At 50.3% G+C, this 143,349-nt stretch overlaps 3 protein-coding genes across 5 annotated transcripts in view; 1 reads left to right on the top strand and 2 right to left on the bottom strand.

Moving 5' to 3' along the window:
• Positions 1-13,719: 13,719 nt before the first annotated feature.
• Positions 13,720-25,327, bottom strand: SP3 (Sp3 transcription factor). 3 transcript variants are annotated; one of them, XM_061563267.1, is made up of 7 exons: positions 25,262-25,327; positions 24,527-24,636; positions 22,826-24,022; positions 19,832-20,051; positions 19,028-19,274; positions 17,552-17,756; positions 13,720-16,894 (listed from the first exon to the last, which is right to left on the bottom strand). In XM_061563267.1, the coding sequence occupies exons 1-7, from the start codon at positions 25,266-25,268 to the stop codon at positions 16,577-16,579; spliced, it is 2,304 nt and encodes a 767-aa protein (XP_061419251.1). In that variant the 5' UTR covers positions 25,269-25,327; the 3' UTR covers positions 13,720-16,576. The 3 variants fall into 3 exon arrangements, with proteins under 3 accessions (XP_061419251.1, XP_061419252.1, XP_061419250.1); XM_061563268.1 differs by having other exon boundaries at positions 13,720-16,899; positions 17,557-17,756; positions 19,910-20,051; positions 25,262-25,326; XM_061563266.1 differs by having other exon boundaries at positions 13,720-16,899; positions 17,557-17,756; positions 25,262-25,325.
• Positions 25,328-29,529: 4,202 nt separating this feature from the next.
• Positions 29,530-96,913, bottom strand: OLA1 (Obg like ATPase 1). Its single transcript, XM_061563265.1, has 11 exons — positions 96,844-96,913; positions 94,030-94,129; positions 92,235-92,378; positions 89,727-89,854; positions 73,484-73,659; positions 64,051-64,131; positions 60,226-60,323; positions 33,940-34,080; positions 33,367-33,463; positions 31,808-31,930; positions 29,530-30,689 (listed from the first exon to the last, which is right to left on the bottom strand). Exons 2-11 carry the CDS (start codon positions 94,122-94,124, stop codon positions 30,588-30,590), a joined length of 1,185 nt encoding a protein of 394 aa, XP_061419249.1. The 5' UTR covers positions 94,125-94,129; positions 96,844-96,913; the 3' UTR covers positions 29,530-30,587.
• A 31,492-nt stretch (positions 96,914-128,405) lies between these two features.
• Positions 128,406-143,349, top strand: part of LOC133349650 (transcription factor Sp8-like) — a 20,890-nt gene continuing 5,946 nt past the window's right edge. Inside the window, 2 exon segments of the mRNA XM_061563264.1 lie at positions 128,406-128,458; positions 142,956-143,349. The exon segment at positions 142,956-143,349 is cut by the window's right edge and continues 950 nt beyond it. Of these exon segments, the coding sequence (XP_061419248.1) occupies positions 128,438-128,458; positions 142,956-143,349 (415 nt within the window). The 5' untranslated portion in view covers positions 128,406-128,437.

Genomic DNA, 143,349 nt, shown 5'->3' with positions numbered 1-143,349 from the left:
ACTCATTTGAGGCTGAGTCAACCTAGGGGAGGCCCAGATAAGGTTCGTAGCGCAGCACCACCGCTACCCACCCAAACACACACTCGCACACCTACAGATGTAACTAGTTTAACCACACACACACAAATCCTTGTTTGCACATCACGTGCCAAAAAATGAAATCTACACTCGTAACCACACATACACACACCCTTTGTTACACACACACACACCGAACCATTTGCTGCTGGGTGAATCGCTCCCCACACCGTAGTGATCACGGGCCATACTTTAGCACACTACTCAGTGTATGTTGGTGAAAGGGAACAATCCTGGACCGGATTAGATCAAGTTCAAGTTAATTCTGTTTAACCAGGTGACAACTAAAGAGACCAGAATGTCTCATTTGCAAGAGTGACCCGGATAATTATTCTGCCGGTAGAGCAGGCGATGATTGCTATCAATAGTCCCAATTGAGTAATCTTAAACAGTAATTTTCGAATATGGAAAACGCCGGCAAACAATCCCCTCCTCTCGCGATTGACGCCAGGGTGTTCTTTAGCATTTCACTGCAAAGCGGACACAACATTATTACAGCTATTACACACCGCAGTATTAACCAGGGCGGTCCGCTGGATTCGAACCGTGAACATCGGCGACCGTGATGCTGTTGGAGTAGAGGTCTGCACCCTGCGGCTCCTTGCGGCTATTTTAGCTGCAGCCCCTTACGGGCAGCCGTTAACAAAAAACGGAAACAACTTGAATCTTTAAAAAAAAAAATGTAACGTAAAGACAATTGATTAAATATAACAGGGAATGGGATCACTATAGAATGTCTTAGTGACAGCAAAAATGTACAACAGCCAAATTGTATTGTTTAATAATAACTACGGGGAGAAACAAAACGCTAAATAGACGCAGTTTATTCCATCAGCTATTTTGTTTAAGTCGGAATGTGTTGTCATCTGATGTATACCTGCTGTGTCTTTGTATACGAGTCGACAACAACAAAGCAGACAAAACAACAAAATAAATGGCTCTTTTTCTTCTTCTACCTTGAAAGGTTGGCAGCATCTGTGCTAGGCCGTGTCAGATATCACTCGGCACTGAAGCTGTCCGTGACTGGGACTCAAACTCATGTGGGCAGGTGAGTGCACAAATCACTGTGCCACTGCTCCACCCTCTCCTTGGCTTACATATCTCACACGCAGATCGAACCCTATACACTCGTTCACTCACACGCGCAGACACGCAGGTGTGCACACGTGCACTGCCATCACATGCGCGCGCGCACACACACACACACAGACACACAGCCACACAGTTCAACGCGCGCTCGTTGATTAAATTTATTGATATTTACGCAAGGATTAAATGAAAAGCCATCGCTTCCCCTGTCATAGATGGATCCGATGATGTTTTTTTTTTGAATTAACATTCGGAGGTGGGGGTTGGTGCGCCGACTAAACCATTGGATTGTATTTATGTCTAAGAAAATTTACTGTGGAAAAATTAGATTTATTGCGGAAGTTTAATTCTCCCACATTCCTCTCCGCTGGACATTGTCGAGCAATATTTTGTTGGAAGTTATTAACACGATTGAATCAATGGCCTAGACCGTGCGTGAGGAAATCACCCTCTTGGGGGCATACCGGGACCAATCTGTTAAATGCGCAGTCATGTTTGCTGCTTCAGCAGAAATTATTTAAATAAAATTACTGTTTAAAATGGCACGTACATAACAAAACAAAGGCGAAAATGATTGTTTCCCACATTTATTTTGTTATATTGTTTCCAAAGAGCTTTAAAAAAAACATTTCTAAATAAATTGCCAGCACAAGCTAGTGACCGACTTTAGAGCAAGACGATTGAAAGAGTGGCAGTCGACGGAGGGAGACACCCAAGATGACGCCGACCACAGAGGACAGAGGAGCGGATGCAGTCATCTGGTGTGAAGGTGCCAGGTGGACTGTTACATCACAGGGCTGTGAGAGATTGTGGCGGCTTAGTTAAAACCAGCAGAGAGTATTAAATACGGTTAACGAGTACCTCCTTGAGCCCAAATCTGTGGAATATTGTTATACTGTATTTTAACGAGTGTTACTCTTTAAAAAAAATTACTGCACACAACCACTTTGAAAGGGTAGAGAATTCGGAATGCCTCGTTTAGTTTCATGAGATGCGTGGTTGAGGCAGAAGTACTGTCTGTTTTTCACTGTGCAGGTCAGAGTGTTGGACTTTATCCGCTAAATAAACCTCTGGTGTTCGTACCAAAATGCGTATAAAGGACGCAGGGAATGTTTGAGCACCGGGTAAGCAACTTGGAGGTTGGGGATAGAACGTGGCAAGCGAGCATTGTAGACTCACTGGAGAAGAGGGGGTGGTGGTGGATGGAACACATGCGCAGGATGGAGGAGGGCAGCTTACCAAGACGGGCACTGGAGTGGCACCCAGAGGTCAGTTACTTCGGGGAAGATCAATCGACAGACGGTGGGATCAGTGGCAAATCGTGGTGAACACGAGGCCTGGGACCAGGAATAAAATTGGGCCACCCATTCAATGTCCTCCTTTCTTTAGAGCCCTGAACTTGGGGCTTGCTCCCTGAGGCCCGTGCAGTTGCACCGCAGTTGCACCGCCTGCACACTCAATGGCTAAGCCAACCTGGTGTGGTATCGTGAGAGGGGACATTGAAGGTCAGATGTCAACCTTGACGATTGCAGGGTCTAGCGGAAGGAGGTGACAGAGAAGCGTGGTGGCATCATGGCATTAGGTATGATGGCAATTGCCCGTATTTTAATCAACACATCAATTACCCGAACATACTGTTACGTGTAAGATATTATCCTGGTTAGAATTCAATTGAATTCCGGAGTGCTTTAAACTCATGCACATGCAATAAGTTATTTATAGAGCCTAGGAGCTAAGCTTACATTACAATAGTATTCCATTCGGCTTATGAAGATCACAATGTAATCCGGCAAATGAATCAACTTGTACTCCTATAAGTGCCCAATCAAAATGAAGCACGTCTCAGCACTATGCCACGAGTAAGAGAGGATACAAGAAGAACGCATTTCCGTGTCTCAACATATTTCGGTAAATCAGCGTATTTGATTTCCAGGGCAATGCCATAAAGGAGAATTTATATCAACAAGCAAAACAATGGACGAGTTTCGCAATGCTGGGGTTCGTCAGTAGAGTCGCGCTTGTTCAACAAATGCTGCTGGACTGCCAGATGATATTGGCAAGAGGGCTCCGTGTACAATGCGGGACCCCAATGCCGCACACAAAACCACTGTGCGATGCCGTTCAGCGTCGTGGCTATTTCAGGAGGATCATACTGGTAGGGTTATAAACGATGCGCCGATTAACTTTGATTCCGATTACCATGGTCCTTCTAAGACACACATATATATAACGAAAGCAATTATGTTAATCTACGCTACTAGAACAAATATAAAGGAACAAACACAGCATACGAAGGCAGGCGGTACAAATAAATAATCAATTCTTGATTTGAATAGTGTCCCTAAAAATAATGGGCTCATGATGTCCAATTATTCCCTCTGTAAACCCAGAGGCGATACTTCAAACCAACTATACAGGTAAATTTCGATTTAAAGCTTTCGTGACTGCAGGGATTCATCTTCTTGGTTCCTTCGGTAAAGTCGTGAGAATTATTATATGTTTAATTTTTATTATTTTATTATTTCCATTCTACGTGACTTTACCGAAAGAACCAAGAAGAACTATACAGGTATTACAGATAATAACTTGTCGGAAACCTACTTGCTGCACTGCATCTGACCTAGAGAGCACCGACTCGTCGCCCAACAACAACAACAGCAGCTGACACTCGCGCGCACCAGGAATTATCGACGTCACCACGCGGTCAGTGCTCGTGCCAGGCACGGTGCACTTTTCTGGTCAAATATTCACTGGAAGGTCACAGGACGGACCTCCTGCTTAGCGGGCGTCCCGATCGCCTGACGGTTCCCATCTTTGTGTGATCCACCAGCCTCGCCTCCAAGCCACCGGCCGAGATTACAGGTGCGAGGTGGTGCATCATCATCATCGTCATTCCCTCGGGGTGCCTCCCTCCCATATCACCCTCGGCCGATGGAAGAAGGAGGATGAGGAGGGAGGAGGGGGAGGGAGGAGGAGGAGGCGACGGTAATTTACTGGGCGCGTTATTAATTCCTGAGAGACGGCAACCGCGATACAGAGGCGCAATGTCATGCTCGGCAGAGCGCAAAAGAATTGCGCGTGGGAGGGGGAAACGAGAAACCCCTAAAAAAAATCTAAGAGGAATGAATGAGCGATGGTGCCGAGAAGTGGAGAGAGAGAGAGCGAGAAAATAAGGCAGGGGTGGGGGGAGAGAGATAGTTTGGCGAGTGGAGGGAGAGCAAAAAAATAGGTCAAGTTTGGAGGGATGAGTGTGTGAGTGGGAAGAGCGTTGCGAGGAATAAAATGGCCGAGAGAGAGTTTTGGCAACGCGAGCGAGATGGAGCAAGGAGCAGGGATGGAATGGAAAACGTCAAGCAGAGAGGAGAGTAGGCTGAGGGAGGAGAGCACTCGGAGTGGAGTAAGTGAAGGGGACATTGCATGGGAAATTAGAGATGGTTTGAATGAGACAAATAACAACGTGAAGAGAGTGGATTTGGATGAGAGCAATTAACTCGCCACCTTGGTTAACATCGCCCTATTATACGACTAAAAATCTACTCTACTGCTGGATGTGGGCCTCCCCACGCTTTGCTGCGGGTCATGGGAGTTGTTCGACTTTGCTTCTCCACGCTGGTCAGTGCGGGTTTGGCGAAGGCGGCAAGCACAGACGTTGGATCGTAGCATATATAGTGCAGTCCAACAATTTGGCCACACTGCCCGCCTCGCGAACAACGGAGTCGCCGCCCCCCCCCCCCCCCACGGGCAGCTGTCAATCCAGGCCCCTTCACTTTCCACTTAAGGGGAAAAGTTTTTGGGGAAGGAGAGAAAAAAATGTGAAAGGGGCCGGAGAATCGAGATGGTGGGAGGTGAACAGGCAGGGAGGGAGGGAGGCGGAATCGCTCTACCGACAACCCTCGTCTTGCGAGGGTTCCACGGCGAGACGGAGAACGGCCTCGAGATGCGGTGGCTAAGAGATGTTAACTACCTCGCCTGGTGTGCAGGAGGTCGTGGGTGCGATCCCGACCCAGAAGCCTGCTGCTGTGTATGTGGAGTTTGCGTGTCTCTCTCATCATCACAGTGGCTGTGAGATGTTAACTACCTCGCCTGGTGCCACAGTGGTGAGATGTTAACTACCTCGCCTGGTGTGCAGGAGGTCGTGGGTGCGATCCCGACCCAGAAGCCTGCTGCTGTGTATGTGGAGTTTGCGTGTCTCTCTCATCATCACAGTGGCTGTGAGATGTTAACTACCTCGCCTGGTGCCACAGTGGTGAGATGTTAACTACCTCGCCTGGTGTGCAGGAGGTCGTGGGTGCGATCCCGACCCTGACGCCTGTTGCTGTATATGTGGAGTTTGCGGTGTCTCTCTCCCTGTGGTCGCGTGGATTTTTCTCCGGGTCCTCTGGTTTTTTTCCCCCTCTTCCACATTTAGCAGCATGCGTTTCGAGCATTTTGCTTATTGTACATTTCAACGTGACAAGCCACTTCGTTGGGCTATCATTTGTTGCCAGGTCGCTTCTGAAAAAGAGCCAAATAGTAGCTCAGTGGGCCTTACCTGGTAAAATAAAATAAAAATAGGTTTAAAAAGAAATTATTTAAGTCACCACTCAACTCGACTCACCGCCACCAATCCCCCAATTGTCCAGGAGCCCGCATTGCGCTCACCGGCACGTGGGATTGCGCGTTAGGGCGGAGCTCTGTGTTTTTTTCCAATCACAAAACTCGGGAGGTGCGCCCGTTCTTCCCCAATATCCTACAATTCTACAACAAGATCACACGCGATGCGTGAGTAGAACACCCCCCGCTGGGATTACGGCTGCAACGATGGCACCTCTGAACCCGGCGCGGTGGCTTCAGAGGCGGCAGAGCGAGAGGCTCGCGGTCAGATAGCTGCACATGAGTTCAAATCCTGTTTGGGGTTGACTCGGCCGATCACCGCTCCAGGGTCGATAAAATGAGGACCGCTTTGGAGGGATTTGTAAACGGTAAATGTCTTATGGATAGACTCGCTCCCCCTCCCGCCCCAATTATAGGAATGTGGAATTTTCACCACTGGCAGTGCTGTAAATAGGAAATTAGTGTTGTCTCAATGCTCTCATAAAGTGCTGCAATCAATATTGACGGTACAGTCACTATATTGCGGCGCTTAAAATTTTAAAAGTCAGTGATTGACAGCTCAAATGAGAATTGATTTGGTGATTATATCCCTGAGCCAGTGGTGGTAATTCCACATTTCTGTGGCGAGGCTGAGTAACGTATATCTATAGGACAACCATTGTTGACTTCCCTAGAAAGTGCTACTCATTGTCTCGAGCCTCGAGTGATGGAAAGGGTGAGATTACCTGTCTACCAAGAATCGAACTTACAACCCTTCCGATTACAAGCCGCTCGCTCCACCACTGAGTCACCTGGGTAAATTTGCAAGAACAGTTACAACGGGAGGTGATCAAAAAAGACAAAGATCCCCCGTACAGCCTTAACAGACTGTTGGGGCAAACGAGCACCTATTAAGGCCGGCACAGCACACGAGGGGGTGGGTGGCCGGGATTCACGTCCGACCGCGATGTTTAAACACCGCACCAGTTACTCATTTGAGGCTAAGTCGACCTAGGGGAGGCCCAGGACGGGTTCAGATATTCGTCACCGGTGTTGGCCACGAGTGGGAATCGAACTCGGGTCGCCGACTTTGTAGCGCAGCGCGCAAAACCGCTGATAAAAAAACACACACACGCAGACACAAACACGTCTGATACAATGCGTAACAGAAAGTTGGTAAAATACGAGCCCCTACACTTTGCACGGCGCTGTAGGTGACAAAGCATGAAGCATCGCTTTGGAGTGGGAAAAAATATTCCGAATGCGGTCAAGTCACTTGTCACGGAGCTAAGGAGGCGCGGTGATTTATACGCGAGCGGAGTGCGAGGCGTAGAATGAGCTTCCCTCTCTGGGACAATTATTCACTGGCAGACCGGGGTGGCCGTGCAGGCGACACATGCATGGGAATCCCTTGCCTGGGGTTGGTATGTGTCCTGTCCGTGTGTGTGCTGGGTGTGAGCGCGTGTCGGTATGTGCGTACTGTATTGTGAATGTTTGCTGTGTATGCACGTGTGCTGTTTGTATGTGTGCCAGGCATGTGCTTTGTCGATGTGTATGTGTGCTGTGTGTACCCCGTGTGTGTGTGTATGTGTGCCAGTTAGTGCACTGCACTTTGAACCCGGCGACCAGGGTTTGATTCGCAGTCAACATCAGTGTGGAATATCGTCACCGGTCCAGGGCGCTGCCACCGAGGTTGAATAAGCCTTAAAAGATACACACGCGGCGCAATGTGTGCATCACATGTGGCTTGCTGTGACACTTAACGCACCACCCATTTCTGCGCCATGCTGACCTCAGTTGGTGTTCGTTAACCGCACTTACACCAACAACCTGTTTCGTCTCTACGGGATTTACTTTGCCTTTAATGGGAGCGGTGGTTCAAGTAGTTGCCGTACTTTACTACAAACACCGCGACATGGGTTAGCCTCCCAGTCACGGATTAGAACCGAACCTCCCATGGACCTTCTCAGGGCAGGTTGAAGCGCGTAGCCTGCTGCTTGCCTCGCCGCTCTCACTCTAGGAGGCTTGCTAACGGCACTTGCCCCGAGTGTCTAGAAGGCTCTCCAAACACGTGTGGGTGTGAGAGTGGGCCACACACAACGATCACAGGCAGGAGCCTGGCTTTGATTCTGAACCGCCAATGTTGAGACCTGGAGTCGAACCCAGGTTCTCAAGTGTAGAGCATTGATGGGCCGCCAGTCACTGTTGACTGCACAACAAAGACCCATCAAAGTAAACTATTATTTTTTACGCCATTCAGCTTATTCCATCTTTGATCATTAAATAAGGTAAGATTCACACACCGCAAGCACTCTGCATGATGTATAAGGGTGTGCTCCTAGTGTAGATGCGTAGGCTTTTAGCGGCTTCAGCAGTTTTCTGGCATTTACAGCAGCTTCTAAGGCCGTTTATCTGTTGACATGACGCCGTAATTGGGAGAAAAAAGTACAAACTCTTCTACTCCCCACCACGGTCAACCACAAGCAACACCCAATGAGTCAGTCCGAGCCAACTCAAGAGGAGCTCTCTCATATATTCCGTAGACATGCCTATGACTTATAGTGCACAAACAGCTGTCCAAGACAGACATTCAGCCCAACCATGGTTACAGTAACTGAAGTTTTTTTTCTCACGATCCAGCTAACGGTACTTAAGTTTCTCAACTTAAAAAAAAACTTCAATTGCTTACCCCCCATAGTGGCCGCACGGAGTCCGAGTGAAGAGAGCCAGGAACGAGCAGGTCCAGCTTGGCTCTGCTTTTGGAACAACTCGCTTTCCCTGTTTGTCCGGTTCCCCATTATTTGTTTGTGGGAGGAAACCAAAGTTCCTTGATCACAAGCAAGCTTTGTGCCGTCGCATGCCAATGATACTATCCTGGTCGTCCGAATTCTCATCTGGTTAAAAAAATAAACTGGCACCGAGCGACACTCAAAGTTCTGAATAAAGCAGGCCAGCAATCTTCTTCTTTGCTGCATCTTTGTTGATATGCCGGTGGGAATCTCCCGCATATTGGGTGCCTGCGTGATGAACCAAACCTGCCCACACACAAGTCTCTTGATTACAATAGTGCCACTACACCTGGGACATCTGACCAGCTCCTGCTGAAGTAACAGCGGCAACATTTTACGGCCCTCTGGTTAGTCAAGGCCCCCTCACGCTCTTGGTCAATGGGGTTGCTTTACTACAATCTCACGCTGATCAGTGTGAGTTGAAGGGAACGCCCAGGAGCCGTTCAGATATGTGCAGGAAGACCCGACTTACGAACACCCGCACTTACGAACCAGCTTCCATGAACTATTTTCTTCAAACATCGACTCAAAGGTGAAGTCGCATTTGCAAATTGAACCGTGGACCTATTTTGTTCAGCTGAGCGATCCTCGGCGAGATGTAATGAGTCAGCCTCGTGCTGGGAGTGCTTCTGGGTGTAAGCATTAAAATAGGTACATTGTGTTCCGACTTACGAACCGGTAGACTTACGGGGCACCGGAATGAATTGTGTTCGTAAGTCGAGGAATAACATGTGTGCAACTTCTTTCGCGCCGTACATAGCCAACCGTGCTAATCGGAGTCACTTGCCATTGATGTCAGTCGTAGCTGGGAATTTAAAGCAGGTTGCCGGGTTTGTAGCGTAGTGCACAAACCAGTGCTCTACCGTTCCACCCCGTGCTAGTAATGGTGAATAATAATTCCCTCTCCGCAGGGAAGCATAGACACACACCTCGTCATATTGTGGAGGGCCCTGAATTGAGATGTTTGGCCAATGACTTTAACGAGTGTTGGGATTCAAGTGGGAGGAACCAGTGCACTTGCAGGAACGCACGCATACCAGATGTAACATTCACATTTTTGTACAGGGAGGTCCAGATGTCTTGTCACCCCTATTTCATTCTCTAAAAAAATTATGGGTTTACTTAAAACAGAAATGAATATGCACACCGGTGTCGGGTGGTGGGGGGTTTAACAAATTAATATTTACGCGATCTAACCCAACACACTCTATGGATAATAGTGGTCGTGAAAGCCTACGACGTATTAAACTGAGAAGAAAATGTTTTATGGGGTCAATTAATTGGGGGTCACAAGACATCTGGACCGCCCTGTAGATTTAATTCACAGATCCAAAAAAGTGACTCTTATATGGACTCAGCCCATCACCAGTCCATCTCCCTGCTACTTTTGCAGCCCCTTGCCTCCAACGCCTGGCATGTACTGGTGGCCACTCGTAGATGCAATTAACGGGCTAAATTCCGCTAAGCTTCCGAGATCCAATGAGGCCGAGTGAAATGCTGGGTGCTTTGGCCGTGAAATGGTTGCAATGCTGCTCCTCCAGAGTGCTTGTGGATGATAAGCATTAACACAAAGACAAATGCATTAGTTAGCACAACATACGGCAGTAACGCTTTGGACTACACACATCAATCCGCTTTACAGATACTCAAGCTGCGGGGAATAATACAGACGCTACATAAACACAACAAAGTTAGGGAATTAACGAGCGATCGCAGTTGCAAGGGACGCACATAAATAAGCTCGCAGATAAATAACACGGAGGCAGTAAATAAATAACCGAACTGGAAGGCATGAAATAAACGACAGTCGATTTCGATGTGCTGGATATTCTCGGCGTGACAAAGCACTGTGGGCACGAGGCTCACATCCATCCTCCACGAGTCTCCATTTGGCAAAGATCGGCAGGGCCATCAATCAGGGTTCCCAGGTCTCCCTGCGACCCCACCCCCATTCCCCCACACCCTCTCTGCCTGAAGCCAGATGAGCTATGACAGCCACTAAATGGGCTCCTGAGCATGCGAGGGCGTCTGCCTCCCAGCTTCCACAAGAAACTTAGACCTATGGCGTATACCATATTGTAAGAAAGTGAGTGTTTAGGGTTCGATCCAGGTATGTCGTGTTGGTAAGAAACAGCGTCTTGTGGGAAGGCATTATAGGTATTTAATGTATTGGCAAGTGCAGCTTTAATTGAACGAACTATTTTTTATTTACCAGGTAAGACCCACTGAGCTATGTAGCTCTTTTTCAGAAACCACTGGCCACAAATAATGGCTCAACGAAGTGGCTTATCATGTGGAAATGTACGGCGGCAAAAGTCTAAACCGCGTGATGTTGATTCTAAGCGTGGTGGAAAAAACCGGAGCACCCGGAGGGAAATGCACGCGACCAGGGGGAGAACACGCAAACTCCAAATATACAGGCGTTAGGGTCGGGATCGAACCCACGACCTATTGTATGTCAGACGAGGACGGTAACATCTCCTCGCCACCGCGGCATCTTACGGGCAGGTTTTGCGGGTATTTAATATTCGTCTGGCTTACGGGCGAGTGTTCGTGCTTCACTTGGCGAGCTGCGCATATCGGATTTTACAATGGAAAGTGGGAAAATGGACTTAAGTTTTGCAAATTAATTAATTCTCATTCAGTAATAAATCCATTAAAACAAAACAGGAATTTGTGCTAGTCTTGAGTAATATAAAAACAAAACCGTAACGTTGCAAACTTGCTTTTAATAAAATCGCTAATTTGAGAAATAAAACGAATGAACACTGAATTTGGTATCCGTTCGCCAACCCCACATTGACAACTGTGACATGTGAAGTCAAATAAACTTTCCAGACCGAAGCAGCATGGGGAAGACATTCATCCATCAGTGGTTAAACAAATAAAACAAATTTCTTAAAAATTCTTTGTTAAACAATTAGTACGCATTCGTGTGTACGTTTTGACTATACCGTCGCAGGAATCTTGTGAAAGTGATCGTTCCTGTAAAAAAAGGTCCCCATTGTAACTGCGGTTTTCATATCTCCTGCTCAAATAATCTTCATGGGGAGTATGGGTGGACTGCCACAGATTCATAAGATTATTATGTTCATGGCCCACGCATAAAATGGTGCAAGAACCTCCCGCTGTTGTACGATTAGTCACCTTTGCAGTCTTTAGAGACACTACTGTACGGAAAAATGTTGATAAAAGTACCCATTGTTGAACTGAATAGCACGCAGATATGACATTTCGTAAAATCTCAGGGTAATGATTTAACCCTCAATGGTGTCACCTGGTTAAGTAAATGGCAATAATTAGAATTTGGCCGAAATGATTATGTCCCATTCCGGCAGCTCCGTGGCACGACCTACATAAAACTCTTAACGTTCCTCCTGCAGTGGAGACTTTTCGCATTCTATGTAAGGCGCCGGCTCACGAAAGGCCACGGTTGAACGGTGACAAAAAAAACCCCGACACTGCAGAGACGCTCGCCATCCGATCGCCACCGCTCTCCCCATCGCGTCCATTTCAAGACACCCCCCGCCGCCGCTCACACCGTGGTTGTCGAGGGTCAATGCGTCCGTTGCCACCGCACCCTCACCGCCAGTTTCTACCTCCACCGGAAAATGTTGCAGGCGGCACCCGACATCCCCGAGGGGTTTGATCCCAAGTTTCACGTCACCCGTCTGGTCAAGACTTGCTGGGTCTGCTTGCAGCTCCATGGCGCCTTGCACGTTCAGGTTTTCTTCCCGGTCGCAGTGACCTCAGGGGGGCTCAATGCATCTCGGGGAAACCTGCCCTCTGTCTGGCACGTGTCCAATCCATCTCAAAATCATATTTATGAACAAGTCTGAAACACTTACCTGCCATTTTAGCTCCACTTCCAAAACTCTTACGAAACACCACGGATTGTCCGACTTCATCTGACATGGATTAAATTAATGCGAGTCGAGGTAATTTTATTTGTTTTAAAACTCAACTTCCCTTTTCTGATTATGTTTCCAACATTATCCAGCCATTTCAGCTCCGCATTTGCAGAATTCATACACCACTGGTTTCTATAGCCTTATGATAATCAATTTATAACACGCAAAATATATCATACAAATGAACGTGACCGAACCACGGCGCCAAGCTCGGTGTCACTCGAAAGCCAGATGAAAGGTGGGCCCCTTTAAGTGTCTGTTAAAAGTAGATGTAGGTTGGATAAATGTGCAGTGGGAGGTGGTTCCAAAAGTGGAAGCTACCACAGAGAAATGATGCAAGTCAGTAACGGCCCTGGTCCTTGGTGTAGAGCGGAGGTTGAATTGCACGGTGGGGCGTACTCTCACAAGCTGCAGTGCAGGGCGACATGCGCGAAGAGAGTTGACCACCAGAGAAGGCCCCGCAATCTTGTCGCCGACTTTGCTGATGATGCGGAGCCAGTGGAAATGGAGGGGGCAGGTGATGGAATCTAGCTGAAGATAAACTTGATAGTGGTTCAAGAGGTATTTTTTCTTGAGCGTGAGGCCTGGCTGAAAATAATTACCTGCTCAAATGAACATTGAGGTGGTACCCATCTCCTGTTCACAGCCCTTAAGTCCATCAACTGTTGAATTCCCCACAGTGGTACTTATTTGATCAACTCCAGATGGATCAGGGACCAAGTCAACCTCCAAACAGGATATAAAATGGCAATATTCTGAACTACCTGGCCGGATTTGGCCATGTGATAGGTATAATGTGTGTGCACTGGTGGTGATCCCAGGACATTGATCTAGACCCTTCCACGAGAACATGGGCTCCAGGACGACTTGTGATGTGCTGTGCACAAATCATCTAAGCAAAGCTCCTTCCAGAGTTTGCTATTTGGCAAAATAACAGCTCCAGTGCATCTGGCACACACACCCCAAACCATGTCAAACCAAATAAATGCATGGGGTACATTCATTCCCATTATGAGATTAATAAAACAAAATCGGGTTGCAATAAAATGCTGTAGCTGAGCCCGCTGCAGAGCGCAGCATAAGGCTGTGGGATGGGACGCATAGAAGAATGAACGCTGCCTTTCGGCTGCTTTAGGGTGAGATTAAATTTGCTTTATCCCCAAAACAAAGAAAAATAAAAATGTCAAAATTACAACGGCTGGAGTATGTTTTTCTAATTATTTTCTTTGCATAATCCTTTTTTGGCAGAATATAAATTGAATTGTCCCAAAAACATAAAATTACAGAATCTTGTATATAATTTAAAAGTACAAGCAATGTTCTGAATTTCAAATGCTCACACCTTATACAAAAAACTTTTTTTTCTTAAAAAAAGAGGGCATACATTATACGTAAAGGTACATATGCGAAGAGTTAATAAAACAGGGCACATTTACAGAGAATGGTTTTAAAACATCATGACTTAAGCCTTTACAAATCCAAAACAATTACTTGAAATGCCGCTGCACAAGTGTAAAACCCAACGTCCCATCCAGGCTTAGTACTTTGCTCAGTGGGGAAACAGGTCACGACAATTATTTCGATAGAAAATACACTGAGCCGTCAAACTTGATATAAAGCGACATTTAAAAAAAGCATTCCAACATCCCAATCAATTTTAAAACTAATGGAACACTACACTACGTATCCTGCAAGAGAATCCTCATGGAGATATATAAAGTTATACTTTAAGGCCTTGCGCACTTTCATTATTACAAAATAACCATTATTGAACAGCATTTAAAATGTTACGTTACGTTTGGTTAAGGCTTACTTTTCAGTCGGAATTTCTTAATTTACACCTTTGCCGTTGCCACTTTTATTTTAAAATCCTGGGTGATGGCGCATTATGCTATGTCAGTCGCTAAATTACACGTGGAGATCTCGCTACCGCAGTGGTAATGCACGTAGGAGAAGCTATCACTCTGTAGCTTGTGAGCAGGAACCGACGCGCCAAGGTGTAAGACGGGTGAAAATCCCAACATCCCACAACATGCAGAGGAGGCATCACGATTGCTCCCGGACTTAACAAGCCTACCCAAACACCATGCCTGACAGTACATACATATAAACAGAACCATGGAATTTACCAAAACCAAAGTAAAAAAAAGAAGCAAACCCACTACTTTGCCAGTAACGTACGCAGCGCATCGGATTCATACCCTGCTGAGAGAGCACGGTGCATTCCGCACACAGATGCGGAATGTTATACGTCTTACGAGTCGAATTGTATCAGGTTTTTATTGGTGTTCAGTCGACTGTCCTTTGGTAAATACTCAGTTTTACAAAATTTAAAGTCCTGTTCAGCAGTTCCTTTGCTGGATTATATTTTTTCTGCCTGAAGACGACCGCTTGTGTTGCGATCAAAACGTCGTGATTTATTTTCTACCTACGTGACTTTACAGAAAGAACCAAAGAGTATGGATTTCTGCAGTCACGAAAGCTTCAAATCAAGATAGTCCTGATAGTTGAAGTTGGGTGGGGGGCGGGTGACAGCTGATGAATTAACCTACTGACTGGGGTGCATTTAGTCATCAGAATTTGAAAGCCGTTTGAATGCATTCTGTAGGTAAATTTGCAGATTCAGAAAATAATTACACTTTAGTTATACATTGTGTGGACATCTGAAAAGTTGGCAAAATGTGACTAATTAAACCTGTTGTATTTTATGACTGTCAATGTGAATATGCTTTTTTAAAAGCAGTCCTGCATAGTGAGTGTATCCGTGCATCCTACACGTGTGTGAATGAGGCTGTGGAATGCAATTGTTTTAAAATGCCAAATGTGTAGACGTGGGTACGTGGCAAAAATCAATGCACGTCAGTCAATTTAAGTTGTTAACATGAGGGCTCATTACACACTCAATCTGCATATTTACTTTTAGAATGTATTTTACACTTTTCAAAACATAACGACTTTTTGAAGCCCAGGGGTCCGTAATCTAATACCACCCTACCACCGAACATCACTAATGGCAAATATGACGATGTAAACCTCAGTATTTGCTGAATAAGGCCAGTCAACTGAAATGTCAAGATCTTCCTGGACTCTCAGCGAGAGCATAAAAACACGTCTTTTAAACCTTTTATTTTATGAATAAGCTCACTAAAGTAGCAGTTTTATGACATATTACGTGTTTGCTTGTTTTATCCAATATGAATGGTCATAAAGCATCGACTACAAGTGAAAAGGACTGCACATATGATCGTGACAACCTACGGAGACAGAAAAATATTCGTTACACGTCTACTGTGGAAGTGTGGGCAATTTGAGAGCAACAGGGGGTTTTGTGATTAAAGATACCAATGAAATAAAATACAGCAACTTAACAAAATTATACTAAAAAAGGTAAATAAAACACAAAGGGAACTTAAACTAACAATATTAATGCAAAAATCAACCTGTTCAGGGACCACGAGAGTGACACCCTGACACCTGGCGAGACGGCATAGGAAGCACAAACTTCTGAGCACAAAACTTCCTTGGGTTTTGGAGTCGCTGCTAGAATTACGGAGGGCCAATGTGCGCTCAGGTTCAAAACTGACAAGAGGCTCTTATTACTGAACAATTTATCTAAATGCAAGATACATTTAAGAGTTAACAACTCTAGTTTGAAAAACACGGCTAAGTGTTTTTGGAAATTGGAGGGACTGCTCCTGCAAAATGCATCTCCAAAACACACAACACAACCGAGGCCAACCGTAACGCAACCACTGCAGAGTATTTCAGAACATTGTCTCCGAATGTCATAACCTGCACGTGTTGTTACTGTGCGCAAACAGCGGAGGTGAACTACTAAAGGTGTAATTTATTGACCGATTTATTTTTACCGGAGTAGGGTTAAACTGGGCAGCTTGCGCTGCGCACTCGCCACGAACAGGACGCGTCGCCGTGGGAATGTTCGTTAACTTTTCACATACCGATCTGTACTGACGGACGTATGTTGCCAGCGAGTGAGCGAGCACCGACTATCGTTTGAACCCAATCGCTCCTCGCGCCTCCGCAGACCCCCCCAACCCCCTTCCCCTCCCTGCCCCCCGCCAGCCCCGTGGCATCGCGCGCTGCCCGCCCACCCGCTCCCCCGCCCCCCTCCCCAGCTCAGCCGTCCGTGCCCGACATGCCGCCGCCATTGGTGGGGTCGTGACTCGACTCGGGCGTGGTGGCCACGGAGGTGGCGATCATGAGCTCGGCCGGCACGGTCGTGAGCGTCACCAGCCCGGCGGCCGCCAGGATGTCGCCGACGGTCGTGGGGCGGCTGCCGTCGTCGCCCTCCACCTCCGTGTCGCCTTTGGCCTCGGGGTCCAAGTCGGCGTCACCGGAGATGCCGACGCGCTTGGCCGAGTGGGTCTTCATGTGCTTGGACAGGTGGTCGCTCCGCATGAAGCGCTTCGAGCACTCGGAGCAGATGAACTTCTTCTCGCCTGAGGAGAAAAGTGGTGGTGTGGGGAGGAAGAAGTCGTGTTTGAGGTTTCATGTCTTCAACCAGGTGGGAACTCAAAGAGACCAGGATATTCTCATTTGCAAGAGTGATCTGGAATACTAGTCTGCCAGTAGGGGTTGCCAAATGCTAAAAATAGTAATTATGAAAAATGTAAATTGTACACCATGTCACTGGCACACAATGCTCCACTTGTGAATGACATGAGGGGATATTTTTATGTCCACTGCTCAGCAGACAGCCCTTGTTACGGTTATTACACCTGCAGCAATAATTAATCAGGGTGGCCGTTAGATTCAAGCCAAGAACCTCTGCAACAAGTGGTGAATAATAGGCTACCGCTCAGCCATGTCACTGCTTAATGCCTCGAGTGCGGTGGTGGCGGTGTAGCGCCTGCGGGACAGCCCTCGGAAGGGACTAGTTTGATTATAGAGATTACTGTGTAGTCACATTGACATGTGGAGGTTCAGAAATTAAATGTTTTCTTTTCTTCCTCCACTTGTGGGGTATCTATAAATGGATACACCTATACTTTTTGCTTTCGTGTTATATTTGTAAAAACGAATAAACAAAAGTAGCATAAGGTAGTGGGCCATGCTCGCTCTGCTACACCACACAGCCCAGCAGCACGACACCTCACCTGTGTGCGTCCTCTTGTGCCGCTGCAGCTCATCGGAGCGCGTGAAACGCTTGCCACAGTGTAACCAGGTGCACACGAAAGGCCGTTCGCCCGAGTGCCAGCGCAGATGAGCACGCAGGTGCGACGTCTTGCCGTACACCTTGCTACAGCCTGTGATGTGGCAGATGTGCTGCTTTTTCTGTCCGGCTTCTCCGGTGACCCTACAATTTAAATTGTGAGCAAAACACGTTTATACAGCAGAAGATGGCACAAATATATTGAAATCCAGCTTTGAAACGGTAAATTTAGCGTTGCCATTTATGACAGCCTGCATGCCAAACTTTTCTTCTAATTGTATTTTGCTACTTCATGCAATCACAGTCTCAAAACTATTTAGCCTTTTCACAATGTATATGGTTTAACAGTGCCTTGGTTTGCGAGAGTTTGGAAGACTCCATCAATCTCCGCTGAACCAAATGCCATTTCAGAGTCTACAAAAGCTTTTGTATAGTCTACAGAAGTGTTTTCACATGCATGTCTTTGATAGAATCTGATCTGATAGCACTGTGGTCAACAGCAAAGGCCTTTGCTAAAAATATCTTTCATCTCGTGGTCGTTATTGTAATTAACCATCACTCTGTTCTCGAATTTTCGTAAATAGATTATACGCATATGTTTACAGGCCAAGTATTAAAATTTGTATTTTCTCCATTTTTTATATATATATTCAGGAATTATTCACTAGAGAAGTATTTAAATTGTGTATTAACCATCTAATATTCATTATAACCAATGGCAATTTTTGAAAAGGAAATTATTTAACTTAACTGTTTGCAAAGTTGGGTGAAAGGTTAATGAGCTAAACAAGTTACAACTGGAAAATAGCAGAATATGTATATCTAGATCAGTTTTTAAAGATGAATCAAGATCAAAATGATGATAAAGAAGCAGACAGATGAATTGGAAGTGTTTTGATAATGAAAAGCAACATACACATGTGCCTAAAGACTAGTGGACATTACCTGCCGTTGACATAGATCAAAACCATGAATGCCAAAGAAAATGGAAAAGCTTAAAGAGTGTAAAAAGACGCACCCTTTGAATTGCATTAAACAGAATGAGGAATGCACATTAGACATATTGATAATTAAGAAAATGTTGTAGGCAGGACACGGCGCAAACAGTGGCAGCCACGAGCACTGGAAGGACAGTACAAAAGCCACAAGACAGGATAGACAGCAAATGTTCGAGAATGTTTTGTCCTGGAACAAAGCAACAGACAGCGGCATTCTCAAGAGGCACGAACAAGGAACCACCGTCATCATCGCTATCAGCAGTTAAGGCGGTCAAGAATGAGATAGAAAACTGCATTTTGTTAAAGTGAGGGTGGGGAGGGCACCTTGGCGTTCTCCTTCAACGAATGGTGTGGTGGAAATGTGAGCCGTCATTTTTAAGCAACCACGCCCTCCAACTCCCCCCCCCCCAAACTCACTTGCCCTCGCTGTCCCTGCAGTTTGGGCACATGCAAGGCACCCGCCGCAGCCGCTTTCCCTCTCCCTCAACCGCATCTCCGCTGACGCCACCTCCGCCGCCGCCGCTCTCGTCTGCCAGCGCCAGCTGTCCCAGCTGGGAGGCGTCCAGCGCAAAAATGCTGGTCCCGCCTTGTCCGCCGGATATGGTCACAGGCTGCGAGCTCAACTGCCACTTGGGATAGCCGCCGTCCTGTGTCAGCGTCTGGCCTGCGTGGCGTAGACCAAATTTCACGCGCTTGTTCATGCAGGCATTTTTGTGAAAGTTGACAAAAATTACCGTTGCCAAAACTGTGGGCCGCTGTTGTGAATTACAAAAAAGTGTGTGCGCATCAATGGCATTATCTTTTCAGAAAGCCTCTTACAATTTAAAACCTAAATTGCATAAATGAGCCCTTAAAACATGTTTTAAGAATAGTTTATGATAATTTACATAAAGGGTGAGGTTAGTCAGCAGTGCCTTACCACCTTTGTCACTCCAGTGCTGATTTTGACACTACACCAGAGACTTGTTTAAGGCCAAGTCCGACCTATAGTAGTTGAAGGCTAAGTCCAGATACCAAAAGCCAATGGTGCGGGTGCAGCACAGCCATAAAAAATAGATAACCGGGATCATGGTGCTGTGTGAACAATACAGTTCCATGCACACGCTTACATCAAACTGTACTTTACAATGTTAACACCATAAATTCCTGCACTGCATTGACCATATGCACAGAATTTCCTAGAGTTCTATGCAATTAAAACACCCACAGGTGATAAAATACCTGTAGCAGTAGACACTTGCGTCCCCTGCAGTTGGATCCCGACAGTGCCCAGCGAGTTCACCAATGCTTGTGACGTACCCGTGGTGGTGGTAGCCCCACCGACAGGCACCACCGTCTGCACAAACTTCTGCTGCGGAGCTGTACCGGCGCCAGTCTGGGCTGTGGCCTGAACGGGCGCCAGTGCAATGGCCTGCCCACCACCACCACTAATGGGGAGGCCCTGTGGGACAAGACATAAATGCACGCACATGCCAGACAATGGAATTGCTGCTTACTCGCAAAGCAGCTACTACTGATGACCGGGTCTATGGAGTCACAAATATAAAATCCACAACACCATCTTCATTGACACTGCATTTTAACAGGACAAGATATATTGGGCTACACGTAGTAGGGTAAAAAGTGAAATTAACTCTCACAACTTGAGGTCTTCAACTGTGGTTACAAACACATGTTTTTTTTCTATTGTGGTACGTGTATAATCTTTTATTGTATCAACATATACAGCCATATTTTAGGGCGAAAACGTATATGAATTGGGAAGAATACATTATTTATGACTAATGCATTCTCATGAGCCACAATCATTGATGATAATTGATGAATCTTTACATTGCTTGTATTGGGCAATTATAATTTATTTGGAACAAAGGATGGGTAAACAGAACCCTGAATGGCAAAGCTGGATAAATCATTCTATAATCGTGGATTCGAAGCAATGACCTATTTAATTTATTGCCGTGAATTCTTCTGCAAAAGTCTCAAAATAACCTTGGTTTAAAGTAACAGTACACTTGCGTGTATAAAAGGGATGAGCCAAAGTCCACACACATAGGTTTACAATGAGGTCTTGGGCAATTTTTTTTAAACAAAAGTTTGCCTTAAAAGCTAAAATGTAAGGAAACATGCACACATTTATGGATAATACATTACATTTTAACTAATGCTGCACTTCCAAATTGAGTGGAAACTGTTTTTCCTAGTAATTTAAGCTCGACAAATTTCATTAAAAAGTATAGCACATTAAAGTGAAAGAAGTATGCTTCATTAGCCAAACAGCATCAGAGAAGGAACATCAACATCTCATGTCACGTGACCTTCTAAAACAGACCCATCAATTAAGGCAATGGCCCAAAGCGGCACAATTAAACTGGATCCATTTCACAAGTTCAAACTGAAAGCCTCCGTTTGGTCTTACACAATGCAGAGTTGCACAAATATTTTATTATCAATCATCGGCAATGAACCTCCAGTCACTGCATGCATAGGTCATCCTTGTTATGCTGAAGCACAAGAAGGCTATTTGCCTTGGCATGTTTGTGCTTGATAAGTACGACCACTGACTAAAGACGTGAGAAAAAAACTTGCAAAGGTCACATACCAAGGCAGTGCTGCTCTCATAAAAAGTTTGCCGATAGTGAAAAAAATGGGCGCAAGAAAGCCCTGTTTATTACTTGGTAAACTAAGAGTTGGAAGTATTTTTCCCCAAGAACTCGCAATTATCTGCCCAAATAATGATGTGTACTCATTTCCATAAAAGCACAAAATTGCATTTGGGAAGAAAAAACTAATTTAAATGTATTAAGTTAAACTATGAGGAAGCGATGGAAATACTTTATAATAATTCACCCCAAGCCGACATTTTGTCATTTTAAACATTTGCCAAAAAAACCCTAAGTGAATAAAACATATGCAGTAACTTTGGACATCTTTGCAGTGCGACCCTCCCCCCACGGTCCCCAAGCGTTTCAACAAGTCCTGCTCATTTCCTGCATGTGGCCCTGGGGGTGTAGAGGTCACTATCGGGTCATATGCTTGTTTTCTAACTTAGGTCAAGCAGCATTGGGGGCGAGTGGGGGGCTGCAACTCTCAACTTCAAAGCACCTTCCCGCCCTTCCTGCCCAAGCCTCATTCTGGAGTAAGCATGCAGTTCGGGGGTGCAGCTGTGCCGCCAGACCCTCACACCCTCATTGGCCACCCGCTCTTCAAATCCTCACCAACCCCAACACCTGAGGGGCCAGCTGTGCCTCCCAGCCAATGGTGTGCAAGTTACCATGGCGATAACGGTCAACCACCCCGTGCAATGGTATGATGGGTGGATGAAGGGATAGGGGGTGTCAGGGTTGGGTGAATCCTGCTCAGGTGAGCAATGCTTGTTGGTAAAACGTTGAAGCATTCGCTGTGGTGATGTTTACCAGGCAGTGAGCACACCAAACTGCTTACTATAAGAACACAATGTGCTACCAGATACGCTTTTTAAATATGCCAGTGTACTTGTAGGCTTACAGACACACAAACTCCCCTAATCACACTTTTAAATTGGTGCTGTAGCCTTATCAACCAAGTAAACAACTGACACCTTCTGGGTTCTTAAGTAGAGGTAGAAGCTACTCCAATTATCCTACATTTTGCTTAATTAATTATAAATTTGATTTGACGCTTTCGTGACTGCAGGAATTACTTTGGTTTTTTCGGTGAAGTCACGTAGAAAGAAAATAAATTAAATAATAGAATACGACGTTTCGATTGCAACACAAGCAATCGTCATTAGGTAGAACTAAATTTGAGTCTGTGTGTTGTCTCTGTCTGCGTGGTGTCTGTGTTTTGTTTCTCTCTCAAATATATTTCTACCTGACGACGATTGCTTGTGTTGCAATCGAAACGTCGTACTCTATTATTTAATTTACTTTCCTTCTACGTGACTTTACCGAAATAACCAAAGAGTAATTATAAATAAAAACGGTGTAAATGTGCCTAGTCTCATGGAAATTTTTTGTAATGGATATCTTATCCATCCAATTGCTTTCCAAGTCCTTTTAACTAACTGGAAACTTAAGTGACTACTGCTTGCGTGGCATGAGTTGGTGTGCCAACTGGTCTGCATCAGGAAGCAAGAAAGTGGTTACATACCACGTTGTGTGCATATTCCCTCACCAACACCCCTATCATTCAGCCAGCGTTGCACCATAATAATAGCAGCTTGCTTCAGCTCACCTGTATATTCTGCACTTGGATGGTCTGCCAGCCGATCTGCCCCGATGGCAAAATGGTGGGGGTGCGGATCAGGAAGGTGGACGGCTGCTGGCCCTGATCTTGCGACTGCGCAGACAGCGAGGCGGCCTGCAGCGCGGCCTGAAGCATCTGTGGACTCAACCCGCTCACCATCTGCACCTGCTGCTGCTGGAAGGGCTGCTGCAGATGATACTGGTTCTGCAACTGCACCTGCTGCTGGCCCTGCGAGGCGGTCGAAATGGGCGTCACGCAGTCAATGGACGAGATGGTGACGTGCGGCGAGGTGCCCGAAGCCGTGGTGTAGATGGCCGACGAGCTGCCACCCTCCGAGGTAGCGGCGCTGCTACTGACGCCAGCATCGCCACCTGCCTGTTGCTCCGAAGTGGCCCCAGTGACGACCGTCACGTTCTGAGCGGGGCTTCCGCCCAGTGACAGCGGCAACGTGAAAGTCAGGTTGTTGCTACCGCCGACCGGCAAGTTGATGAGCTGCATCTGCTGCGAGCCATGGCCAATCTGGCCCTGGATCTGCACGGGAAAGGTGGCCGTGGTGGCCGTACCACCCGCGGAGCTCGTTCCTGCCGGCCTGATTTGCACAGGCTGCTGACCAGAGCCGCCTTGGGTCGATTGGGTCTGTGTCTGGCTCACCGGCACGAGCTGTATCTGACTATCTTGCTGCATTATCTGAATCTGCTGGCCATCTATTGTCTGCAGCTGTGGCAGGACCTGATACTGCACAAACTGTGGCTGCTGTTGCTGTTGCGCCTGCTGTTGCGCCTGCTGCTGGGACTGCTGCTGCGTCACCGACACCAGCTGCCCGCTCGGGCCGATTTTGAGCATCGATTCGGTGCCGCTCTGGCCCGACGCTACCTGCACCACGCCGGACGAGGCCTGCACGTCAGTGGTGCTGCCGCTGTCCGCCACCGCCGACGACGACGACGCAGGAGCCGTCCCGGCCGAGGTCGGGGAGGCAATGATCTGCCACCCATTGGGCGTCGCGGCGAGCTGAGTGAGCTCCAGCGCGTGCAGAAGCGTTTGGCCTGGGCCGGCCACAATCCTCAGAGCTCCCGGCTGCACCTGCTGCACCTGCGCCTGGGCCGCTTCCGCCTCACTCGGGGGCGTCTCGATCCTGCTGCACGTGGCCGCGAGGAGTGCCAGAGGCGAGGCCTGCGTGTCCTGGGCCTGCCAGGAGGGGGGGGGGGGGAGAAGAAGACGACGGAGGAGGAAGATTGAGAAGGAAAAGGCGCGGGCCCACATGGGATTTCAGACGGAGGGGCATGGATCATCGCAGGGCCACGCGAGGTCGTGGGGGGCGGTTTTTCGGGAATAGGGGGGCGGTGCGAGGGGGGGCGGTGCGGCCGAGGGGGGCGGTGTTCAGGGCAGGCATGGATGAGAGAGGAGAGGAGAGAAAGGAGAGAGGGAGGAGAGACACACGGGACGGGTGAGTGGGTGGGCGGGCGAGCGGGAGGGAGGAGAGGCCGAGAGGGAGGAGAGACGGCGGCGAGGGAGGAGTGCTGAGGGGCCGGGCCCGAGAGCCGGGACGGCCATCGACGGGAGAGGATTCCCCCTCAGCCCCGCGACCTCCGCTTTACTCTTCCGCCGCAGTCGCCGTCGCATCGACATCACCAAATTTACCCCTCGGTTGTTGCAGTTTACCTCGCGCGAACGGATCGCGATTTCGCTCACCTGGCTATTCGCTGCGGGGTTCGACTGCTGCAGCGTCTCTCCGTCGGCCGCGGCACTGGGTGTAGTCGTCGTCGTCGTGGTCGTCGTGGTTTGCTCGCTCTTTTCCGGCTCTACGCGACACGACAAAACGTCGGACGACGCCGCCGCGATCACGACACGTTACCGACGATGCGACCAAGCCGAAAGCCGTCGTCGACGGCCCGAATTCGTGTGGCGAAAGCGCGACGAGAAACGACAACGCGGCCGCGTCGCGCTGCCTGCGAGGGAAAATGGCCTTCGCCTCCGACTCGTTTATTTATTAAATTCGCGCCGCCGCCGCCTCCGCCGTTGTTATTTTGGCGCGACGCGCACGATACCCGCCACTTAATCTCTCTCTCGCTCTCTCTCTCTATTTCGCCGCCGATATTATATCATCATCATCAACCCCGTCACCACCACATCTAAAATGCACCTCGCGGCTTTTTACGCGTGTGTTAGTATTATTATTATTAAACAAAACGTTTACCTCAAACCCGGCGCGACGATTGGTGTTTTATTGGGCGTGCGTTGTTATAGGCGCGTGCGTGCTTGGTAAGTGGTTGCTTGCTGGTGATGGTGCTGCTGCTGCTGGTGGTGTTGCTGGTGTTGTGTATATAAGCGAGCGAGTGAAGAGTGTGCGCGCCGCGAAGCTCTCCGCCGCCGCCGCCGCGTCTCCCCGGTCCGAGGGAGGGGAGAGGAGGAGGGGGGTTCGCCTACCGCTCATACCGCCCGCGCCCGGGCCTAGCGACGCGGGCCTCGCCTGGTGCACCACGTGACCGCGCGGGGGGGGGTGGTGGGGGGGGGTTTGGGCGGGAAGATCGCGAGAGGGGGGAGGGGCTCGCGAGAGGGGGCGGCCTGGCTGCGCAGGCTTCGGTTGCTGACGTCACCACGCGGGTGGGGGGGGTTTGGGCGGGAAGCTCGGGGGAGGGGCTCGCGAGAGGGGGGAGGGGGCGGCCTTGCTGCGCAGGCTTCGGTTGCTGACGTCACCACGCGGGTGGGGGGGGTTTGGGCGGGAAGTTCGCAGGAGGGGGGAGGGGCTCGCGGGAGGGGCGCGGCCTGGCTGCGCGGGCTTCGGCTGGAACGCTGCTGACGGCACCACGTGACCCGCGAGGAGGGGGGGGGTACCGTAGTCTCCGTACACAACGCGCACATGCCCTCCCCCCCCCACACTTTTTAAAAAAGTTTCTAATACAGTACCTCTTTGCTGTGAAGGCCCGTTGTCCGAAACGTCGCACGTGTTTTTTAAAGGCAGTGTTAGTGACGAATTTTGAATTTTAATTATCCGGTTGTGTGAAAGTGTGCGTCAGCAGATTTGTACAACTTCATCAATACACCCGAAATCCTGCCTTTTGGAGCAACTTATCCGAAGTATACGGTAGCAGAGCTACACGCTCCGTGGGTCAGGGCTGAAGTGTGTATACATTTCATTTTATACCAAGTGACTTTACCGAAAGAACCAAAGTGTGTATATATTGACTCAATAGCATTGCCGATGGATCGATTTACGTTACATATAAAGCGCGTATGATTAATGTGTATTTGCATCGGTTCACGTAGTGGCCTGCAACACCCACACCCCCCGTAATTTGTACGATTTTTAAAAATCTAATTGTACATTTTATAAGAGCCCCAAACGAACCGCATAGGTTGGAGACGCGCGAAAAGTCGTTACGACCACGTGACCGGGGGGAGGCGGGGGAGTTGGGGGGGGGCAGATTTGAATTTGATTCTGCACCACGTGACCGCCGTGACTGGTCTCGTCACGTGACCGAGAGAGAGAGGGGGCGGAGCTTGGAGAAGAACCACGGGCCTAGTGACCAGGCTTCGGCCAGGGCACCACGTGACCACCAGAGGGCGGGGCTGGGCAGGGGGCGGTAGTGTGGGGGGGGGCTCTAATACTGTACTCTGTAGAGATGCGCGCTCGCGACGAAGGCCCGTAGCCCCTACAGTGTCAGCAGCCACGTGATCGCGCGCGCGCCGCGGGGCGGAGCTGGTCGAGTCCGGTAACGCTCGCCCCGTAGAGCTCGGTTGTAGGGGGGTGGACTAACCTTCCACGCCGCACCGGCTTACCGCGTGAGGTCTGCGCGCGAGGCGTAAGCCGAACAAACCCGCGCGGATCGGGTCTAGGCGACGGAGGCTTGGCCTAGAAGAGCACGCGACCGCGGAGGAGTCCCGAAGCGCGCGTTACACACGGGCCTAGCGGACGAGGATTAGCCTAGAGTGTCACGTGATCTATGACCGGACATCCGGTTCTGGAGATGTGACGTCACCGCCGGAAGTCCGCGTGGATCGGGGGGGGAGGAGCGCGATCATAACCGGGCGTGGTTCCGACCACGTGACCGGAGGGGGGAGGGGCTGATGGAGGCACGGGCTGGATACCACGTGACCTTGGGGGAGGGGGGGCGCGAGGGGATTTCCGAATGAGGGGGGGGGGGGTCACGTGACGCGAGCGATGATTGACGGGGGGGCGTCGCGCTCAACGTTAACAGAGGCGCCTGACACGAGAGATGCATATCTACCAAGATTTAGATTATATTTTTGTTTAACCAAGAATCGTAGTGTTGGGTGGATCGTTGTATCACGATGGAGGAGTGACGTCGGCTTGGTGACGCCTTCCTTACAGCAGCGGATTGATCGTGGCCGATGATGACGAGTGGTGCCCTTGGCCTGCAAATGCCCTTCAGCGAATGAAGCAATACAACATAATAATAACATCCCCTATTCCATGTTCACTGCTATGGGGGAACTAGAAACACCACGTTACATTTACCATAACTTCGTGCTTGAAATGCTCAAGGTTGCCACACTCCCCGACGGATAAATATTAAATACAATAAAACCGCACATTTTTTAACAAACGTCCATTTACAGTACAATGCATACAAATTCACCAACTGCGGGCATTATGTAATCCTTCAGCCGAATTATTGTATACGCTTATACAATCTAAATTATTTTTCTCTTCAAATCAATTACATTTGTGTTTTTCCACTTGACCACTGGATCTCAGTTTGACCGATTCAGTGTGAATTGCCTACAGACATTGCTAATGTTTAATCCTATATTTTAAATTATGGTTGCTGAACAAAGGTCCAAAACCTCAAGCGGTCAGCAACAAACATCACTAGTTCTCTGTATAACAAGTGACAATAAAGTCCAATGCAAACGTGTGTAATTCAGATACATTTTTAGTTGTGCAACTCTCCAAAATCCACTTGACCCCAATTCGGAAATGTCGATTCGTTATCCAATGCAAATGAACGTTTCTGCAAAGTGTAATGCAAAACATTGCAGATGTGCAGAACATCACATTCACTCGCACCATTCCAGTGGAAACATAGCCAGAAAGAGGGAGCCCGTTTTTGCACAAACGCACACTAGATTGCATATCCATATGTATGCCCCGTTGTGGTCCAGCGAGTCCAATTGGCTAAGTGCACGTCTTTGATGAGTGCTCTTCAAGAGCCATGGGCTGAGACATTGTGGACCTGATGATGGATTGTCCCAGCCTTGAAGCTGCTAAAGAGGAAAACCCCACACAAGCACCCACGTGTCCCTCCCAATGGTCCCAGGCACACAGACACCTGCAAAAATTAGACTCCTTTATCTCCAATACTTTGGAGCAAATTAAAGGGATTTAAAGCGGTCTCTCATAGGCATGCACTAACTCAGGCTTAGACCTGATTAGCTTCAGAGATCTGACGATGATTATTTAGTTCATTGTGCAGCCATTGTGCAGACACTTCTGGCTTGTCATCAATTTCATTATAGAGGTTACCCAAAAAGATCTTTCATATTGGCTTGTCCAGTTAAAAACCCGTGACACTAAGCTCCCGGCAGTCACCCTAATGGCAGTCAAGACAGACCTCATGGTCAAATAGAATGAGCCCGCAAACAGACAGGGGTTTTAATATTTGCCGGTCGCTATTTATTTATATGAAAAAAAAACACATTAAGTATGCCGCAAAGAACACGGTCTATGCGGACGGCTCAATGTCGTGTTTAGCAGGGCATTAAAACTCTAGGCCACTGCACACTCGGCACATTCACTGAAGATGCAGAGGTTGATTAAAACTGGCTCCACTTGAGGCATGAGAAGCAGTGCATTTAAGAGTTCATATTCTCCTTTTATCGCTGCTCCAGAGAGTGGGCTTAATCGTCAGAACTGTTACTTGACTGCACGCTTAAGCCGTGCGGTATTAAACATTTAAGAGATTAGTTTCACAAAGGCAGCTTTAACAGTGATTAATGCTCTTACATGGCTTGACAAATGGGCTTTTGCGATCCAAATCAAGAACGCCTTCTGTACCTTTTATGCCCAACTGAAATAAACTGAGGATTATTCCCTAAGTTTTTACATTGTCTTTATGGAGGTTTAGTAATAGGTTTTTACCCTTTTATTTATCTGGCAACAAAACTGACACCTTTATACAAGGGATCATGTTTGCATTAACCACAACACTTGCGGTCAAAATGCAAACAAAAAGAAAACTCTGATAATGTATGCACTGTCCTTGAAATTGATTGGTCCACACCCGAGACAGTTTTTCTTAGAGCCTAGTCTCACATGGTGTTCGACCAGATGATGCCAAAAGGCGCATGGAGGTTATCTAGTAGCAACTATGCATGTCATGAAGCAAGGGTTCATCGATTAAAATCCATTATTACACTATGCTATGTGCATGTTATCTAGATCTCGATAATTATATACGATTTCTGCGAATTATGACAATGATGGGGCAATATTATAATTAGGTTGAGGGAAGGAGACAGTACTGAAACAATATCAAATTAAAAACTACCAATGAAATGGTAAAAAGGAGATAACAAAATAATAAATAGCTGAATCTGATTTGCAACCACGAACCATGACAACTGATTGAATCTCTGTGGGGTGGGAGGGACATTGAATCGTTACATGTCGAGTGGCAACTCCACTTTACGATCGAGGTCAGAGTAATGTAATGAGCACAAGACACAGCACGCACTTCCATCGCTGTTTTATTTCCAGACGCGGTCATCCCTGTCTCGATGAGCCCCCTCAAGATGAGGGGCTCCAAGAATGCACAGCTTGACAGCATTATCGTCAAATTGTATGTACGCTGCTTGGCCTGTTGGCACCATTCCAGTCTGCAGATTCTCTGAAAGCATCGTCTTTTTATTGCAGTTCTCAAGGTATATTTCAAACGTTTTCTGACATCATTTTTTGACATGTCACACAATATTTATGCCATTACTTTCTGGGGCAGGTATGATGAATAAAGTCTCATTTTTGTTAAATGCGAGTGAAATGTAGGTGCATGAAGCTCACGTGAATATACCAGCGTAAAAGATGGGCTGATCTTTTAAGTCGAGGCTCCCCTCGATCGGATCTTGACCCACATTCGCAGCAAGCCTCGTCAAACACCCCAAATCTCCACAACACATGCAAGGATGCCCAATCTCCGAGCCTCTCGGGTCATTTCAGCTGCTCAACGAATTGTTACAGCCACTGTGCGCTGCTCGGTGTACCCAGAGAGATAGCATTTGGATGTCCCCTTTTGCGAGACAAATAAAATCCCATAACAGCAGTGGTAACTGCAGCCAATTGAGAGGATGGCCAGTGTGACTATGTTAGATTTGTTAAGAAATGCTTTGTAGACTGTCAGGTTTAGTAATTAAACGCTCATTATTTATCACGGCTGTACCAATGCCGGACTGAGAAACACAGGAAAGTGTCCCTTTAAGCCAAGCCGACAAGTTGCCACCAATTATATACCCTCACAAAATAAAACCTGTGACTAGCATATCGGCCACTAATTTGGCAACGATGTAAACGACGCAAACAAAAAAAACCGCGTACACTCGTTACACGCAATTTCCTTTAAAAACGCTGCCGAGCGTCGATAAAAATGCTTTGCGTGCACATTTTGAGTCCGTGAAGTTTGAAATCCATGAAGTTAGTGTCACGGAGGGCCGGATGTGAGCACGGGCGAGCTGGAGCGATCAAGCAGGGGCTTTCGTGAGCACGAGCGCCGGGGCCTGCACGCGGAACCGCTTCGCGTTACTTCTTCTTAGGCTGCGACGGCGTGTTGAACTTGAAGAAGATGATGTCTCCATCCTCGACGACGTAGTTGCGTCCCTGCTGCCTGTACTTGCCAGCCCCCTGCACGCACAGCAGTGCGCAAAGCATTGCAGAGCAGCGTTGTCATGGTGTCGGAAATCTGAGACCGCGAGCACCGGTGAACATTTGGATTGTGACTGTGCGTAACTTTAAAGCACTGCGTCACGACGGAAGTCACTTGAAGGGATCTCAGAGGTAGCTCTGTGAGATCTGCTTCCATGGACCGTTTTCTAACATGAAGAGTTGTAATAGGACAATCGGGATAAAACTGTGGGGAAATTATAACAAAAAATACTGTGTCGTCATGCATATATTGTGCGATATCAAAATAGAGCGGTAAGAGTCCCATTGATGCTGTGCTCTCTGATCGTTGTACAATACTTGAGGCACAATAATTGGATGCCATTCTTTTGGCAATGCAAAAAATATGTAGTACAGCGTTGGCGATGGTGCACAAGCAAAAATGATAAAAAAAACTCAAAACATTCGTCAATAACGCTGCTGTAAAGAGGAAAATGTATGTAATAGGTGACGTTTCGTGTATGGGCATTCTTCACAACCGAGAGAGAATTTTCTCTGTTAGGAAGCAAGGCCATTGGATTTGGCGAACTCGAGCATTGGAGACAAATAAATCAGTGTCTGAACAACACTGAAGTTGTTTGCTTCTCAAGGACAGATGAAGTGCAACATGCTACAAAGGACAAGAAAATATGGAGATCCAAGACTGTCAACCCCCACATTCAGGATGACACATTATCTATATATATAAAAGGCACATTTGTGAATGTGTGTCCGAAATGTTTAGCATACTTCCCAACATGCAACAAACTTTAAATTTGGCATGTAGGTAGCTTCCAGACTGTACACAATGCAAAAAGTATAAAAATAGACTTTTGTAATTTGGGGGGGTGGGGGGGGTGCAATAATGTATATATCTTGCACGGCAAGTAAGCGGTGACGTCACATCTGTGATGTCACATCTGTGATGTCACCCGCATGCGGCAGCGTCACGCAGTGTGCCTGCTGACGTCACGCACCCCCCCCCCACCCTCCACGTAGGCCGTCTATTAATCCAAGACAAGAATCCAAGTCTCAGGCGAAGCTGGGTAGTAAAGCTAGTTACTTATATTTAAATATTCCAGATGAAAAGGTAACCCCACCTTGACAGCATTTTCTGAGCCTTCCTCTTTGAAGTCGTCATACTTCATGACTTCGGCCATGATGAATCCCTTCTCAAAGTCCGTGTGGATTTTTCCGGCCGCTTGAGGAGCCTTGGTTCCCTTCTGCAAGCGGAAGGAAGCGAACATCATCATCATCATCAACTTTAACACAGTTCATAATTCCCTCACGAAGCATGCAGCGGCCTACCCCCACACCAAGGGACTGCATGCGTTGTCATCATTTGAGATAACGATTATAATTACGAATTAAATATTTCTCTTGCTTGCACCATCTCATTTGTACGATGGCTCAACATCTGTCTCGACTGTTGAGTATTTTCAACTGCTACGTATGCACAGCCTCATCTATTTATGTATGTTGAACTTGATAATTGATTCTTTACCCTTCTATCTGGCAACAAAACTGACACCTTTTTACAAGGAGTCATGTTTGCATAGACCGCAATACCTGCAGTCATAAATACAAACAAAAGAAATAACTCTGATAATGTGCACTGTCCTTGAAGTTGATTGGTCCAGACTAGGCTCGAAGGAAAGCTGTCTCGGGTGTGGACCAATCAACTTCAAGGACAGTGCACATTATCAGAGTTATTTCTTTTGTTTGTATTTATGACTGCAGGTATTGCGGTCTATGCAAACATGACTCCTTGTAAAAAGGTGTCAGTTTTGTTGCCAGATAGAAGGGTAAAGAACCAATTATCATATTTTTTACTGGCAAATGAGGTCCCCATAGTGTATATGTTAAACTTCTTTCATACCGCACGTAGCCAATTGTGCTAATTGGAAGTGCGATTAGTCTCAACTCCCTGTACACTGTTTTGTCCACACTGTCTTGTGTAAACCCATCTCTTTGTACTGTCTGTGTCATGTGTGCCCTTTGTAATGTATGGATTACCATCTGTCTTCGTTTGTACTGATTTGTTTGTACGGTCTTGTATGTACTTCCTTGTACTCTGTACCTGGGCTAAACCATCTTGTTTGTTTCGCCTTCATAATGTATCATTTGTACCCTCTCTTTAACACCACGTCTCGGTTGTTTTATATAAAAAAAATTAAGAGCATAAGGTAAACTATTTACAAAAAAAAGCGTGATTCTAAAACAATCGATTCTTACACGTACAATTCAATGCGTGCATGGTCAGTGCAGGAATCAATTTTAATCAATGAATCCCCATGAGATCTCCTCTGGGACTCGTTGGTGAATGGGCCCGGGACCCCTCCCACCCTCCCCTCCCCCCCAAGGATGCCCTGGGACCCATTGTAGATCTTTGCCCCCCCAAGGATACCCCAGGACCTTATTGGGTGCTGTCCCGGCTGTCACTGGAGCTTGGCGTCATTGTTGTTTGGACCTGAGTTGTGCTGCAGTGCTGCCCTCTCTCCTCTCTCCCATGTTTCCCTACCCTGACACCCAAACTGGCTTCTATTCTTTATGTTCACAGCTGCGTCTTGAGACACGACTGCATTTTTGACGCTACGCCAATTCTAACTGTAGTCGTTGTTTTTGTACCACTCTCTTTGGCCAGGCACGGCTGACTCACCCGTATGGTCCACGCCCTGACCTCGTCGGGTCCCGCCGTGAAGAAGTACTCGAGCTGCAGGGCCGCGTATCCCGTCTTGATGATCTTTGTCAGAGCGCTGGGCACACATGGGAGGAGAAGAGTGAGCAGATTTGTAAACATGACGTGACGCCTACACCAACAGCACAGGCATCAATGTCAAAGCCATCCCTGGAGCGTGTTCGCTTCAGATTCGTTTGTAAACAGGAATTAAAAGGGAAACATAATACTTTTATCATCAGCCAATGATAAAGGCTTCCCCTCAATATTCAACCAATACACTGCAGCTCACAACACTTTGCTTTCTGCCTCTTCCCTCACACTGCTCCATGTTAGAATTCACTCCCGACGTCACTTTTCTGAAGTTCCTATAACCTTACCCAATTCAAGAAAACGTATTAACTGTTATCTATTCCAACTTTAATAGTGCTGGTTGCCGCTGGCGTTTTATGGGCCTTCAGGCTTTATGCTTTGCAACCGTGATATAAATCACTGGATGCCCAGCCACCTGCTGGTCCCGGACACACAGTTCCACTCCTGGGCCAGGGATCGCACCTGGTGGTCTTGACCTCGGTCAGGTACTTCTCCTTCTCCTCGTCCGTCATCTCCTGGAGTTTGAGCTCAAGCGCGCCGCTGAAGGGGATGAGCACGGCACCGGGGTCGTTCTTGTCCACCCACTCCTTGATTTTGATCAACCTGCGGCGCAAGCGAGATTCACAAGCAAGCACGCGCACGCAATAATTAGGAAATCTCGCGACTGCGCCTGTCTTTTTACAAAGTGTTTAATTAGCAGCATGGAAGCTAATGGGTAGCTGTGAAGCCAAATTCATTTGACTATTTTAAAGCAATCCTCTTGACCCAGTGTGTCTCTCCAAGCTTTGGGCAAATCTTTGGTTAATTTGCCCAGTTTTCAAGAGAGAAAGTCCCGAGATGAGCGACACGCATTTACAATGCAGGTTCGCTCATACTGGACCATGTTGACGAGAGTTATCATCGATGAATGGACAGAGGTAACACGTAAACATTTAAAACCTTAGTTTGGAAAGCGTTAAAAAGGCAAGGTTTCTACATTCGGTCTTACTGTTGATATAGGAAAGACCAATAAATGAACGCTGAGTGAGGTGGGTACACGGCATGCAAGAATCGTGTGGTTATCACCAAGCCTAGTTGCCTTTGTCTCCTGAGACAACACACTACACGAAGTACATTTTATGGCTGTATCGACCTAGAGGAAGCCCAGGACTGGTTAAAAAATCTGCCACTTATTGGTCATGAGTCACCGGGTTAGCAAAGCAGTGCGCTAACCACATCACTACCGCTCCCCATACCTCTCCCCACACAAACACATATGCCAATACCCGCCATTCGCCATTACGTGACGGTGACGTCACCACAGCGCCTGTGCCCAGGCCAGGTGCACTTTGAGGCCACGTGAAGTGTCGAAGGCTTACCGACACAAATACACACACACATACGCTAGAAGACAAAGATCCCCCGAATAGCCTTAACAGACTATTGCGACAAGTGCTGTTAGTGAGCCCCTATGAAGGTTGGCATGGTACATGAGGGTGTGGGTGGCTTACACCACACCTGGTCGCATTTGTCTCCCCAGTGGAAATGTTTACACATCGCACCAGGTACGGCCGGGTACGGGTAGCCGGATGAGCCGGGTATCGGGTAGGGTACGGGTATCGGGTACTCGGTTGCGACCTCTGCCGTGGATCTCCCATCCGCTCTCGGCGAGGCTCACTTGTTTAGCCGCTGCAGTGACAGCGGCCACCTGCAGGTGGCACCAAGCGTATGAGGGAATCCGTTGAGCACTTTGACTCGAAACTCTCAAGAGTGAGTGGTCACATTCAAGCACACGTTCACAGTATGTGTGTTTGTATACCAATAATTTGGGTCCGTCAGCCTACCACACCTGGGTCTGTTCCATGACCTCTTGTCAGCGAGCCTTCGACACTTCACGTGGCCTCAAGTACACCTAACCTGGCACAAGCGCTGTGCTGACGTCACCGCCACTTTGTGACAAATGGCAGCTGTTGCTGTTGTTGCCGTTGTTGTTACACACATAGTACGTCTACACCAATAATCAAAATAAGACTTAATGTTTATGCACGCCAATTCAAGTAAAATCACACAGCTTGCAAATATAATCTCATGCCCTAATCTAGATGGCATGGGCCCTGGTGCAAAGAATGAAATGGGGCCCACTATCCAATTTAGCCTGGTGGCTGGGCGCCTCCGGCCCGACTACTCAAATCCCATCCCAACGCTCACGAGCTGTTAAACTCCCTTCCTAATACCGCACGACGGTTCACAAAAGCTGGAAAAAAACATCCCTCCGCCCGCCCGCACACTATCACTGCAAACGCACTCACTACCCTCGCTCATCCCGACATTAACACACTCGCTCGCACGCACACTCGCTCGCCCGCACACTCACTCGCCCGCACACTTTAGCGTATTCACTTCACTCACGCATTCACTCAACACGCTCGTTCGCTCGCACATTCGCTTCACTCACACTAGCCCGCTCACCTGGAAGCTCACTCACACATTAATTCACGCGCTCACTGGCTCGCTGGCTCACTTCCTCGTCCCCGTAGAGATTTACGAGGTGTGCAGCGCAGGCGTGACACCGACCAACAGCTTGCTCTGGCGAGCGGAATCGATTTATAAGCGAAATGAAGAGAGACCTCTGCACCCCGGTTCTCATTGTGAGGTCACGGGGGGCCAAAAGGGCGCTTGGCATTCGAACGGCAGGCGCGTGACGAGGCACGGGGAGGGGCAGCACCGCCAAGCGGCCGTTTCATCACCGCAAGCTCCCCTGCTAAGCAGGGCTCCTCGTTTATTTGTCTCGACTGACCTTAACCAGGAGAGTGGTGGTAAAATGTCACCGCTTCAGTGAACTAACGTGATAAATAACAAGGTTAGATACAAAAATAAAAACGGAAATCGTGTTCTTTTTAAAATAACGCTGAGGAACAAAAAGGAATATATCAATATTCAGCTGACTGGCCTTATTCAAGTCGAAGGCCTCTTGGGCAAATTGTCCTGATTCTTCTTTCTTTCACGGTGACAAAATATTAATCAAGCAAAAAAAAAATGCAGTGTGGTGGCACAGTGGCTAGGGCATAACACTACGATCTCGATTTCCTAGGTTCGACTCCTGACCATAGCAAACAAAAAATAAATCTATCCTGATCACGATAATGATAAGAATTATTCAACCCTTTTTCAATAAACTGCGGGATGAAGATCTCCCCATGTCGTGTCCGTCAAGGAAGCTGTTTGATCATACTTCACCACACTGGTCGGTGTGGGCTGGTGAAAGGGGCACGGTCGTAGTGGTTAGTGCACTGCACTGTGAGCCCGGTGACCTGAATTCAATTCTCATGGGTAGACCGAGCCTTACAGCGTCTGGAGATGCGTTTATACTTTTACACACTCTTTATCTCCAAACTGCATCGTATTACTTCGCCGTTATCGTCGCGACTACTGCATTAATAGCGGGGACGCAGACGGACGTCAATTGTAACAAACAGCGGTTGTGCAAATTGGCACAGTTAACAAGTTGCAAAAGGTGTAATTGTTAGAATGACGAAGCCGGGCTTTAATTTACACCAATGCTAATGGCCAAACGGTAAATTACTAACAGTGCTGCCACTGATGATAGCGACGAAGGACAGCGCCGATCCGCCCGACCTCCGGCTGCGTCCCCACTACCGCGGAAGTACCCTCCGCTCGTCACGCGCCGCCCCAAACCCCCCCTCGCTCGACGACACGGCGCAAACAGAGCCATTAGCTCCAACCACCACCTCCTCCGCCGCCCCCCCCCCCCAAACCGTTAAAATTTAATCATCAAGCCCGGCACTCGGCACACCTGCGCCACAGCGTCAACACGACAGCCATGCGACAAACGAGCGCGCTAATAATCAGTCTCCCCTCCCTCCTCGGCTCTTGTGCAGGAATTCCGCCGGTGAAAAATATTGAGCCTTAAGTAGCCTCTTCCAATCCATTTAAGTGCGGCTTGTAATTTGGGTTTGTTTTGGGCAGTTCATTTAGGGAGCCGCGGGTTATTGTCTCACTGGGACGGGCAGCGGGCAGGGAAGGGGATTAGAGCCCCGGGTAATAAAGCGGCTACCGATAATGAAGCTTCATCTGGAGTATCCATCAGCGGGGAGCACTGACCCACACGAGCGTGGCTTTGCTGAAACAACCGCTAGATGATAGGGAGCGGCGGGGGACAAAAAAAGAACAAAAAACAAGTGCGCTTTCTGTTTTGTTGGTTAACCGTTTTCCATCCGACGGCACAGACAGCCAGTCCCCGGATCCATCCACTCGGTTGGCAAAGCAGCCCCAATAAATTGACGTGCCGTCTTAAGTTTGTTTAAACGCACGCCATTATTCAGAAAGATTCTTGGTAACTTAGTTATGGTTATTCAAATCAGGAAAAGCAACGGTAGAACACGATCACGTTATTACGTGTTAGTATCTGCCGTCGGGCATTTGTCCATTTTGTCTACGCGTTCTCGTGAAATTCGTGAACTGGGCCCGAAGTCAGCGGCGGTGTGGCGATGTGTCGAGGATCATATGCAGCGCCGTATTTCAAAAGCCTGAGTGGCAACGGCTTCGGTGCACAACTTACAAAGAGTTTTTGTCGGGCGTCAAGTTCAATTACTGGAAAAGGCACAAACTCGGCGACAGAAATCTATAGCGTTAAGCGAGCGAGTGCGTTAAGACTATATTACCCCCCGCGCGTGCACTTGTCTGAATGATTTTTTTCCCCAAGCGCACTCAACAGAAGGGACGATATTGACAAAACAAAGGAGCCACTTTGCAAGACAGAGGGAGGACGAGCGGCACGCTAAGAGAGCGAGAGACAAAGAGAGACAATGAAGGAAAATTTGTCGACTTGTGCACACGCGCGTGCGTGCGCGACAACCCCACGCGTCCTCTCTCCCCCACACAAGGCGTGGTGGCGGTGCAGCACAGCCAGGGTTACAGATCACATGATCTAACATCTGCCCGGACTCCCGTTGGGCCTCGGCTGTTCATTCATCAGCGGAGAGATTGTGAGGAGTGCGACGGTCCCATCACTCTTATCGCCCTGACGTGCCCTTCCTCTCTCCACGTCTCCTCCGCTGACGGCTCCTCATATAATCACCCCAAACTGCTGCCCCCACCCCTGCTGAACACCCCCCCCCCCCACTGGAGCCCCCTCCACCTTCCTCATCCACCCCTACTCCTTCAACCCAAATGAGTGGCTCAGCCCACCCGCCTCCCCCACACCCACCCCCCACTGCCCCCCACACCCACCCACCGCCCCCCCCACGATGCCGTTTATTGACTGGGCTCCCGCTCCCGTTGCGGTGAGGGACGCGGGTCGCGCCACAGGCCGACGTGTTGCCGATTTCCCTGCCGGAACGTCCGCTCGCTCGTAACGTTCCGCTTGCTCGTAACGGCCAAGTAGCGGCCGGGAATATGTGTCGTGGACCCTCCAACGGCTGGACGGAGCCGACTGTCGGCGCGTTCGCCAGTTAGCGCAGAAACGGCAGTTGGATTCCCTGCTGCTGCTGCTGCTGCCGCGGACTACATTTACATGCATGGGAAAATCGGGAACTAAATTGCATGATTGTCGACCTGGATGTAAAAAGAGCAGGACTAACGATGAGATGTCCTCCATAAGAGGTTTTTGGGGATAGATCGCGTAAATATGTGTCGTTAAACCCGCCACCACCCGACAGCCAATTATTAAGGTGCGTCACGTAAACAGAAGATGCCAATTCGTTACGAGTACAGCACATCAGTGTGTTGGAGAGTAAACCCACAACATTTACCATACGAGTGCATTTCCTACTAGCATTGTACATCCATAGATGTACGAGTTTGCGTATAGGGTAAACTGGCTTTTTGTTGCCCATTCTCAATTCTGCGTACAACCCAATACAATTTGATTAATCAAGCTTTTAAATTAAGCCACATGTCACGAACCTGTAGAGAAACCATAGGCATATTCAGATCACATCTCACTTTGATTAGTCTAACATTAAATACGAATGCAGGAAACGTGAATCTGTCTCAAGGGCCCTACGATATAAAATGTGATTGAAAAAATACTATGGCTTTAGTCACAGTCCCGACGGAAGCTCATTTACATCTTTCTACAGGGTTTCCATTGTAGAATTATTACAATTAGCAGTTTGAGCTAGGCTAATTAAATTATACAAACCCACTTGGAAGACGCTTTTATCCCTTTACACTTGCACAATACAACATACACGAATCTGGCCTTCATCCAGCAGTGGATGGATTACAGTGGATGATGATGATGATCATCATCATGACAATGATGATGAAACCTGCACTTGTGCGACGTGGCATTGGCGAGACTCGCCGCATCGAGATTTCAGAGTCCCAGGCGTTCGTCAGCGCCGCTGCTGTGACCGTTCGGGAACGCTTCCGTTACGTTCGACCGCACCGCTCAGCTGCCACCAATGACGGGGAAGGGGGGGGGGTGGTGGAGGGACGCCCCCGACATAAATCCCACCCAAAGTATCTCCCCCGCGCACGCCGAGATGCGAGGGGCGCGCGGAGAACCGCCTCGCAATTTCCGCAAATAAAAAAGCGGCGCACCCACAACTCGAGAGGAGGACCCTTTCAAACTTTGCCGCCTGATAAATGCAAAGGTGTCCCTGCACTCCCTCCCAGGCTTCACCCTCCTCCTCCTCCGTTTGTTTCCCCCAAACGCGACGCACGCACGCACACGGGGGGGAATCGTGTGCGCAGATGCGATATAGCGCTCGGCGTGCTCAATTTCTCGGCACGTCATCTTTCAGCGGAGTCTGAAAATGTTCCCCCCGCTCCCTGTGCTCAATGAAAGGAGCCTTTTTTGTGTGTGTGCGTTTCGTGTCAAGCAAGTGCTGTACATCATTTTCATGCCCTGTAACACAAGCCCAGTATTGTCATTTCAGATGGAATCGCCGGTTATTTGCCGCTGCCGCCACTGCTATGGTTGTTACCGCTCTCAAACTTGCTCCTTTTTTTCCCCATCCTCGTCTTTTATCACGACGTTTTTTTCGAAAACCTTTGTTTGTCCCCCGTGCGATGAGATGCTCTCGGTTTATCGCGTGAGCGGCTGGCTCTAAACGAGACGGTGTCGGGGCGCCGACAGTGAAACTTAGTTTGCAAATGGATAAACAAAGTAATTGCGTTGTTCACAGACTCGGTGGGGCTCATCGAGGCTACCTTGAGTAAACAAAGAACGAGGGCCCTCCATGAATGTAGATGAGCCCCAGCAGTTCTATGCCTGCAAACACTTGTTCACAACAAGACACCGTACACAAGCGCACACACAGAAGCCACGATGCCCCAATGAACCTTATGGTGAGCACCTACTTTAGCGAGCGCCTACTTACAACACCACAAGCTCACACAGAGTACTATCTCACAAAACAAACAAAGAGAAAGATCCCCAATATAGTCTTATCCGACTGTTGGGGCAAGTGCTGTTAGAGGACACCTATGAAGGCCGGCACGGTACACGAGGGGTTGGGTGGCCAGTACTACGCCCGGCCGCCTTTGTCTCCCCAGTGGCGATATTTTACACATCGCACCAGATACTAATTTGAGGCTGAGTCCACCTAGGGAAAGCCCAGGACCAGTTCAAAAGTTTTGCACCACTTCCCTCACACACTCGCTCTCGCACCACACACTCTCACACCACCCACTCTCACACTTCAGACTCTCTCACATACGTGTCCACTCGACCACCGATGGCCCAGTGATGCTGCTGCTGCTGGAGTTGCCTTCTCAGCGGGACGTGGAGAAGCAACCGGCGCCACCAGCAGCAACTGCGAGTCTCTAATTGGACGCGGCACCGGCACAAAGCTGTTGACTCCGGGGAAACGACAACAAAAAGAAGAGGGGTGGTCGTGCATGACGCACGCACACACGCGCACACACGCGCACGAGCAAGCGAGAGGGACAGCAGGGCCTAACATCTGTGCCTTCGCCCGCGGGAGTGACGGGCTTTTCGTTTTTTTCACGCTGCCGAGACCACCGCGGCGACGACGCGCAAACGCCCGCCTGGGACGGACGTTCAAAGCCTCGGCACCCAGGGGACGAGGTCGCGGATCCCACCGGCTGAGGGGCACGGCTGTCCCTTTAAATTTCGCGAGCCAGCCGGGCGGGCCGATAAGCCCCAGTCGGGCCGTGGGCTGTAGCGCTCTTGACGGTTGGCGCACAAAGAGCAGCGGGTTTATTTGTAGATGCTTTCCAGATATTGCGTTAAATTCAATTTCGCCTCTTCAGAAGCAGAACATCGGTCGTGATGAGATGTCTATTTTGCAAGGGAGACCAGGGAATGCGGTTCACTCTCCATTATCCGTGGGCGGCTTGCACAGGTTGAGGATTAAAAATGCTTGCGAGAAAAAAATATGGGTGCATGCTCGTTTAGTTATTAAACACTTTTAACTTTTAGTCCATTACTCTTTGTACACACAATTGCAAGTGAACCCATTATTTTAAGAAGGAATAATACGACTGTACGTCTTCACACCAATTCTACTCCCAGTCTATGCAAGAAAACCAATGTGTTTACAGCCAGACGTGTGTTTTGCGTTATCTGTGATTTTGTTTTATTCAGCTCCCCCCTGCCCCCCCATTACCTGAAATAACTGATGGCTAATCGTAAGTAGAAGGAAGGAAATGTTGAGAGTAATCATGAGTTATTCATTTATATTTACAATTTGGTTCATGAAGCCGCGATCAATCATGGGACCGAGGCTCTGTTGGATTTTAAACCGTGGCTTTTGCACGAAGATTTGCGGTTGTAAATTGGTATTGATTTACTTGCACCCTTGTTTGTATTTGTGATAATAGTGGCTGGTGCAGCAGTCGGTTCAAGCGCACAGAGTTGGACCAATGTGGAAACATCAACATACGTAAATGCTCACGCTTGTTTGTATTTATCTTTTAAATGCCCGAGAAATATGCTGCGATAGACATTGAAATGAGTCATGCACGCACGCAGACACGTGAAAAATCCCTCTTCCTCAAATGAACTGGACGTGCACGCTCACCTATCGAAAGAGCATCCTGAATTGTGGTCGCATTTGTCAATCCGCCGCCGGATGAAAGCCTCGGCCACACCCTGCGAGTTGTGGAGGTGATTGTTTGGCGATACTTCACTATGCTGATCATCGAGGATTAGTGGATAGAGGAGCGCAGCGATATTATAATTTACATTTGCAAGGCGCATTCGATGCAAGGATCCCAAGTAGTCATGCGAGCAGAGACGACTTTGTGTTTAAGCTGCACGGCCCTCTGTTACCCAGAGCGTAGCCACACGGCCTAGAACAACCTCTTTGTGCACGGTGATTACCCATCCAGATCACACGAGTTCCGGCAAATCCCGGGTGATGATGTGGTGTAACAGGCAGTCACGGGTAGATGGTTAAAAAAATTAAATCCGAATTGTGCGTCGTATTATAAATCTTCAAAATAAACCCTCTGTGCATGTGTGCGTGTGTGTCTTAGCACACGCACGTTTTACTCACTCCTCGGCAAGTGGTCTGGATGCTCAATCACGGGCGCTCGCGCTGATTAAGTTAGCGCGGGGTCCTCGTTAGTAATTAGTGCTCTGCCTCGTACACGCGTGGGTGATTGAAAAGCTGCCGACGCGGGGTTGGACCGGAGGGTCCGTGCCGAAGTGACGCGGTCCCAATAATGGCACGGTGACCCCCGCGACATTGTGCAGCAACACACGGACTCGCCGGCACGAAAGCAGCAACCACGACGTGCCAATTCAAGGCCACGAAAACAACACTGCGCAGGAAACCATATTCTGATGCAACAACAAGCTACCACAACTCCTTGGTCCGCCACACAACCACCGTGACAACCCATTGCCCCACCAAAGTTTACTACGTTTGCAGTCTGAACCACTGACCCACTACGATACTGAACCACTGACCCACTACGGCCGAGGTGCAACTAATTATTCAACAGGCGCGCATGCGGACAGTGTATTTATGATATCCCAAACACGGTTAACCGGTTATCCGTATAATCAAGAGTTAACCGCGTCTAGAACCGCGCGGCAGTTCTCTGAGAGCCGAGAGCAGCAACAGCAGCAGTAACAAACGGCGAGAGCAAAACTAATTTTGATTTAATAAGTAAAGATCCTCGGCAGTGGAGAAGAGACCGGGTGGTCGAAATTTAATCCATAACCGTGGTCGCATTTCTTTCTCCTCCCCACCCCCCACCCAACAATGTCCGAGAGGATGGCTCTAGCGGGAGAGAGAGAGAGGCCGGGCGGAGAGCGGGCGAGCGGCACGCACGCGAGCGAGCGAGCGAGCGAGGCGGACGATTAATAGGATAGAGTCAGAGTTGAGAGACCCTCCGTGTCTCTGCGCAATCCATCACGCGTCCGCGAGGAGGGCCCATCGCTCTGCCGCCGCCGCCACCGCCATCACCTCCTGCCACCGCCGCGCTCGCCAATTTCTCCCGGGGACCGCCGGGTGGCGGGTGGGGGGAGCGCTAATGATGCTCGCCTCGCAAAAACGTTTACTTTCGCAGAGAGACGCGTCTGGGCTCGTGGGGGGGTCGGGGGAATAAAAATTATATTACGCATTCGTTGAGGACGACAGCATCGTAAAGATGCATGCACCAAGGATGACGCGCGTCGACCGATTTTCGGATGAATTGGGAAAATCGGGAAATCGGAAGGAAATTTCCCATCATCCGTCAAAAACGTTCTGTATCAGACTTATCGAAAGAATTTGATGTCACGGGAAGTTTCCTCACTTTCATGACGTTATATATCAGCACTTTTCAAGCCAAAAGTGTGTGTCACGTGGTATCGGGTGACATCACTTTTACACGCACAAAGACTCAGCACGGCCTTTTGAGAAAAGCATCGGAACGTCACGGGAGGGAACTACCCTGGAAGAGAAGCCGCAGAACCGCTTCAACAGCAGCCTCCCAACCAACCCATGAATAACGTTGCCTTCACACTGTGCCACGTGTCTATAGTTTCGACAAATTTAACTCGAAACACTTTAAATAGCAGAAGATATTTTCCTAGGCAGTCATTAGTGGCGCCATGGTGGCGAGATGTTAACTACCTCGCCTCGTATACAAGGGGTTGTGGGTTTGATCTCGACCCTGACGCCTGTTGTATATTTGGAGTTTGCATGTTCATTCTCCCTATCAACTGGATTTTTCTCTGGGTCCTCCGGTTTTTCCCTCTACATTTAGAATTAACAGGCATTGAAGGGTATTTGGTTGATATAAATTTCTACATGATAAGCCACTTAATTGAGCTATCATTTGTGGCCAGGTCGCTTCTGAAAAAGAGCTATAAAGCTCAGTGGGGGCCTTACCTGGTAAAATTAAAACTAGTTTAGTTTAGTTTTAGTATCTGGGATTACACAATTAATAACAAAGTCTCACCGAGTCTCTAGACTATTTCTCTGGAAGATCCTGCATTGGGATTCCATAAATGAGTATTTGATTTAATGTGGGAGAAAACCGGACAACCCAGTTATAGTCAGAAATTCAAGAATCCATCGTTGTGCTATAATCTTCTGGCTGCCTTGCAGCCCAAGCCAACGACTATCTGGTATTTCCAGGCAGTCTCCAATGCAACCCTGAAATGAAAATCACTCCACTTAAAAACAAGGTCGAGTCACGGGTGACTAAGACCTGGATTCACAAGTGATGCTGGTTCAGTGTCTATGACACGGGCAATAACATTAGCCCACTGAGCGCCACCTCCGCACTTTATTTAAACCCACAGGAGGCCTATTCCCTGCGTCACAAGTCAGGTTTTTAGTGTAGGTCTTTTTTTTTATTGCCGTAATGGTTAGCTCATTGAGAAGGAAATAAAATAGATGCTCAGGAAAACAGATGGGGGCGCTGAGTCAATATTTTGGCTCCGTCAGGACTTATCGCCATGTAAACATGGCGAGCCACTTTAATTAAAAAATTCGGACCCTTTGCACTTCTGCGCTCATGATCAGTTAAAGTAGCAGAGAGCAGTGTTTTATACGGCAATAATGCGAAGTGGCCAGGAAGTTTGTGCTGGAAATCCATTTAACGGCAGACAGTTCATTTACACGCTCGCTAACGGACTCGCTCCCCGGCTGCACATTGTTGTCCTTACCACCGCCGCTACCGCAGTTCAATTTACGAGTCTAACCCCACGCAAAGCGTGGAGCTGCGGCGCGAGTGACCTCACGCCTTCATCCATTATCCACCAGACGTTCCACAAATAAAATAAACGGTCATCATCGTCGCTCTCACCCGTGCAGGGGACACCCCCCTTCCCAGTGCAGGGTGGGAGGTGGGGGGGTGGCATAGAGCCGCAGCTATAGCACTCGGCAAGGCACAATTTAGTAATTGCCGGTAATTCTTCAAATTTGGCCGTGCCCCAGATACATAATGGCCTACAATTGCAAGCGATGCCGTGGGACCTTTAGCGGTCCGCGCTGCTTGGCAGGCGACACCGCTCGCTCGACGGTGGACGTGTTCACAGAGTGGAGGGGTATTATTTAGATGAATTGGAACGGGAAATATTGGAAATCACAGGCCAGAAAACTCGTTGGCTTGTTAGACCGGTCTTTAAGAGCACATTTTTGGCAATGCGAAGCGTAACTGGTCCCGCTGTTGTTTGCGAATACACCGACGTTAAGAATTAAGTGGGCCGGTGCTCCTAATTATTTTCAAACCGGAGTTGTACTTGGACTGCATCACTTCTTCTTTCGTACAGCTGATGCAGATGCAGAGTAACAACGCCAATTTCACATTCAGGTGGTCAAGCCAGACAACCGTATCAGGAGCAGCGGAGTATCGCTTTGTCTCTCTCCGATTTGTGGATCGGGAATTTCACCATTATATATTGTATGATCTGTTCTGGATGACTACAGTCGCACACTGCAGATTTTTCTTTCCATTTGTGCATCAGGTATTTGCATCTGCCATGGTTTGTGCGGATGTGGTTTAAGGTGGACCATGAGCTTCGCGGAAGGTCAAAATCAGGGATCTTCTGCTGTAGGGAGTTATTTTTAACTCTATGGCCTATAGTTTTGTCAGGTTGGCTTGCCCAGTTTTGCAATAACCATTGCCTCCTGCCATGCTTTTGGGCTGCATCTGGTTTTCATGGTTTTGGTGTACAGTTTTGGCAGCCATTCGAGTACCTGAGGGCCTAAGTGATGGGGGGATTCTAGGGGGATACCATCTCTACCGACAGCCTTGCCTTTCTTCATTGCAGCCAGACTCTGCCTCACTTCCTCTGTGCTGATGGCGGTGGGGTCTTGCGAAGAAATTGAGGACATTGTTTGGTGTAATTAGCGATGGATCTCTCGCTTGACGGTTTTTTTGTCTGGCAGTCCTTTTGTGTTCTCCACTGGTTTGGAGGCTACAGAGTTGGGAAAGACTCGTGCGGTCCGGTATTCTGTTGTGTTAGCAACATCCAGATGTTGGAGTAGGGCCCAAGCACGGCAGCTGGAGTCTGTGAAGTCCAGGCCCTTCAATTCACTCAATCCACCGCTGACGTCTGGCTGAGTCTAAAGACTCTAGCAGGGCATTTACAACTGGTTGTCCTGTTGGAACAGGTCCTGGGTTCCTTTTGTCCAGCAGAGAGTGGATTATTTCCGGATGCCTTTGGGGACGCTCTTCATGACGGCTGCAGTAAAGAGGCCAACAAAACGGTGACAACAAAAGTCTGGTATCGCGGGAATTCGACTCGCCAATCTTTCTACAGCCTCATTATAGTGGTCCCCAGTCAGCTTTGACCAGGTTCCTCATTGGTATTCGTTTTGACAGATTTCACTTCTGATACATGTACAGCCGCTTCGTCAATCCACTGCTGGATGACAGACTGCCCACACCGTGCGGGTCATGGGAGTTATTTTGACCTTACATCACCATGCTGGCAAGTGCCGGTTGGTGAAGGCGGGCAGCATAGACGTTGGCTCATGAATCACAATTAGTTGTGTGTGTGATTGTCAGTGCTGTGAGGGACGCTGGTTGTATGAACTCTTGGTAAAATTAGTCAACAACGATGATGAAGGAGATTGTGGTAATGACCGCCAAGTCATTACACTGGCAACAGAATAAATGTAAATACATTTTAAGTGTGCCAACATCTGCGTCCCCTCACCCCCCTCATGCATCAAATATACAATTACGCACTTGAGCTTTGGCAAGTAAAAATATATCATTTATAAAAAAAATCCTCAAGTAATTTTACCGCTCAACTTTTGCAATAGCGATTGTCATTCAAAAGGCAATTTCGCTCAAAATGCCACGTGCCAAATTAAGCAGAAGTCTTTTCGACGCAGTCCGAGGCTTGGCGTCGGAAATAAATTCATGTTAGCGCACCAGGCATTACAGAATGTGCACAGCCGCGCTCGTTGTGATTCTGTAGCACGTCCCGCCAACCCGCACAGTCCCAGGGCCTCGCTAGCAGACACGGGGTGGTGGTGTTTTTTTCTTCGTTTTTCACTCCACTTCTCTCCTGCCGCCACCCAAAAATACATCACTTTGCACGATATCACTGGGCCGAGCGGCACAACAGAAAGAGAGCGAGAGAGCGCGAGAGCGAGAGGGGGGTTTGGGGGGGGGTTGGAATAGAAAACAGCGGCAAATTAAAAAAGGCTCCACGGATCGATGGGGCTTGCGGAGCTATCCTCTCCATGGGCGATGCCGCCCCTGGGTCTGCCCTCTCGGCGCGAGCGGCTCGGCCCACATGGGCCGCACTTATCTCTCCACGGCCGCGGCCACAGCTGAGGGGGCGCGCGGAGGAGCGATGATGATGGTGGGGGCCGGCGGGAGGGAGTGGCAGGGGTTCAGGGACTCGCAGCTCCACGCGTCGTGCGGAGTCGCCACTCCGCCCGAGCGCAGCGGACGCTCGCGATGAGACACACCGCACGCGCTCGAGTGTGTGTATGTGCGTGTGTGAATGCCAGAACGTGGCGTCAGTGTCACAGTGGTTCGCACGCCGCCCCATGAATCAATAAACAAAAACCCCGACCGAGACTTGAATCAACACCTGCCTTCATTATGGGCACGGGCCCTTCATCACAACAGCAGTGTGTGTGAGTGTGCGTTGTATATTTATAATTCCTATTCTTTCAAGTGCTTGCCGTTCGAATGCAAGGGGTTGTTTTGACGCTGCCAATGCCACCAGGCTCGCCCCACGTTTAGCGATTCAAATCGCCTGTCTGTCTGTCAGCTCGGGGGGTGGGGCGGGGTTCTCGACTGCCGACAGCCTACGGCGTCCCCACCTCAATAAAGCGCAAACAAAAGCCTCCGCGTCCCGTGCATCACATCTCGACCGCGCAAAACGGGTCCCCTTTTCATTCCCTACCTACAAATTAGGCTTCGCCCGCGGGTAGAGGGGCTTCACTCGGAGTGACGCGACACCGAACCCCTGACCGTGCGAGCCCCGTTGCCCACGCACGCTCACGCACGCGCGCGCACACATGCTTGGGCGCGCCGCTATTATGATGTAAAGTTCTGCGGTGCTAACGCGGCCATCGTCGCCGCCAGGCCCTCCTAATGAACGCGGGGAGGGAGCGACGCAGCGGGGAAGGAGAAGCGCAGGCAGCGTGCGCGGGCACGATTGGGGAGGGGGGGTGGGCGGCAGGGGACATACCGAAACTTCAAATGTCGCCTGTAATTAGGCGCGTGACAAAGTACCGCGAGCAGGCCAGGGTCATAATTCTAATGGGCGTGAGCGTGCTCCGAGATCAGCTCCTCATCCTCGTGAGGCGGCAGTGGCGGCAGTGGCGGCGGCAGTGTGAGAAGCGGAGTGGTGTTTTTGGCGGAAACGCGTCAAAAAAAACTTTAATAAATCTTGAAATCTGCCCCGGCGCCAGGCTGCGACGGAGAGGCCTTGTGACTCGGCAGCGCATTACCCAGACGCGGCGTCGCGCAAACCACCAACTTGCGCCGATGGACGGTGAATCTAAAAAACGACCCCTCAACTTGTAAAAAAATAAAAGTTGAATTTGAAAACAGAATGTAGCTCGCTAAAAGGATTATGTGTCTCACCTTGAAAACGGCAAAAGGCTTTGATTAAATTTTATGTCATAAATAGCTCAGTAATTTGCGACACGCAGTAAAAAACCAAGATTGCCGGGAGCTTTGTTGTTCAATTAAAGAGAGCCGGGCTCTAAGCGCCATATTTTTTCAAGTGACAGCAGTTCAGACAAAGCTGTAAAAAGCCGGGGTGGGCTCGGTGCATAATGCCGACGTTGGAGCGCCGAGCCAACAGGGCTGCAGTGCCGGGTTACATTGGAGAAACGAGACGCTTACACGATACCCCGAGCGCATTCCTAGAAATGCTACCAACTACGGCGTCGTCAAGCGTGAAGCTTGGCAACGATGCGATGACAAAAATAAAAATTATTCAATCGCTCAAGGGGGACTGTGGGATTCCAAATGTGATCATGCAGAGGATCAGCCATTGGCCTTTTGAGGGCAAATAACTTTGCCTACACGATGTTCTTTGTCGTCTCACGATGTATTGTGGGCCTTCCGGCTTTTGCATGCAGGTTAAATGTCTTAAACACAGTGTTGACACATTTTCTGACAACACAGATTAAAATAATAACCAATGACAATAATAAAACAATTAAGGGGCACGAACAACAGGACTGGGGTGAATGTAAGATGGCAAGTTAGAGACGCTTGAATGCCCTAATAATAATAACCGAGCGAACACACGCACACACACACACTGGCCGTCGCCAGTGGCCCCCTAGGCGCCCGCTGGTGACAGCGAATTCCGCTTCAACGACGGCGGTTTCCTGCTCATAAAATTCCTGCGGCCCTCCCTCCAGGCCCGTCCGCCCATCCCGCCTCCAAAGAGCTGACGATCTGCACGGGGCCCCCACAACGGCCACAACAAACAAATGCACGGACGACGAAGACGACGAAGAAGACTACGTGGGCGACGAAGACTACGACACCACCACCACCGCTCGCGCAGCGAACAGGTCGCACACCACCGCGGCACCCTTGTGGCGCTGCCGCGACCCGTCCGGGGGGCTCTTCATCTCGCGCCATTCATCTCGCGAGCTTAATTACGAGCGGCGCGGCCTCCCCACGGTTACAACTGAGGCACCGCGCGCACGGGGGCCGTCTCATGTTGCACCAAAGGCGCCGTTATTATTTTGCGCGCCGCTAAATAACGCGATCACTTGTTAGATGAGCCCCGGCGGTGAGATGAAAAAGCAGCCGACATGAAGAGTAACCGCGGCGATTGGAGTGAGTGGATTTCTACTTGCCCACAAGCTGTTATGTTTAAAAGTCTTTGCCGCAAGTGTAGTGCATTAAACTTTTGCTCGGCGAAAAAAAAACTTAAAAGAAATCGTGTTTTTTTATTGTAATAGGGGGAGAAAAATTGTGCGTACTCAAAAGAAATAAAAAATACAAACCCAAAAGCGCTTAACGTGCAATTGAAATCTGGCAGACAAGCCGACATTTAAACGCGGCACACAAATGTGATTTTAATATGACTGTTGCGGCGAATTAAGCGTGTGACGGATGAAAATAAGTGCAGGGGACCTCAGACAACAAAACCCTTTTCTTCTGTGCGGCCCGGCATTCCGAGCGAGAATCGTTCTCCGCGATCCGCGAATTTTTTTCCCACGAGCATCAGGCTCGCGGTTCAACGAGCGAGCCGGCAAGCGCGCACGGAGGGGGGGGGGGGGCAGACGGTCCCCGCGGAAGGTGCAGGCCGGAGAGAAAACATGTCAGGGGTGGCCGTCAGCCGGGGCCAGCCCACCACAGCCGCGCGTTTTTTAGGAAACGCTTTGGAGAAAAGGGGGTGGACGGGGCTTCTCCGGGGTCAGCAGGTGGGATCAGTCGGGAATTCTGGGAGGACGGAACGCGCGTACCCCCCCCCCCGCCCCCCCCCACCACTTTGAAGGGCTCACCTGGAAGGGCTCTGCGTTCCGCACGGCACATTCCCCGTGGGGATAAACAAAAAATATTTAAAATTAAAACGGGAAAGGGGGAGGGGGCAAGGTGAAGGGAGGGGGGCGGTGCAGCCGACACATGGCTAAGCCACCGTTGCACGTGCACGCACAACCTCGTGTGTACGTGTGCGCGTTTGTGCGTGCGTGCGTGTACTTGTGTACGTGTGTGCGCGTGTGTGTGTGTGTGCGTGTGTGTGTGCACTTGTAGGTACCTGGCCACGGCCAACGTGAGTGGCGAGTGATATCCTGAACCGGTGCTGGGGCCTGCCCCCTTAAATTTGTGCGTGTGTAAACGTCAGCAATGGGAAGACAAAGGCGGTCACACCACCGACCCCCCCTCCGTGTGCTCACTAACAGCACGTGCCCCCAACACGGCTAAACAGAGGACCTGTGTCGCTGTGAAGTAAGTTAGGGGTAAAGCCCATCGCTAATATAATTTTTGCCACCGAGTCGAGCCCAGCAGTAATCAGCAGTGCCATGAATCCATCGGTTTAGCTGCCCTGGCTGCGTAAGTTTCGCTCGTTCTCGTTCCTTCACATGCCCAAGGTCATTTTAAAGAGCGGTGTAATAATATCACCCCCCCCCCCCCCCCCCCTGGACGCCACTTTCGCCTTTCAATGAATATCCGTGATCCCGGGTCGCAATTTCATTTAACAATCTATTATTATTATTCGTTTTACACTGTAGCGGCTCCAGGAGAGGGGGCATCATGTGAACCCTCCTCAAGTACGCCGTGTGTAGGAATCGACACGCACCGGCTCCCACACACATGCTACGATGCGCGTTTCGTGAGCTGATATTAAATCGATGGACCGATGCGTCGTTACACCACTGGTTCTGAACGCGTCAACTATTCATTGACGTGATGCATTCATGAAGAGTTAAACTACTTTGATGTCCTAAAAGTAAAGTTAAAACCACGCTCGATATCAATAAATCTTACGAATAAAATCGCCGAACCTGGGACTCGCAGCCTCGGTTGTGTAGCGACAAGATAAGAGCTTGAAATTCATCTTCCTTGAGCAAAAGTTCATAATCGAGGATTTTTGGGTTAGATCGCGTAAATATAAATGTGTCGCTAAACCCGCCACCACCCGACACAGCCAATTAGTAAGGTTTGTCACGTGTTAGAGAGCAAATCCACAACATTTACAATAGATTTGCTCTCCAACATACTGGTGTGCTGTTCAAGTAACGAATGGGCATGTTCTGTTTACGTGACAAACCTTACCAATTGGCTGTGTCGGGTGGTGGCGGGTTTAACGACACATTTATATTTACGCGATCCAACTAAAAAAAACCTGGACTATGGAAGATATTGGTCGCGAAAGCCTACGTGTTAAACTGAGCAAGAGTTATATTCCACCGCTGAAGGACGTGGGTTGCATCGACTGCATTCATAAAATGTCGGACGTTTGTAAACGTACGCACCTCACATTAAAAACGCTTCTATTTAACTTTCAATGTGACGTGTAAATAACACTGACCGTGCACTGCGCACACGCACCTTACATTCTAGCCCAAAAGATGTCAGTTGTTTGGCATTAACGCACAAAATATTACGAGGGTTATTACCCGCAAAGTGGACGGACGTGAGTTTCTCCCAGCCGCCGCCTCGTCCCGTCCCTGCTCGCGAGTATTTTTACTTTTAAAAAAAACCTTGTTGATACGGCAGCTGGCTAATACTGTTTTTGTTTGAAGCACAGCCCTAACTCGCTGTCAATCCACGGGCTTAGACACCTGGGCCCGTCCCTTAATAGCGGCTCAAAAAAGGTTTATTTCCACGGCAAAAAACACCACGTGTATTTTACAACACAGCCCTCGCCAAGAGCAAGATTCTTTTGGGAAAGAAATTGACAAAGAGATCCGGGGGGGCCGTCACAAAAGCCGCCATCAAGGGGCGCGCGCACGGAGGGGCGAGCGCGTCATCGCGACGGCGATCCCTGTAATGACAACAGCAGCGGATCTACTCTTGCAGAGCAACAGCTTCACCACACACACTGCCGGGGGTCTGTTTTAGCGAGGGCCCTGCCTTGAAGATGTTCGGTCGATCGCTACTTCAGTATTCTTGTGTGTGGACGAAAAACTAGAGCGCTTGGGAGAAAACCCCATAAACGAAGGGGAATGTTCAAATTCCACAGAGGTAACCTTTAAATACAGGATCACCTATTTGCTGTGCTGCCTCATGCACACACCATTTAATATGCCCCCGTTTATAGGCGTCTCAAAGACAAAGGGCCCCCCCCCCACCCCCGTATGGCTACAAAGGACTGTTGGGGCAAATGCTCTTATTGAGTAGCTATGACGGCTGGCACGGCACACGAGGGGGTGGGTGGCCAACACCACATCTGGCCAGTTTCCACATCGTACCCTGTACTAATTTCATGGTGAGTTGACCTACACGAGTCGCAGGACCGGTTCCGTTTGCCACTGATATTGGCCGCGAGCGGGAATTGAACAAAGATCACCGGGCTCACAGCCTTGTATGCTAACCACTGTTCCACCTGTGCCTCGCACTAACACGGAACGATGGCTCCATATAAACGCGATCCAACAACCCCAAGGAGCGAAGGAGCGAAGGACCGAAGCCCCACGAGCAATTACAAAACAAAATCAAATCAATCCCAACACGCAACGGCTCGGGCGGAACAGAACACGACCGCAGCGCGCGGAGGACGGAGTCTCGTTCCGGCGCCCGTCGTCACGGGGGCCCCGGTGCTCCGAGAGCGAGCGAGCGAGCGAGCGAGCGCGGCCGTCAGCGTGGGGAGAGAGTGGGGAGCGACCGATGGGGGAGCGGGAAGCGTCGGAACAGCACGGTGATTACACGGCTGTTAGCCAGCACGTGAGCCGTTTTACGGCGAGCGCGCGGTGGGAGAATTTATATTAGCGAATTACGTTTACACTTCGCGCGAAACCCCGATGGGTCCTTTAAGAGATGAACCTGCCAGGCTGTGGATTCATGTCCCGTGACCCCGAGTTAAAGAGAATCCTTTTATATCCCCCCCCCCCATCCATGTTGTTATATTTTTTTCGATATAATTTGTTTAAGTTGCGCCCCGAGACGCGGTGAGGGCGTCGGGGTTTTTTCTTGCGCGTGCTATCGCCGCATCGTCGCCGCATCATCGATTTCGCAGTTTGTCTTTTATGAGCGAGACAAGTGTGGGAATATAAGTGTGTATCTTGTCGATCGATTCTCGCGCGATGGTAATTGTTTTAGAGGGTGATTCACAGGCAACCTTGGTAATTATTCCCAACGCTGAATGTGATTTCGATTGACCTGCATTTTACGATTACTGCTGTTATCTGTTACGCTGTAAAACTTCCGTAATATTTGGTAATAGCTTCAGAATACGAACATTACCCTGTTATCTTAAGACTGTTCGATCATGTGCACCAAGAACTTAATCAATAATACATGCAAATGAATATTATTAAAGTTACTGTATATTATAAAATCCTTTCTTTGCTATTCGTATTTTTTTATTTTTTATTATTCCTTTAATTGATAATTTATTGATTTTACACATCTGCAAACGACAGTGCCAATATCAGGATCAGGCTTCAGTCACGTGGACATTGTAATTATCAATACATTTGTCAACAGCTTGGAAGTTTGCGGCCGAGTTTTGCCACACTGCTCATTGACCATCGGTATCAGCCATGGTCTATCTACTGCTGGACCAAAGCCTCTCCCATATTAGCGGAGACCTGATATATGCAGGCAGTAAAGCATCACAGCCAGGAATCTAACCCAGATTAGTGGTAATACAGCACAGCGCCCTAAACACTCCGATACAACTTCCGCACGCACGCACGCACGCACGCACTCGCAACCTCGGCTCACACAAACTCGGCGCAATTGATTTGTCAACGTCAAAGCGCCAAGCTCGGTCGCTCGCAACAGAGGCCTCTAGAAACCGCAGCCCGGCGCGTAATTTACGTGAGGAGTGCCGACCGCGACTTTACGGTGGCGCCACAGCCACCGCCGCCGCCGCGCAGACACGCAGCTATGCGTCCAGCGAGCCGCCTCGCCACAGCAACATTCCTCCAGACCCCCCCCTCTTCCTCCACTGCTATCCTCCCCTCCGCCCCCTCACTGCGTACGGCGCCAAATCCTGTCGCCGCCCGGGCGAAAACAGTAATCATGCGGGGCACTCATAACGCCCGTAAGCTGCCGTGATGGAAGGGGGGGGGGGAGGAGCAGTGAGCTAAGGTGGAGCGGGGTGGAGTAGGGAGGAATAGGGTGGAGCGGGGTGGAGCGGAGTGGAGCGGAGTAGAGCGGGGTGGAGCGGGGTGGAGCGGGGTGGAATGGGGTAAAGTGGGGTGGAGCGGGGAGGAGCGGGGTATAGCGGCGAGGGCTGCTCTTTGTGGAGATTGTGCAACTTGGCCGAACCGTGGGCTCTGCCCGAGGGGCAATGGAATTAACGACGATTATTGGCAGCAATTTGGCCGTCTGAATGACGGGGACCAAACGCGCGTCTTTTGTCGTCAACAACGGCAAACAAATTGCGAGTGCCAGGAGGGGGAGGATGGGGGGGTAGCAGCGTGCTCTTCAGAGTGAGCGCTTGAACGTCAACGAACAAAAGCTGATTAAAATAAAACCTTACTTTTTAAATTTCCCAATGTTCATCCTGTTCTTTTGTTAAATGGGGGGAGAGGCGCGGGGGGGGGGTGGCGGGCCTTACTTCTTGACACTTGTGATGTTTAAAACACGCAACCGGATTGACACGAACACGAAAAGTGTCCACCTTGTAGCGCGCAGGTCGTTTACACGAGAGTGGCGTCGGCCGCGCTCGGGCAGGACGAGCAGCTCGTGGGTCCGGCACGACGACGCAGTGACGGCCAGGAGGGGGGACACGCCCGAGGGGACGTCCACCGCGCAAGTGATGGAGCGATTAAAATCCGCTCGTGCCAAGGCAATCGGTGTATTTCACATAGTGAGACCGTGAGGGATGGTCGCGGTTTGGGAAGGACTTCATCCAGCAGTGGATCGATTGATCCGGGCAAATCATGATGGTGGTGGCAACCTCAATATTTGACAATGTGGATTTTCAAACATCCAATCGTATGAAAGCTAACACGGAAAAGGACAACTTGTCAAATCAACAAGTTTGTTTTTGTTTTGTTATTTTTTTTATGTACAGCTGAAACGTGGGGTGTGTTGAGACCATGGCCATTTGCCCGGATACAGATTAAAAAAATCATAATCTTGCAGTGGAATTCGAAATGTTTTTTTTTTGACAAGCGCTCATAAAGGGCCGTTCCTGCGACAGACATGGCTCCAACGCAAAGCAGCCAGGACCCGGGACGAGGGCACGCGCGCGAGCAAAAACGTTTACGAGGAAGCGGCGGCAATGGAAGGCGATGATTTGGTGGTGACTGTTTGCGGTGAAACGCAGCCAAGAGGGCAAACGTGTCCGCCTCGTGGCGGCACGCCTGCCTGTCGACTGGCCCCGTCGGTTCTCGGATTTATTCCCGAGCGCTCCCTCGACACACGCAGCCAAGACGCGGAAATCTCGCTTACATCGGCAACGCCGTTCTTGGGGCATGAGATGACCTGCCATTATATTGTCGGAGGAATCCACGAAGGCGCCAAAAAACATTCTTGTTGCGTAACGCTGTGTGGTCTGTCACTCGGCATGAAGCTTCAGGTTTTCTCGGCCAGTCATTCCCTCCCTTCTCTACGCTTGCGAAACGTGGACCCCCCCTAATGGAACATCTTCGCCAGTTAGAAACATTTAGGCTGTCCTGCCTACGATCAGTCCTGGGTTTAACCAGGCTGGATTGTGTGAGGAGCTCACAAATCCTTGAAAAATCTGAACAAAGTCCCATCGGTAAGCTCCTCTAGCAGGCAAGGATGGGTCGGCTGGGCCATGTAGCCCGCATCCCCAGCCACCGCATGCCTAAACAGTTCAGCCGGATCGAGGGGGCTAGACGGGTGTGGTACGGGCTAGAGAAGAGATGGAGTGATGTGGTACAGGAGGACGTGGAGCTGAGTGGACTTGCCGATGACTGGTACCAGCGGTGTCAAGATCGGCCTCAGTGGAGGAGGCTCGTGAAGGACGCTACTGGGCAGTTGGAGGCAGTCGCCCTCCAACAACAACGAAGGAGCGACGCTCACAACAACGAGCGGAGCGACGGGTGGCTAAAGCACAGCAAAAGTTGGCACAGTAGGGGGCACAGGTGGTGCACCAGCCAGTCGTCTCAGTCAGTCGACCTGTAGCATCTGGGTCTGCCCCGTGACCTTCTGCCAGCGGGCGTTCGACACTTCACGTGGCCTCAAGGTGCACATTGCCGGGCACAAGCATCGTGGTTATGTCACCGCCACTTCGTGGCATATGGCGGTTGTTGTTGTTGTGGCAGGGCGCGTGTGGCAGTGTGTGCGTGGCAGGGCACGAGTGGTAGTGGTTGCGGAGTACACTACATGGGCCTTTCCTCGGCTCATCATCAAAATGTCAGCTCGCCATGTCGGCAAATCGAAGGAAGGGGGGGGGGACACACTCATCTGATTAAAGGCAGGAAGCACAACTGCGGCTACTCCGACCGCACTCGTAGCGGGAACAATGATGAATTCTGGTCTCGGAAGCGCCTCCACGACTACAATCACGGGGCGGCGAGCGCCAAAGGGCGGCTGCATCGCTCCACGCCCGCCTCCCCACGCCAGACGGTGCTTAAGGTCAAGCTGCCCCGGGGGCCCAACACACAAGGGGCCACTGCGTTCGGCTTCCGTTCGCAAAGTCGTGCAGCCGTCACACACGTGGTATGAACTTCACCGACGCTGACGATTAAGACGACGATGACGATCATCGTTAGAATTACGACCGAGTGTTTTTTGTGCACTCGTGCACTGTAACATAACGCAATGTACGTGCGTACGTACGTTCAACTTCTTTCGCACCGTACTGAGCCAACCGTGCTAATCGGAGGTTCGGGGGAAGGACAACGAACTAAACACAAAAGGCAGTGTGGCCTTGAAGAAATTGTTGGGCCAAGTGCTGTTAGCAAGGACCTGTTAAGGCGAGCACGGCGCACGAGGGGGTGGTGTGGCCCCACAAACAAAGAGTGTGAATCGCCCAGGTAATTGCTGAGTGTAGGGGGGAGAAATGAGAAAGGTGAGAGTGACGGCAGGAGGGAGGGGAGAGCACAGATGTAATTTTGTCTGCCACTGCCCGCCCCTCCGCCCCAACTTCACCCCCCACTCTCATCACCCCCCCCCCCCCCCGTCGTCGCCCCCCCCCCCACCTCCACGCACCCCCTTCGCCGCCTGGGCACTGAGAGGGGACTCACGACGGGGCGAGGAGTGTGGCGGCGGCGGCGGCGAGACAACGCCACAGGGGACAGAGGCGCCGACGCGGTCTCGCCGTGCCTATCACAGGGTGGAGTGTGGTGGCAGAGTGCCTGTGGCAGGGTGCGTGTGGCAGGGTGCGTGTGGTAGTGTGCGTGTGGCAGGGTGGGGAGCGGTAGTGTAGCGGTTAGCGCGCTGCGCATTGAACCCAACGACCCGGGTTCGATTCCCGATCACGGCCAACACCAGTGACGATTATATGAACCGGTCCTGGGCCTCCCCTAGGTCGACTCAGCCTCAAATGAGTAACTGGTGCGATGTGTTAGCATCGCCAATGGGGAGACAAAGGCGGCCGGGCGTGGTGCTGGCCACCCACCCCCTCGTGTACCTTTCCAGCCTTCATAGGTGCTCGCTAACAGCACTTGCCCCTACAGTCTGTTAAAGCTATAAGGGGGATCTTTGTCTTTTTTGTGTCAGGGTGCATGCGGTAGTGTGTGCATGGCAGGTGCAGCAGGCCGTGTGGTGTGCAAACATCAGCACTAAGGAGACAAAGCATGGCTTACAGAAGTAGGCTAACACTGTATGTGGTAAAGTCACATCGTTATTCTAATTGCTCGACATGTGACAGTCAAAGTGCCGTGTTCAATCAAATCAAGGTCTTCCACGCATGGGTGTGTACTCATGACTCGTGAGTGTATACCAGCCACGCCATCCCTCCGTGCGCTGTTCGCCTGAATAGACATTCGCGAGAGGCACTTGCGGCCCCCGGAGTCCATAAGGCCAAAGAGGACACGTTTACACTTCATCCAAATTCATAATACATTATCCAGGAAAGCTTCGGTGAGTCTGAATTTCGTGAGAGCGTGTAACGTGATATTTGACAGGTGCTAGCAGAAAACCAAAGGATCCCGGAGAAACCTCACAAGTCAACAACACTCATTGATGACTCCCAGGCAGGAGGACCCCCTCCTGCCAAGGAGCCCTGAGACTCAGAGGCGGCTTTTCTGCCGAGTTGGAGAATGCTCCCCTTCAAAACCGTCGGGCCGCGGGTTCGCACCCCGGTCAGGGATTGGCTCGGCCCTTCACAGTTCAAGCATCGACAAAATGAGTACCAATTTGAGGGCAGTCGGCAGTGGTTGTCCTACGGATAGACTCGCCGCCTGCCATCGGAATGTGGCATTCCCACCAATGGCTCGTAGCTGCAAACACAAGAGGGGTTCCCCGCCCTGCGTTCACGTAAGCGGAACAGCACCGATTTCAACTTGAGCGTAACAAAACAAAGAAGCAGACATTACGTCGCCCCAACCTCCCCACTTCCCATATCTGTCACCTCCACATCAAAAATAAAATAAAATCATGCACACCTCATCAGCAACACAGCCTTCCGGGAGAGGCTAAATTCAGCAACATTGTTTCGACACGGGCATACTCGGCACCGGTTGCCAAGTGGCCAAAGGCAAGGGCCCTTCTCCCTCTCTCTCACACGTGGGCCCGAGCACGATAATTACTTTAATTGTAATTAACACTGAATTTCAAGCCGATGTCTCCGCCGAGGCTCACCACTTGTTCTTCTTGCGGATGTAGTCTTTCTCGGACAGGTTCACCAGGTAGACCATGGGCTTGGAGGTGAGGAGCAGGTGCTTGTTCAGAACCTCGATCTGCGGGCACACGGGCGAGACGGCGGCCACGGTGAAGCCTCCTCCGCCCTGACAACGTCGCAACCCTCGGGGGCCAGCACTCTCATGGGCTTGCTAAAAGATGATGGGTAAATCGGTAATCTTTCTCCGAAACCGATAACCGCTTTGGTAAGTCAGGAATCCTAGATTTGAAGTTATCGTGACTGCAAGGATCCATACTCTTTGGTTTTTCGGTAAAGTCACGTAGGTAAAAAAATAAAAAAATAAATTAAATCACGACGTTTCGGAAGCCACACAAGCAACCGTCATCAGGCGTTGACTGCTCCAGCAACATTGCTGAAGCAGTAATTTTGCTGAAGCAGTAATTCTGCTGGAGCAGAATTACTGCTTCAGCAATGCAATGCATTAACACAAATGCATGCTTATTACATGCACAATAAATCACACGGTAGGTTACATGTGGGCTAATGGAGCGAACAAAACTCCACAAGGGAGACGGAACAAAGGATGAGCGATACAACCGGGACGTGAAACACGAGAGGCGGAGAGTCGTCAGCGTTCCAGTTAGAGCGCGAGCCATCATCCCGACAACTCCATGTGCCGTCACGCCTCTACGAGTGACCCAGGCCTGCCGCTGTGGCTTCATCCAAGTCAATTTGAAGGACGAATTCTATTCTAACAATTTTCATTTTATTTTTCTAATAAAATTTCACTATGCCTATTTTACCAGGTAAGGCCCACTGGGCCATACAGCGACCCTGCTATTACAATTGATCGCTCGACCAAGTGGCTTGTCGCGTTAAGATTTTACGGCAGTAGCCAACTACTCTGCAACGGCAATCACAACAACAGAAACATAATGCCAACAGGCACATTCACGTCGACAACGATGACAAGTTGCACGCAAAGTGTGCGAGAGGGGTGTACGTTCTTTATTACACGAGGAAGACTGACCCCACTGCGATGCGTCAACGTAGGTGGCAAGGGTTCCCAAAAGTCCGTGGAACGTTCGCAAAATCGGCGAGCGCGTGAAAATACAAGCGCAGCGTGCGAGATGTCGAATTCTCTTCAGGATTAAAAGGAAAAATGTGGATGTGTGCTCGTTATAATATATACACTATTCATCAAGTACTCCATGTTTGTTTTATCCGAGCCACCATCCCCCCACCCTCCCCGATCCCGTTACCCCCGGATAATTGAGAGCGCCGACCGTCAGAGGATAAAAATGTTATGAGCATTAACAGCGAGTGGGATGAGACGCACGCACGCACGCTCCCGCTGGAACAATCACGCGGTTGTTTTATTTCACAGGAATTCGTTCGCCTCTTAACGCCTTGGGGGCGGACGCTGGGGGTCGGACGTCAGCGCCCGTGTAATGGCTCCGCCGCGACACGCCGCAATAATCTCCTCCGGCAAAACGCCGCGCGAAACTGTCAACATTTCGCTTGCCTTAAAATTCCGCTTCGCTGAAAAACCAAATCAGTTGGGCACATTTGACCACGTGACAACGTGGTTTGATCAGCTCTGTGGGGTGGTGGCAGGTTATAGACAATGGCATTATATACCTTCACGGTCTAACCCAAAAAAAACAATAAATCGTAGGGATTTGTCACTGTTGTTATTAATATTGGACCGAATTCTAGTCGAGCACCGTCAACCTCGTTTGTCCGGCAGGCCAAACGTGCTATTCGTGGGGGAAAAGTGAACCAATCGGTACCAATACCTCGATGTAAACTTTACAGTGTGTGCATTCGTTCATTCGGTGTGTGCACAATCGCCGAGCCATGCGACAGCGTCCTCGGTGGCCACGTGTAGTCCTCGTTGTCACGGAGACCCCAGCGGTGGAGGTTGCCTGCACAGAGACCTTGCCCTGTCCGGAACATTGATGGTGTGGGTAGGTTGGAGCCAGGTGGACAGACTGCAGGATCCACGGTAACGAACCGGTTTGGTGGCGATGTTGACCTCCGTCCCTCCCGCCAGCTGCGTTTGGACCGAGGCGCGCGTCGTGGTGACGGAAGACGTGCGGCGCAGGTGGACGCCGGATATCTTCTGTGCAGCGGCAGGGTTAGCCCGGCCCGGCGTCGATCTTCCCCAGTCGCTTGTTAGCTGTTGCAACTTTCCGTCGGATGTGAAGGGGGAGCAATGTTTGCTCAGGACTCGGAAGCCGCTACGGTAGAGGGGCCGGTCGAAGAGTTCCCGCGACGATGGTGCGCATCGTCGAACTCGGCGTGTGAAGACCCGACTCCAGCCTGGCGCGCAGTACCTCTGCTGCCGAGTAGGAGATAGCGGGAGCCGACGTCCTACCAGCTGTGTCACCTGCACCCCGTGGCGAAGCAGCCACCTTGTGAAGGGCGTCGCTGCGTGTCTTGACCTTTGCCGGCGTTTTATTCGGATGTTCCAGAAGGCTCGGCGCCGGGCCTAGCGTGGTCGCGCCCAAGCGGACGGGTTGTGCTTCGTGCCTGGGCCTTGGACCGCTCACATCGGTGTTCAGCTCCCGAGCCGGCACTGTCACTCGAAAAACACGCTGGAGACTGACTCGCTCGCGCTCGGCTGGAGGCGCCATGTCTTGCAGGAGCGTTGTACATCTAGAATCAAATAAGTAGATGGAAAATTTCTCCCCCCCCCACCCCCACCGTCTTCCCTTGTAGCCTACACAGGCTGTTGGGGCAAGTGTTGATTAGCGAGCACCTATTAAGGCCAGCACGGTGCACAAGTAGGAGGTAGGGTCGCCTTTGTCTCCCCCCGTACTGATGTATACACACATGGCGCCAGGTACTCATTTAAGGTCGGGTTGATCCAGAGGATGCCGAGGGATCGTTCCTGAAGTGGGCCGTGAGCGGGAATCAAACTTGGGTAGTCAAGTTCGTAGCGCGGTGCTCCAACCGCTTTACGCTGCAGCTACGCGCACACGCTCATATACTGTATGTACAGTGTAACACGTGTGAAAAAATATTGGGAGGAGAAAACGGATAAAAATAAGATCCGGACTGATTGGAACACGAGTGCAGCGACAGTTTAAAGGCGGATTAAAGTCCGTGTGTGCATGTACGCACGCACGCACGCTCGCTCAAACATACGCGCACTCTCATGAACTCCCACGCGCGTATCAAACGCATCCCACTGTTGTCCTCATTTGCATTACAGGCTGCGTATCAAGGCGGTGGATGTGGAAGAAGATTAAACAACCGTGCGCACCGCTCTCTCTCTCGCTCCCTCTTCCCAGCACCACCGCCACCACAGCCACCACCACCAACATGATTACCACCATCACCACCACCACCATGATTACCACCATCACCACTACCACTGGTCATTACCACGAATGCCACCATCACCACTACCATCAACCACAAACGCCATCATTCTCACTATCACCACCGTTCATTAACACCACTCCCACCAACACCGTCATTAATACCACTTCCACCACCACCACCACCTCCGCCTCCACCACCATTAACCGCCACCACACCGTCATTACCAACACTGCGGTTACGATCACCGACGCTGCTGCCAGAACCGCAGTCACAACCACCACAACCACAAGCGCCTGCTGGTTTTCCTCCTCGAACGCTGCCTGCCGCCCTCCCACCATCAGCAGCAGCAGCAGGGGGGGGGAGGGGGGGTGCGGAGTGGTGGGGGCCATGGTGGTTGTGGCGCGGCAGGGGCCTGAGGGGGAGGTCGGCGAGTAGCAGCGGTGTCGGCCGCTAATGAGAAAAACCGGGGGGGGATATCAGAGCGGTCTCACCTCCTTATCATTCCAATCGGGGTGGAATCGGATGTGCTTCTTTTCATCCACCACCCAGCTCTTTATCTTGCACATGATGTCCTGTGGGCAGAGATAAGGCGTTAGGGCTCCACCGCAGAGTCCTTTCAAAAGCGCAGTGCGCTCGGCGACAAAATAAGAGGGGGGGGGGGGATTCTAGTTGGCTGTGTTGGGGGATGGGGGGATGAGTAGAGCAGGGGGTAAAGTAAATAAATAAATGTAGATGAAACGGTATAACGAGGGCAAGCGAGTCCGAGTCCTCCTGGCAGGCCGCTGGGTTTCCCCCTCCCGTCCCCCCCACCCCCAAAAAAAGGGCGGCACGAGCAGGAAAATAAACGTGGGGACCGCAGAGCCAAACCAAACCGCCCCCCTGACAGACAGCCAACAATCCCCTGAGCAGTCGACACGCGCTGCTGGGGCAAGTGCCGTTCGCGAGGACCGACGAAGGCCGACACGGCGCACGATGAGGTGTTGTGGGTGGCGGCAACACCACGCCCGGCCACCTTTGACTCCCCAGTGGCGATGTTTACTCATCGCACCAGGAACTCATTTGAGGCCGAGTCGATCTAGGGTAGGCCCAGGACCGGTTCAGACAATCGTCACTGGTGTTAGCCATGAGCGGGAATTGAACTCGAGTCGCCGGGTTCATAGCGCAACACAATAACCAGTGCACCACCGCTCCCCACACAAACGCACGCACACGCACACACACGTCTAACAAGGCATGCGAGCGACACAGTAATTCGGCGCGTTACTTGCTTGGAGAAACTCCTGTCTGCCGTGTCACTTTTAACTCTGCGCGGCGCGCCGCGCTCACGGCACTGTGGCGGCTTCCGACACCAGCTGCCTGTCAGCTCGAAGCGGTGCACGTCTGTCATCATCGCTGCTCTAGACCAAGGCTGTGGTACATCACCGTTATCCTCATCATCGTTGTCATCATCATAATCGCTACCACCACCATCATCATCATTATCCTCGTATTCATCACCATTATTGTCACGGTCATTGTCGTCCGTGTGATAGGCATGCGCCTTTATGCCAGCAGATGGAAGGTGCATCGCACGTGTGAAACTCACAAATCGCAGGTGGACGGCAGATGGCAGTACAGCGGAGTCGGTTGCGGACCCATCTGTACGGATTTTTGAAACGTTATCCCCAGATAAGCGTGGGTTTTCTCTCGCCACTTTGGTTTCTATTCGCGCAAAGATAAAAGCAACCTAAACATGCCCGATCTCGTCGGGATCTCTGAAGCTAAGCAGTTGTTGAGCCTGGCTACTGTCTGGACGGGTGACCACCAGGGCTTGGCAGACGTCGTAGGCCTGGGGCTACGAGATGGCGGCAATGAGCGTCATCCCCTCATGCGCGTGGGCTGTTCTCCGGGCACTCTGGTGTCCTCCCACACGGAGGCATACGCACAGACGGAATTTTGGCAAACACTCCAGCGCAAAACATTCCTGAACACGCATAGTCGAGGTTTTTGGGTTAAATCGCGTAATTATAGATGTGTGTCATTAAAGCCGTCACCACCCGACAACAGCCAATTAGTAAGGTTTTCCACGTACACAAAACGTGCCAATTCGTTACTACTTTCATTCGTTACTAGGTGGTGGCGGGTTTAACGACACATTTATATTTCCGCGATCTAAACCCAATAACCTCTATTAGGGTTAATATTGCTTGCGAAAGCCTCCGTGTTAAACATTCGTGAACAAGAGTCTTGAGACTCAAGGGAGGCTTCACAGATAAAAAGAACAAAAAGGAAAAACTAAAAATGTTTGAAACATGACACTGCAGCCAGGCCCACATCAAAATACCTGAAGAAATTTACTTAATTTAGGAACGGACCTTAACACTCAGAAATCCAAAAGAAAGAGACAATTGTGATCGAGCAGAAAGACAGAAACCACTTGAGAGTTGTTCTCCTATATTGCTAAAGAAGGGTAAAATGATCGCTTCCCCCATCACTCTCGGCAGCGCGGCCCTCACAGCGGACACAGAAGGATTTTAGTTCATGACAAAAAAAGTTTGTAAGATGAGCTCCTGCCAAAAATCGGGGGAGTTTGCCGCACGCGAGAGCACATCCCTACTCATCCACGCGCTCCGTCTCCCCAACACAGCTACGCAGCCACATTCGCTACCACCGCCTTTAAAGGCATTTAAATAAACGAGCTGCAGGGGCCACGCACGTGGTTGTCTGCGATCCAGCACTGTGGAGGCAAGAGTTTGCTGATCACACACACACCTTTTTGGCATCATCTGGTCGTCATCTGGTCCAACACCATGTGAGACTAGGCTCTAAGGAAAGCTGTCTCTCGGGTGTGGACCAATCAACTTCAAGGACAGTGCATACATTATCAGAGTTATGTTTTTTGTTTGCATTACGACTGCAGGTATTGTGGTCTATGCAAACATGACTCCTTGTAAAAAAGGTGTCAATTTTGTTGCCAGAAAAAATGGTAAAAAAAACAATGATCACACACACACGTGTTGTGAACCTCCCTTCCTGTGGAACGTCGAGGTGTCATAACTCCGGCTCGCCAGAAGGCAGTAGAGCAAGTGGACTCATCTCCACCTGCTTCCATGTGTGTGGACGGGAGAGAGTTGCTGGCACCTTATACGCGTCACTAATTGGCTGAATTTTTTTTTCAATAAAAACTCACCGCTGGAGTTCTACGACTCAGTGTGGATTTTCCTGAATAAGTAAATATTAACGGACACGGATTATTTTGCTTACCACGCCCTGCGTCAAAGGGCCAATGAGAAATCGGTTATTTGTTGATTCGTATGTCGCGTGGGCGGAGTGGTGGCATATGGTTCGCATGCCGCGCGATCAACCCAGCAACCTGAGTTCGATTCTCGGCCAGGGCCAACGTCAGTGGCGAGTCAAATCTGGCCCAGACCCTGGGCCTCTCCCACCCGCCCCTCCTTTAACTCGCACTGCTTAACACGGTCAAGTATGGTCAAACAACCCCCATGACCAACAAGGTATTGGGGAGCGTTCATCCACCGATGAACTGACAAGATAAATAAAGATCTTAATCTGTACGTCTCAAAAACCTCTAGGGTACTTCCCGACAAGACAGAAAGCTGAAATTTGGTTATATATTTGGTTATATATAGGCAGCTTTTAAAGACCCCCAAATCTCGTTTCTAAGTGCCCCATAAAGACGTTTGTTCGTGGTGTCATTCAGAAACTGTTCAAATGATAAGATTGCGGTTTGTTTAGTTTGATAGAGCTTTAAACATCAAATAAAATTAAAGCGAGAACCATTGTTCTATCTTCTGTTTTCCAGATATTTCAGATTCAAGCAGTTTTGCATGAAAAAAATATGCATTTTATGATGTTCAAATCTGAATAATTATAAGACGGTAAAAGATAAGAGCTTCCCCTCAGAGAGTATTAAGTTGATACATTTTTGTTCTTTCAAATAAAAAAAAGAACGGTATCTTCAAATTGAGCAGTTTTCGATGGATAGGTCTTTAAATATAAGTTGAATCAACTTGTCAACTGAGTTTTTTGTCGGAAAAATACACATTTTTGGAGTAGTTGTTAGTGTCTGATCGTAGATGAAATTGTAAAAAAATCACATCAGGTTAATTATTATATTTATTGAAACATTGTGCCTGGCGAAGACAGACTTTATGAACTCGTACGTTATATTTATACATTATGTACAACTAGCGTATGTGTGATGCCTACTGGCTACATCTACAACAATACAACAAATAAAGCCGATTCTCGATCCGAATTGCGACCGCGGAATTGCGATAATTTTGTAATTCGTGACACTGGGGCGGGACGGCTGTGGGGGGGGGGGGGGTAAATCAGCACAGCGAGGGGCGAGAGGTTGCTGCGGCGTCTCGGCAGCGGCATCCGCCGCGCGCCACGATCCAGTGAGTAGGGGCACTGCGATAGCGCACAAGCGGAGGCGTGGTCGGAGCGCCGGCGTGGCGAGCCACCCCAATTCACACGCGCCGCGCCCCCGAGGTTACGGCGAGGGTCCGGGGGGAGGGGTTTGACGGCGGCACACCGAGCCTCACTGGCGACGTACACACGGAATCGGTGCGGAAACTCGTGTGGGTGGACAAAGGGAGGGCAACGTTCCCAGCGGTGATCAGCCTGGCGCAGAGGTCGCAACTGGGTACCCGATACCCGTACCCTACCCGATACCCGGTGCAGCCGGGTACGGGTAGGCCGTGAGTCACTGGTGAGTAACCGTTTGTCACTCATTTCGGGTAGGGTACGGGTACGAGTAGGGAACGGGTACCCGTACCCGGCCGGGTACGGGTAGCCGTTTGCGACCCTGGTGCGGCCGGGTACGGGTATGGGTAAGGAATCAAAACCCGTTTGCGACCTCTGGCCTGGCGTAGGCCCAGAGCCTGCGCTTCTCAGGTACAGCTCTGTGAAAGTTTCACCATCATCGTGAAGGAGTGAAATCTGCAGGTTCTGTATTTAAATGAAAACTTCCCTTTGCAATGACCGTTGGGGGTTGTGTCACTGAGCAGTCTCATGTCAAGATGCCAGCAGTGGTGCCGTGAGCAAGTAACCGCAGGTCTGAACCTTTATCTTAACGGTCCAGAACCTGTCAAAGTCTACCATCTTTGCTGCAGGAAATTACTTAAAAATTGACGGGGATTTGAACTAAGTTCTTGGAGTGGCCCGCCAACCGCTGTACCAAGGAGAACGGCGGAGCAGTGATTCATGTATCCTACTATGAACCCGGCGATCCGAGTTTGATTCCCGGCTACTGTGACATGAGTGGAAAGACGAACCAGTCTTGGACATCCCTACCCACCCACCCACCATCACCAACCTACACTGACCAGCGTGGTCATGAAACAACACGGAGTGGGGGAGGCCTTCACCCAGCAGTAGTTTGACAAAGGGCCGTATATAATTATTATTCTTGTTACTATGGAATGTAACCTAAAGCAAATAGCGCATAACTAATACAGCAAAGCAAGCGAGAGAGAATGCGGCAAATGGTAAAAACATACAGTACAGTCCTCGACACAAAAAATAACTAATCGATTAATGAATTGAATCCAATCACCGGGGAGGGGTGATCTTCATGCCCCTGACAGACGCACGGAGAATTCTAACCGTCGACAACACGGCGTTCCAATCCTTGCCCGGAGAATAATCCAGCCATGAATTAACCAAGTGCGGCTAATGGGGTTACATTTATCGAACGTTCACAAGGCCGGCGCCGGGACTTTTGTTCCAAGAACGTACAAACGCTGCCGTCCGCCACCACATGTTCGCTTGGCGCTGGACATGCCAAGTAGTAGACTTGGGCTCGAAATTAAACAACATGAACAGAAAATATAAACGCGCACACTTCACGCAGATTATCAGCCACGGGTTAACGCAGACGGGACTGCCTCGGACAAGACGGGTCCCTGGAAAGTTTTTAATTAGCTGGAGAGTGCGTAATCCACGCTCGCAGCTCGGAATATGCCCGCTGAAAAAAATACATTTTAATCAAACGCGGCACGGCGCTTCTGCCTTTGAATTAATGTCTCGCCGGGAAGGGAGTTCTGTCGGGCAGCACAAGGCACCGCAGGGACCGCGAGGCCAACGCCAAAAAAACGGAAAGGGGTTAAACAAAGAATAAAAAAAAATTGCTCGCAACTCCCCTTGCATGCGGCAGCCACTAATTACAACTCAACAGAGGGGCTTCACTGCCTCAGGTCACATGCGACAGCCTCTCTCTCTCCGGTTTGTGTTCATTGCGTGAAATTAAGTTTGTTTTATTTTTCAAGAGCATGACGGTGCCGCGGAGAGGCACAGCGATGCAAATATGTCGAGCGGAATGAGCACATAGGCGACTTCGTTGAGAGGTTTGTCCTTCCCCCGCACCTCCGATGACCACGGTTGGCGACGTACGGTGTGAAAGAAGTTCAACATACGTACATACTTAGGCGAGGGTTTTTTTGGGGTTCTCATAACTGGAATGACAACTGTGGCGTCCCAGCACCGCTCGGGGCACGTCCAGGATGCGGCGCTCCCGTGAGCACCACCACTACACGCAACGCCAAGCAAATCAGTCGGCGACTCGTCACTCGGTTTTACACCCCTTTAATTCTAGATTTGAAGCTTTCGTGACTGCAAGGATTCATACTCTTAGGTTTTTTCGGTAAAGTCACGTAGGTAAAAAAGAAAAGAAAAAATTACTAAAAGTAATAATAGAAATAAAATAAAATAATAAATCACGACGTTTCGGAGGCAACACAAGTCTCCGTAATCAGGTGGGACCGTCACAGCTAGATTTGCTGTATCAAGTGAGGCAAAGATTCCAAGATACGGTCCCACCTGATGACGGAGACTTGTGTTGCCTCCGAAACGTCGTGATTTATTATTTAATTTCTATTATTGCTTTTAGTAATTTTTTCTTACACCCCTTTCTTTTCTTCCAGACAAGCGACGTAAATAAACGTCAATACATGCCACGTTTCCGTCTCACTTCTGCAAGTAAAAAACGGCTCGATAATTAAAGCGCCGTGGCTTGAGTATGACCGTCAACATTTTCTAAATAGCTGTAACTCCGTTTTTACGTATAGGGAGAAAAAAACGTGTTTACAACAGTGTGATGTTGTGCTTTTGATGCGGCACAGCATGTAGGCGATGCGGACTTGCTCATGGACAATTGTGTTTATCCCGAGCTTCTGATAAGGGCCGACACACGCTTTGATACTGCGCGATTTATATTAATTAGCAGAACGCATAACGATGTAACGTGCAGGGTGGGAATCGCTCATTATGATGCAAATTATTTTTTCTGCGCCCTTTACCGAACAGCTGGTGTTTTTGGCTGATCTGCCACTTTTCGGACAGATGACACACACAAAAAAAAAAAGACACAAAAAACGGTGGTGGAAAAAAAATAACCTATTCCCTTTGTGCGATGCTTTACGCGCAGTTAGGAACCCTTGCCCTAACTCCTGCCGCGGAAAAGGAGGTAATGATGCGTACTAATGCGCCAACCCGGACACAAATCCACTCCCCCTCCCCCCAGTGCGCACACACACACACAACCTTCCCAGCTCACACATGCCCTCAAGACAGCCACACACACCATTCGCAGCTGCACTTTTCTTTGCAGAATTTACGTCAAAAAGCGAAAACCTTCCAAAGGCTTTTTCCTCGAGGTGTTCTTTGAGCGACTGACTTGGCTCATTGATGGAGGGTTCGGAGGGTTTGCGAGCGCTAGGAATTAGTCTCTTTAGCTCGCTTTTCAAGCCAAACTAAGTTTCGCCGTGGGTTTGTATGTTGTTGTGATGGTTCACGCATTGCACTACGACCACAAAATCGCGAGGTTACTTGCCGGCCAAGACGCAAAACCCACCCCAGTAACAAATGGAAGGGGATTCTAAACTGGGCATCCCCTAGGTTGACTCGAACTAAAATAAGTACTACACCAGGTGATCACAGTGAGTGTTGGGAAGCGGTGACGCACTGGCAAGTCTACTGCACTACAAACCGTGTAACCTCAGTTCAATTCTCAGCGGCAATAAATATCCGAACTGGTCCTGGGCCTCCCCTAGGCCGAGTGAGCCAGTATTTGGTAGAACGTGTAAACACGAGCGCGTGTAAGTGCCCGCCACACTGCCCCCTCGGAATGCTCCCGAAATACGCTGCACTTTTGATTTCTGTGCCTTCCTATTTCCTTGCTGTTATTTCACATCGGTTCAAAGTTCAGCCAAACTCTCTGGAATTGGACGATCGGCCCAGACATTGGGGGGCATCGTGGGATATGGTGGTGGTGGTGGGTCGAGTGCTGGTGGTGGCAGTGGTGGAGGTGGCGGCAGTGATGGTGGTGGCAGTGGAGACTGCAGTATTTTGACGTGGTGGGGGGTGGTGATGGCCGTGGTTGGTGATGATGGTGGTAGAGGTGATGTTGGCAGTGACAGGTGGGTGAAATACTAAAAACAAACGTTACTTATATTGAGCCGCTTACAATATTGACTAGAAGTACATCACGTAATTAATTTCTGTGCTTTTATAATTAAAAGCTAGTTCGAAAAGATTTCCAAAGTTTCCTAAAGATAATAGATTTTTTTTCTCGGCACGCAGTTTTATGGCAAGTGAGTTTTTCAAGCCTTGGGCCCAGCGTACGAGAAGGCGCGCTCGCCAAAACTCTCTCTACTGTGCGGTGGTGGGGGCAATGGTTGCGGTGGCGGAGACCGCAGTGATTTGTGGTGGAGGTAATGGAGGTGGTGGTGGTGGCGGCGGCGAAACCGGCGATGGCAGCGGTGATGACAACGGCGGCTGAGACTGCCGTGTTTTGGTGGAGCGAGCGGGGGATGGGGTGGGGAGGTGCAACGGGGGGCGTCCGATCCGGGTAAATAATGGTGCAGCTGCCGGGACGACCGCAAGGCCCTAATTACGTGGCGCGCCGCCGCGCGTGCACACAAATTGACGGCGCGTGCAGATCGCCGCCAATTTTGCGGTTACACTCAAATCAAAAGCGTAATTAAAACCAAAATATACGGCAATTTAAAAGCAACGCCGAAGCGACTGGGGGGGGAGGAAAGAAAAAAAATGATGAACGTAAAAATAAAGAGTGGCCGAGGTAGCTTCCGCACGCAGACCCATCAACGTCCTTTGTTGCCGTGCGGGGCTAATTGTGTTTGGATTTGTCACACATAACGGCAGTGGCATAAACGCGTAAACATTAAATGCAAATTCTCCTCGCCGCTCTCCCCCCCTTCCCCCCAACATGTTGGTAAACATTATTTTTCTGTCACCTCAAAACGAATGCGAGCCCCGTTGCCGTTCGGAAACACAGCGGCAGATTAGTTTAGACTAGATTAGGACGTGCGTGGTTTATCTTGCGGAGAGCCAACAGCTTCGCTCAATTCGCCACGATCATCGTCGCACGCCCCCCACACCCACCTGCAACACCCCCTTGTGTCCATTCACCGCTGGACGAAGCCCTCCCTATGCCATGCTCGGTCACGGAAGTTCATTTACCATATTTCACCGTGCTGGTTCGTGCGGATTGATGAAGGCGGGGCAGCACGGACGTCGCAGCATAGTAGAGTAAAACAATGTATTTCGCCTTCTTGGTTCTTTCGGTAAAGTCACGTAGAAGGGAAGTAATAAAATAATAAAAATAATACATAATAAAATAATTCTCACGACGTTTCGGCCACAACGGGTCCTCCGGTTTTTCCCTCCACATTGAGAATCAATGTGCGTTTTAGCGTATTTGGCTGCTACAAACCTTCACGCGATAAGCCACTTCGTTGAGCTAATAATCTTAAGCCAGGTCGCTTATGAAAAAGACCTATATAGCTCAGTGGTCGTCCTAGCCTTGGTAAAATAAAAATAAAGTTCAATAGTGGCTTACTTTCGATTGAACAAAAGAGGCTCTTCTCTCTCTCGCTCTCCCCGCGGTGCGAGACTCACGTATTCGGGCTTCAGCTTCTTGTCGTTGCCCCGCACGGCCATCTTCTCCAGCTTGTCGAGGATGGGCGCGATGAGCTCCTCGTCCTTGAGCCGCAGCTCGTCGTGGATGATCTCGATGTCACGCACGGGGTCCACCGAGCCCTCCACGTGCACAATGTCGTCGTCGTCAAACGCCCCTGCGCGGCCCGCGCAGCAGTAGGTACAAGAGGGGGAAAGAAGAAGCGGCAGGAAGTGCAACAGGGAGTTGCAGCAGGGGTTACAGCGGCGCGTGCATCAGCGTGTGCAGCAGGGGGTGCAACGGGGGTTGGGGGGGTGCAGCAGAAGCAGTAGCATCCGTAGCCGAAGCGGCAAAAGAGCAAAAGCAACAATAGTAGCAAGTGGTGCAGCATCAGCAACAACATTAGCAACAGCAGAAGCAGCAACAGATGTAATAACAGCAGAAGCAGGAAGTGAACCAGGAGGAGCAAAAGGTAGCAAAAGCAGCAGGAGTAGTAGCAACAGCAACAAGTGCAGTGAATTAAGTAGCAGCAGCGGGAACATGAGAAGCAGCAGTAGGCGCAAAAGCAGCAGAAGTAGGAGTAGTAGTGGAAGCGGCGGTGGTGATGGGGCAGGGAACAAAATGACATGGTGTCAAATGTCAATAGCAGCCTCCACTCGTCACAACCGGCACCAGCATCATCAAAATTGTCATCATTATCACGGGCATTACATTCGTGACCACCATCATCCACATGAGCATTGTCATCATTGACGTTATAATTGTCATTATGATTATTATCATTATCGTCCCAACTGTTACGACGACCATCAATCCCTATATACGGACGTCATTATCAGTGTCGTAATTATCATCATAAGGGCATCACCGGCACTGATGTTCGCCACGGTGGGAAGCGCGGGTTCGGATCAGCACGTTAACCACTGCACCACAACTCCACCAGCACCACCATCACACATTCCCCAAGGCCTACGAGACAAGCCACCACTTTTCCACCAGAGCACAAAAAATACAAACAGCCCAAGGCACCCCCCCCCCCTCCGCCCGCACGCGCCCACTCTCGTGACAATCACAATAATTACCCACAAAACCCCTATCAAGCACGAGCACCGCAACAACCGCCAACAAGGGGCATGTGCTGGGAGGCGGATGGGCGGGGGGCGAGAAGGGAGGGAAGGAGCCCCGAGCAGCTTAAGGACCCACTTCCACCCTAAGGCTCTGGTGGCAGAGTGGAGGGGATTAGGGAGACAGTTGAGAGCGTTTGCAGGCTCTGCTGTTAGAGGAGACTTCATCATCATCATCAGCTGTGATCAATCCGCTGCTGGATTAGGCGCGCCCTCCGACCCCCCCCCCCCCGAACCACCACGCCAATTCCTCACCATCTCACACGGTCCCACACTGCAACAAACCACCGAGCACTTGCGACTGCACAAGCCGATTTCATTGCTCAATCTCCGCAGCGGACCCCCTCTCTCCGAAGCCACCCTGTCGCTTGTCTCTACCGTGGGTTGGGTTTGACCAGAACATCATTACAAATAGCCGATGCTTTAATAAAGCATTTTTCAATATGCAGGCTTCCCAAAAGAACCGCATCTACGCAGGAGGGATCCACAACTCAACACATAACCTCTCTCCGGGCGGTATTCAAACTCAAACTTAGTAACCCAACGACGCCGAGTCACCCTGCAGCAGCCAGCGCGTGCGTGCTGGCGGAGAAGCGCCGCAAAGTTGTCCGCTCCGTCGCCAAGCCGACGGGCAAACGAAACACGAATAAATTCCGTGGGCGGCCATCAGCGAGAGTGACGCGATTCAAACGGCCATTGGGGCTTAACCTTAAACGGGCGAAGCTCGCGGCTGCCGCAGGTGCGGCGGGGGCTGCCGTGCGGACGTAATTCCACGTGCGCACGGCGGCGGCGGCGACAGCGGAACAGACACGGGGGGCCAAGTAATTTCTCAAAGCGGCGTAACCTTTGGCTTCGGCCATGAATCTCGGCCGTTTAGCGGCACGGGCGCAGGGGTCCCGGCGAAGCGCGGCACCCGCCCCGTGTCAGTGCGCGCCGTGTAAAGTACTTACAAATGTAGATCCGATCGCCGCCGCGATATCGATCTCAGCCGTAAATTTAAACCTGGCCGCCGCAATGACACCTCATCTTCGGCGAGCTTATGCGGGAGGTGGAGGCGCAGGCGCCGTCTCCAATCGAGTGAACCGCCTGCGCGTGCGCGCCCCGCGCCCGAGGCAAGCAGCGGCGACGACGGTCGTGGGGTAGCGACGGTGGCGATGGTACCGCAGGCTACACGCACGCACGCACTGCTCAGGACCGAAGCGTCGGGCGACCTGAACTCGCACCTCCCGCAACCTCACTCCTGGGCTGAATGCTGAGCACCCGCCCCCCTCTCCCCCCCCGCCCCCCGCTTATGATTTCTTATCATCGAGGCAACAACATTGATGCGATGTTTAACACACCAGGGTTAGAGCGCCATGCGGTAGCATTCCCAAACGAGAGTTTCACTTTTGTTTACACTTTATTTCACATCGTGTCGTACCCCTCGCCCCATCCCGAGGGTTTTGTACGGTGTATGACCTCCCACTTTATACAAGGTCACGGTAAAGGGCTGACACGGCGGGGTCCTGTTCGGCACAACGGCCACACCACAGCCACGGTACAGACGAAGGCCCCCAAACGCAGTGCAGGTCGTTGGAGTGGGGGCGGGGAGTTGTTTGAGCATACGTTACCACGCTGGCCCAGCGTGGATCGATGCGAGGGATGAGGAGCCGAATCGAACCTCCGAACCAGGATTTGAACTCGCAACCTTTCCGACTGCCGGGCCGGTTGGGCTGCGTGAGGTGCGTCGGGTGCCGACGCTCGTGACGATACGCTCCCGCGAAATGTGCGCGCAAAGACTGATTCTTAGAAAAACTCGTGCGACTTATTTTATACGGTAATAATCATGATGACATGCTCACGTCACACATTGGATAAAAGTGAAAGCGTTCGGATGGCACAAAGCAAAAGAGGAACAATACGAGGGAGACGGGAAAAACTAAACGAGGGGGTGAATCGTTAATCGCCACAAGCCTCTTCCATATTCATGCTTGCGTTACAATAGACAAACTGAACATACGCGACGCAACACAAACGAGACGGTACAAACGGGACAGATCACACACAGGAAGGCAAATTGTTACCCCCTCGACAGAAACCCCGCTGGGATTAGGAGTCCTGCCTATGACAATTCAACAAAGCATGCAGTGAATAACAAGGGAATCCCGCAACATGCCCAAGTAAAATGTGTCTGGCATTAGCGAGCACCGGGACAGCACACAAGGAGGGGGGCAGGGGGGCCAACACCACGCTTAGCTGCATTTGTCCCCCTGGTGCTGATATTAAACACCACACCAGTTGGTAATTTAAGGCTGAGTCGACCTAGGGGAGGCCCATGACCAGTTTAGATTTTCCCCACGGTTATTGGTCGTGAGCGGAAATCGAACTCGAGTCGCCAGGTTCGTAGCGCAGCACGTTAACCACTACACTACCGCTCCCCTATTACACACAAAGACAAAGATCCACCGTATAGCCTTAACATATTGTTGGGGCAAGTGCTGCTAGCGAGCACCTATGAAGGCCAGCACGGCACACCACTCCCGGCTGCCTTAGTCTCTCTCGTGTTGATGTTTACACACCGTACTAAGTACTCATTTGAGGCCGAGTCGACTTAGGGGAGGCCCAGGACCGGTTCAGATAATCGACACTGGTGATGGCCACGTGCGGGAATTGAACTCGGGTCAGTGGGTCCGCAGTGCGCTAACCGCTACACACACACACCCATAGCCCACCCCTCCCCCCTCCGAGCTTAGTCCACACAGACTATCACGGCAAGCGCCGTTAGCGAGCGCCTATTAAGGGCCAACGCGGCGTGTGAGCCCCGGAGACGTGTGAACGCCCTTCACCCGGCAACCGCCACAAACCCACAATTTGCCTCGCGGGCCCCACAAAGCACAATCTGTCGCAATTTGCTTCCCAATTTCCTCCGCATTCTGCATTCAATCACGGCTGTGAGAAGAACAAAAACGGGGGGGGGGGGGGGGGGGGGGGAATTGGGGGATAATGGTCGTCCTCTCGGCATGAGAAATGGGGGGGGGGGCATCTCTGCGCTTGGCGACGGGTGTAAGAGAGACGGACACAGAGACGGGGGGGGAGAATGTAAACTTTTAAAGGGAGATAAAATAGGGCTCGTTTTTCCAGAGAGAAAAAATTGCATCTCTTGCTTAATTTTATTCCAATTGCGCGATCAGCGTCGCGCGCCGAGATAAGCGTCTGTTGGGAACTCTCGCGCGGTGGTGGTTGTTGTTGTTGTGATGGCGGTGACGGCCGTGGTAGTGGTTGTTGTTGTGGTGATGGCGGTGACGGCGGTGGTGACGGCCGCATTGTTCGGCCTTCGTGTTATAGAGCGACGGTCCGCGGAAGGCGTCATCGCGAAACTACTCCCGAGACCTCTACGAGAGATCTCTGAGGGGCGCTGCGATTTCCCGTGTGCTCCTGATTTGGAGAGAGCCTCCAATTTGTAATTCTCCAGAGGTGTAATTCAGCTAAATAAAAACCAAACCGAGACAAAAATGATTTGTTCGTGCTTTTTTTATTTCTGTGGGCATTACTGACCGGGCTGAGACCATTAACTTGCTACACTTGGGTACACGGTCTAATCAAACCGAGCATCTCAGCGGTTGGCAGCACAATGCTCTGACCTCTGACCTGGTAACCTCCGATTGTCCATAACACAGGTTCTTTTTGGGTTAGATCGCGTAAATATAAATGTCTCGTTAAACCCGCCACCACCCAACACAGCCAATTAGAAATTGCGATCTAACCCAAAAAAACCTGTATTATAGATGATATTGGTCGCGAAAGCCAACGTATTAAACGAACCTTCGATTGTTTTTTTAATTTGTTGACAAGCGATGCGTGGAATAGTCTCCCAAGTCGGAGTCATGCTGGGTTTTTATTTATTTGTAATTTTCTTGTATTCGAGATAGCCGCAAATGTGCATAAAGAACAATATTCTAAATGGTTATTTTAAACGCGTATTTACTCCAGGCCTCCCTTGCTTTATTGAGACGTATTTCCTCGTAAAGTATAAATCTCAGAAATGAAAGCCGTTAAGCTGCAGCGACCGACGCGCATCTAATTTATACAAAACATTAATCACATCATTCACCCCACAGAGCCTGGCCGGTGAGCGATACTCCGGATATAAAATCCTGCCATCGCCCTCGGACTAGGCCGGATCAAACTTTCCCTCTCGTTTGTTCGTCACACAACGGGCACCAAACGCTCCCGCTAATGCGGCAAGCCACGCGCCATTGGCTTTGATAATCGGTGGCACACGAACACACGAACGAACGCACGCACGCACGCACGAACGGACGGACATACACACAGACACACGGACAACGCCGGCACGCACAGAGAGGATGAGAGTCTTTGGGCAGATGGCGGTCGCTGCGTGTGTTCGCGCGTACACGTGCGCGTGCGAGTACACGCGCGTGCGTATGCGGAACAGACTGTCGTCGAGTAAGTGTGTAATGCTTTAACAAGTACTTATCCGGTTACTGGCGACTGATCAAAGGGAATCAATCGAAAATCCCTTTGTGTTCACTGAGCCAGCACCGCTTCCACACAAGGGTCCCCAGTAACTGAACCCCGAAGCTGCCGCAGCGCCAAGCGAGCGAGCGGGATTTAGAAAGATTTCCTGCGAGTCTTTTTTTACAAAATGTGTGCCGCTCAGCTGTTAATTTAATTATTTAGTTACTCGTCGCACTCCCGCTGGGGACGGCTTTGTGATGTAAATGATAAATGCCGTGAAAGCGCAAAGTTGGGGAGAATATTTCAATTTAATAAGCCGGCGGCCGCCGCTAATATAACCTCCGCAAAACCAAACTTTACTCCATCGCTGATCCACCAATCCCAGTTACAGTTATGATGACGGCAGTGCTGCTGGGGGGATGGGACTAAGTCAACCCTGGCCAGGATTTCTACTCGGGATCCTTTGATCATGAGCCCAATACTATGGTGACCCAGTGGGGTAGGATGCTTGGCATGGGTCCTGGTGTAAGGAATTAAATGGGCTCCCCCCCCCCCCCCCCATACAATTCCCCCCCCCCCCCCACTTCATAGGCTGGCGCCCAGGCCTCTCGTCCGTCAGCCCCGGTGCTGAACATTGTGGGTGCTACACTGACACCGATGTCCTTTATGCATCCAGAAAAAGTCTGGGTCTTGAGACTCTCTGGAGGGTCCTGCTTGCATTGGGATGTTTGGCCAGTTTCATTCACAAAGTGTTTGGCTTCGTGTGCGAGGAAACCGCAGAGCGCAGGAGGGAATCAACGTCAGTGACGGGGTTAACACTTCAAGGCGGCGCGCGAATGGAGGCCTGCATCCAGCAGTGGACTGACACACAAGGTGTGCATTTCATCATTAGCAATGTGAGTAATTTCCACGTGCCTTACGGCAGTCGAACGTCACAGTAAAATAACAAATCCTTCCCCCTTTGTCTGCTCGGCCATCGTTTTAATCCCCGTTCGAACGCCAAACAAATGATGCTGCAGCTAAAGAGATTGATGAAGGAGTGGGGGGGGGGGGGGAGTTCCCCAACGCTTAATTTTTTATGACGGAATAAACGAATATAATCACTAAAGCTATTTCGCAATCAATCAGGCCGACGGGGGAGCTCTGGGGTAGCCGTGTAAGTGAATTAAAATGTTAAATCTATCGCTCTGTTTGGTATATGTTGCCCCACCCGCCCCTCCCCTCTCCTCCGGATTTTCTTCGCTGCAATTTGTGCTCCGTAGTGGGCTTGTGTTGGAGCTTAACATTTTTTTATGTCGCTGTTAAAGCGACGCAGGTGACACGCCGCCACTGCAGGGCAATGCATGCGCGAGAGAGCCAAAGTCCCCCACACGGTCTGCCGCACGGGGAACTTTGGCACATTCACAGGTGTTCAGTGTTCGACCAATATCATCGTGACGTTCACTCAGATGCTACAGAGAGCTCCCTCGCGCGTTAACCTCCTTGCACCGTTAACAACGTCAACGCATTCGCATCTACATAATGAGCGGTGACTCTGTACGCGTGTTTGTCCAGAGAACTCCACCTCGACAGCTCCGCCGCAAATTTAAAGTGAAATTTCAAAGCTCGTGATATGCAGCTCATATGTATATAAAGGTGGTCAACATTCTTATCATTTGTTTTATCTTCGACCGTAACAATTTGGCGATTTCGGTGAATTGGCCCGACAATGCTTACCTACTATACCGTTAAATAAAACAACAAAAACTCAGCATATTATGCAATAACCTACCTTGAAAAATATAAATTGTACTCTCTACATCGTTACCTCTGCTGGGAGGGGAGGGGGACCGCTGAACGCTGTGGGTTTAAGAGCCGAGGAATAACGTCACCACCGTATTTGAGAATCGCTGGTGGATTGGAGTGGGCCTCAGGAATAGGACCGCCATGGGAGCGGCTAAAGCCATATAGTGAGAGGCATAGTGGACGCTGTGCGCCTGGTGTAGGAATGTTTCACCGGCTCACCGACCCGGACACGCCCGGTTCAACTTGAGCCCTAGTTATATAGCGCTCGACACGCAGGCAAAAGGGCGAGCACTCAAATTCCTAACCCGTTGGGTCCACTAATTCACCATTTACACATTAGAAACCCTCATTCTCTAGTGTAGCTACTCATTAGTTGGCTAATAACACCTTAATATATAGAGAGGATTGCAGAGCTTGGCCAATTATTGGTGCCAAGCTCGTCATCAAATTAAGTGCAGCGGCAAAATAATCAATTATCTGTGCAGTCACTGGATAACGGGCTGAGACGATCAACTCGTTACACTCGAGAACCCGGATTAAATCGCAGGCAGTGGCCGAGACCTGGACTCGAACTCGGGATTCTCAGCGGCTGCAGCCACTGCGAACAGAACCATGTTTAGGCAGAGAACTCAAAATGCATTCGTTCCTAAAATTGAGACGAAACTTTTTTGTTCCGGTAAAAAGACATCTCACCGAAGCATTTGCATTTTGATTTAGTCACGAAGGATTGGCTGATCTTCACGCTATCCCGAACCTTAAGGTGCATCGATATCATTTGTCCCCATAACATCGGCAAATATTTTTGTAAAGGCATACGTTTTTGCGGGGAGGACAACTAGAAACCCAAACGCACTTCCGTTTAATCAGTAACGGTGCCGCCAATGAGACGTTAAATATGCCGTGCGGGGAAAAAAAATCTACGCTAGAATTAACCAATTATGGAGCCCCTGACTCGGACATAAATTTTCAAAATTGACTCAATTACGAAAACACGGCGGTGTTATGCACGCGTTTGTTAAAGGGACAAGCACCGCCCAACCAACTCCACCTGTGCGCGCAGTGGGCCGCTCCAAGTTACACAGGAGAGGCATCGATCACAGTGGAGCGTTCCGATGTAACACAGGGGGTGTTGTGGGGCACAGGAAACCTCCTTCCTCGTCCTCCCCAATACGGTGTGCACCTCCACACAAACACTCGCGTGCTCCGCTCACCGCCTGAGAACATTAAATCAGGCCGGGCATCTACGGCTTGACTCTGCCAATGAGAGGCGGTAAAAGGAGAAGATTTTTCATGTTTGACTCGATTAGTTTTGGTGTCTCATCGGCAACACGTGCGCACATGAGACCACGCCATCCCAACACCCCAATCGCCCCACCGGCTCCCGATCGGATCCAAAATTAATTGCAAGATCACACTCACCCCGTCTTCAAGATCCTCTGTGGACTGGCGCCCTGCCTACCTCTCCCTCTCACCTCACTCTAGATCCTTCTTGCACACTCTCCTACCTCTCCCCTCACTCAACTCCCCTCCCCCCTCCAAGCACTCTCCGCTCCAGCAATGAAGACTCTCTGTCGGAGCACCCAGTCGACCTTCGCTCAGCGGGAGGTCGCTCGTTCTCCTCTGTTGCCCTCATTGTCTAGAACTCCCTTCCCCAACCATCTGTGCGGCTGTCTTCCTTCCCCATGTTCAAGTCCACGTTGAGAGCCTTCCCTTTTGTCTTCTGCCTATGACCGGATTCCCCTTCCTCTCTGACAACGATCTGTGCAGGATCTACAGATGCGTTTCCATTTCGACGATACGCAAGTCCACGTTGAATTGTGTCGAGCAGCGTGACCGAGCGTGTTAACTGCGCGCTTAATGTTTGTAAAATTGACAACGAAATCATCTCCCTGCTTGATCGAACACATCGCAGCGCCATGGTGGCCCGGAGCCAAAGGTAGAAATTCCACAATCTCAGCATGGGGAGCGTCAATGTCCGACAGAGGTCAATCTCTCAATTGCTATAACAGTTACAACCCCCAAATGGGGACTGGAACTCACGAGATCTCCCCGAGTTGTGTAGTGACTTTGCCAATCATCAACCCCACGAGGTGCGGATTAGTCCGGCCATCGTGCCCATCTGGACGGATACAACTCGAGGTACTTTTGGTGACCGCGAGAATTTGCGGGGGGGAATTCTCAGGGACGGCTACGTCCAGCGGACAGCGCCGGATCTCTCACCGCACACTCGCGCGACGGCGACTCCTTATCGGCCACTATTGATGAACCGTCCGCTGGCTTTTTTTCTTTTAACCACCGACACACCGCCGCCGCCCCCCCCCCAACCCCTTCCTCTTTTTCTCGCGTGCGACCGAAGGACTGGCAGCTTGTAAAGGGGACCCTGGCCTTATCGGAAAGCTTGTCTGTAAATCCAGCGAGTGGCCAGACGCCTCTCCAAATGAAACTGCCACCCCGGCTTCTGCAGCTGCTAGAAATCTGCGGCAGCCTCGACACTGACCTCTTGCCAAATCCCCCTTACGCACGTAGCCAACTGTGCTAATTGGAGGTGCGATTAGCACATTGCATTATAATGCAATGTGGATATATATAGAGCGTCTAAATGCAACACGTGTGCCTTGTCGGCCTTCATAGGCACTAGCTGACAGCACTAGTACGGACACGTGCGTATCCACAGTAGGCTGAACAAATCTTCAAATTGAAAATGTCAACTCACGAGCCGGAATGAAGACAAGACCCATGAATTCGAGAGCATGCACTGCAAGCGAGAGACATCAAGGCGACCGTTAGTAAAAGTGGGGCATGGGCTAGGAGGGCCGGCGTAGCCCACGGTGTCAAGACGACCGACGGAGGGGGGAGCCCAAGGAAGAGAACGTGCCCGGGATGACGTCCCACCGCGGAGATAAATTATTATTATTCCCCTTCTACGTGACTTTACCGAAAGAACCAAGAATATGTTGAGACGTGGCGAAGGCTTGGGGAAACCTTCACCCAGCAGTTAATAGATCAAGGCCGTTGAAGCTACACTTTACACAGTGGTGGCATAAAAATTACTTATAAGTTGAGGCTCGCTCAACTTTTTTCGTGTTAAGAAAAAATAACGAAGCTCTCCGTCTTATTGTAAAACGAGCGGCGCTTCGCACGCGACTATCCCAGAGGCTGTTGGCGAGCCATCGAACAAAGATGGTCAGTGCATCGCATACATTCAGATGCACTTCTGCAGTCATCTGGAATGCTCTTCCTACCGATATTAGGAAGCCACTGGAGCTATGCATTTTTAAATCTGGAGTGAAAACTAATTTCTTTACAACTGCTGTTTATGTTTAGTTTGGTGTCCTTCCCCCACACCTCCGCTCAGCACGGTTGGCTACGTACGGCGCGAAAGAGGCTCAAAATCCGAACACACACGTCCACGAGCATGAGCCGACGCGTAATCGCGGCGGAGTCTAACTGCTCGTGGGTGACGTGTCGGTGAGACAGATGGGGCGGAGGGCGCCAGGCACAGCTCTCCCCCTCGCTGCGCCACGCCCATGCGGGATACACCCCCCCCCCCTCCTTGCATGTGGCTGAATAAAGAGCAACGTGTAGAGGTGTGTGGGTGTCCAGGGAGAGCGGAGGTGCAGCGGTTAGCACGCTGCGCTACGAGCCGTGCGACCCCAGTGACGATTATTTAAACCGGTCCAAGGCCTCCCCTAGGTCGACTCAGCCTCAAATGAATACCTGGTGCGGTGTGTAAACATCGCCACTAGCAAGGGACAAAGGCGTGATGCTGAACACCCACCCTCTTGTGTGCCGTGTCGGCCTTCATCAGTGCTCGCGAAAGCACTTACTCCAAAAGTCTGTAAGGCTACACGGGGGTTCTTTGTCTTTGTCCAGATGAGCTTAGTCAGGGAATGGCATTAGCCGATGTGTAGTGGATTACTTTGATGCCCTCCATTGAAATTACTACAATGTAATCAATGTTTTGTTGATTCGTACGTGAACGATGATATGTTGTAAGTAATTAGCTATTGTGACCCCTGCAGCCAATAAAGGCACTACAATGTATCATAACAAACAAACAAAAGTATTTTAATCTTGAATAGCATCACGATTCCGGAATCACGACCCCCCCACCCCTGAATGGAGAGACAAGGGCGAGCGCTTGTGGGAGTCGGACGCTGCTGCGCTCTCCACCCTCGACGTCGTCCAGACGCAGAGAGAGAGAGAGAGAGCGCGAGGGGCAGATGGGGGAACATCCCCCCGTGGCTTCACCCCAAGCGCAGGCACTCACTTCCCCCCTCGCTCTCTCCCAAGCGAGCGGCCCTCCGGGAGTCGGCCCCGCCAACCCCCAACCTCCTTTCTCCCACAACCGCCACCACCACCACCACGGCTGCCACCCCCCACTCCGCTCCAAGCCGCAGCGTCCCCGACAAAAGCACCAGCTCGCGTTATCTGGCGCGGACGGTCGCAGGGGAAATCAGCTCAGCTCCGATTAAAAGGAACATGCGCTGGGCGTGTGAAGCCACCACACCCCCATCACACCTCCCACCTACCCCCGCCGCACCGTGGTGTCACGACGCGCCCTCCACGCGCGCTCGTCCCAACCTTCGCACCGCGCCTCACCGAGCCGCCGGCCCCTCCCCCCGCGTGACCCCCCGCGCGAGCGTTGGCGGCGCGCGATGGCCTCCAGCGGCGGTAATTGCGACGCGAGGTCGCGCCGGAGACGCGGCGCGCGCCGACGCTCGGCCGAGCGGACAGCGGCTAAATCCCGCGACGAAGACCCCCACACAAAGGGGGGCCGGCGCGGGCGGCACGCCTAACGAGCGATTACGAGAGGAAACTTCGGGCGCACCTCCCCCGCTCTCCCCCACCTCACCCTTCCTTGCGCGCGATCATCCGTGCATAATACGATCGCTCTTTCTGGTGTGGTTTAGAGGTCGTAGCGCGTGTTGCGTGGAACGATGTCCGACATTTCGCGACCCGTGAAGGGAGCTTCGTGCCGAGCGGCACGCGGTGCAACACGAGAATACGTGGGTGAGCCTTACAGCAGAAACGTCAACGTTATTAATTATAAAACTATTTAAAACTATTTTTATTTTACCAGGTAAAGCCAACTGAGCTACATAGCTCTTTTTCGGAAGCGACCTGGCCACAAATTAAATGGCTTATCACGTGGAAATGTGTTTTAGAGACAAATACTCGAACACACATCTTTCTAATTGTGGAAGCAGAAACCGGAGGACCTTGATAAAAATTCACACGACTACAGGGAGAACATGCAAACTCCAAATATACAGGCGTCAGAGTCGGGATCGACCCCACGACCTCCTGTATATCTCGCCACCATAGTGGACCTATGGCAGGGGCCGGCTCTATAAGCGTACGAGCGTCACCTGACTACACTCACACGTACACTCCAGCAAAGCCGTTAAAACAAGACCGTTAAAAAAAATGTATACGTCGTTATATACTTTGGTACTTTGGAATATTTGTTCCAATCTAGAGCACTTATTATTATTAGGCAAATCATTCGCTGGCTAAATGGGGTACAATGAAATTTCAAATTACACTGAAATTAACTGCAAGCGAAATCATTATCGGTTTATTACTCTTAAAACAACATCAAAATAATTAGATCGGACTTACAGATTTAATTAAGACGAACCCTCCGAGCTAAGTTTCTCGTTTAAATTACATCAGGATCACATTCCTGCACCATCAATGTCACTCTTATTAACGTCTGCTAAGTTGCATAACTCGTGACAAACGCTAAGCCCATTAACATCACTCACTCCGTGCAGTCATTTCCTTAAAGTAATCATATTTCTCAGCCCCCCCCCCCCCTCCAGGACGAGCTGTAACTCTGCAACATTGTTACGTCAAGAGAGGGGAGGGCAGAGGAAGAGGAGGAGGAACCCCACTTCTTCGGTGTAAATCACGGAGTCGTTCAACGGGCTGGCGACCTGGCAGCGTCAGCCCGCGCACGTGCACGAGAAAACAAGAAGAAGAAAAACTACTTTTATTAAAACTCGCCTTCTGCAGTCACCCGCCTGCCCGCCGTCCATCACGTAATAGCGGCAATTTGGTAACGTCGGCGTCGTTATTACGTGAAATGTGTCCTTTTTCAAAAGTTTTTTTTTGACGTCAACCGCACCACGACATTAATATTAGCGTTTAAGAAAATTGCGGAACGGAGAATAGAGGCAACATTCGAGAACGCCGCACGCTGTTTAGGCACCGAAGGTTGTCAGACGATGCGCAGGCTGGAAAAGTCCAAATTGAATGCGTGAGCAGCCAAGCACTGCAATTAAAACTCGCTCCGCTGCCACCGGATTTATAGTTCGGACGGACCAGCAAACCAACTGCATGTTCTGAACTGGCGTTCAAAACGACAGCTGTTTTCGCCGTCGTTGACGATTGAGGTCCTAGCGAGCGCCCGGTTGGGTTGGGTGGAGTTCTTCAGCTTTTTCCAGCTCGATAAAAAGTGACGATTACACACAGTGCGCGAGATCCAGCGCTGTCCGTCGAAGCTGTCACGGCGTGTACAAATTGCAGCAGTTCGCTCGGAGATTGGCGCTCTTTATTTCGCCAGCTGCCACGCAAGGATCGCTGGTGCTCGGGGCTTGGGGCTTGGGAAGGCTCGAGGCCTGGCAGCGCTGTTTAGTGAAAGTGACAAACCTGCCACGTGTTTAAAAAAGCCCTGGGCACGCGCCACAACATTTTTTTTTTAACCAGTCCCATCAACCCCGCTTCTGCGCCAATTAAAACGGCACTATTGAGCAGCCTGCCGCTTAGCGTTCATTAAGTCCCCCTCCAAGTGTCTCAATCGGGCCGCAGCGAATCAGGCAGCAGTAATTAACTGGTTCGCTGTTTTAATGAGCCCAGGCGGCAATCAGGATTTGTTAAACAAAGCGGCCGTTTAAAGGCAGTTTGTATTAATTGCCCACACTTCCCCCCTCTGGCCCTGCCTGCTCGCATGCCCATTCTCTCTCTCTCTCTCACTTGCCTTCTCTCAGCCACCCCCCCCCCCCCGCTCAGTGTGCGTGTGTGTGCGTGTCTTTGTCTGTGATGGCGAAGGGTAGTATAGCGGTTAGTGCACTGCGCTACAAACCTGGCGACACGAGTTCGATTCCCAGTCACGACTAACCAGCGACAATTATCTGAACAAGTCCTGGGACTCCCCTAGGTCGACTCAGGCACAAATGAGTACCTAGTACAGTGTGTAAATATCGCCACTGGGGAGACAAATGCGGCGAGGCACGGTGTTGGCCACCCACCCCCTCGTGTGCCGTGCCAGTCCTCAATAGGTGCTCGCTAACAGCACTTGGCCCAACAGTCTGTCACAGGCAATACGGGGGATCTTTGTCTTTGTGTGTCCACGTGTGCGTGTGGGTTTGCGCGCAGCAGCAGGGGGGTTGGTGTGTGGGTGTTTTTGTGCTGCCTGCTTTATCCTCCGCGTCTCCGCATCGATCCCGTTGCCTTGCACTCTCGCCTTATCGGTCGCGGGCTCCGTGCACGAATCTCCAATGGAAAACAAGTCAATCGGAACAATCGGGAGGTGGTCGGCGCACACGCGCACACACGCGCGCACGCACACACACGCGCACACACGCACGCACACACACGTGCAACCACGAGGACGGACGGGCGAGCGGCCAGGGGAAGAGCACCGGTGGAGGAGGTGGAGTGGAGGGGGGAGGTGCGGTTTAACCGGGGTGGGTGGCTGGGTGCCGGCCTGATTGGCAACTCGTCCGCCACAATAACACCGAGCGGGGGAAGATTAAATTCAGGGCTTTTTATCGGCGCTGATTGATTGTGACAGGGTGAGCGGGTCCCGTTCGCAAACAAATTACGCTCCCCCTGTTTAACGAACCCGGCTCGAGCCCGCCAGGGTCGCGCTCGCCTCCTAATTGGGAGCCGCCGTAGCCGCCGCAGCCGCTCACCGAGATTTTGCCGCGGCAAACAAATTGCGCGCGGGAACGCCGCTTCATCGATTGCGCGGCGCCGGCCTGGCGCGCGTGCGACGGTGTTTGCTCGCGACGGCACCGAGCGATTAAATCATTTGAACTGTGCGTGAAATGTAATGGACTCGCGTTGGCAGTGGCGGAGGTTGCACGAATAATGAGCCCGAAGGCAATTGCGGCGAGTTGCTTCGGGTCCGCGTTTGTATCAAGCTCGCTCGGTAGCTGAACGGGCGACGTTGTGTTGTTGCTGTAACTTACTGACCCGCTCATACTTGACATCTGTAAAAAAACGCTTCGAAGCTCATCGAATTCCTTCTGGAGTCGAAATAAAGATTCTGATTCTATGTTTGGCGATTGCGTTTGTTTTGCCCTCTGTCGACCCGTTCCGATGCCATTAACCATCCGTCACCGCAGCTACGCTCCAAATTATCGCTTGCACAGTCCGCCAAACGAGCGACGGACGAGACGTGAGAAGGAAGCGCGTCATCATGGCAACGCACGTCTCGCGCTCAGCATTCGCCGTCGACAGACCTGCTGCTCGTGTAGAATTGTGCATTATTTTTTAAACACAACTGCTAAGATCCCCGCCACCCCCGTGCTCCGTGAGCTATTGGCCTAAAACTGGCTTATCGGTACCACCCAGAGTGGCAAATATGAACAATTCATTTCTTGAAGCATTTAATATCTAGATGACAAATACATATGATAGCAAGATCAATGTGGTAGCTGTTATGAGTTAAATATCATTAGATAGGAGTATAAAAAAGATAGCATATATACTAAGCTTTCCGTCCACGGTGGACATTGCCCATGGTGCACACTGGTAGCATTTGCCACCCCAGGTGGTAACCGACCAATCCCCTCGGCTCAAGGGCTCTGGCAAACTGTGTCCATGTGCGTGCGCGTGTCTGTGTGTCCCCACGGCAGGTACGCACGTGTCATGTGGAAGATGCTGTCGCAGGCACTGATGTGGGACAGGAAGGCGTTGCCGAGGCCCTGGCCGGCATGGGCACCCTTCACCAGCCCCGCGATGTCCACCACGTTCAGGAACGCCGGCACCTTACTGTGTGCACGCACAGAGAAAATAATATGAATAAATAAATCCCCTGTATAACCTAACGGACTGTTGGGGAGTAAGTGCTGTAAGCGGGGATGGGTGACCAACACCACGCCTGGCAGCCTTTGTCTCCCAAGTGGCGATGTTTACACACCGCACCAGGTACTCATTTCAGGCCGAGTCTACCTGGGAGAGGTCCAGGGGCCGGTGCAGATAACCGTCACTGGTGTTGGCCGTGAGCAGGAATCGCACTCGGGTCCCCGGGTTTGTAGCACAGCGCGCTAACCGCGACATTACCGCTCTCCACACAGACAGGCAGGTAAACACACAAACCCGGTGTTGTTTATTTGTTTTCCTACTCGAGTGCGGAACAAAGGTTTGCTTTAACGGCCGCGGCCACTCCCCGCCGCCGGGCGGTGACGCTGGAGATGGCCCAGGCGGGAGAAGATTAAATTAGCGGAGATGGATGCGTACGGCCCGGCTCTAATTACACGGGGCGGACGTCTCGGCGGGTCACGCTAATCAGCAGCGCGCCGGCGGCGGCACGGGCGGCTGGCGGGACGCAGAGCGAGAGCCACGTGCTCCGGCATGCTCCGCGCTGCTCCGCCACAATCCATCACACTCCATCACACGGCATCAAGCAACATCACGCGACATCAAGTGACATCACGCGACATCACGCGACAGTCGCACTCCATCGCGATCCGTCACACTCAATCACGGGGCACCACGTGACATCACAGACTATCATGATCTATCACAATCCGTCACAGTGCATTACGTTACATCAGGGCACATCGCACGTTACGGCGCACTATCACGCACCGTCACATTCAATTACCTTGCGCCATGCTCCACCACGCTACATTACACTGCATTACACTACTGCACACTGCATTACACTTCATTACCACGCCACACTACATCACAGGGTACCACACCTTGTTACACTACATCATGCAGTTTCACGCTACAAGGAGCAATCGTGTTCAACTAGCCTGAATTACAGGCCACCAGTCTCTACTGCACCCTTCATCAGCATGCTGCATTACTCTGCATCATGCTACGTCACCTCCACACCACCCCACATCACATGATATCGTCTGCATCATGTTGTATAATCCCACAGCATGCACCATCATGTTCCATCACCCTGAATTACACTCCACCACAATCAACCACACTTCATCCCATCACACGACATTACACTACATTAAACTACATCACACTACATCACACGGCATTACACTACATTAAACTACATCACACTACATCACACGGCATTACACTACATCACCCTAAATCACTTCGCATGAGGCTACATCACGCCACGCCACCATACGTCACTCCCCATTACACTCCCATCGTTCGACACGCAGAATCAGAATCTAGATTTTTTTCTGGAGGAATCCGATGAGCCACAAAGCTCTTTTTCACAGATGTCCAGGAGGGGCACAGGGTCAGAACGTTACAACAACAAACAAACAATACAAAAACACACGATGGGAGTGCAAGTACAGGAAAGGTAAACAAATCAGTAAACATACAAATAAACCTACGTTTATACTGGTAGGAACCACCTGGTTCCACCAGCCCATAGGGGATTATTGTGTCCGTCCGTCGTACGTCGAAAAATGGGAGGGGTCGGGCTGGGTGGAGAGGGGAGGGTGGGGAGGGGCTGGGTGGGGAGGTTGGGGAGGGGCTGGGTGGGGAGGGGAGGGTGGGGAGGGGCTGGGTGGAGAGCGTGGGGCTGGGTGGGGGATGGGAGGGGTGGGACTGGGTGGGGAGGGGCTGGTCACCCCGTGGTGCCTTTATAAAACTCAACGTTTAACCTACTCACGCCGGCTTGTGTCCGCCCTCACAGTCGGGCATATTTGCGGAATACACCACGCCGCCGTTGACCCTGCAGGCCATTGACCGAGCAACCCAACGTTCCTACCAGCTCCCTCCGCAGCAATGTGTTTTCACCAGCTCAAGCCCACTGGGCTTTCACTTTATTTTTCAGAAGCGACCCGGCTCTGCAGCCGTCACGTGACACCAGACGGCCAGTGGGCACGCCGACAGCAGGGGGGGGGGGGGCATATAATATAATTAAATAATCCTCCAGTGTGCGGGGGAGGGGGGCGTTGGCGAGAGGGGGGTGATAATGGTTCGTCTTTCACATCGTGACGGTGAGTGTTAACAGTGTTAAGGGTTAATGTTAACAGTTAGTGTTCAGGGTGAGTGTTAACGGTTCGTGTTCAGGGCGAGTCTTAACGGTCAGTGTTAATGGTCAGTGTTAACAATTAGTATTAACGGTCAGTGTTACCGGTTAAATGTTAACGGCGAGTGTTAAGGGGTGAGTGTTACCGGTGAGCGTGCGTACCACCCGTACGCGAGGGCTCACCTGAGCGGCTTGTGGTACTGGCACAGGAAGTCGTATCTCGGGTCGGGAATCGGCACGCGGCTCTCGTTTGGGTCGATGGTGCAGAACGGGAAGTTCTCGGCCGACGCTTGGCTCTTCGTCAGCACGTTGAAGAACGTCGATTTGCTGCGGAAGGAAAAAAAAGCCATCAGCCATTTAATTAAATACATTTAATTTGATTCAGCGAAGGGCACCGAGAGGGGGTGGACCAGCGCGGTAGTGGTTAGCGTGTCGTGCTGTAAACCTGGCACCCTGGCCACGGCGAGAGATATTTCACCCGGTTCCTGGGCGTGCCCCCCTTCGCCAAACTGCGCTGAGCAGCGTGGTGAAGTACAGGCCAAACAACTGCCTATGACCAATAGATGTGGGGAGACCATCTAGCGGTGGATGGATAAAATGCAGTCTAGTATAATACATCACGGCGTGAGAACTGCCACATTCAAGCACTCGGCTCCTTGCTCCAATGGGCATTGTTGTGCCTACTTGCTTGCATTGGCCGCCCAGTCATTGGTGGAAATTCTAAATTCCCATGGAATAATCACCATTGCCTTCCCACAAAATGTTTGCCATTTTATCCACCCCAGATAGATAATAGGCCGGGTCAATCGCATCGACTCATACAACAAAATGAATTGGCCAATAACGACACTCAGAATTGTTTTGTATGTGCATTTATTGCACGTGACTGCCAGCAGGAAAGCAAGTTCAGATGCCGTAATCACTGTAAAACACGAGAATGTTCAATGAAGTCACATGTGAACAATGGACATCATCAGCCATGCTCTAACCACTCCTGGATGAAGGCCTCCCCGAAGCTGTGGACATCCCCAAAAGTCTGGCGTTGCAATAATATTGCCGAGCTCCTACATTTGATACGATGTATACGCTCCATCTCCGTGGTGGGAATTATCTCGGCCCTGTTTCCTCCTTTGGCTGCCACTCCGTTGTTCGTCGCGGCCACCAGCCATCGTCACTTGGAGTGACGGTCTCGGGACGCTGCGCTTTAAATACACCGTCGCTATAAATGAGCACAACGGAGGTCTTATGAGCAATACTAGAGCGCACTGGGCCAAACGTGTGGAGCAGCAGCAGCTGTTTGCATAAATAGCTTCCCACTTTTTTTACAGCGAACTTTGCAGTCCTACACAGAGCTTCCTTTTGGGTACTGCCCCACCCCAAGGCATCACCATGGCTCGCCAAAAATAAATCAAGTCAAGCATTTACACCCGTGATCATCACACCAGAAGAATTTTCATTCACATTAAAATAAAATAAATACATGCATTGCCATCGATTTATTCTTAAATTCGTGATAAAGTGGTGCATCGTAGGCATATTATGATTTGAACCTCATGGCGGGTCCCGGGGTCCCATAAGCCGGTCATTTTGGGTGAGTGAAGTGGCCGGGAATTAAACTCAGGTTGCCCGGGTTCATTGCACAGAATGCTAACCCAATGCACCAAATGATGCACCCATCATTTGCATTCAGTGCAAATAGCTGACGCTTAGAGAAACAAATTACATGCATGTATTGTGAGCATAATAGATGATTTTCATAGAATTATCAATAGTTGCAAGCCTAATATATTCACACAAGTTTGTATAGTCAGCCGTATACTGTTGACAACTGCATACGATGTCATACAAATATCGTACAACTAGGCCAGCTGGAAATTCAAATCAAATATCGCTTAGTCACAGACGCAAATTTCAATGGGAGACAGTCTTTTTTATTTCATAACAAAACAACAAAAATGTAGAACAGATGAGTATTTACCCGACGTTCGGCAAGCCGACGATTCCGATCTTTAGCGACGTCCCAAAGCGCCCAATGATGGGCATGGGTTTGTCTTCAGCTTTCTTTGGTGCCATGGTCTCTGAAAGAACGCAAACGACCGTGAATCAACAAGAACCCGCAAATTCAGCGCGTGCAACATCTACCAATGGGTAACTGTTCAGCCCATCTCTTCTCTGGGGTCAATAAATCAGGATCACCTTGTGGGCAAGTCCGAAGCGGTTAGCATATGTATAGACATTTGTAATTTTCAACCATAGGGATGCAGAGTTTCCACCACAGGAGATGAATGATGCTGCGTCAATGCTCATTTAAGCAGGAAAACAAGTTGACTTTTTTTTGTTCCCATGCCGATTGGGAAACATTCTACTTCTATCAGGAACCCACAGTGTATATGGTGCACAGTGCAGTCTCCAACTATTAACCACTCAACTACTCTGGCCGCAATCTCTACTATCAAGAAGGGCTATTGCCTGAAACATCACCTGTTATATATGTACATTTTTCCTTTTAGGGCAGTGTTATTGATGTATGTGTTGAGCTTTTGTACACCACCAGTACCAACGCAGTATCAAGTGTTTAATATCCTTCTTAGGGTTGCTGTTAATGGGTTTGAGTGTTGTCAATAATCACGTGTTAAAAAGTTATGAACATTTGATAATTTGGAACAAAAATTTTGTTACACAGTGTAATCGTTAAACCAAACTTCACCAACCTGCACTGACCAGCGTGGTGAAGTATGGTCAAACAAGATCCATGACCGACACATCTTTGTTGAGAACTTCATCTTGCAATGGACTGACAATGAATGAGCTGTCGGTTGTTACCCTATCTTGTGCGCAAAGGGTCGTTGCGCGACAAACCACCACATCTGAACGTTTCCTTGTGGTTTGAACGTCTGCGTGCCAATCGAGTTCAACCGCTACTAAAATTTAACTGGATTTGATTGTCAATTTCATGGCGTTTGGTTACAATAATCGATTCTGTAAACAATTCTGTTGAGAAAGAAAACAATAATCACCAAGCCTAATCTAACTAGAACACTGACTCGATTGGCATGTGCATGCAGACCAGAGATTTGTAGGTAAAAGGATGGTGGGGATCACACCATTATTCATGGTTCCATCTGTGCCCTGAGATTCTCAAGATCTGCTTGGGCTGAAAGGTGCCCCATTTAAACGACAGTAGAGCAATTGAGTTCCTCGCCCAACTGCGTGGACATTCAAATGTTAACCCCTTATGTGTGTGCAGGTTTCCTGCCACATGAAAATAAATTCCAGATTTGAAGCTTTCGTGACTGCAAGGATTCATATTACAGACAGCATCCTGTAACCATTGCCATATCGGAAAGTGGAATTTATTTTTATTCTTAGGTTTTTTCGGTAAAGTCACGTAGGTAAAACATTAAAATTTTAATGTTTTACCTACGCGACTTTACCAGGTAAAACATTAAAATTTTAATGTTTTACCTACGTGACTTTACCGAAAAAACCTAAGAATAAAAATAAATTCCACTTTCCGATATGGCAATGGTTACAGGATGCTGTCTGTACCGTGAATGTCCATGTGCCACTTCAATGTTTAAATAAAGTACATAACTGCATACATCAATAGTTAAATAACAGACACTACCACAAATTCTCAATGATTAAATAAAGGCTATAAATTGTTTGTTAAGTAAAGGAAATCACTGCACACCCCAATGGTTAATTAAAGTGGCACCTATTCATACATAAATTGTTACATTATTAGCAACTAGCCAATAGCACGTCTAAGGACGGGTGTATATATTGCAATTAATCTGAAATATTCAATCGAAAATAATGACCCGCTCATGATTATTAATGAGGGGTGGGGTCCACACGAGTGACGTCATCACCCATGATTATTGATTAGGGGGGTGCCCCATGTGGAGTGATGTCACCCGCTAATGAGTATTAATTAGGGGTGCGGCATGTGGCGTCACGTCACGCGCGGGATACACATTCTTGGCTTATATTAGCAATATTAATGAACGGCTAAATGACACTGCCAATGGTTAAATAAAGGACAGTGCCAATGGTTTAAAAGGCACCGTCAAGGAATGGTTAAAGGGTACGGCCAATGCACGCTGTAAGACTACCAATGCATTCTTAACGGAGACTTGGGATGCGCTGTTAAATAAAGAAAATTGTCAAATCGTGGTCATATAGAGGACGCTATCAATGAATGACTAAATGGCACTATGAACGCATGGTTTAAAAAGGAACACTGCCAATGCACGGTTAAATAAAGGCCACTTTGAATACATGGTTGAATAAATCATGTCAATGGTTTAATTAAGTACACCATACCCTATTGGTTAAATAAAGGCGGCCAAGGTATACATCAATTGTTAATTAAAGGCCGCTATCAATGAATGGCTAAATGACACACGCAATGAATGGTTAAATAAAGGACACTCCGAATAAATGGTTGAATAAAGGACATTATCAACGCTGGGCTAAATAAAAGACACCATCAATGAATGGCTAAATAAAAGACACTTTCGATGAATGGCTAAATAAAGCACGCATCCCCAATGGTTAAATAAAGGCCACCAGACGCCCACGTGCCCTCACGCCCCGCTCGACTAGCAAGGCCTCGCCGCCCCGTCCGGCACACCACGGGCGAGCAAGGGGGAGGCCCCACGCCGACCCTTGGGCCGTAGTGGAGGGGGGGGTCAAGGGAACCCAGCTGGAGCAACGGGGGGCCGAGGAGGGACCCGAGGGGGGCCCGGGAGGTACCCGAGGAGACGCGGGGAAGCCGCTCCAATACCTGCGGGTGCCCGGAGCCCTCTGATGCGCGCTGCTGGAGGGACACGTGACCGGCTGGGGGGGGGGGGTGACGCGCGGTGACGTCACGGGCACGCTTGCAAAGGGGGCGGTGGCAGCGGTGACAGCCACGTGGGTTTGCGCCACGTGCTCCCAGCCAAAGGCGCAGCTCTGCAACTGCTAGTCGCGTGCCACGCCTCTGCGGTGGCTGTGAGATGTTAACTACCTCGCCTGGTGTGCAGGAGGTCGTAGGTTCGATCCCGATCCTGACGCCTGCTGCTGTGTATTTGGAGTTTACGTGTCTCTCTCATCATCATCACAGTGGCTGGGAGATGTTAACTACCTCGCCTGGTGTGCAGGAGGTCGTGGGTTGGATCCAGACCCTGACGCCTGCTGCTGTATATTTGGAGTTTGCATGTCTTTCTCATCATCATCACAGTGGCTGTGAGATAATAACTACCTCGCCTGGTGTGCAGGAGGTCGTGGGTTGGATCCCGACCCTGACGCCTGCTGCTGTGTATTTGGAGTTTGCGTGTCTCTCTCTCTCTCATCATCATCACGGTGGCTATGATATGTTATCTACCTCGCCTGGTGTGCAGGAGTTCGCGGGTTCGATCCAGACCCTGACGCCTGCTGCTGTGTATTTGGAGTTTGCGTGTCTCTCATCATCATCACAGTGGTTGTGAGATGTTAACTACCTCGCCTGGTGTGCAGGAGGTCGTGGGTTCGATCCCGACCCTGACGCCTGCTGCTGTGTATTTGGAGTTTACGTGTCTCTCTCATCATCATCATCACAGTGGCTGGGAGATGTTAACTACCTCGCCTGGTATGCAGGAGGTCGTGGGTTGGATCCAGACCCTGACGCCTGCTGCCTAAGGGAGGGGGAGGGGCCGATAGTTAAGGGGGCTGGCTACCTGGCTGGCTGCCTGGCTGCCTCAAGTCAAGTGATCTTGTACACAGGTAGGAACAACAGGTTCCACACTGCCCACCAGGAATTATTTGTCTGTCGTGCACGAAAGCGCTGTCCAACCAAGTTCCTACCTGCCCACTCCGAAGGAACGTGTTTTATTCATGAGCGACTTGCTTACCTTCGCTATATTTGGCGCTCCTGTCGCGTGTTGCACTGTTTGTGGTTGTTAACGTGTGACCCGCCCCCTACTGGACACCTGTGAAAAAGAGCTTCATAGCTCATCGGATTTCCCCTCCAGTCTCAACAGAGATTCTGATACCGATATTGGGACGATGCCCAATTTCATGTGGGGGGTGGTGGGGGGGACAAAGATAAAGATCCCCCGTATAGCCTTAACAGACTGTTCGGGCAAGTGTTGTTAGCGAGCACCTATGAAGGCCATGACGGCGCACGAGGGGGTGAGTGGCCAGCACCACGCCCAGCCGCCTTTGTCTCCCCAGTAGCGATGTTTTCTTACGCACAGCACTAGGGACTCATTTGAGTCGACCTAGAGGAGGACCTGGACCGGTTCAGATAATAGTCACTGGCGTTGGCCGTGAGCAGGAATCGAACTCGGGTGGCCAGGTTCGTAGCACAGCGCGCTATACGGGGAGGGGGTGGGGGGTGACCAGAGCACGCGCACTACGAGACAACCCACGCGGTTCCCCGCTGATGTCGCAACTGCGCCACCATCTCCTGGCCACCGCACATGCCAGCAAGGTACGGCGATTCTTCACAAGTCCGAGGCACAAACCCTCGCCTCCAAATCGCGGGATCGCTGACGCAAGCCACCGCGCTCGACTAGCAGTCAGCCACGGTCTGTCTACTGAACTCACCAGGGACTAAAGAGTGGTAACTGTTCATAGGCAAATGGGAAAAAAATATGTTTATCAGCAAACATGTTTTAAATGTAATTCTTCTTAGGCCCTATTGTGTAAAGGACAGTCTCCAACTCGTCTCCACCAGTGCCGGATTAAGCTCGTGCGAGGCCTGTGGCATATGTTATGAAGGAGCCCTGAATAAAAAAGAAACACATTTTTTACTTGCATAGTAAAATAATTGTATTTTTTCATTTGCTACACAGCCAGATAACACGACAAATCACTAACCTTAAACACCCAGTCGTTCATAAAAGTTGAAGGCGGTATAGTACTATAGTAATAGAGCAAGTGCAGAATCACTGAACCGGAATTGATAGCTTGAAAGCATTTAGCGCGCGGGGCCCTTGAAAGTGCGGGGCCCGTGGCTACATTTGTAGCTACTTTTGCCCCTAGGAGAATCCGGCACTGGGCTCCACTCTATCCCTCTAGACCAGGAATACGCAACCAAAAGAGCAAAGAGGCATTTTTTTATTCGGTAAAAAAATAAACTCCGTATTCAAGATGCGCAATGCACGTGAATAATGCCACGAAGCAGCAGTCATTAAAGAGCCGCATGCGGATCTGGACCCGCAGGTTGCCGACCCCTGCTCTAGTCCCTTGGTTTATGTGCTGTGAAGAATAAACATTGCCCGAAACGTCACCTATTATCAATAAATAATTTCTATAATAGTGACGAATGTGGCGAATTGAATTATTTTGTCTGAGTGAAGGAAAGCTCTCGCGCATAATTTCTACATATCCTGCTTCTTCTATAATTGTCCACATCAAATGCATGGTCAAATGATACAAACAAAAATTGGAATCCTCGTTCACTGCATCTTGGGCTAATTCATTCAGAAAACACAAGAATCATCTTTGAGAATTATATACTTGTTTTTAGGAAGGCAATTATCATGACAATATGCCCATAACCCACAATAGCCTCACCGAGTATCATCTGGCCCATGTTTAGGCGAGTCCTGCGATATTGAAATGTCTGGCCGCGACGGTTAACAAAGAATGTGGGTGCCTGTGGAGTCCAGAGAAAATCCACCACGCACACTAAGCTCACAGCTCCGCACAGATAGATGATTTAGGAATCCACTATTTTACTGTTACACTTTACACACGTGAACTGATGTCTAAATACTGGACAAAGATGATCCGTGTATCCTGTATAAGCTTTTGGGGAAAATGTTGTTAGGCGAGCACCGTGTGGCCAGAACTACGCCCGACCACCTTTGTCTCCCCAGTGCTAATGGATACACAATCGTTTAAGGCCGAGTTGACCTAGGGGAGGCCAATAGCCGGTTCAGATTTTCACTTCTGATGTTAACTGTGATCGAGAATAGAACTCGGGTCGCCAGGTTCTTAGCGCGGTGCGCTAAACCTTTACGCTACCACTCCCCAATTACTCACACAAAACAACCGCCGTTCGCCACTAAGTAGCTGTGACGTCGCAACGGCGTTTGTGCCAGGCTATGTGCACATACTCGGGTGACCACACAGATACCCCACTTATCGGCACTAACGCCCAGAGCTTTATTTCGGCTGGAACAGTCCGTCTGGAGCGCTGTTCCTGGGATAATCTTGGCAAGCCACATCCATTTCACATTATTTATTACCGAATACAGTGCATCTATATTATAAACCTCTTCATAGGATTATATAAATATAGAGTACAGTAATATAGGATCATGATGTATAAGCATGCCTTGTGTTCTAGTTGTAGTGCCTTATGCCGTTATTCTCTGCTCCAAGCCAGCCTAGCAGCTTTCCGGAAAATATCGAGTGGGAAATTAAAACTCTGGTTTCATGACATAAAAGCGTGACAAATGATGACACGATAAGGCTCTAATGCGAGACCAGTAATTAAAGAGGCGCCTTCCCCTAACGAGACATCCATCAGCGGGGATCAGGGGCTCGAAGGTGGGGGGGGGGGGGTGCAGCACGACCGCGGTGGTCAGGAGAGAGCGCAGAGGCTGGGTTATTTATCGCGAGTAGGGAGCGGTGGGGCAGTGGTTAGCGCACGGCGCTACTTAGCCGGCAATCATGGGTTCGACACTCGGTCACGGCAACATCGTAGGCGGCGAACGCACCGGTACTGGGACTCCCCAAGGTTAACTCGGCCTTTCCTTAACGAGCACGCTGGGAAGACGAATGCGGCCGCGACGTGGTGCTGGCTACAGCCCCGTCTCGCGCGCCGTTCCTATCTCAATATGTGCTTCGCAGGGAGCACTTGCCCCGAACGCCTGTTAAAGGCTATAAGGGGGATCTTTGTTGTTGTGTTGCGAAGACCCCCCCCCCCCCCCGCTCCAGCACGACTGCCCATGGTCCCACTCCGTCAGTGTTAAAACAAATCGATGCGTGGGGTCGATGCAACTTAAACTTGGCTGATAGCAGCAACCCAGCGTCGAGCTTGGCCATGCGTGTTGTCGTGTGCGCGTGTGCGTCCTTTTTGTGCATCTGTGTGTGTGTGGCTGTGTGCCTCCCCGTGGTTGTGTCCGTGCGTGTATTTGTGTTTGTCTGCGAACGCGTGCGCTCTGCGCGTGCCTTCTGCGTTGCGTTTGCAATGAAGCGGGTGCGTTTGCGCACACACGTGCGCGCACGTTAGACACACAGCACACACACGTGCGCGCACGTTAGACACACAGCACACACACGTGCGCGCACGTTAGACACACAGCACACACGCGTGCGCACGTTAGACACACAGCACACACGTGCGCGCACGTTAGACACACAGCACACGCGCGCGCGCACGTTAGACACACAGCACACACACGTGCGCGCACGTTAGACACACAGCACACACACGTGCGCGCACGTTAGACACACAGCACACACGCGTGCGCACGTTAGACACACAGCACACACGTGCGCGCACGTTAGACACACAGCACACACGCGCGCGCACGTTAGACACACACGCGCGCGCACGTTAGACACACAGCACACACGCGTGCGCACGTTAGACACACAGCACACACGTGCGCGCACGTTAGACACACACCACACACGCGTGCGCACGTTAGACACACAGCACACACGTGCGCGCACGTTAGACACACAGCACACACGCGTGCGCACGTTAGACACACAGCACACACGCGCGCGCACGTTAGACACACAACACACACGCGCGCGCACGTTAGACACACAGCACACACGCGTGCGCACGTTAGACACACAGCACACACGCGTGCGCACGTTAGACACACAGCACACACGCGCGCGCACGTTAGACACACAACACACACGCGCGCGCACGTTAGACACACAGCACACACGCGCGCGCACGTTAGACACACAGCACACACGCGTGCGCACGTTAGACACACAGCACACACGCGTGCACGCGAGATCTCTCACACTCACGCGCGGCAGTGGAGGGATTCACACGTGGTTACTGCGCCAGTCGCAGATGCTGATGCGAGCCTGTTTATTGAGCAACATTGCGTTCCTGGGAGCCACTGCCGAGAGCCGTGCTCCATAAACAAAACAGTTAAAATCATCCTCTCAAAGACAAATATCCCCCGGATAGCCATAACAGATTGTTGGCGCAAGTGCTGTTAGCGAGCACCTATGAACCCCGGCACGGCACACGAGGGGGTGGGTGGCCAGCACCACGCCCGGCCGCCTTTGTCTCCTGAGTGGCGATGTTTACATACCGCACCAAATACTCATTTGAGGCGGAGTCGACTTGGGGGAAGGCCCAGGACCGGTTCAGATAATCGTCACTGGTGTTGGCCGTGAGCGGGAATCGAACTCTGGTCGCCGGGTTCGTAGCGCAGCGCGCTAGCCACTACACTACCGCTCCTCTCATCACACACACACACCATCAACATCCTATATTCATCACCACCATCCTGGACCATGCTCCCAACGCACACACACCATCCTTTCGCACAATACCTTCACGTTCCACCTGTCACACACCTGGTGCTCTACGGGCCTTAATAGGTGCTCGCGGACAACACTCGCTCCTACAGATTTTACGGCAAAACGTGTTGATCTTTGCGTGCGTGTGTGTATATATTCGTTTACACGTTAATGATACATGTATATCTGTGTATGTATGGATTGCGTATGCATTTATTTGCATGGATGTGTATGTAAGGGTGAAGAACGGCGACGGTTTGAGTAAAGAAACCTTCAGCCAGCAGTGGATAGAGCATGGCTGATGATGATACGTGGGAATTGTGTGAGCGATTCAAGCGAAGTGGACACAATATTTTGTGACGCTGCTGCGTTGGCAAAGGTGCACGAGCACAATTAACGCAATAAAATAAAACATATAATTAGGCGACGTTTCGGGCAAAGGGCCTTCTTCATAGCACAGTGACAAGTACAGCTTGTCCCATTGGCTAATGCTACTCTTTGTTTGTTACGCCCACCTTTAAATGCACCACCCCGGTGCCTCTAAGCGCCTTTCTTCGTGAAGGATTCTCGGCTGTGGCGTCAGACAAAACAGGCCATCGCCTTGCTGATGAGACTGCGTAGTCGAAACCGGTCCGTGGGGTATGTAGATCCAGTAACAAAGCCGACTGGAATAACATTTGGCCTGGAAGTCCAAAGAGCCAAAGTTGTTATTTCATTTTATTGTTGATTAGTTTCCCAATGAAAAACAATAATCGTTTATTATTCATGCCATATATTATTTTTAGATGCATCTCGTGTTTTGCCCCGGTTCACTATTACATTAATAAATAATGTAATAAATAATAAATAATGTAAAGCCGTATTCTGCGGATTATATTTATAAGACGCACGATATCCCCCTTCAGTTTATAACAAATGTTGGGAGTGCGTCTTTTCATCCGGTAGTTGTGTGTGTGTGTGGAACGAGCAGACTTGTTCAACACTTTGTTGACACCGGGCACAAGTTTGGGGTCCATCTTACAATTCGGAGTGTCTTATAGTCCTGGCAATACGGTGTTAACTAAGATGTTTAAGGTACAAATGTAATTTAAGCAAAAAAATTCCTTGCGAAAGTTATTTTGTCCAAATCCACAGGAGAAAAAAAAACACATCAACGTTTCGGGCCAATATCCTTCCCCGGGATTTCAGTAGCTTCGTCCAGCAGTGGAGTGACAAAGCGCTGTATATTATTAATACATAAATAAACCACGTAATTTTGACCTGTTTTTAAATTTAATGTTAAACTAATGTTGCTTTTGATGAAAGAGCAACACTGCCAGACGTGACTGCTGGCAGTGAGACGCAAGCCAACGTGGTCACGCATTTGTTGAAGCAAGAATACGCTGGAGCGGTTTCGACATTCTGGGTCTCATCAGCAGTCAACTTTGTTCAATACATTCCGCAACACCTTTCACATTACGACAACAACAACCTCCTCCCCTCCCCCTCCTCCCTCCCCCCGTCGTATCGATAAAGAAGAGAGCCTGTTTCTACATACCTGCATGCAAAGATAGACATGTGCAAGGCGATGTGCACAACTGTAAATTGTCATCGCATCGGAGACAAAGGCGGGTGCATGGAGTTGTCAGCAGCAGCAGCCGCTGGTGGTGGTGGTGGTGACCGTGGTGGTGGTGGTGGTGGTGGTGGTGACCGTGGTGGTGGTGGTGACCGTGGTGGTGGTGGTGGTGGTGGTGACCGTGGTGGTGGTGGTGGTGGTGGTGACCGTGGTGGTGGTGGTGGTGGTGGTGACCGTGGTGGTGGTGGTGGTGGTGACCGTGGTGGTGGTGGTGGTGACCGTGGTGGTGGTGGTGGTGGTGGTGACCGTGGTGGTGGTGGTGGTGGTGACCGTGGTGGTGGTGGTGGTGGTGACCGTGGTGGTGGTGGTGGTGACCGTGGTGGTGGTGGTGGTGGTGGTGACCGTGGTGGTGGTGGTGGTGGTGACCGTGGCGTCACGCCGATTTCATGCTCTGCCCCGCGTCCTCACGCGCCCGGGCAGTTTCGGTGGATGAGCCGGAATCGGGTGTCGCTCCCTCGTCCCGTGCGCCACCGTGTCACGACAGACGCCAGCGACACACGCAGCAGCGGCCAGGTAGGGCACACTGCACGAGCGGGCCGTACACGAAGGCGAAGGTGCGTGCAGACACAAGCCATGCACACGCCGCACAAACACCCTGCACCGACAGCGCTTAAGTGTGCACCTGGACCAACATGTGCACCTGCGTTCGGTGCGCGTGCACGTTCGCACGCGCGCACGCGGCTGACTGCGTGTGTACTGTTGCACCTACACGCACAGAGGCGCGTTCGTACAATCGCGTGCGTGCACATTTGACATGCAGCTGGCATATGCGTGCATACATTTCAAAATGCATACTGTTCATACAGTACATGTGTGCATGGTATGACAATAATCATCATCGTCGTCGTCATCATGTAATAGCCCTTTTGTCTATGCACTGCTGGATGAAGGCCTTCTGCACGCCGTGTCGGTCACGGGGGCCTGTTTGACCATACTTCACCACGCTGGTCAGTAGTGCATTTTGCTGAGGGCCGTCGATGAGCACCGGCATGCTTCTAGCACGTGGTCAGGAGTCGAACTCAGTGCTATGCCCCATTGCTCACGCTTGTGCACGTGTAGAGTGCGTGTGTGTGTATATATATAAAATGTATATACATTCAGACATGAAACGACGCAGAAACAGCAAAAGGCTTCACACACACACACACTGCACGTTTAAGTACATGCACTCGCATGCCGGTAGCACGTCTGTATTGCTCACACACACACGTACAGGCGACGTTTCGGGCGATGGCCCTTCTTCATAGTACACAGTGAGTACGGCTTGTTTCCTTGGCTATATTTAAACACACACCGGTTCATAAACACTCGCATTATTTCCACACACGCGCGATTATAAGACACACGGTGCCCACACATACGCAATGTCCGTATGTTCACTATGGACAATACGAAACGATGTTCACGACACGCGCTGTTCACGAATGCGTGCACACAACACATGTATATCATACACCTGTTATTTGTACAGAATGGCCATGCATGCGCACTGTTAACAGCCACATCATTCTCACGCGTATGCATTTCATAGGCACGTACTTTTCACAGATGCATACACGTGTCTTCATTCCTATAGATACACTGTTCACACGTGCGTAATACACACACGTGCTGTCCACACAGACATATACATATTGTGAATGCAAGCTGATAATACATACCGTTAATGTATAAAGCTCGTACTTATATACACACGTAATGGTGAAACAGACGTTTTTTACGAACACTTGATAATACGCACACACGTACCACTCTCTCCCGCTCACTCTCCAATGATACGCACACACGTACCACTCTCTCACTCACACTGTCCGATGATACCCACACACGTACCACTCTCTCCCGCTCACTCTCCAATGATACCCACACACACGTACCACTCTCTCACTCACACCCTCTGATGATACCCACACACGTACCACTCTCTCACTCACACTCTCTGATGATACCCACACACACACGTACCACTCTCTCACTCTCCGATGATACCCACACACGTACCACTCTCTCACTCACACTCTCCGATGAAACCCACACACGTACCACTCTCTCACTCACACTGTCCGATGATACCCACACACGTACCACTCTCTCACTCACACTCTCTGATGATACCCACACACGTACCACTCTCTCACTCTCCGATGATACACACACGTACCACTCTCTCACTCACACTCTCTGATGATACCCACACACGTACCACTCTCTCACTCACACTCTCTGATGATACCCACACACGTACCACTCTCTCACTCTCCGATGATACACACACGTACCACTCTCTCACTCACACTCTCTGATGATACACACACACGTACCACTCTCTCACTCACACCCTCTGATGATACCCACACACGTACCACTCTCTCACTCACACTCTCTGATGATACCCACACACGTACCACTCTCTCACTCTCCGATGATACCCACACACGTACCACTCTCTCACGCTCTACCCACTCCACGCTGGGCGGGACGTGAACGTTATTTGGCCATACTTCCCCACCCTGGTCAGTGCGTTGGCGTGCGTCTTGTTACTGTTTGTAACAGTCAAGGCGGAGCCCCGCTCAGCACCAGCTCTTAGACGAACACCTACCCGGAGCGAGTGGTGTCAATTCCACGTTCCTTTGCTGGGTGCCATAGTTGTCTCCGTGGGTAATTACTATCGTGTCCTGGCCACGGCTCGCGTGACTGCCGAGGGATATTGAACGTTGGTCCTCGGTGGCCCCCGTAAATCTGAAGTGGTCATTTTCACGGATTTTTACACAAATGTATCGGAGAAGTCATAAACACTCTGACATCAACGGATAGACTGTATACAATGGACACACGAAAGCCAACATCATTAACACGAGCACCAATAAACACGAAACATGTGCACGCCATACAACAAAAAGATGACACAACACACACACACACATTTAGATATAAGATATGAATCTATGTATGCTCATGTGCGTGTGTGTTAATTGCGCACGTGATGTGGACCACTCCGGGTGATGGGGATAGCGCCGCATTGAGAGCATGAATATAAAGTGGTGGTGGTGGTGCATTTACCAGAAAACGCAACAATGGGCATTGTCACTCGCTCGCTAGCGCGTCGTGTGTGTTGGTTGACATGTAAATTGAGACGTGGCACCACGCCGCACAGACGGAACGAGCGGCTCGTGAGCAAAGTCCCCCGCCGTGAACATCGCGCAGCGCCATGAACGTCTCGAGTTGTGATATTTAACATTGATATTGAACAATAGAGCCCGTTGGGGTTCATTTTGTTTGTCGCTGTATTGTATCGCGTTTAAACACGTCTTCAACAAACACATATCCATCGTTTAACACGTAGCAGGCTTTTGCGACCAATATTATTCATAATAAACGTTTTTTTTTTGTTAGATCGCGTTATTTATAAATGTGTCGAAACCCTCCACCACCCGACACGGCCAATCAGTAAAAAAGTGTCACGTTGACAAAAGACAAAATAGTTCACTACTTTAGCCCACCGGTGTGTTGAAGCGTGAAACCACAACATTTACAATTTTTGAGTGCGACGTTTCGCTGGTAATTGCATCCAACATCATCGGGCAATTCGCCAGAATTAAAAAATTGTAAATGTTGTGGTTTCACGCTTCAACACACCGGCGGGCTAAAGCAGTGAACTATTTGTCTTTTGTCAACGTGACACTTTTTTACTGATTGGCCGTGTCGGGTGGTGGAGGGTTACTACACATTTATAAATAACGCGATCTAAACCCAAAAACGTTGATTATGAAACATATCCATCGTGTTGCCGATTAATAATCCCAACCCTATTAAGAATGCGTACGTCATCTGTCCAGCACACTTGAATCAAGACATTTAAAATAAATGCATTATTTGGTGTGTGTGTGTGTGTGTGTGCAGAGTCCCTTGATAATTATCCACTACTGGTTGAAGGGCTACACCACGCCATGTGTGTCGTGCGTTTTTCTTTAACCATACTTCACCACGCCGGTCAGTGCGTGTAGGTGGAGGGGAGAGCCCAGGACCGGTTCAGATATCGTGGTGGCTGTAGCCAGGGCGAATCGAGCTCACGTCGAAGTGTTCGTAGGCCGCCGCCGCTCCCACATCATCATCATCTATACAGAGGCGCACGTTTATGCCAACTGGATTCTGAAAAATATTCATACATGAACCCCATCTTGCTATTCATAATAAACTACAGATCAACATGACGAGTAGAGTGAGGCTTGGGCAGGAAGCGTCACGGTTAAAGGGATTGGTGCCCTCTGGTTGAGACTCACCACCACTATGAGACATGAAGATCTGTGGTTGAGACTCACCACGACTATGAGGGATGGAGCTCTGTGGTTGAGACTCACCACGACTATGAGGGATAGAGCTCTGTGGTTGAGACTCACCACGACTATGAGGGATGGAGCTCTGTGTTTGAGACTCACCACGACTATGAGGAGATGGAGCTCTGTGGGTGAGACTCACTACGACTATGAGGAGATGGAGCTCTGTGGGTGAGACTCACTACGACTATGAGGGATAGAGCTCTGTGGTTGAGACTCACCACGACTATGAGGGATGGAGCTCTGTGTTTGAGACTCACCACGGCTATGAGACATGAAGCTCTGTGGGTGAGACTCACCACGACTATGAGAGGTGGAGCTCTGTGGGTGAGACTCACTACGACTATGAGGAGATGGAGCTCTGTGGGTGAAACTCACCACGACTATGAGGAGATGGAGCTCTGTGGGTGAGACTCACCACGGCTATGAGGAGATGGAGCTCTGTGGGTGAGACTCACCATGACTATGAGGAGATGGAGCTCTGTGGATGAGACTCACCACGACTATGAGGGATAGAGCTCTGTGGGTGAGACTCACCACGACTATGAGACATGAAGCTCTGTGGGTGAAACTCACCACGACTATGAGGAGATGGAGCTCTGTGGTTGAGACTCACCACGACTATGAGACATGAAGCTCTGTGGGTGAAACTCACCACGACTATGAGGAGATGGAGCTCTGTGGTTGAGACTCACCACGACTATGAGACATGAAGCTCTGTGGGTGAGACTCACCACGACTATGAGGAGATGGAGCTCTGTGGTTGAGACTCACCACGGCTATGAGGAGATGGAGCTCTGTGGGTGAGACTCACCACGACTATGAGGAGATGGAGCTCTGTGGTTGAGACTCACCACGACTATGAGGAGATGGAGCTCTGTGGATGAGACTCACCACGGCTATGAGGAGATGGAGCTCTGTGGTTGAGACTCACTACAACTATAAGGGATGGAGCTCTCTGGTTGAGACTCACCACGACTATGAGGAGATGGAGCTCTGTGGGTGAGACTCACCACGGCTATCAGGGATGGAGCTCTGTGGTTGAGACTCACCACGACTATGAGGAGATGGAGCTCTGTGGTTGAGACTCACCACGACTATGAGAGATGGAGCGACGTAGTCAGCACATGTGCACGAGCTATACGGTGGATTTTTGCATCGAAGATGATGGCTACTGATTGGAGGTAGGCCTTAATCTAGCAGTGAACTGAGCATGACCGACGACAATTGGACCGTTTTACAAATTGAAAATCTGTGTGTGTTGTATATATGCACGATTACATATAAAGAACACACGAGAACATGTGGTGTGTATACAGGACATATATGTGTGCAAACGTGTGTAACGAGCGACTTCTGCGACGTGTCGTGTAGAGGGTACTTCTTCTGTATTACTCACACTGGGCACAACACAGGCCAACACGTATTCCTTCTCACACTGAGTATAACACGAGATGTTAACGCCTCTACTGGGCTACACGCACAGCCGGTCACTCGACGTGGTCCCACCGCCCTCAATCGGCCACGCCGCTGGCTGGCGGCGTGACGATGACGGCGATGGAACCCACGCAGGAGATCTCCTGCGTGGCCAGACGACAGAGAGAGATGTCGGCGAGCAGCGACGCCGCCAGGACCCACGACCCCACACGAGCCCCGAGCTCCGGGTCCGCGCCCCCTTATATCCCCCCAGGCGTGGCTAAGCCCCGCCTCTGGCCACGCCCTCTTATGGAACCTTCGAGCAGGTTCCCAGAGTACCTCGGCTAGCCCCGCCTTTTACCTTCGCCCCAGGATACATCTCCTTCTCTGATTGGTTGTTACTTAACCGTGCCCGTACCCGCGATTCCCCTCCCAGGCCAGCAGGTGTCACACTGCCATTACACGTGTACGAAATCAAGGCAAACACAAAGATCCTTAGAGCGTGCGTGTAAACTGTTGGGCCAAGTGGCGGTGTTGGCGAGCGTCTATCAAGACAGTAACGGCGCACGACAGAAGGGAATTCACGCCCGGTCGCCTCCGTCTTCCCCCAACGCTCGCACACCGCGGCAGGTAATTATTTAGGGCTGAGTCAACCTATGGGAGGCCCGGGACCGGTTCAGATGTGACGTTATAGCCGTGAGCGGGAATGCAACTGGAGTGTCGCCAAGGGGTTGGTGGCGCCAGTGCACTGATGCCGCACGCCACCCACTCGCCCACTTCTGCGCTGAAGAGCAACCCACACACGCGCGCGGAACGAGCAGGTCCTGTACATTTACAACAACAACAACAAAAATGCGAGATCGCATTTGTCCCGCGGTTCATATTAAATGCGCGGAGAGAGCGAGATAGAAGGATGGAGATGGGAGTAGGCGAGAGAGAGAGAGCGAGCGCGAGAAATGGAAGGGAAATGATGGTCTCGGAAAGAGAGAAAAAGAGACGCTCTCCTATTCGCTTATTACATTTGAATTACAAATGATACCGAGACTCAAAAAACGCGACGCGGGCGTCGATAAATCCACGGGGTTCTACCCCACCGCTCGCGGCTCCACTGCGCGAGTGCACGTGCGTACACACAGGTGCGTGTGTGTGCGTGCGTGTGTGTGTCAACACGGGGAGCGGTGGCGCTGTGGTGAGCGCACTGCCCTTACGAAACCCGGCGACCCGAGTTCGATTCCCGCTCACAGCCAACACAGGTGGCACGTGGCTGAACCAGCCTCGGGTCTTCCCGAGGTCGACTCAGCCTTTACACGAGTACCTGTCGCGGTGTGTAGGCATTAGCGTTGGGGAGACAAAGGCGGCCGGGCGTGGTGGTGGCCACCCACACACTCGCGTGACGTGCCGGCCTTCATTAGGTGCTCGCTAACAGCACTTGCCCCAACAGTCTGTTCATGGCTATATGGGGATATTTGTCTTTGTGTGGCAGTATAGATGCAATATATTTAATCACGTGGAGCGATCGAACAGTGATTATTAGCGCACTGCGTTATGAACACGCTGGTTCGATTCCCGGGACGAACTAACAATATCGGTGAGTAATATCTGTCCAGATTCCTAGAGCAATCCAACCATGCCGTCGAGCGTAGTGAAGTATGCCAAACATGACCACGCGGCGTGGTTTGATGCCTTCATCCAGCAGTGGAATAACAACAGACTGTCACTCATCATGAATTATTGTAGCATCATGATAAGACCTGCACTGACCGGCGTGGTGAAGTATGGTCAAACAAACTTCATAGCCAGCAAATGGATTGAGAAAAGACAGCGAGTTATCCTGATGATGATTATTTCGTCTCTATTGTACACAAGTGTATACATTAAATACAGGCTTGGCTAATAGCGAGAACCATCTATCAACATATATCAGAGCCAAACTTCAATACGCCAGGAGAGCCATTTACTTCTACACAATGAATTGTGGTTGTGTCCAAACTGTGTATATACATATTGTTAATGTGGATCCAACTCAAACTTAGTTTTATCACGTAAACGATTGCAAGACGATTTCTACCTATTGACTTTGACTCGAACGCTGATACCGTTGGTGACATTGCAGTCCTTCTTGCTGTACTGCACCGCTTTGTTATAATGTATTATCAATGTGTAGGCGCAAGTGCGCGTGTGTGTGTGCGTGTGTGTGCGTGTGTGTGTGTGTATGTGTGTGCCTGTGTGTGTGCGTGTGTGTGTGTGTGTACGTGTGTGTGTACGTGTGTGTGCATGATGCCCCATGCAGTCTCCCTGATTGTTTTGTACAGTATTATATATTTTTTATGCGATTAAGGTTGATTTATTTTTTCCTCTCTGGTCGGGCAAATTAAATAGGTGTTAACCCTCACGTGCCTTTACAGAATGACGACACGTGTGTGTGTGTGTGCGTGTGTGTGTGTGCATGTGCCTGTGTGTGTGCATGTGCGTGCGTGTGCGTGCGTGTGTGTGCGCGCGTGTGTGTGTGTGCATGTGCGTATGTGTGTGCATGTGCGTGTGTGCGCGTGTGCGCGTGTGTGTGGATGTGCGTGTGTGCGTGCATGCATGTGCGTGTTCGTGTGTAGCGGTCTGGGCAGCAGTATTGGAGCGGTTAGCGAGTCTGCGCTACGAACCCGGCAGATAGCCGAGTTCGATTCCCGCTCACGGCCTACACCAAGGTCGGTCTTAGGCCTCCCCCAAGTCGACTCAGCCTCAAATGAGTACCTGGTAAACATGTGTAAATATCGCCACTGGGGAGACAAAGGCGGTCGAGTGTGGTTCTGGCCACCCACCCCCTCGTGTGCCGTGCCGGCCTTCATAGGTGCTCGCTAACAGCACTTGTCCCAACAGTCTGTTAAGGCTATACGGGGGGGTCTTTGTCTGTATGTTTATGTTTTAATACATATTGTGCACGCAATAATCCCACACAACACACATGTATATATACACACATATATGTGTGTGTGTTGTATTGTGTGAGTATATGTATTTATGGCAAGTGAGTATGCACTGCATTTGTAAGTTGTATATGTATGTGTGTGTATTAACAGTATGTGGGTGTATTGTGTATGCATTTGTGTATGTGTGATGGTATTGTCCGTGTAGGAATACATTTATACGTATGTGTCTATATATATATAAAGGTGTGTGCATTGCCTACATATTTGCTGATACGTATCTGTGTGTGTGTGTGTGTCTGTGCTTGTCCGATTCCCGCTCACGGCCAGCACCTGTGACGTTTATCTGAACCAGTCCCGGCCCTCCCCGAGGTTGACTCAGCCACAAATGAGTACCTGGTGCGGTGTGTAAACAACCCCACGAGGGAGACAAAGGCGGCCACGTGCCGTAAAACGTCTGTTATGTCTACACAATATTGGGGATCTTTGTCTTAGTGGATTAATACACACAGATACGTATTAATGGGTGTGCTTCTACATGTATACATATCTATTAGCATGTAATCACACATGTGTGTATGTATGCAGGTGTGTGGTGATATGGATGCATTAATACGTGCCCGCTAACAGCAAGCACGTATTAATGTGTGGCTATACCGAGGTTATTTAACTTTGCACAGGTGTGTGTGTGTGTGTGTACACGTGTGTATGCACCTATGTTTACGGGGAGAGAGAGTGCAGCGGGTGACCCGCCAACACCAATGACGCTTATCGGAACCGGTTCTGGGCCACCCCTAGGTCGACTCAGCCTCAAATGCGTACCTGGTGCGGTGTGTAAACATCGCCACGAGGAAGACAAAGGCGGCCGGGCGTGGTGCTGGCCACCCACCATCTTCGTGTGCCGTAACGCCTTTCGTAGGTGCTCGCTCACAGCACTTGCCCCAACAATCTGTCAAGGCTACACGGGGGATCTTTGTCCTCGCATTCACCTATATGGCTGCATTCCAGACGCACGCACAATGCAAGCGCACACGTCCGTGGACGGTACGCCCCGACATCAGGAAGACCGTCAGAACAAACCAGTGTGGTTCGTGGCAAGACAAAACTAACGAGCAAAAGCGACTGCCGCGGTCGAGCATCTCGAACGTCGCCGTCGCTGCGATGCTGCGGCTCGCACCGCGGTTTTGCGACAAGGCGATGAAACCTCACGCCACGAGGTGCCATCATCTCGCGTGCACCGTCATCACCATCGGCCGTCGCTTCCAGATCGGCGGCGCACGCGGACGTGGTGATCGTCGTCGCGGTGTCTCTTTGTTGTTGCTGTTGTTGTTGTTGTCGCTGTTGTTGTTGTTGCCGCTGTTGTTGTTGTTGTCATTATTTGCAGCGAGGTTTTTACTCCTAAAAGCCGCCGGGCGCGCTCCTCCACCGCCGGTGCAAATGACTCGGCTCCCACCACGCGTCCAATAAATCTCATTTTACGTCGCCACGTGTTCGCAAACGCCGCGCGCGTTCATCCGCAAAGACACCACCCGCGTCGTGCAGCCCTGCGTCACGGGCTGGGGGGGGGGGGTAAGTACCGCTTAGCGAGCACTCGTGAAGCAAGGCCGCCTTTGTCTCCCCCAGTGTTGATGTTTACACGCCCCAAAGGTTACTAATTAAGAGGCTAAGTCCACGTAGAGGAAGCCCACGACTTGTTGAAAATATCGTCAGTGGTGTGTTGGTGGCCGTGGCTTGGAATCGAACTTGGGCGGCTGGGTCGTACGCATGCAGTGCATGCGTCGACAGAGCCATCGTGTTTCCTGATGCGAGACGGAGAGCGGTGGCGCAGCAGTTGGGGGCACTGTGCTGTCAGACCGAATAAAGCGCCTGACTTCGATTCCCGGTCACGGCTAACATCAGTGGCGAATGCTACTGCAGCTCAACCGGTGACGAGTCTCTTCACCAAACCGGCACTGACCAACGTGATGAAGTAGACTACGGACCCGGGAGCATAGAAGTCCGGTCTAACAAATTGGTGTTTGCTGAAAAGCCGTCGGCTACTTCGTGGGCAACAGTCAATAAATTGAGCACCGCTTTTGTGGAGAATCAACAGTGCTCATCCTCTCCGTAAAGAGCTCGCCTACCGACAAAGTAATGTGGAATTGTCACAAATAGCTCAGGACCTCCACTGGCGATTGGCGTTGCCCCATTTGCTCGTTTGAACAGAAAACTACGCGTGGCCACACGGTACCATCATCAGCACGATCACGAATATCACCATCATCATCATGTCCTGGGCCTCCCCTAGGTCAACTCAGGCTCACATTAATAAGTAGCTGATGCGGTGTGTAAACATCGCCACTCGGGAGATAAATGTGACCCACACCCTCGTGTGCCGTGCCGGCCTTTATGGGTGCTCGCGAACAGCACTTGCCCCAAAAGTATGTTAAGGCTATACGGGGATTAGTTGTCTTTGTACATATATATGTAAATGCAAGTGTGAGTGTATGCATGCATGTATGTATGTATGCGTGCAATGCCTTCGTATTACACGCGTCATGAGGCTAGCGAGATGAACACGACAGCTAGATGAGTGTGTGTGTGTATGTGTGTATTAGACATTATTTACCTCTGTGAATGTATCCCTCTAGCAGCCCTGGTTGAATATAACGCTCACTCTGCACACGGATAGCTCTGCACGTCACTGCAACCCAGTATGCATTCACGATTTTCATACACACACACAATTACAAAGATCGCCTGTATAGCCTCTAACAGACTTTAGGGTCAAGTGCTGTTAGCGAGCACCTATGAAGGCCGGCACGGCACACGAGGGGGTGGGTGACCAGCGCCACGCCCGGCCGCCTTTGTCTCCCCAATGGCGATATTTACACACCGCGCCAGGTACGCATTTGAGGCTGAGTCGACCTAGGGGAGGCCCAGGACCGGTTCAGATAATCATCAACCACATATACACAAACACACAAGTGACATTCAGCTGGGTGGGATGGAGTGGCGGTGCAGTGGTTAGCGGACTGCGCTGTTGACCTCGGTAACCCGAGTTCTCTTCCCGTCCGCGGCGAACACTGAGCGGTCACCAACTGGCATTGACGAAGTGGTGAAGTATGGTGATACCACCCCCATGACCGACGACGTGGGGGCTTCATCCAGCAGTGGACAAACAAAGAATTGAATATACTACTGAATGGATGACGGTTCGGAAAACTGCGCTTCGAACCCGGCTTCCTGAGTCCTGTTCCCAGCGGCGAGGGTGTAAGGCTGAGCGAATGGATGATGGAAATAATGAAGTCGTGAATAAATAGTGAATTATCGCGTGTGTGTGAATTCGCAAAAAATGATGCATGAATGGTTGTTTAATCAGTGGGTGAATTAGTCCTGAACGATTGCACACATCGACGGATACACGTTTAATGAATGAATTAGTGAATTGTTTAAAATAAATGGGCGATTAAATGGTTAACTAATGAAGAGTGAGTGAGTATAAATGAATGAATTAATGAATGCGCGAATAAACTGTTGACAAATTAGTTAATCGATTAGTAAATGAATTGGTCTTTACATAGTTAACTAATTAATGAGTGAGCGAATGACCGCGAATTATTGAACGAATGAATGAATGCACGAACGCATATCAGCCAGAATTTTGCTGTCGTGTTCCATGCAGGAGCGGCTCTTCTTGTAGCCCGGGGCGCGGGGCCGAGAAGGGACATGAAGGGCGCGGGGTCTGTGGGTCCGGGGCGGGGAGGCAATCTTGGGATTAGGGGGAGTTTATCCCCAATCCCAGCGAGAGCTTGGATCACTGTCTGCGTGTATGCGTGTCTGTGACGTGGTCTGCTGTTGTCTGTCTGTGTGTGTGTGTCTCTGTGTGTGCCGGCCTTCATTAACAGCACTTGCTCCTATAGTATACTTAGGCTATACGGGGGATCTTTGTCTTTGTGTGTGTCTGAGTGATTGCGCAGAGACCCAGTTCGATTCCCGCTCACGGCCAACACCAATGACGAGTATCTGAACCGGTCCTACGCCTCCCTTAGGTCGACTGAGCCTCAAATTAGTACCTTGTGCGATGTGTAAACATCGCCACTGGGGAGACAAAGGCGACCGGGCGTGGTGCTGGCCTCGTCGTGCGCCGTGTCGGCCTTCATAGGCGCTGGCTAACAGTACTTGCCCCATCAGCCTGTCAAGGCTATACGGGGGACCTTTGTCTCCGTCTGAGCACTTGCTCCAATATCGCATAAAAGGCTACACTGGGGTTATGTGCTTGTATCAGTTTGTGTGTCTCAGTCGTTAGCGCGCTCCGCTACGAACCCGTCGAGCCCGAGTTTGATTTCCTGACAAGGCGAACATCAGTGGCGAGTGACATGTGAACGGCCCTGGGCCTCTCTCCCAGATCGATTCATCCGAAAATGAGCATCCGGTATGTCGTGTAAACATCAGCAGTGGGAAGACAAAGGCAGCATGGCCACACCACCATTTCGTGCGCGATCATAGCAGCTTACTGACAAGCACTTGCCCCAGCAGCCTGTGAAGACTATACGGGCGAACTTTGTCTCTGTGTCTACAACATGTACGTCGGCGTTTTTGTAACGGGCGGTGGGATAAACAATAATTGTCTAAACATTTATAAATTCAACCGAGAGAGACAGAAGAACACATGGATTAGAGAACGCACCAAGGTGGAGACGTCACCTTGTTCCTACGTTTACCGCTGTTACATTGTTTTCATGGCGTTATTTTGGTGATTTCGAAAACATATGGGTAATCTGAATTGTATTGTGGTTGTTATTGTTTGACTTGCATCACACTGGGATTTTTGCACACAGCGGTTTTTTTTCCGGAAGATTTGCTGGTTTATCCAGGATGTTTCTGTTGCGCGTCGTCGCTTTAAGATGTTCTCCGTTCATATTTTGTTTGTTGCGGTTGCACCCGACTCAAGGGCCGCATGGCTATACCAAATAAATGAAACTTGACTGCATGGGCTATGGTTTTTGATAGCCAGTTCGCTTATGAAAAATAAGCCAAGAGCTCAGAGGGCTTTACCTGGTAGGCTGAAGATAGTTTAGTTTTAATTGTGCTAGAGATGTCCTTGCCTTTCGTATAATTTGCACTCCTGTCGTATCTTTGTATTGTTCGTTGTTGTAACTTTCTGACCCGCCCCCTCCTGGACGTGTTACAAAGAGCTTTATAGCTCATCGGATTCCTCCTCCAGAATAAAAAAGGGAACTCGTCCGAGAGAAGAATCATCGCGTGGATGTAACCTACTCTCTAACCCCACTCTTTACGTCGACCACTATCATCTCACGTAGACTATTATAGTTGCTGTAAAGCGCATTGGACTAAGGCGATGTATACATCTCGTCGAACAAAGCTAAGATGTAGCGACGACACCGGCTCGCGTGCAGGAGCGAGTTGGATCATCGCATCACGTGCGAGATGACGGTGACTTGGGGAGGCCTTCATCCAGCAGTGGATAGACCACTGCTGTCGTTGATGACGATAGCGAAACGTTTGCTGGAGCAGCACAAACATAAGCCTCTATATAGATACAGCTGTCGTGGCTGTGACGGTTCCACCTGAAGACGGAAGCTTGTGTTGCCTCCGAAACGTCGTGATTTTTATTTTATTTTACTTTTATTAATTTTAATGTTTTACCTACGTGACTTTACCGAAAAAACCTAAGAATATGAATCCTTGCAGTCACGAAAGCTTCAAATCTAGAATAGATATATAACCCGCAAATAACAAGAGGTTGAAGTAAACGCGTGAAGACACGAGCGGGCGATGCCGTATCCGCGTAATTGAATTACCGCGCACATCCCTGGGGGAGACGGAGCCGGTGGAAGGGGTTAGGGGGTCGATCCTAACGGAGCGTCACGGACTCCCTGAGCGGCAGATCCCCGTCTCGTTTGATCGCCGTGACGATGTGAGCTCATCACCACTGGCACCACCACTACCATCATCATCAATCATCATAATCATTTACATCTCTCTCATCATCATCACCACCACCACCACCAGCAATACGATTCGCGCAAATGTACAACCAAGTCACCCTGAACACGTCAGAGCTCGTCTCGGGTGAAGCGCAGCAGGTTTGAGCCTGGTCCCTGGATGGGTGACGACTTGCCAGGTGACGACTTGCCAGGTGACGACCTTCCAGGTGACGACCTGCCAGGTGCTGTAGGCACGAGGACTGCGTCGCGTGGGTCTGCTCGCACGCGAAGTCAAACTTTCGTGAATGAATGGAATTGGCCAAAACATCCCAGCGCCACCCTGGACGGGCGTCTCGAGACTCGGGCTTCAGGGGGTAAATTAAGGCGTCGTTTTAACGTTGTTATGCCATTTCAGCAAAGACAAAGACCCCCCCCCTCCCCATATAGTCATAACAGACTGGTGGGGCGAGTGCCATGAGCGAGCACCTATGAAGGCAGGAACGACACACGAGGGGGTGGGTGGCCAACACAACGCCCGGCCGCCTTTGTCTCCCGATTGGCGATGTTTACACACCGCACCAGGTACTTGAGGCCGGGTAGACCTAGGGGAGACCCAGCACTAGTTCAGATAATCGTCACCGGTGTTGGCCGTGAGCGGGAATCGAACTCGGGTGGCCGGGTTCGTAGCGCATCGCGAACCGGCGCGTGTGTGGGGGAGTAGTGGCGCAGCTGGTAGCACTACGAGCCTGGCCACCCGGGTTCGATTCCCGCTCACGGCCAACACCGGTGACGATTATCTGAACCGGTCCCGGGCCTACCGGAGTTTGACTCGGCTTCAAATGAGTACCTGGTGCGGTACGTGAACATCGCTCCACGGGAAGACGAAAGCGGCCGGGCGTGGAGCTGGCCACCCACCCTCTCGTGTGGGTGGGTGGACAATCTTAGTCCTTGTTGAGTGTGTGCGTGTGTGAACGCGGCGCGTAGTGGCTATCGAGTGAAAAGGAGAAATAAAATAATGGACGAGTGAATGCGCACACACACACGCAGAGAGGCACTGACTCAATTCACACACTGAGTAACTGACGAACCCCCCGCGTCGGAGCGAAGCGATTGGTAATCCGATCCGCCGCCACGACGCAACTCGCCTTACCTGTCCCGTGGCATTCCCTCGTGCGTGTTAAGTGTGTGAATGTCTTTGTATCTGTAGTTCTATAACAGATGAATCTCATCTTAATAGGCGCTCGCTAATAGCACTTTGTTTGGCTGCAGGGGGGAGATTTGTGTGTGTGGTTTTTTGTTTGTGAATGATGATTCATACATTTCCGTATGCACGTGTGCATCTGGGTTCAATTCCCGCTCACGGCCAACATCAGTGGCGATTATTTGAACTGGTCCTGGGACTCCCCTAGGTCGACTCAGCCTCAAATGAGTACCTAGGTGCGGTGTGTTGACATCGCCACTAGGGAGACAAAGGCGGCCGGGCGATGGTGCTGGCCACCCAACCCCTCGTGTGCCGTGCCGGCCTTCATAGGTGCTCGCTAACAGCACTTGCCCCTACAGTCTGTTAAGGCTACACGGGGGGTCTTTGTGGGGAGCCGATATCGACTTCTCGTTCACGGCCAACATCAGTGACGATTATATGAATCGGTACTGTATTGGGCTTCCTCTGGGTCGACTCAGCCTCAAATGAGTACCTGCTGCGGTGTGTTGACATCAGCCACCTAGGGAGACAAAGGCGGCCTGGCGTGGTGCTGACCACCCACCCCTTCGCGTGTTGTCTGTGTGAATAAAAGACGATTCATATTGAGATCTCAGGGTTCCGTGTGTACACGTGTCCAACGCGTGTACGCGTGTCCAACGCGTGCACACGGGACGCAGCCAGCGTAAATCGTCAGGCGCGTGCAGCGTGGAACGAGTTAATTTGCGATTTGAATGGGGAGTGAATCGGTGAACGCGGAGAGACGAAGTAAGCGTGGTCGCGAGGAATGCAGCGTGGGGAAGCCTGCACTATACATGATCAATACAATTAATTATAATCTATAGGTGCGCACGGGAAACATAGCAGGAACGCAGCGAGACACGCACGCCGGCGTTGTGCACGTGCATAGAGGGCAATCCGCGGCACTCGCGTTCTGCCAGCCCCGTGCCGTCTCTTGAAGCCGATCACGCCTCGTCAAAACACCGCGTAACAACAACAGCAACAACAACAGCAACAACAGCAACAACAACAAACACGAATACAGCGACTGGACACGTGCCAGGAGGGCAATAGAGCAACTCTGCACATTGCCACTCCACGGCTGCACCGCGTGCTGCACGCGTGACCGGGCAGTACAACAAATCGATGTATAGCCCACAGCAAGGTTTGTGAAGCGATGGTGATGATGATGGTGAGGATGATGATGGTGATGATGGTGATGATGGATGGCGATGATAGTGATGATGGTGAGAGAACAAACATGGAACGATTCTTTTTAAATCCACTGATGGATGAACGGTCCCTCCGTGATGTTGCCGGTCATGGGGAACTGATCGACCATACTTCACCACGCTGGTCGGTCCGAGTTGGTTTAAGAAGGGGACAGCACTGGATCGCGGCTCGCGTATAGATCGCCACTGACGTCAGCCGTGACCGGAAATTAAAATCGAACTCATGTTCTAACCACTCCGCTACCGCCAACACCAAAAGAAAAAAAAAATCGGCGAGTCAAACAAGTCAAGTTGACTTTTCTGTTACGTTTGTTGTCTTTCCCTCCGATTAGCAAGGTTGGCTACGTACGGTGTGAAAGAAGTTCAACGTACATACGAGTTGACTTTATACAGCTGGTTAATTGACAGCGCACACTGGCGTCCATTTGGCAATACGAGTTTGACTCGGCTGACATCAGTGGCGAGAACATCTGAGCCGGTCTATTGATCCGACGGGAGCGCGTTCGCCGCTCGTTGCAGAGGTTCGCGGTTCGAACCCAGCGGCCGCCCTGGTTAAAACTGCGGTTGTGTGTGTAATAGCCACAATAGTAGGCGCCGTCTGATTCATAGTGGACGTTACAGATCCACTGACGTCATTCCCAAAAGTGGGTTTCAGGGTTCAAACTGGGGCAAAAACATCGGGTATTATTGATAGTCAATCATCATCCCCATACCGGCAGACGAATGCGCCACGTCACGTGAGACTTGCTTGGTCTGCTGTGTTCTCGCGCGCTGAAGCAAAGTCAGCTGGAACCAACCCGCGATGACCAAACGTGGAGGCACCCGGAAGCATAACTCCGATCTCGTGTCTCCACACGTCGACCAACATTAATTTAGCCGATTGCCTTTGCGGACCGATTTTCACGTCGACGATGCTAAAGCCAACTGTCATCTCCGGCTCCTCTGAGATGTCGTGAGAATGTGCATTAGCCACTCAGCCATGGGCTGTACACGGTATTAGACATGTGCATTCATGAATTGCGTGTGCTCGAATGTACGTCTTTGTGGTGTGCGTGTGTGTGTGTCGTTATAAGTGTGATTTTTGTTGTTGTTCAAAGTGCACTTAGCCTGGCACGAGTGCTTGGTGACGTCACCGCCACAGTACGACGTTTCGCCAGAGTTGGCTGTTGCCTGATGATGCTGGTTGTAATTACCTAGCATCAGTCATTGCTCGCGAAACGTCGTACTACTCAAAATGTAAATGTTGTGGGTTTACTCTCCTAACACACAACCGGTGTGCTGAACTAGTAACGAATTGACACGCTTTGTTTACGTGACAACCCTTACTGATTGGCTGTGTCGGATGGTGGCGGGTTTAACGACACGTTTATATTTATGCGATCTAACCCAAAACAAGTAATATTTAAAAATACGTTCTTTTAAAACACGCTTTAATGAAATGTACCCTACTCGTAATGGCAGAACTCCACGACTCAGGAAGTGGCCGCAAAGTTTGCCATAACGTGGTGATTTACAGCCAACGTCAGTTGAGCGTGGACAATTAGACCCAAGCCTATAAGTAACATATAAAAATGAATGTTTAAAAATACTTTTTTTTAAAATATAATATAGTATTGTCATCGGTATGATATAAGTATGACCAAGTTTGCAGTCGATACCACATTGGGAAGTGGGTTAAAATTGAGTTGCAAGATTTGAGAATATGACAACAACAACAGACAGAGTGAGTTAAATAAAAGCGTGTAATAACCCTGCTACGTGTTAAAGTGCCACTGTGTCTGTATGCGGCGTCTTGAGATTCTGTCAAAATCCACACTGCACTGTATTATTGCATATTCATCACAGTGTAGACGTTTCGATTTAAAGCTTTCGTGACTGCAGGGATTCATCTTCTTGGTTCTTTCGGTAAATCTTCTTGGTTCTTTCGGTAAAGTCACGTAGAAGGGAAGTAATAAAATAATAAAAATAAAACATAATAAAACAATTCTCACGACGTTTCGGCCACAACGCAAGCAGCCGTCCTCAGACCTGGTTTTCACCTGAGGACGGCTGCTTGCGTTGTGGCCGAAACGTCGTGAGAATTGTTTTATTATGTTTTATTTTTATTATTTTATTACTTCCCTTCTACGTGACTTTACCGAAAGAACCAAGAAGAAAAACGTGTAGACGTTGCTTGAATAACCAAGCTACGTATTACATTAAAAACACTCACCTTTATACAAAACTGTATTTTACAGCTGGCCGAAATATCCACTTGCAATTCATATCAGAGATGATTCAAAAACAAAATGTATCGTGTAAAAATGATCGAATTGACGAACAAATGTTAATGTTTACTTACGCGTGCACGGACACCAGTCGCGCTTGGAAGATACAACAAATATAGCGGCATGTACGCGCTGCGAGCGAGAGCATGTTAAGGGCTGAACATTCCACGAGAAATCTGCCCATCCCGACCGCCTTTGTATCTCGGGTACTACTGCTGACGACAACGCCGACCAGCGGCTGTTGTGCGTACTTGGGAGTCGAACTTGTGTCTCTGGAGGGTGCACAGACCCCACCAGTTATACATCTTCATACAAAGACAAAGATCCCATGCCTATGAACCCATCGTGGTTTTACCCCGTGTTCTTGTACAGGGGAAATTGAGTTTTCAGGTCCATACGGCGTGCAGCCGTTTCAATGCGGGCAACACACATGTGTCTATTTGTTTGTGTTTCTCCCTTGTGATGGGACTTTGTAAGATGAACATCGAGATTTACAAGGGCACGTGGTGACCAATATGGTCTGAATTGGTCTGTAATAAGGTGAGGGGTTGACAGCGATGAGATCCTCCAGTAGAGCCTAAACAGACTGTTGGGGCAGGTGCTGTTAGCGAGCACCTATGAAGGCCGACACGACACACGAGGGAATGAGTGGCCAGCACCACGCCGCCTTTATCTCCCGAGTCGCGATGTTTACACACCGCACTAGTTACTTATTTGAGGCTGAGTCGACCTACGAGAGGCACAGGTACGTCACTGGTGTTGGCCGTGAGTGGGAATCGAACTCGAGCGGGCCGTGTCGCATCGTAGCCGCTCCACCGCCGCTAACATTGACACCCACGCACAGGTGTGGGTCGCGGTCACGGGATGGGTGATGACATCATGGACCCTCGTTGTGATGGGCGGGTATCGGGGAGGTGATGGGTGGCGACGGCGTGTGTTGTGTGTCTGCTGTGTGTGGTTGGAATCACATTCAGGCTATATGCGCGTCTGTCTGCGTGCGTGTGTACGTAGTGGGGAGCGGTGGTGTAGCGGTTGGCGCGCTGCGCTACGAACCTGGCGACCCGAGTTCGATTTCCGCTCACGGCCAACATCGGTGACGATTATTTGAAACGGTACAGGGGCCTCCCCTAGGTCGACTCAGCCTCAAACGAGTACCTGGTGCGGTGTGTGAACCTCGCAACTAGGGAGACAAAGGCGGCCGGGCGTGGGGATGGTCACCCTCCCCCTCGTGTGCTGTGCCGGCCTTCTTAGGTGCTCGCTAACAGCACTTGCCCCTACAGTCTGCTCAGGCTATACGGGGAATCTTTGTCTTGCGGTGTGTGTATGTATTTCTCCTGATCTTAATAGGTGCTCGCAAACAGAACTTTCTCCAACAATCTTTACAGCACGGTTGTGTGTGCACGGTTGTGTGTGCACGGTTGTGTGTGCATGGTTGTGTGTGCACGGTTGTGTGTGCATGGTTGTGTGTGCACGGTTGTGTGTGCACGGTTGTGTGCGTATTTGTCTACGCGTGTTTGTTGCGGTGAGCAATAAAATGGATGGTAAAGTATCGTACTATATCAAGTTTCAGCAGTGGGTGTGTACGTGCATATGGGTAATTGTGTATATGCTGCGTATGTGCAGTATGTGTGTGTACGTGTGCGCGTAACTGTAAACATCGCCACTAGGGAGACAAAGACGGTCGGGCGTGGTGCTGGCCACCCCACCCCCTCGTGTACCAGTTCCGGCCTTCATATGCGCTGGCTAACAGCACTTGCCCCTACAGTCTGTTAAGGCTACACGGGGGATCTTTGTCTTGTATGCATGTGTGAAGTGCGTGGGTGAGTAAGTGGGTGGGTGAGTGAATGTGCGGGTAAGGAGATCGCCCTAATCCCGATTGGGGAGCGGTAGTGCAGAAGGTTAGCGCACCACGCAGCCGATTCCCGCTCACGACCATCTTTTAACCCGTCCTCGGCATCCCCCTAGATCGACTCAGCCTTAAATGAGTACCTGGTGCGGTATGTAAACATCGCCACTGGGGAGACAAAGGCGGCCGGGCCTGGTGCTGGCCACCCACCCCCTCGTGTGCCGTGCCGGCCTTCATAGGTGCTCGCTAACAGCACTTGCCCCAACAGTCTGTTAAGGCTACACGGGGGTTCTTTGTCTTTGTCCGTGCGTGGTGGATAATGAAATTCAAGGGTGCCGAAGCGCGCGTGCGTGTGTGTTCGTATGTGTGTGCAGTGGGTAATGAAATGCATGCGTGTTTGCGCGTGTGTACGTATTGTGAAGAAGACACAAGATTGCCTGTGTGTGTGTGTGCCTGTGCGTGTGTGTGCCTGTGCGTGTGTGTGTGTGTGCCTGTGCGTGTGTGTATTGTGGGGGAGCGGTGTCGTAGCGGTTAGCGCCCTGAGCTACGAACCCGGCGACCCCAGTTCGACACCCGCTCACGGCGAACCATCCATCATCCGTGGCGAGTTATACCAGAACCGGTCCGTGGATTCTCCCCCAGGTCGACTCAGCCTCAAATACGTTTCTGTTGGCGCGTGTAAATATCAGCACTTAAGAGACAAAGGCGGCCGGCGGCGGTGGTGATGATTGCCACATCACGACCCTCTCGTGCGCGTGTCTGCCCGTCTGTCTGTGCGTGGCTGTGTGTGTATGTGTTGTGTGTATGTGTGTGTTGTGTGTATGTGTCTGTGTTATGTGTGTGTTGTATGTGTGTGTTGTGTGTATGTGTGTTGTGTGTGTGTTGTGTGTGTGTGTTGTGTGTGTGTTGTGTGTATGTGTGTTGTGTGTGTTGTGTATATGTGTGTTGTGTGCATGTGTTTGTGTGTGTTGTGTGCGTTGTGTGTATGTGTGTTGTGTCTATTTGTGTTGTGTGTATGTGTGTTGTGTCTATTTGTGTTGTGTGTGTGTGTTGTGTGTGTGTTGTGTGTATGTGTGTGTGTTGTGTAGATTTGTTAGAGCGAGCGGTGGTGCAGCGGTTAGCGCACTGCGCTACAAACCACCCGCGTTCGATTCCCACTCACGACCAATGACAGTGGCGGATAGTTGAACCGGACCTGTGCCTCCCCTAGGTCTACTCAGCCTCAAATGAGAACCTGGTTCTGTGCGTAAACATCAACATTAGGGAGACAAAGGCGGCCGGGCGTGGTGATGGCCACCCACCCCCTCGTATGCCGTGCCGGCCTTCATAGGTGCTCGCAAACAGCACTTGCCCCAACAGTCCTTTAAGGCTACAGGGGGGATCTTTGTATTTATGTGTGTGTATGTGCGCGTATGTGCGCGTGTATGTGTGAGGGTGTCTCTGTGTGTGTTGAGGGTGTGCGTGTATGTTTGAAGGTGGCTGTTTGCGTGTATGTTTGAGGGTGTGTGTGTATGTTTGAGGGTGTGTGTGTATGTTTGAGGGTGTGTGTGTATGTTTGAGGATGTGTGTGTATGTTTGAGGGTGTGAGTGAGTGTGTGTGTATGTTTGAGGGTGTGTGTGTGTGAGTGTGTGTGTATGTATGTGTGAGTGTGTGTGTTTGAGTGTGTATGTATGATTGTGTGTGAGTGTGTGTATGTTTGAGGGTGTATGTGTATTTTGAGTGTGTGTGTGTGACTGTGCGTGTGTGTATGTTTGAGGGTGTGTGTGTATGTGTGTATATGTGTGTGTATGTTTAAGTGTGTGTGAGTGTGTGTATGTGTGAGTGTGTGTATGTGTGAGTGTGTATGTGTGAGTGTGTGTGAGTGTGTGTATATTTGTGTGTGCGTGTATGTTTAAGTGTGTGTGAGTGTATGTGTGAGTGTGTGTGCGTGCGTGTATGTTTAAGTGTGTGTGTGTTTGAGTGTGTGTGAGTGTATGTGTGAGTGTGTGTTTGAGTGTGTATGTGTGAGTGTGTGTGAGTGTGTGTATATTTGTGTGTGCGTGTATGTTTAAGTGTGTGTGAGTGTATGTGTGAGTGTGTGTGCGTGCGCGTATGTTTAAGTGTGTGTGTGTTTGAGTGTGTGTATGTGTATGTGTGAGAGTGTGTATGTGTGAGTGTGTTTGTGAGTGTGTGTATGTGTGAGTGTGTGAGTGTGTGTATGTGTGAGTGTGTGTGTGTATGTGTGTGAGTGAGTGTATGTTTGAGTGTGTGTATGTGTCAGTGTGTGTGTGAGTGTGTGTATGTATGTGTGTATGTATGTGTGAGTGTGTGTGTGAATGTGTGTATGTGTGAGTGTGTATGTGTGTATATGTGTTAGTGTGTGTGTATGTGTGAGTGTGTGTATGTGTGTGTATGTATGTGTGGGGAGCGGTAGTGTAGCGGTTAGCGCGCTGCGCTATGAACCTGGCGACCCGGGTTCGATTCCCGCTCACGGCTAACACCAGTGACGATTATCTGAACCGGTCCTGGGCCTCCCCTAGGTCGACTCAGCCTTAAATGAGTACCTGGTGCGGTGTGTAAACATCGCCACTAGGGAGACAAAGGCGGTCGGGCGTGGTGCTGGCCACCCACCCCCTCGTGTACCGTTCCGGCCTTCATAGGTGCTCGCTAACAGCACTTGCCCCTACAGTCTGTTTAGGCTATACGGGGGATCTTTATCTTTGTTATCTTTGTATGTATGTGTATGTATGTGTGTGTATGTGTGTGTATGTATGTGTGAGAGTATGTGTGAGTGTGTGTATGTGTGAGTGTGTATGTGTGTGAGTATGTATGTGTGAGTGTGTGTGTGTATGTGTGAGTGTGTGTATGTGTGAGTGTGTATGTGTGTGTGAGGGTGTGTATGTGTGTGTGCATGTATGTGTTAGTGTGTGTGAGAGTGTATGTGTGTGTGTATGTGTGTATGTTTTAGTATGTGTGAGTGTATGTGTGTATGTGTGAGTGTGTGTGTATGTATGTGAGTGTGTGTATGTATGTGTGTGCGTGTATACGGTGGGGGGGGGGAGGCGTGGCAGTGGGCTGGGCTATGACCGGTGCCCGGACCGTGTGAGTTGCGGCGCGCGCCGGAGACGCGCAGATGAAAGCGACTGTGGAGGCAACGGCTTGCTCCAAGGGATGGCGGCATCACTGCTAGGGGTGAGTGACTCTTTGCTCTCACCCTCACTCGCTCGCTCGCTCAACCCTCTGGGTCAGAGACCCCTGGACCAGCAACCGTAAACCAGGGAGCTGCGGAACGGCACATGAAGGGGTTCTGGAACGGAACAGGGATCCCACCAGAACAGATGGCCAGACGACCAGAAGTCAATTGCGTAAAATAAACAAAAAACATCTTTTACCTGGAAATGTTTAACTTATTTTTGCTTTGATGTACGTGACAAAAGTAAGGGATATTTCTACTTGCCTTGGTTTTGCAGCTCTCGCCAGGACTCGATAGCAGCAGGGGTTAGAGGGATCTAACACCACACATCGGGGATTCTGGTACAGGGGGCCCACACCAGAGACGAGGGATACAGGAGTCTAGAACAGGAATCCGAGGCTCTGGAACCTGGACTCTAAAGCCCAGACCATGAACCCAGCACTCGAGATCAGAGACCCAGAACCCGACACAAGTGTGCCTTTAGGACAAGTAACCCAAGACTTCTGGACCAGACATTTTGAATCTTATGGCTTAGAGGGCCCAACTTTGTGTTGCTGCAAGTGAATTTAAAGTTGATTTCGTTTTTGTGTAAATTGTTGAAGCGAGTGTTTGTCTAAGACGTGCTCACTGTGTGTTGCACGGCCGCTGTGTTCATACACAATGTTGCCTGCAATCGAAGTGTTTCCGTAATCATGCATGTAGACACATTTTGGAACATTAATTTAACCAATGGTAAAATAAAGGTAGTATATTGACAACTACTGATCTAACTTTTCTGTCGTACATCACGTGTGTGTCTATGTGCGTCTATTTCCGTGTATGTACATTATCATGGGTTCTTATGTTAACATTACTTTCTACCGTTTTCGTGTTAACTTTTTGAGAGTCCATCTCGACCGATGTAAATTCTCACAGTGTTCTAGCAAGGGCCGTGGAGAAGCTGACATTTGGAATCTGCACAGCTCTTGATCGGTTTCACCCATTGCGCAGACTTATCCGTAAAGTTCCACGTCGCTTTTAGGCTGCGGCGACTAAACGCTCGCACGCACACACGCACGCGAGCCCCGTATCGGTGAACCGAGTGTTTTGCATCTGTTCGAGTGTAAACGTTCGATCGGATAGAAGAAGGGCGGGCAAAGTCCGCAAACCGGTTGTTCGTATATGTAAATAAAGAGCAATTACAAATACGCTTTTTCTCGCAATCTGGATAAGGGGCATTGTCTGAAACGTCGGTTTGCTTCGTGAATATTCTTTGTCAATGTCGGTTGCGTGTTCGGTGATGTCAGCGGTGAAGTTGTGCTTCGCACGCAACCCACGGACACGACGTCTAATTAGTCGTGGTCAACAGCGCTTCATTGACGCCTCGATATTTTACTGGGACGCTGAATGTGTACAGAATGTCCGCGTACGGCACTACCACTGGAGTACAACATACGCCCATCAGTTATAAAGCCGTATTACTGTTTTACCCTTGATTCACGTAATCCTCCGAACGGTAGGTTTACACTAATTGTGATGACAAAACTAAAGTAACAAAGATGGATGTGGAGCAGCCAAACATAATTCCCGGAACGGCGTTTCCCGGCCGTTCAGGCTGCAATGAATGAGCGCCGGTTATACACATCCACACATCCACATCCACACGTAAACACACAGCAACAAAGACAAAGATCCCCCGTATAGCCTTAGCAGACTGCTGGGGCAAGTGTTGCTAGCGAGCACCTACGAAGGCCGGCACGGCTCACGAGAGGGGGGTGGGTGGGCCAGCACCACGCCCTCCACCTTCGTCTCACTTGTGCTGGTTTTTAATACTCGCAGCACCAGGTACTCATTTGAGGCTGAGTCGACCTAGCGGAGGCCCAGGACCGGTTCGGATAATCGTCACTGCTGTGGGCCGTGAGCGGGAATCGAACTCGGCACGCCGGGTTCGTAGCGCAGCGTAGCGCTAACCGCTGCACCACCGCCCCCTGCAAGTCAACACACACACACACGTAAACATACACGTAAACACACACACACGTAAACACACACACGTAAACACACACGTTAACACACATACGTAAACACACACACACGTAAACACACACACACGTAAACACACACACACACGCACACACGTAAACACACACACACGTAAACACACACACGTAAACACACACACGTAAACACACACGCAAGTAAACACACACGTAAACACACACGTAAACACACACGTAAACACACACGTAAAAACACACACACGTAAACACACGTAAACACACACGCAAGTAAACACACACACGCACACGCACATTTACGTATGTATTTTTCTGTTTCAGGTCACACGGTGTCTTTGATGAATGTGTTGAGTTGGGATTTGTTAATTGTGTTCGTTGCACCACTGCTAACGCAGCTGCATCGCCCAACTGTGGTGGCTAGGAGATGTTAACTACCTCGCCTGGTATGCAGGAGGTCGTGGGCTCGATCCCGACCCTGACGCCTTCGGTATATTTGGAGTTTGCGTGTCTCGCTCCCTGTGATCGCGTGGATTTTTTCCGGGTCCTCCGGTTTTTCCCTCCACATTTAGAGTCAACAGTCGCGCTATTTGGCTGCTATCCATGTCCCGTGTGCTAAGCCACTTCGTTGAGCTTTCATTTGTGCTCAGGTTGCTTCTGACAAAGAGCGAAATAGCTCAGTGGACCTTTCCTGATAATAAAACAGAAATAATTTAGTTTAGAAGTGTGCTTCTCTTTACCTATATAATTGCAATACGATGTGGATTTACCCCGCTGCGTATCGACGTGACCGCATCTCAAGTCGTTGTACATGAACCGCGGGGCGCAGTTATTTAATAGCGACAAAGATGCGTTTACGGCATCGGGCTATGTGTGCGTCTATGGCTCTCCGTGTCGAATCTGTGCGAGTGTAACACAATGCAGCGTTGAGTCTAGGAATGAAATCGGGGCGTGGAGTCGACAGCACGGGTGTCTGGGGAGAGCTCCAAACTCCGGAGCAGCAGAAGAGATTGAGCCGACAGAGTTTCGTACACTCCGTTGTCAAGAGTGAAGTGACCTCGTCTCGTGTGGAGTCAACGAGCCACCTCCAGTGTTGTATCTCTGTATACAAATAAAATACCTTTCAGTCGATCGACCTAGCCGCCATTCAGTCTTGTGTTAACCCTGGCAGCGCAAGTTTAAGCAAGACAGCTCTCGCTTTGACCTTCGGGGGACTCATCGGCGGAGCCGGTCTTGTTTCACTGCCCTAAAAGGGAAAGAAATAAAGAATAGGCGACGTTTCGGCCTAGGGCCCTATCTTTTTGTGTGTGTGTTGACATTTGTATTTATGTTAAGGCTATATGGGGGGGGGGGGGGTCTTAGTCTTGGCTTATTGTGTACCACTGACAACGCAGCATCACAGACACACGCGTTCTGTTGCATTTGCTCAGAGCGCGTTGGAGCCGAGTAGGGATGAACGATTCGGGGAAAATATCTAATTGAGAATTTTGTGACAGATATTTAGATTTGATTTGCGATTACATTTTTTAAAGTCAAGCGTTTAGTTCAATATTCTCTGTGTAATAGATTTAAAACATGTGATGGAGGATCACCACATGATACCATCAGAATATGAACTGCTCTATATATTCTAATGCGTGGATGAGAACTTAAAAGATATGAATTGTTTCCAACATGTATTTATAAAAAAATTAAATAGAACAATTAACCATAGAATAATCGTAAGTTAAATAAATTAAGTAATAATAATACAAATATATAACAATTACAATAATAAAGTAATAGGACTTTTCAAATCGCTGCCTCTGCGATTTTCTAATCGCATTGTTTCAAATTGCGATTTCGACTTGAAATCGATTACTCGTTCAGCCCGAGAGCCCAGGTGGCTGCTGGCGTCAGTCTCAGAGGGGAGATGTTCACGAAGTCGGAGCGTGCTCCTTGACACAGATAGACACGCACACACGCAGAATCGACGGGCATAAACGAACAGGCAGACGGGCATACAGACAGGCGTACAGGCGGACGTGTGGAAAGACGCGCAAACGAACAGGGCACGGCACTTATCTATTGAGACAGACACATTGACGGATAGACATGTACGTACAGACAAGACTTACGATGCAAATAGAAAGACAGACAGATGCGCACACAGGCAGGCAGAGTGGTGTGAATGTGTGAACGCTGAGAGACAGACGGAGCGATATTAACACGAACAGGTAGCCCGACAGACACATGCACGGACGGAGAGTCGATTTAAGGACACACACGCGCGCGGACAGACAGTCATATGTATATATATAAACATAGACACACAGCCATGCAAATAGACAGACGATAGATAATCACATGCAGAAAGACAAAACATACAAAGAGGCAGACTGGCAACAGGCGACACACAGGCAGACTGACTGCTGTGCGAATCTGAACTTGTCGAAGTCATCCGCGGAAAGTCCCGCTCGGAAAATAAGGCGACGTTTGACGTGCCTCAAAGAAGTCTGAAACATGCGACACGTGTTCCCATGCGTGCATTCATATGTGTAGAATAATGAACAGCAGCACCATGCCATTCACCAAGCCATCGCACTACCCACACACGTGTAGTAGTAGCGCGCATTGTGCAGGCACACCGCTTTTCTTACCCTCCACATTTTAGAATCAACATCCACGCGTTTGGAGTTTTTAGCCGCGAAAAATGTCCACGCGATCATTTGTGGCAGCCGGGTCGCTTCTGAAAGATAGCTACATAGATAGATAGCTCAGTGGGCCTTACCTGGTGCAAAACAAGTGTATTGTTTTATAGGTAACGTAAATTCAGCGTCGTGTACACGACCACATCATAGATATGCACGAACATACAGTATATAGTTTCATGAATGCAAACTCTTTATATTGGATAAATCCGATGTGCTATAAAGCTCTTTTTCACAGATGACCAATTGGTGCGGGTAAGAACGTTACAACAACAATCAGTACAAAAAAACACGATCGCGGTGCAACATACAATGTGCTCTATGCCCCCTTATGGATACTGCAAACACTCAACGTTGTATACTCTGCTTCCATCAATATAATGTGTAAGTTTGAGTTAAGTAATGTACAACTTGTCACAGTTTTTATAGCGCATACACAACGTTAACATGTGCATATATCGTCCCAAACTAATGTGTATGTATACAGTATTAGACTGTTAAACTAATGTGCATGTATATATAGTACCCGGTGTGGTTTGTAAAATATCGCCACTTGGGAGACAAAGGCGGCCGGGAGTGGTGCCGGCGACCCACCCCCTTTCGTGTGCTCCTCGCTAACAGCACTTGCCCCAACAGTCTGTGAAGGCTATACGGGGGATCTTTATCTTAGTTGTGTGTTTCTACATATATATACATACACAAACGAATGTATATGTGTGTGTGTGTGTACTCTAAATACAAACGCACTATGCGTGTACTTATATGCGTGTTTGGGCTATAGCGATTGTGTTTAGGAAATGCGCTTGTGTGAATACGTGTGTGGACATCAGCACTGGGAAGACAAAGGCGGCCGTGAGTGGTGCAGGCCACCCATCCCCTGGTGCCCCGTGCCCTTAATAGGTACTCGCTAGCAGCACTTGCCCCAGCAATCTCTACGTTTAGCGGGGGAACTTCTATAAGTGATCCTTATGGCGGTACCAAATAATACAAAATGACCGAGGCAAGTCAATTTGTTATTTCTGAGACGCGATTATTTCCAGGGCTGTACTCAACTCCGCGACTGGGGTACCAATCAATCCGACATCGGTGCCACACGCCGCGATGTCGACACGCAGAGAGGATGATTGCGCTGAAACGCTGAACGCTCGCGGTACGCACCGGAGTGGTGGTGCATCTGTACAGCTCGTCGAGACGAGTCGATTGCCGCATCTCGACCATCAACAGACTAAGTAACAGTGGCTGCATCACGGACATGATGCGAGAGCCGGGGTACCGCCATAAGGTTCATTTGTATTTTGTCTGAGTATACCGGTCCGCGTGTGTGTATGTATGTGTTTGTATGTGTGTGTGTTTGTAGTATGTATCGAGTATATGTGTATGTATGTCTGTGTTTTTCTTTGTGTATATGGATGTATCTTTGTCTATGTGTTTGTATGTACAACTGTGTATACGTCCGTTTGTGTGTTCTGTGTTTGTGTATCTGTGTGTTTGTCGATGTCAGCGCGCTGCGCTACGAACCTGGCGACCGGAATTCGATTCCCGCTCACGGCCGACACCAGTGTGACGATTGTCTGAACCGGTCCTGGGCCTCCCCTAAGTCGACTCAGCCTCAAATGAGTACCTGGTGCGATGTGTGAGCATCGCCACTAGGGAGACAAAGGCGGCGGGCGTGGTGCTGGCCACCCACCCTCTCGTGTGCCGTGCCGGCCTTCATAGGTGCTCGCGAACAGCACTTGCCCCAACAGTCGGTTAAAGCTACACGGGGGATCTTTGTCTTTGTGTTCTTGTAGGTAGCGGTGGCGTAGCGGGTAGCGCGCTGCGCTACGACCCTGGCGACCTGAGTTCGATTCCCGCTCACGGCCAACACGGGTGACGATTATCTGAACCGATCTGGGTCTCCCCTAGGTAGACTCAGCCTCAAATGAGTACCGGGTGTGGTTAGTAAAACATCGCCACTCGGAAGACAAAGGCGGCCGGGCGTGGTTCTGGCCAAACACCCCTTCTCGTGTCCCTTTACCGACCTTCACAGGTTGCTACTCGCTAACAGCGCTTGCCCCAACAGTCTGCGAAGGCTACACGGGGCGCCTTTGTCTTTGTTCTGCGTCTCAGCGTCTCTCCCTCGAGTCGCCGTCCCTGGCCGCACATCCCGGGGCTCGTGATCCGCGTGTCAATCGCGATTGTCATTTTAAGAAGCGACGCGTCGCACAATTACCCCAACCTCTCACTCACCCCGACGTCCGCTCCTCACGCCGTCCCCTGTCCGTCACACGAGGACACGGGGAGGCTTTCAACGCTCGCGATGTTTTTTTTGTTTTGTTTGTTCTTAACTAAGACATTCACATTTAGATATAAACGCCACCTGCAGCGTGCATACACGCGCGCACACTTACACACACACGCACACACACGTATACACTTGCACATACACACACACACGTATACACTTACACACACACGCGTACACTTACACACACGTACACACACGTACACGCGCGCACACAAAACAAAGACTAAGATCCCCCGTATAGCCTTTACCGGACTGTTGGGGCAAGTGCTGTTAGCGAGCACCTATGAAGGCGAGAACGGTACACGAGGGGGTGAGTGGACAGCACCACGCCCTGACCGCCTTTGTATCCCCAGTAGCGATGCTTACACACCTCACCAGGTCCTCACTTGAGGCTAAGTCAACCAAAAGGGAGGCCCATGACGGGCTCAGATAATCGTCACTGGTCTTGGCCGTGAGCGGGAATACGAACGCCGCTCGTCAAGTTGGTAGCGCAGCGCCGCTCCCCGCTCCGCACGACCGCTCCCCACACGCGCGCCCGGGACGCGGCAGACGACCCCCGCTCAGAGTGCACGCGGCATGGAGACGCTGCAAGCAATCGCGCCGTGGTGTCGTGGGGAGGTGAACCGCTGGAAGAGCGCCGCCGCTCCTCTCATCTCCTCCGCTGACGCCGCGTTGTGTTCGTTGCGTTCGTTGTGTGTTTGTAAAACACACAAACACACACAAACACACAACGCAGCGGCCCCAGAGACCCCCCCCTACCCCCCCCTGATGAGAGGCGCCGGGAAATCCATCGGCGCAAAGAGGAAAGCGCACGAGGAGAGACGGCGTCGAACCGCTCCGTCCGGTCTCGCCGGCGCCGGCTACAATCAGCAGTTTACTCTGCTGCTGCTCCTACAGGTGCTGCTGCAGCTGCTGCAGCTGCTGCAGCTGCTGCTGTAGATGCTGCTCCTACAGGTGCTTCTACAGGTACTGCTGTAGGTGCTGCTGCTGGGGGTGCTGTTGCTGCTGTAGGTGCTGCTGCAGCTGCTGTAGGTGCTTCTGCAGGTGCTGCTGCAGGTGCTGATGCTGGTACTGCTGCAGGTGCTGATGCTGGTACTGCTGCTGTAGGTGCTGCTGTTGCTATAGGTGCTGCTGCAGGTGCTGATGCTGGTACTGCTGCTACAGGTGCTGCTGTTGCTATAGGTGCTGCTGTAGGTGCTGCTTCTACAGGTGCTGCTGCAGCTGCTGTAGGTGTTGCTGTAGGTGCTGCTACAGCTGCTGCTATAGCTGCTGCTGCAGGTGCTGCTGCTGCAGGTGCTGCTGCTGCAGGTGCTGCTGCTACTGCTGCTGTTGGGGGTGCTGCTGCTGCTGCTGCAACACCCGCACCTTGTGCCGCGACGCGGCCAGCGCGGCTTGGCCCGAGTCTCCGGCCCCCAAGACGTGGACCTCAGTGACCGGCGTCAGATGTTCGGGATCCGTCCTCGAGCCTGAGCCAGATTTGCAACAGACCCAGAGCAGTGGCGTCGTCCTTGCTGTTGTTGTTGTTGAGCGTGCGCTCCTCGTGATCAGCGCGACGCGTTCCCGATTTGACTGGCCTCACAATGGTGCGCGATAATAAATGTTCAGACTCACGCATCAGAACTCCCGTGCGCTGTGTTCATTATAAAACAAAGCGTGGAGGTAAAGGCGCAGCCCTGCAATTACCTCCTCGCGCCACTGCTGCCAGAAAGGCCTCTACGAGAGGGAACTACAGAGAGTCCCTATCGAGAGGACATTTGGCCTCCTCTTCTACGTTGGCCAGACGTCTTGTATGTTTGTTTGTTTGTTGAACTTCTTTCGCATGGTACGTAGCTAATCGGAAGTGCGGAGGAAGGACAACAAACTAAACACACAACAAAACAGTTCTTGGAAGAGGTAGGGGGTGGGGGGATACCCACAATTTACCCCACCGCATGCAACTTCCACTACGAGGTGACCCATTGCTTCGACTGCCGCCCAGGGAGATCGAACCGGCAACCGCTGTGTTGAGGCTCCAGCGTGCGAGCCATTGCAGTCCGTGCAGTCTTCAACGCGCCGATGTTCTGCTGGAGACATGTTCGTCCTTCCCTTCTGGGTGTTTTCTCTTCCGAATCTTCAAGTAAACAACAAAACATGATTATTCGGTTTCGCGCCTTCTGGGCCTCGTCAGCAGTGTCAGGCCCCGCTCACCGAACGCCGAACCCACGCACTATCTATCTATGTTGTCGAATGCGCACAGACGACCGCGCCTGGCTGTGTTACTGGCGTACAATTCTCAAGATGTTAGCGAAGGGTTTTACATCTGAAATTCGGCCCAAATACGGTCGAGTGGAGCACGGGCAACATCCCAGACGCATGCAACAACAACAACATCCCAGACGCATGCAACAACAACAACAACATCCCATCCGCATGCAACAACAACAACAACAACATCCCAGCCGCATGCAACAACAACATCCCAGATGCATGCAACAACAACAACATCCCAGACGCATGCAACAACAACAACATCCCATCCGCATGCAACAACAACAACATCCCAGCCGCATGCAACAACAACATCCCAGACGCATGCAACAACAACAACAACATCCCAGCCGCATGCAACAACAACATCCCAGATGCATGCAACAACAACAACATCCCAGATGCATGCAACAACAACAACATCCCAGATGCATGCAACAACAACAACATCCCAGATGCATGCAACAACAACAACAACATCTCCGTTGTGACGACGTGGAGACTGTTGTTGAGATCGGTGTTGCTCACGGGACAGGGTTCGCCTCCAGTTGTACACCGGGTTACGTCTCGTGGTGAACACTCACAAGCAGACGAGACTCCACCACCATCATCACCACCATCACCACCATCATCATCAACATTATCACCACCATCACCACCATCATCATCACCACCATCACCACCATCATCATCACCACCATCACCATCACCACCATTACCACCATCATCATCATCACCACCATCACCACCATCATCACCATCATCATCACCACCATCATCATCATCACCACCACCATCATCATCACCATCACCACCATCATCATCACCATCACCACCATCATCACCACCATCATCATCACCACCATCACCACCACTACCACCATCATAACCACCACCATCATCAACATCACCACCATCACCACCACTACCACCATCATAACCACCACCATCATCAACATCACCACCATCATCACCATCACCATCATTAGCTTCCCGTAGAGTGTGACGCTAAAGCCGATAGAAACCGGCCATATCTCGCTACCGTGGGAACTGTAAAGTATGTCAATATGCGCACACCAATAATCATTCTAATGTATAATGCGTATTCCATCCAAGGATCCCAATGTGTGTGTGTCTGTGGGGAGCGGTAGTGCAGCGGTTAGCGCGCCGTGCTACGAACCTGGCGTCCCGAGTTCGATTCCTGCTCGCGGTCAACACCACGTGACGATTGCCTGAACCGGTCCTGGGAACAAGGGAGCCAAAGGTGTCGGGGCGTGGTGCTGGCCACCCACCCTCCCGTGTGTGCCGTGCCGGCCTTCGCAGGTCCTACTCGCTAACGGCACTTGCCTCAACAGTCGATTGAAGGCTACACGGGGGGTCTTTGCCTTTGTTTACGCACAGACAAGTCGAATTCGAGTTTTACCATCACGTGCCTCGCTTCTCTCTGACTTGTCCCGAAACAGTTTGGCAAATTCCATATTCCCACGGCGGGGGAAGGTCGATCCATTCTAGGATCGCTGTTGACTTCTGGCGAAGTGGCGCGGGAGTTGGGAGTCGAGTAGCAGTGAGGTGCGTAACGCGTGTTGTAACGCGTGTTGTAACGCGTGTTGTAACGCGTGTTGTAACACGTGTTGTAACGCGTGTTGTAACGCGTGTTGTAACGCGTGTTGTAACGCGTGTTGTAACGCGTGTTGCGTGTTGTAACGCGTGTTGTAACGAGTGTTGCGTGTGTAACGCGTGTTGTAACGCGTGTTGTAACGCGTGTTGTAACGCGTGTTGTAACGCATGTTGTATCTAGAGCGCTTATTCAATATACCTTTTGTTATAATACGTCGGCAGTGGTGCACAAGCACACAACACCGCAACATAGGCAACGTTTCTGCCAACGACCCTTCTTCATGGCAGAGGGTTGCTATAGCGGAGGGCCCGAAACGTCGCCTATTGTGTCCGGTGTTTCTGGGGCAGTGCCACTGACGTCTGCGACACGCTGTCCACTGACTGGTGTGTGTGTTAGTTCGATTCCCGCTCACGGCTAACACCAGTGACGATTATTTGAACCGGTCCTGGGCTTCCCCTAGGTCGACTCAGACTTAAATGAGTACATGGTGCGCTGTGTAAAGATTGCTACTTATGGAGACAAAGGCGGTCGGGCGTGGTGTTGGCCACCGGCCCCCTCGTGTGCCGTGCCGGCCTTCATAGGCGCTACTCGCTAACAGCACTTGCCCCAACAGTCTGTTAAGGCTACACGGGTGATACGCGTCTTTGTCTCTACGTCGTTGCCACGTGCGTGTTGGTTTCCAACCGGGATGGATACCCTCACGAGCGAGATTGTTCCATCACAAGGGATTTTTCAAGTGAAATATTTTAATAATAAAAAATAAATGCCTCGATTGTCAACAATGAGGCTTGGAGCAATGTTTCCAAAGTTCGGACTCGACTCCGGTATTGTACTGTATGTATATATGTGTGCCGTGAGTATTGTGCATATATAACACATTATATATATGGTCTACTGATAAACAAAAACTACAATCTTACATTCGTCAATAACACTACCTGAATAGGCGACGTTTCGGGCAATGATCCTTCTTCACAACACGCAGAGGTCCATAGAGGTAGGGAGGTAATTAGGGATAAAATTTGTTCGTATGCACCTTTTAAAATAAGCACGTGTATCGAGCTTGCGATGATGACAAGTTCCCAGGGTTTAATACAAATCGGATCTCTCCGGGTCGGATACCCGGGACGATATATTTCCTCCTCCTCTGGCACACCACATCCAGTATTGTACACATGTCGCTGCACGCATTAAAGCTTTATACTCTTCCGCGTGCCACCCACTCCAATCGACACACAACGACTCGCAAAATACGACGTGAGAAATTATTCCCCCTAATTCACGAGAAGTAATAATCCTTGTTTAAAATAGGGGGGGGCAGGGGGGGGGGACTAAACAATTTGGACGTTTAACTCTCCGGGGAATATTGCGCGCTCGGTGCTACGGGGGGGCGGGGGGGGTCTCAGGGTGAGCGCCACCGCCGTGGCCAGATGTGGAGCTCGCCGTGATGATTCTCTTATTGCTCAATTAGGCGAGACAATGGGTGAGGGGGGATGTGGGGGGGGGCTACCGGGGGCTCCGCGTTTCGACTCTCGTCACAGCGAAATGGTCCCCACCGGCCCTAGACAGAGGAGGAGCCTTTGCCAAAGTGTCGCAAAGACAATCACAATAACACGACAATAATTGGCACGCAGATGTTTGCACGCAAACACCAATTAGCGTCGCTAACGCGCAAGAGCGGCGCGGAGGGTTGGAGCGGTGGCGCAGTGGTTAGCGTCGCGAGGCGCTGAGATCACGGCGGACCTGAGCTTAATTCGCGTCCACGGCTAACGTCAGTGGCGAGTCGCATCTGGTTCAGTTCACACCTCCCTCCCCAAATGTTCACGATCTCGTACCCCCCAGCGTGGCGAAGTATGGTCAAACACAATCCCCAGGACCGACACGGCGTGCAAGAGGCTGTCATCCAGCAGTGGAATGATAACGCATTGTACATTACACGATGGCATCTACACCCATCGTCTTTCCATCAATCACCGTCTCCACCCCCCCCACCCCCAACACGAGCAATCTGTATGAGTTGCTAAGTGTCTGTGTGGAACGTGTAATACATATCGACCATCGACACTGAGTGACGGATTTGAATCACGTGTTGTAGAAGGGCGAGAACTCTGAAAGGTGGCACACACACACGTCTGAGTATACGCATAGAAATAGCAACAGTTGAATCCTGTTTTTTTTATTACAAAAAATATTCAATTAGTTTCTTACAAAAAATATAATTCCCTATTATTAATGTGCACAGACATTGATTTGTCTTCGGTCGGGTTACGCACCGAGCGAAAGATGCACGCGCTGACGTTGACAGCATCGCATCTGCGATTATAGGGTCATTGTTGGTAGACCGTGAGCGCCACTGTGGTCATGATATGTTAACTACCTCGCCTGGTATACAGGAGGTCGTGGGTTCCATCCCGACCCTGACGCCTGCTGCTGTATATTCGAAGTGTGCATGTTCTCCCCGTGGTCGCGAGGATTTTTCCCCGGGTCCTTCGGTTTTCCCCTGAACATTTAGAAACAACGTTCGCTTTGAGTATTGGGCCGCTATAAATGTCCATAAGCTACTTCGTTGAGCCGTCATGTGTGGCCAGGTCGCTTCTGAAAAGGAGCTTCATAGCTGAGTGGGCCTTACCTGGTAAAATGTAATAAATGTGTTTAGTTTTATAGTTTTTTTGCGTTTTCGCCAGAAATTGGACGGATAGAAATAAACGTAGCAACGTCTCGAACGCCGTGGAAATCGAGCAAGTGCGTCTGAACGCTGCTGCTGCTGATGACGACGGCGTTCATAGCATCACCATGAATGAGGATCGTGTTTTTAAATCAGGCAATGGTTTTAAAACGACAGCCGTTGCTATGGTTATAAGACGTTAACGCGAATACATTCTTTATTCAAGATGACACTGACAATGATGATGTACTAATAATTTGACGAAATTGCTACAAATCGCCGAGAGAAGTTGAAAAGAAGACATACAACGATCTGTGACTTTGCATGCGCATGATGATAGCACGTTAGTTTTGTTACACTTTTGTACACACGTGATGATAGTTTTTAGATGAATGACTTGATTGTTTAGTATACTCATGCTAATAATTACAATGACTATGAGTCTATAAATGTTATGTATATGATTGCAGATGTATTCTTATACGAATGATTTAATGCGTATAAACATTTGTGATAGTTTAATGTTCTTGATTACGATGAAAACGACGATGATGATTACGATTGCATCATCTTTGCTTTTATTAATTCTAAATTAACGATGATCAAGAAAACTTGATAACGTTGTCATTTGTATACTTTTAACATCTCATCATGATGACGACGATCCGTTTATAGTCGTTTTTTATACTTACGTGTACTCAATGATTTTGATGAAAACAGCTTGACGATTTAAGATCGTACAAATAATACTTTCGTTTTATATAGCGTCATTCATGCTCATAGCATCCCATAACATTCATAAATAATAACCATGAATAGTATGACGATTATTATAATAATCTCGATAATAACCTCGACAAAACTCGCGATTCAATACTCGTAACGACAAACATCCGCAACGACAACGAAGACTCCCTTCACGCACTCCGCCCACCCACCCAGCCACCCACTAATCTCCCTCCACCCCCGTCTCGCCCCCCTGCCGCTCTTCTCAGGACGAGCCTCGCTTTGGCTCCACACCTCTGGCCATGCTGGCCGCCACGTGCAACAAGATCGGCGGGGCCTCGGCGAGACCCACGGCGCTGGCCGACCACTGCTCCTCCCCGCTGGTCGCCAGGGCCGGCTTCCACCCCTGGCGACGGCCCCCGGCATTCGCCGCCTCCTCGGCCAACGCGTGCGGAGGGCTGGCTCGGGGCATGATGCTGAGCAGCGGCGCCAACAGCGGCAGCAGCAGCGGCACCGTCAGCTGTCACAGCAGCAGCGGTGGCAGCTGCCACGGCAGCGGCGGCAGCAGTAACGGCGTGGGCAGCAGCAGCAGCGGCGGCGGTGGTGGCAGCGACCCGTACGCGTACACGCAGCTCAGCGCGTTCTCGCTCGCCAACCCCGGCT

The sequence above is a fragment of the Lethenteron reissneri genome, chromosome 31 (genome assembly GCF_015708825.2).
Source record: "Lethenteron reissneri isolate LAM-NWPU_2019-01 chromosome 31, ASM1570882v1, whole genome shotgun sequence".
Taxonomy (NCBI): Eukaryota; Metazoa; Chordata; class Hyperoartia; order Petromyzontiformes; family Petromyzontidae; genus Lethenteron; species Lethenteron reissneri.
Note: the sequence above shows the minus strand (reverse complement) of the source record. Positions and strands in the feature narration are given on the sequence as shown.

What these genes read in the sequence shown, in the direction of transcription:
- SP3 (XM_061563267.1), bottom strand. An exon ending in TCCAAGTGCAGAATATACAG is followed by an intron (nt 20,052 to 22,825) that starts GTGAGCTGAAGC and finishes CTTGTCCCACAG; the next exon opens with GGCCTCCCCATTAGTGGTGG. An exon ending in GCAAGTGTCTACTGCTACAG is followed by an intron (nt 19,275 to 19,831) that starts GTATTTTATCAC and finishes TACGCCACGCAG; the next exon opens with GCCAGACGCTGACACAGGAC.
- OLA1 (XM_061563265.1), bottom strand. Translation starts at nt 94,124, where the DNA reads ATGGCACCAAAGAAAGCTGAAGACAAACCCATGCCCATCATTGGGCGC. An exon ending in ATCCGCAAGAAGAACAAGTG is followed by an intron (nt 34,081 to 60,225) that starts GTGAGCCTCGGC and finishes CTTGCGCCGCAG; the next exon opens with GTTGATCAAAATCAAGGAGT. An exon ending in GCTCAGAAAATGCTGTCAAG is followed by an intron (nt 30,690 to 31,807) that starts GTGGGGTTACCT and finishes CTGTGCGTGCAG; the next exon opens with GGGGCTGGCAAGTACAGGCA.